The sequence below is a fragment of the Stegostoma tigrinum genome, chromosome 33 (genome assembly GCF_030684315.1).
Source record: "Stegostoma tigrinum isolate sSteTig4 chromosome 33, sSteTig4.hap1, whole genome shotgun sequence".
Taxonomy (NCBI): domain Eukaryota; kingdom Metazoa; phylum Chordata; class Chondrichthyes; order Orectolobiformes; family Stegostomatidae; genus Stegostoma; species Stegostoma tigrinum.
The window spans coordinates 1,167,607-1,295,477 of record NC_081386.1 but is presented as its reverse complement, the minus strand read 5'-3'; the positions used below and the strand labels follow the sequence as shown (position 1 = coordinate 1,295,477).

General features: G+C 44.5%; 2 protein-coding genes across 3 annotated transcripts; both read right to left on the bottom strand.

Moving 5' to 3' along the window:
- Positions 1 to 7,672: 7,672 nt before the first annotated feature.
- On the bottom strand, positions 7,673 to 36,167 carry selenos (selenoprotein S). 2 transcript variants are annotated; one of them, XM_048563014.2, is made up of 6 exons: positions 35,705 to 36,167; positions 33,694 to 33,837; positions 21,131 to 21,237; positions 20,317 to 20,406; positions 17,749 to 17,812; positions 7,673 to 8,145 (listed from the first exon to the last, which is right to left on the bottom strand). In XM_048563014.2, exons 1-6 carry the CDS (start codon positions 35,841 to 35,843, stop codon positions 8,066 to 8,068), a joined length of 624 nt encoding a protein of 207 aa, XP_048418971.1. In that variant the 5' UTR covers positions 35,844 to 36,167; the 3' UTR covers positions 7,673 to 8,065. The 2 variants fall into 2 exon arrangements, with proteins under 2 accessions (XP_048418971.1, XP_048418972.1); XM_048563015.2 differs by lacking the exon at positions 35,705 to 36,167 and adding an exon at positions 35,426 to 35,496.
- A 10,304-nt stretch (positions 36,168 to 46,471) lies between these two features.
- On the bottom strand, positions 46,472 to 78,542 carry snrpa1 (small nuclear ribonucleoprotein polypeptide A'). The gene is made up of 9 exons (XM_048563013.1): positions 78,413 to 78,542; positions 72,761 to 72,908; positions 69,981 to 70,059; positions 65,821 to 65,867; positions 63,748 to 63,850; positions 55,632 to 55,711; positions 55,199 to 55,274; positions 50,545 to 50,638; positions 46,472 to 46,931 (listed from the first exon to the last, which is right to left on the bottom strand). Exons 1-9 carry the CDS (start codon positions 78,492 to 78,494, stop codon positions 46,870 to 46,872), a joined length of 771 nt encoding a protein of 256 aa, XP_048418970.1. The 5' UTR covers positions 78,495 to 78,542; the 3' UTR covers positions 46,472 to 46,869.
- Positions 78,543 to 127,871: the final 49,329 nt, after the last annotated feature.

The window sequence follows — 127,871 nt, the reverse complement described above, 5'->3', positions numbered from 1 at the left end:
ACTCAGAACATAGCACAAACTTACAGCCGGAGAGAGGTACTTAAACTTCACACACTTTAACTACCGTCCCCCAGAGTTAAACCTCTCCACACCCAGTATTGGTGCTGGAGATTAGTCTCTTCTAATAGTCACAGCAACAAGCTCTCCAGTCCAACCCGTCGACGATGACCAACTATAACTAAAGCCATTTACCCGTACTTGGTCAATAACTACTACTGGCATTTTAAACATTTGTCTAGATGCTTTTTATATGCTGCGAAAGTAGATTAGATTTCCTACAGTGTGGAAACAGGCCCTTCAGCCCAACAATTCCACACACCCCCTCCCCCACTTGAAGCATCCCACCCAGACCCATTCCCATCCCCCTATAACTCTCACACCCCTGAACACTACCAGCAATTTAGCATGGCCGATCCACCTAACCTGCACATCTTTGGACTGTGGGGGGAAACCCACACTGACACAGGGAAAATGTGCAAACTCCACATAGTCGTCCGAGGCTGGAATCGAAACCCGGGTCCCTGGTGCTATGAGGCTGCAGTGCTAACCACGTGCCACCCCAACTGCTTCCATCATTCCCTCTCTCAGTACATTCCATATTTCTACTACCCACAGAGAAAAAAGTCCTCATCCCTTTAAACTGCTTACTCCTTACCTTAAACTTATGCTATTTGGTCTTAGACAGGTCTGCCATGAGGAAAACATTCTCACAATCTCTGCCTCTCAATTTTGTGTCTCAATCAGCCTCCTCTGCAAACAGAAAACAAATCAAGGCCATCCCAGGCACCATCCTGGTGAATCTTCTCTGCACCCTGTCAGTGCAATCATGTCCTTCTGCCAATGTGGTGGCCAGCAGCACACACATTATTCCATCTGGGCCTAACCAATATTTGAACTTGCAACAAGATTTCCTTGCTCCTACATACCAACTAAAGGAGGCAAGCATCCTATATCCACTTGTGCTGATATTTTCAAGGATCTAGGGACTTGTACACAAAGGTCCCTTTTTTTCCTGTGCATTGTGTAATTTACAGCTGGACTGGCTGTGATTGGGCCTTTCCCTCAACCTCAAATTACTACATGGAAAAAGTTTTTCAGCCCATTTTGTCCAGTCATGAAGCACCTACATGCTGTAGTCTCATTTTTCAGCACATAGCATACAAGATTGTGTGCTACAGTGATTTGTGTTTATCTAAATAATACTTGTGAGACTGTACTCTGCCACCTTTTAAGGCAGTGACTTCCAAATATCCACTACCTTCCAGGAGGGAAAATCTTCCTTAAATACCCTCTAAACCACCTGCCCCTTACTTTAAAAATCAATGGCCCCTGGTTTTTGACTCTCCTACTAAAGGAGGAAAATTATTTCCGACATACCCTATCTCTACCTTTCAATTTTGTACATTCAGTCTGGATCCCCTCAGTTTTCTATGCTTTAAAGAAAGCTGTAGCCTATCGAGTCTCTCTCTTTACAGCTGAACACTCGGGCTCAGACAGCATGCTCATAAAACTTCTCTGCACTTTCTTTAACACAATCATATCCTTTCAATAGCACAGTGACCAGAAATACCAGTTACTTCATTTGTGGCCAAACTAACAACTTAAGATCCATTATAATCTCACTGCTCTTTGTTCAATGCCTCAATTAATAAATCAAATATTCCATAAGCTGTACTAATCACGTTGCTTTCACAGATCTATGGACACATACACCAAGATCTTCTGTACATCTTAGCATCCTACAAATTCAGAGTGTACTGCTTTGCCTTGTTAATCTTCCCAAAATATATCACTTCACTTCTCAGGATCAACTTCTATTTGCCAATTTTCTGCACATCTGACCAGCTTGACCTATGGACCCTGTAACCTAAAGCTTTATTCCTCACTATTTACTACAAGATCAATTATTGTGAGCGAACCCATCAGTCACTATGTTCCCTTGGCAAAGCTATGATTATCCTTGTTGAATCTTCTTCTGTCCAAGTAGAGATTAATCCTGTTTCTCAATTTTTTTCCAAAGATTTCCATTTGCATTTATATCAGGAGAATAAATGAAAATGGGGATCAATCCAATTTTTAAAACCTCTCAAACCATTGAAATTTCCTTCAGTTATTTTTTCAAATGCATTTGTTCTCTTCCCTGATTCCTATACCTACATTATGCTTCTCCATAAGGAATACATAAGCAAAATATTCATTTAAACCTCACCATCTTTGAGCTCGACACATTTTGCCACTTTGTTCCCTGATGGGCACTCTTTGCCTGGTTATCCTCTTGTTGCTAATATAATTAAAAAGTGCCTTTGGTGAGCAAAATAAAGTTTTTCTTTTAAACAACCACCTGCACTTTCTATATGTCTCTAGGGCTTGTGGTGTTTTGAGCCCTTGGTATCTTACCTTGAGCTTCCCTTTTATTCCTTTTCCAATCTGGTACATTCCTTGATATCCAGGGTTTCTGGACTGATTGGTCTCACCCCTCACCTTTAATGGAACATGTTGGCCCTGCACTATTACCCTTTTGAATGACGCCCACTGCTGTAAAGTAGACTTCTGTGCAAGTAGCTGCTTCCAGGCCACTTTCGCCAGATCCTGTTTAATACTAAAATTGGCATTCTCCAGTCCAGAACTTCCACTTCTCGCCTGTCTTTGTCCTTTTCCATAACTATATAAATATTACCACTGTCACTGAAAGGCACCCCAACGGATTTCTACTACTTCTTGACACCACGTCGTCCCTTGTAGCACTTTTTACAGGCTGGCTTAAAAAGCTCTCCTGGATACATTTTAAGAATTCCACTCCTTTTGAGGCTGTCACAGTTTGTCTATTCCCAGTTAATATCCAAAGTCAAAATCCCATACTGTTTTTATCCTATTATTTTTACACTTGTAATTTTAGACCATATACTGCTCTTATTGCTCCCTGACTGTTTTGGGATCTATAATACATTCTTGACAATGTGACTGTCCCCTTTGTGTCTTCAATTTCTGCCCATTTGTCCTCAATTGAGGAAAACTGATTTCATCCCTCAACTGCAGATATTGACTTATTGATCGATATTACTCACCTCTTTAAACCCCTATCCATTTTGTATGAAAATTATACCACAAAACATTGAGCTTCCAGTCTATCCCTCCCTCGAACATGATAGCTTTTATGTCATATCCCCATGTGTTAATCAGGACCTTCAACTCATCTGTCTTGCTAACAAGACTCCTTGCATTAAAATGAAATGGAATGGAATCCAGTCTTTTCATGCTCCCTTGTCTTGATCTGACTACATAAACTCTGCCTGTCAAACTGACCTAGCTGTTCCTGTCTGTATTGGTGCATCACACACAACTGTACATCTATGCCACATACCATCTTTCTGGCAAGTTAGTTTTAACCCCCCACCAACAGCACTAGCAAACATCTGCACAAAACACCAGTTCTAATGAAGGATGTAAACCGGAAATGCTGACTTTCCTGTTCCTCTGATGGTACCTGTGTTTCTCCAGCTCCATACTGTATTGACTCTGACTCCAGCATCTGCAGTTTTTGCTATCTCTATTCCTGCAAATAGGTTGGTCCTGTTACACGTTCAGAAGATTGTATAGGTCCCACATTTCCCAGAAATCGACCTCTGAGGGGGAATAGGCGTGAGATATGGAGGGAGTGAGGTGAGGGAAATTGTGATGGAGTTTGAGGCTGAGGCAGTAAGGAGTGGGGAGGACTGGGTTAGATAAAGGGTTATGTGGTTGAGAGAAATGGAAGAAAAGTGTAGATGGGTGTGAGAGAGAGAGACAGAGCCAGGGACAGATTCACTCTGTTCTTCACCACTCCCACCCTTCTTCCTGCCTGCACAAACCCAGCCTGAAAGGCATCCATTTTGTACAAGCTCCACAGGGCAGAGTTCTAAGTTTACCTATTAGAGATGAACCAATGTCATTGTCAGTTAAACTCCACTTTCGAGCTCAACCCCTATCCCCAACTTCTCTCTGGTTCTGTATCTTAACTGAAAGAGAACATTAAAAGTTGATTGATCTCTGATGAAGGGTCTAGGCCCGAAACGTCAGCTTTTGTGCTCCTGGAGATGTTGCTGGGCCTGCTGTGTTCATCCAGCCTCACATTTTATTATCTCGGATTCTCCAGCATCTGCAGTTCCCATTATCACTCATTAAAAGTTGATTGTTGTGTTAAGCTGAAACGTGCTCCCTCCCCTATCCATGGAAAAAGGTTATTAATCCTTATGCCATCAAGGACGTGGACAGATGCATGGGTACGTCATCATTCCCAAGTTCCCCTCTTAAATCATATCAAGTGATGATTTTGAACTGCATCACTGTTCCTTCCTTGCTTTAGGTCAAAGTCCTGGAACTCCCTCCCTAACAGCACTGGGTACGTACATACACCACTGGTTCAAGAAAACATCCTGCCACTGCTGTCGCGAGGGTAATTACCAATAGAAGTAAATTAGGGCCCAGTCGGTGTTGCTGACTTCCCAAAAATAAAGTACACTATTAAAGGATTTTCTCTTAACAGTTTAGTTTGAATTCAAAGCCTGATGAAGGTTCATTAACTTTTGTGACTGGCCCTCTAGTGTTTTTGGATGTTTATATTTTACCTGGAACACCACAGTGTTCTTTTTTAATTTCAGGTATTTTGCTGAAACTTCATTGTTGGTGCCTTTGGCTCAGAAATTGTTATTTTTACTCTGAAAGGAAACAATTTATTTGAACCACATTTAAAAGTCTTGATTAATGAATGCAAAACACTGGTATCAATCCACTACCAGGTCATCAAGACCAGCTGTAAAAGCTGGCTCATTGTAGTAACAATTATAATTACCTGCAAACTGTAACAGAGTTTACAGGGAGGGAATTGAAAATCTCAGGAAAATGTAAAGGAGTGCAATTAATGGTGCAAGTCACTTACTCCATAATTACATTTTTCTGGAGTTGTTCAAGGCTACTAAGACTGTCCTCTACAGAATTAGAGCAGCATAATTCTTAAGAATTTTTTTCTGCCAGAGCCTGGTCAGGATGTATCTACTTCTACCACCAAACAGTAGCTTCAAATTCATACAAAATTTGATGCAGAGTCCTACACCACATTGTACTGGGTACAACTCCTGGAAAAAAAAACATTATTTTCAGTTAATGTCTGCAAGTTTCTCCCTTTGAATTATACTGAGCAATCACATCCAAACCAAGGTTATAAATTGTTATACATAGTTTTCAATTTTTAAAACTCGATTCTGTAATGTAACCTGTGACCAGCATGATAACTCCAAAAATTTGCCTCAATTGTGTAAGTTATCCTGTTTTCCAGTGTGTTGGGTTTTTAGCTGCTCCCACGTGGCAGTGCAGAGTACAGTTCTGTCCTGTAATTACTGCTGGACATATAAAAAGTGATCCTTCAATTAGTGCTGGCTCCCCTTTAAATACTGTAGCCTCAAACTGCAGTGTAAACTCCAAGGAGTATTCAATCATATACTTAAAGAGCCAGCACTGGCAAAACATCTTGAACTATGCTGTACTTGAATGCTGTAGGCAGTGGCTTAATCGTAATATCACTCGATGGATAATCCAGAGCCCAGGCTAATGTTGGAGACTTGGGTACAAATCCCAAAAAAATTGAAATCAGTTAATAAATCTGGAATTAAAAAGATGGTCTAATGGTAATTGTGAAATTATTATTGATTGATCACAAGTGCCCAGTAGGGAAGAAATATGCCATCCTTAGGTGGTCTGATCTACTTTGGAGACGCATATAATGTTAATGTGTCAGACCACTAAGTAGCCCAAGGAAAATAATGGAGCAAGACAGACCATCTGGAACTGACTATGATAAACACAACCATGCTAACCCTGCAAAACTCTCCAGATCAATATTTGGGGGCTTATGCCAAAACAGGGACAACTGTCTCTCAGACAGCACTGTCACAACTTCTGGGTAAGTTCTGTTCCAATACCAAGATAGATTCACCAGATGTAGCAGAACTGAGGTAAACAGTCAGGAAGTGGTTATCCTGTAATCCTCAGTGTTGACTCTGACTCATGAAGTCTTCTGGCATCAAATCAAAAATGGGCAAGGGAACCTCCTGCTGCTGATCACGGACATGTAGCAACACCCCCACCCCCAAAAAATGTAGCAAAAACAAAAAAAAACCCTCACACACACACACACACACACACAGGAAGAAACATTTTCCTTGGTAGAGGAATCAATGACCAGGGATCACAGATTTAAGATAAGGGACAAAAAGTTTAGAGAAGATGAGAAGAAATATTTTCTTCACCGAGACAGTGATAGGAATCTGGAACTGACTGCCTGTAAGGATGGCACTGGCAGAAGTCCTCATAACATTTTAGTATTATTTAGTGTGCACGTGATGCCAAGACATACTTGGCTACAGGCTAAGTATAAAAGATGGGATTAGAATAGTTAGGTGCTTGCTTTGACTGGCAGAGACTTGATAAACCACAGGTTTTTTTGTGCTGTAGATCTGACTTTTTAAACTCATTTCTTGGCTATCTTAATTTGGTGTTTCTTTGTCACTGCGTCATTAAAAAGTAGCTGGAGTTGAGCTAGAAAGATAATCTAATCATCAAATGATGAGATTTGACAGTATAAAGAAACTACTTCAGACGGTAGAAAACAATATAATGTTAAAATTACAGCTATGCCATTTAGGAATTAAATTTTTTAACATGAAGGGCAACAGAAGTCTGGAAGTACTTTCTCAAAAGCTGCGGGATTCAAATTTCAATGTGTCAAATTGGAGATTCTGATCTATAGTTTCTTGCTGAGTAAAGGAATGGGGGACGCGGGACCAAGCTGGATAATAAAAACAATTTGTGATACAGATTCAAGGGGCTTTCGGTCTCCTGTTCCCACGAATTGATAGTGATTAACTTCTCTGCAGAAAGCAGTTGAACAGGAACAGATTCTAATAACCTACGTGAAAACATTTCTAACTTCATTTCTCCAGTGATTATTCATTTAACAGCAAAAGAAATCTGACTACTCACGCCATGGAAATCATGTCAATTTGCAAGTTTGGGGGAGGGATATCAACTCTTGCTTCTTCCATGACGTGGAGGTGCCGGTGTTCAACTGGGGTGGACAAAGTCAGAAGTCACATGACACCAGGTTATAATCCAACTGGTTTATTCGAAAACAAGCTTTCCGAGCTTGGCCCTTCTTCAGGTAAAGAGGGGGCTGATAAAGGGGCTACGCTCTGAAAACTTATGATTTCAAATAAATCTGTTTAACTAAAACGTGGTGGTGTGTGACTTCTGACCTTGTTCCAAGATTGTAAGATAGGAACATTGTATAAGAATATTAACAAATACAAATATTGTGATGAGGTTCTACAGCAGTAATCTCACACGAATAGTAATCCAGAACCCCAGGCTAAATGTTCTCCAGACACTGGGTTGAACCCAACCATGGCAGATGGGAAAACTGAAGTTCACTAAAAGCTGGCCTACTGGCAACTGTGTAGCCATTGTCAATTTAAATTTATGTATGTCATTGTTGAACAGAAATATGCGTATCTATAAACAGATACTGTATAACTCAAAGATACCATTTCATATATAAGCAAGTCCACTTCACCAACATAGGATTTACATTTATTATAATACAACCAGATAAAGAAAATAAAGCATTCTAGTAACAGCACAGTTGGGATTTAAAACATTTAATACTTTTAATTATTGGTGAAAACAAAATAAACTCACTCATACTTAAAAACAAGGAATATTCATTTAAGTCAATTTACTGCCACTACCCATATCCATTTTCAGACATCCTCATTGGCTGAACTGCCATTTTTGAGGATGACATCATGCAAAGCTGTCAATTTTTTCAAATTTGACTAAACATGAAAATTAATCATTTTCAGAGCCTATCCAAATTGTTCTTAAAATTTAAAATTCAGATATGACAAACACTAAGTTGAAACTAATTAAAGCAGAATAATAATTAAACTTGACCAGCTATGGTAACAGGATAGCACGCAGCTTCGACCGTGGTCAGTGCTGACTGTAGAAGTGGGCAACTGACCAACATTTAACCTCATGCTCCAGCAGATGGTCCCCTGCGTCCCGGTCTCCAGGAACATGAACCTCCACCATCACCCGTCAGAGGATTAAAACCTATAAAATCCAACAAACTCTTTGTCATGTCAAAACAACAAAAATGTACATTTCACTGTTCATCTTGTGACCTAATTATCCCAGGCCTCACAGCCTAAACTGGGAAGTGCCCTTGATCTGATTCTGGGGATTCTAATAACAACACAGCTTAGGGGAGCAAGAATGATAGGAGGAAGGAAGGGAAGGTAGTTACAGGAAGGGGATGTGACCGTAATATGAAAACAGGAGCTAAAGACCTGTCAGCCTTGGTGTAATCATGCTTGAACTTCACTTTCCCAACCACAGTCCATATTGTTTGTGTGCCATAAAACCTCTAAATACATTTAAGGCTGGGGTAGACAATGTTAAAATATCTATAACTGTCCAGGTTATGGAATTCAATGTTCATAACCTTCAAAATGAAGAAACATTACACCTCAAAACAACTGGCATTAATCAAAAAACAGTGTTCCTATTTTAAATGTGGGGCTGCGGGAAGTGGTGGGATGCTCTTCAGACAATCAGCGCAGTCACAATGAGCCAAATGGCCTCCTTCCACACTATAGAGATTCTATGTCCTGGATTCCTCAGCCAAACTGAACAACCTTTATATCCACCCTGTCAATCCCCTTCAGGATCCTGTGTATTTCAATGAGATCACCTTATTTTCTAAACTCCAGAGAATATACAAGCAATTTACTCAGCTTCCCAAAGGATAACTCCCTCATTCTAGAAATTAATCTAAAAATCATTTACCTACTGTCAGTTAAATCTGAAAAATCTTAAATTTGTATTAAAGGGAAGATCAGGTTATAGGTAATCGAAGCAGTAGGAATCTCTGTGGTTCCAAAGTAAACTGAAAATTAACGTCATAGGAATATAAAAAATAGATGTTCGCCCTGCAGCCGGCCCTGCCACACAAAAAGATTGTGGTTAATCTGCTCCAGGTCTCCAGCTCACTATAGCCCTCATTTCCCCAATATCTCAAATCTAACTACCTCCTTTAAGTGCTTGCAGCAATCTAGCCTCCTAAATTCTTTTGAGGGTAGAGAATTCCAATCATTCACTACCGTCAAACTCCTTTGCATCTGACTTTAAAAGGAATATGCCCTTGTCATAAAGTCGTACTGCACAGAAACAGATGCTATGGTCTAACCAGTCCGTGCTGACCATATTCCCAAACTAAACTAGTCCTACCTGCCTGCACTTGGCCCATATCCCTCCAAACATTTCTTATTCGTGTACTTATCCAAATGTCTATTAAACTTTATAACCGTACCCAATTCTACCACTTCTTCTGCAAGTTCATTCCACACACAAACCACTGTGTATAAAAAAAATTGTTCTTCATGTCTTTTTTTAAAAACTTTCTCCTTTCACCTTAAAAATATGCCCCCGGTCTTGAAATCTCCTACCCCAGGTAAAACAGACTTACCACTCACCTTATTGATACCCCTCATGATTTTATAAAAGGTCATCCCTCAAACTCCTATGCTTCAGTGAAAAAAAGTCTCAGCTTATCAGTGTCTGTCAAGATTTCCATTTCCAGTAACATCCTGGTAAATTTCTTCTGAACCCTCGCCAGCTTAATAATATCCTTCCTGTAACAGAAATCAGAACTGGACACAGCATTCCAGATGAGGCCTCACCAATGTCCTACAAGCTCAACATAACGTCCCAATTCGTGCACTCAAAAGGTCTGATCAATGAAGGTAAGAGTGGTAAACTCCTCCGTAACCACCAATATGTGGTGCAAATTTCAAAGAATTATATACTTGAACCCTTCAGTCTCTCCATTCTGCAACACTGCCCAAGGCCCTACTTTTAATTGTATAAGAGTTGCCCTTGTCTGTTTTACCAAAAGGCAGTAGGTACCTCACATTTATCCAAATTAAACTCCTGCTACTTTTCAGTCCATTGACCCAATTAATCAAGATCTTTTGGTAATCTTAAATAATCTTCTTCATTGTCCCTATACCATCAATTTTGGTATTAACCATGGGATACTAACCATGCCTTCTTTATTCTCTGAATTATTTATATAAATACCAAAAGTGGACACAGCACCGATCCCTATGGAACACTACTGGTGACAGGCCCCCAGTCTGAAACACAACTCTCCGTCATTACTCTGTCTCCTGTGTTAAAACAATTTTGCACCCAATTGGCAAGCTCACCTTGAATCCCACGTTATCTAATTTTACTAGTTAGTCTATCATGCGGAACCTTGCCAAAGACTTTACTAAAGTCCAAGTAAACATGTTTACTTGTTAGACCAATCTGCCCTCAATCTTGGTTATTTCCTCAAAAAACTCAATCAAATTTGAGAGACATAATTTCCCTCTCACAAAACCGTTCTGACTATCCCTAATTACTCCATGCCTCTCCAAATGCATATAAATCCTATTTTTCACAATCATCTGCAACAATTTACACACCAAAGTCAGACTCACAGGACTATAGTTCCCAGACTTCTCCTTACATCCTCTCTAAAAAAAAAATAGCATTAACTACTCTCCTTTCATCCAGCACCTCACCTATAGTTATAGATGTAGAAATATTTCGACAAGGGCCCTACAATTTCCTCCCTAATTTCCCATTCAAACAACATCTCCGAGTTCCCACTTTTGGTAACATCTGCGGAATATCTAAACTCAAGCCCCACAGAATGCTGCACATATCACTAAGATCACCCCTTGTGCTTCTGAGCTCTAATGAAATAAAGCGTAAGCTGTTTAACCATTATTGATAAGTCAACTCCTTCATTTCAGAATCAAACTCATGAATCTTTCAAAGATAGTAGGAACTGCTGATGCTGGAGTCAAGATAACAAGATGTAGAACTGGATGAACACAGCAGGCCAAGCGACATCAGAGGAGGAGGAAAGTTGACGTTTCGGGTCTGGACCCATCTTCAGAAATGGGGCAAGGGGACTCTGAAATAAAGAGAGCGCGAGCGGGAGGCAATGATGGAAGGTGGATAGAGAAGCAGATAGGTAGAGAGAAGACGGACAGGTCAAGGAGGCGGTGATGAAGCCAGTATATGAGAGTGTAGGTAGGGAGTTGGTATGTGGGTTGGTCAGTGGGGAGGGAGGAGACCATCCATAACCTCATCACCTCGGATGACCTCCCACCCACAGCCTCCAACCTCATCGTTCCCCAACCCCACACCTCCCGTTTCCATCTCCTTCCCAAAATCCATAAACCGGACTACCCTGGTCAACCCATTGTCTCTGCCTGCTCTTGGCCCAAACTTATCTCCACTTATCTCAACTTCATTTTCTCCCCCTTGTCCAGGAACTCCCCACCTATGACCGTAACACCACCCAATCCCCCCACCTCCTCCAAAACTACCAATTTCCTGGCCCTCAACACCTCATATTCACCGTGGATGTCCAGTCCCTGTATACTTGCATTCCCCATGTAGATGGGGAAAAAGCCTTCCACTTCTTGCTCTCCCACAGGCCCGACCAGTCCCCCTCCACCAACACCCTTATCCACATAACCAAACTCATCCTTACCCTTAACTTCTCCTTCAACTCGTCTCACTTCCTACAAAGGGGGTGGCCACGAGTACCTGCATGGGCCCAAGCTACGCCTGCCTCTTTGTAGGATATGTAGAACAGTCTCTCTTCTGCAGCTACACTGGCCCCCATCCACCACCTCTTCCACTGTTATATCCATGACTGTATCAGGACCGCCTTGCGCTCCCACGAGGTGCTTGAAAAGTTCAACCACTTCACTAACACCTTCTGCCCCAACCTCAAGTTCACCTGGACCATCTCTGATACCTCTCTCCTTCCTGGACCTCTGTCTCCATCTCTGATAATCACCAGGAAACTGATATTTCAAACCCAGACTCCCACAGGTACCTAGAATACACCTCTTCTCACCCCATTTCCTACAAGAATAACATCCCGTATTCCCAATTCCTTTGCCTCCGCCACATCATTTCCCAAGATGAGGCATTCCACTCCTGGTCATCCTAGATGTCCCCGTTTTTCCAAGGACCGCAATTTCCCCTCTACACTGGTTGAAAACACTGTCTACCACATCTCTCCCGTTTCCCGTACTCCTCCCACACACCCCCTCCCCACAGTAACAAAGACAGAATTTCCCTCGTCCTCACATATCAGCCTCCAGATTCAACGCATCATCCTTTGCCACCTGCAACCTGACCCCACTTCCAAGGACATTTTTCCCTCACCAACGTAACTACCTTCCAAAGGGACAGCTCTCTCTGTGACTCCCCCATCCGCTCCACACTCCCCACTAGTCCCACCACCCCTGGCACTTGTCCCTTGCAACCGCAGGAGGTGCTACACTTGGTCCTACATGTCCACCCTCAGGCCCCAAGAAAACCTTTCACATTAAACAAATGTTCACCTGCACATCTGCTAATGTGGTGTATTGTATCCGCTGTTTCCAATGTGGCCTCCTCTACATCAGAGAAACCAAGTGGAGGCTTGCAGACTGTTTTTTGGGGCAACTATGCACAATTTGTGACAAATGACTACACCTCCCGGTCGCGAACCATTTCGACACCCCCTCCCACTCCTTGAACGACATGTCCATCCTGGGCCTCCTCCAGTGCCACAATGATGACACCCGAAGGCTGGAGAAACAGCTCCTCAGATTCTGCATGGGAACCCTGCAGCCCAATTATCTCAATGTGGACTTCACAAGTTTCAAAATCTGCCGACCCCTGACCAGCCCATCTCATCCCAGCCTCCTAGACCTACCCACGCCTCCCTCCCCACTGACCAACCCACACTCCAATTCCCTACCTAGACACACCTGTACTGGCTTCATCCCCACCTCCTTGACCTCGCCATCTTCTCTCCACCTATCTGCACCTCTATCCACCTTCCATCGTCACCTGCCTCTCTATTTATTTCAGCGTCCCTTTCCCCTCCCCCATTTCTGAAGAAGCCACCTTCACCTCCACGCTTACTTCTTTAACTGGGAGCCTAACCCTCCCTCCACTGACCTCCACAAGTCCACCTCCTGGACACCACCCCCAGACCTCCTACCCTCCCTTGACCTCATCATCTCCAACTGCCGTCGAGACATTAACCGCCTCAACCTCTCCCCCGCAGAACGGGCAGCCCTCCGCTCCAACCCCAACCTCACCATCAAACCCGCAGACAATGGTGGCGCAGTGGTAGTATGGCGCACTGACCTCTACATCGCCGAGGCCAAACGCCAACTCTCCGACACCACCTCCTACCGCCCCCTTGATCAGGACCCCACCCCCGAGCAACAAACCATCATCTCCAACACCATCCATGACCTCATCACCTCAGGGGACCTCCCACCCACAGCCCCCAACCCCGCATGGCCCGTTTCTATCTCCTTCCCAAAATCCACAAACCTGCCTGCCCTGGTCGACCCATTGTCTCAGCCTGTTCCTGCCCCACCGAACTCATCTCCACCTATCTGGACTCCAGTTTCTCCCCTTTGGTCCAGGAACTCCCCACCTATGTCCGGTGACACCACCCACACCCTCCACCTCCTCCAGGACTTCCAATTCCCTGGCCCCCAACACCTCATTTTCACCATGGACGTCCAGTCCTTATACACCTGTATTCCTCATGCAGATGGCCTCAAGGCCCTCCGCTTCTTCCTGTCCCCGCTGGCCCGACCAATCCACCTCCACCGACACCCTCATCCCCCTAGCTGAACTTGTCAAGGACCGCAACGCTCCCCCCGCAGTGGTCGAGAACGCCCTTGACCGCATCTCGCGCAACACATCCCTCACATCCCGCCCCCACCACAACCGTCCCCAGAGGATCCCCTCGTTCTCACATACCATCACACCAACCTCCAGATACAACGTATCATCCTCCAACACTTCCGCCATCTACAATCCGACCCCACCACCCAAACTATTTTTCCATCCCCACCCTTGTCTGCCTTCCGGAGAGGCCACTCTCTCCGCGACTCCCTTGTCCGCTCCACACTCCCCTCCAACCCCACCACACCCGGCACCTTCCCCATGCAACCGCAGCAAGTGCTACACTTGCCCCCACACCACCACCGTCACCCCCATCCCAGGCCCCAAGATGACCTTCCATATCAAGCAGATGTTCACCTGCACATCTGCCAATGTGGTATATTGTATCCATTGCACCCGGTGTGGCTTCCTCTACATTGGGGAAACCAAGTGGGGGCTTGGGGACCGCTTTGCAGAACACCTCCGCTCGGTTCGCAACAAACAACTGCACCTCCCAGTCGCGAACCATTTCAACTCCCCCTCCCATTCCTCAGACGACACGTCCATCATGGGCCTCCTGCAGTGCCACAATGATGCCACCCGAAGGTTACAGGAACAGCAACTCATATTCCGCTTGGGAACCCTGTAGCCCAATGGTATCAATGTGGACTTCATGAGCTTCAAAATCTCCCCTTCCCCCACTGCGTCCCAAAACCAGCCCAGCTCGTCCCCTCCCCCACTGCATCCCAGAACCAGCCCAGCCTGTCACTGCTTCCCTAACCTGTTCCTCCTCTCACCCATCCCTTCCTCCCACCTCAAGCCGCACCTCCATTTCCTACCTACGACCTCATCCCGCCTCCTTGACCTGTCTGTCTTCCCTGAACTGACCTATCCCCTCCCTACCTCCTCACCTATACTCTCCTCTCTACCTATCTTCTTTACTCTCCATCTTCGGTCTGCCTCCCCCTCTCTCCCTATTTATTCCAGTTCCCTCTCCCCATCCCCCTCTCTGAAGAAGGGTCTAGGCCCGAAACGTCAGCTTTTGTGCTCTTGAGATGTTGCTTGGCCTGCTGTGTTCATCCAGATCCACACTTTGTTATCCAGACTCGAAACATCAGCTTTCCCGCTCCTCTGATGCTGATTGGCCTGCTGTGTTCATCCAGCTCTCCATCTTGTTATCTAATGAATCTTTCAATTGTCTCCAAAACTAATACCTCCTTTGTACAATTAGGGGGGGGATTAAAAGCATACATAGTACCCTACTCATCAATACCTTGTAAACTGTGAAATGACTTCCTTAACTTTAAATTCCAAACCCCTAGCAATAAAGGCCAAAACTTCATTTTACCATCTTAATTACTTGCAGAACCCGCATGCTAACATTTTGTGTTTCATGCATAAGAACACACGTATCCCTCTGTATGGCAGATTTTTTTCCCCCAAGAGTTTCTCTCCATTTAAACAAGTCTGCCTTTTGATTCTTCCTACCAAGGTGCAGTAATATATTCCTACATTAAACTCCATCTGCCACATTTTTGCTCTCTCACTCAACCTACCTATATCCTCTTAGAGATTCCTTATGTCCTTATCAGTAGATGCCCTCACTTTTTTTTGGTATCATCAGCAAATCTGAACACAATACATTCTGGCCCCTCTCTTCTGTTATTTGTATAGATAGTAAATAATCGACCTCATAGAACTGGATCCGTGTAGCAATCCATTAATTAAGTGTTTACAACCTGAAAACGCTGTTTTGTGTGTTAATCTATCCTCAACCCATGCTATGAAATCTCTTATTAATCCTACCTCAATACTAAAACATTTGACAGGGTCCATTGTGTAAAGTCCATGTAGACAACAACCACCACCTTACCCTCAATTATTTTTTAAACTTCAAAAAATTCCAATTTGAAAAACAAGACTTCCCAAGTGACAGGATCAGTTCAAGTCAGTTTAGACTCACTTAAGGAAAAATCATGCATGACAAAACTTCTGGAATTTTTTGAGCACGTGACTAGTAGAGTGGACAAGTGAATCAGTAGATGTTGTGTATCTGGTTTTTCAAAACAATTTTGACAAGGTTCCACAGAAGAAATTAGTAAGGAAAATTAAAGCTTATGGTATCAGAGGTAATGTATTGATATGGATTTAGAACTGTTTGGCAGACAGGAAGCAGAGAATTGGAATAAATGGGTCCTTTTCAGAGCAACACAGTGGCTCAGTGGTTTAGCACTACTGCCTCACAGCACTAATGTTCCATTCTGGCATTGGTCAACTGCCTGTGAGGAGTTTGTGTTCTCCCCTTATCTGCGTGGGTTTCTGCCAGGTGCTATGGTTTCATCCCACAGTTCAAAGATGTGCAATTTAGGTGGATTGGCCATCCTAAATTACCGTTGTGCTCGGGGATGTTTAAGTTTGGTGCATGAGCAATGGGAAATGCAGGTTTAGGGGGATGGGTCTGGGTGGGTTGCTCTTCAGAGCGTCAATGTGGACTTGTTGAGCTGAATGGCCTGTTTCCACACTGTAGGTTTCTGTGATTCAAACATTTACCAGATTGATTTCTGGGATGGCAGGATTGGCATATGAACAAAGACTAGGTTGACTTGTGCTTGTACTCACTGGAATTTTGAAGAATAAAGAGGGATCTCAGAAACAAAATCCTTATGGGACTGGATAGGCTAGATGCAGAAAGAACATTCCTTATGTTGGGGGAAGTTCAGAACTACAGGTTACAGTCCAAAAATAAGAGTTAAGCCACTCAGGACTCAGATGAGGTTGAATTTCTTCACTCAGACAGTTGTGAACCTGTGGAATTTTCCACAGAAAGCTTTTGAGGCCAGTTCATTCGACATATTCAAGAGGAAGCTGGATGTGGCCCTTGCAGCGAAAGGTATGGAGAGAAAGTTGGAACGTGATATTGAAAGTGCATGATTAGCCATGACATGTTAAATCATGGTGCAGGCTCGAAGGGCCAAATGGCATACTCCTGCATCTGTTTTGTATGTTCCAGTGTCCTCTAGTTCTTGGTCTTTCTGCCACTGAAATAGTTTAACTATCTAATCTGTCCATATCCCTCATGATTTCAAATCTCCTTTAATAAAGGAGAGAATAAATAAAGGATAAATGTAAGAGGATTTTGGAAAGATGCAGAAAAGTTTATGAAAATAGTTTCAGGGATGAGGGATTTTGATTATCCAGAGAGATTGAGGAAGCTGAGATTGCTGCCCTTCGAGGTGCAAATGTTAATATTCATTCACAGGATGAGGGCGCCACTGGTGACGCAGCATTTATTGCCAATCCCTAATTGCCCAGAGGGCAGTTAATGGTCACCCACATTGCTGTGCGTTCTGACGTCACATGTAGGCCAGACCAGGTAAGGATGTCAGTTTCCTTCCCTAAAGGACATTAGTGTCCTTATATAGGTAATACTCCAGTAGTTGTGGCACAACCGATGTTTCCCAAAAGTCACTTCCTTGCTGTTATTAACAATGCTATTATTTATAAAGCTCAGGATCCCAAACGCTTTTTTAAAACCACTTTTCTACCTGCTCTTTAAAGATTTGGCTAGATTTACTTCTCAAAACCACTGCAGAGACTTGTTAAGCCACCAGTCACTGAAGTGGGAGTTTGTGCTTCAAAATTCAGTCAGACTCAAGTTGAGCTGACCCACATGATCAGGTCAGAACATAACAGTTCACCCCCAGACTGTTGAGGTAATGCTATTATTCAAAATTTGGAGCTTTCTAACTAGCTTTATGCCAAATTAAGCGGATGTGCTGGCAACTTTGTTAAATACAGTAAAAATAATTTTGACTTTACAACATTCATGGTGCATAAACATTTAAGTATGTGTTAATTTTTACTGAACATATTTGCAATTTTGAATGGTTGAAGACCATTAGCACTCACCACCTCTCAATGGCTTCTTGTCAGATTTGGGTTTTGTTGCACTCGATGTACTGGATTCTGACTCCTGATGTTAAACACAATGAAATAATTAGTCCAGTTGTATAAACACGGTTTGTCAAGATTAGGTACTGTTGATAACAAATACCACACTCAAATAATATGCAACAGAAATCTGAGAGGTCGAGCCAAATACCCTAGACCACAGGTTCAAAACTCACTACAGCAGCTTGAACAAAGAACAAAAGAGAAGTATGGCACAGAAACAGGCCCTTCAGCCCTCCAAGCTTGTGCTGATCATCATGCCCTGATTAAACTAAAAAAAACTTTCTACTGTTAGTCAGTCCAAATCCCTCTATTCCCTCCCTATTCATATAACCATCCAGATGCATCTTAAATGTAGCCAATGTGCCTGCTTCCACCACCTCCGCTGGCATTGCATTCCAGACTTCTAGCATTCTCTTGGTGAAAAACTTTCGCCCCCTCCCTTTAACCTGTGTCCCTCTGTAGTTGAAACTTCAACCCTGAGAAAAAGCCTCTGATAATCCACCATCTCTGCCGCTCATAATTTTGGTAGACCTCTATCAGGTCTCTCAGCTGTCGTCTTGTAGAATTTCAAATTAATTAATAAATCTGGATTTGAAAGCTAGTCTCAGTACTGGAATCACCACTGACTGTTGTAATTATTGGACAATATTCAGGAACAAAAACAGAAGTTGCTGGAAAAGCTCAGCAGGTCTGGTAGCATCTCTGAAGAAAAATCAGAGTTAATGTTGCAGGTCAGGTGACCCTTCAGCAGAAGAAAATATTCAGGCTTGGGTTTGGCATGAAACATTTATGCCATTCAAGTGTCAGAGAATGACCATCTTCAACAACGATCATCCTTATCAATCAATGGCATTACTACTGCTAAATCCCTGTGCCAACATCCTGGGGATTATCACTGACCAGAAACTGAAACAAACTAGCCACATTAGTACAGTGGCTGGAGACTGACTCACCTCTTGATTCCTCAAAAACTGTCTAATCTATAAGGCAGATGTCAAGATATGATGAATGCTGTTCACTTGCTGGACAAGTGCAGCTCCATCATTGCTTAAGCAGCTCCACACCATACAGGATAAAGCAGCCCACTTGATTAAACACCCTTTTCAAATTCACTTCTTTCACCACTAACTCACTAAGGCAGCACTATTCATTGCAAAAACTCACAAACGGTACACAGAGTACTTTCCAAACCTCTGAATCTAACACTTCGAAAGAGAATGCATGGGATTATCACATTGCAAGCCCCCTTCTCAGCCACAACACTATCTTGACTTGGAAATATATTGACTTGCCTTCATTATCATGCGATCAAAATCCCAGAATTGCCTCTCTAAAAGCGCAATGGGTGTAGTTACCCTATAGGCTGCATCGGTTCAAAAATTAAGCTTATTATCTCCTTCTCGACAGCAATCATAGATGAGCAACAAACACCAGCCTAGCCATTGACTCAGGTTTTAAAGTAGATTTGTGGATGTTGTGTTTGGTTGGCTCGCTGAGCTGGTTTGTTGCTCCGCAGACATTTCATTACCCTGCTGGGTAACATCAATGCAGCGCTGTTGTGTTTTCCCCGCCTAGTATTTGAACTTCGGTGTCAGTTGGGCTGGAGCACCTCACTTCCGGTTTTTGTTCACAGTCTACTGTATATGGGCTTGAGCTCTGTGTTTATTGATGGCTTTCTTAGTGGAGTACCAGGCTTCTAGGAATTCCCGTGCTTGTCTCTGCTTTGCCTGTCCCAGGATCCTGGTGTTGTCCCAATGGAATTAGTGGTTCTCCTTATCCATGCGGATAGAGATGAGTGAGTACTGGTCGTGTCTTCTTGTTGCCAATTGATGTTCGTTTACGCTTGTGTTTAATTTCCTTCCTGTTTGTCCAATATAGTGTAGTATGTAGTAATGTAGTAAACACTACATTGGACAAACAGGAAAGAAATTAATCACAAGGCTACACAGACATCAACTGGCAACAAAAAGACACAACCAATACTGACTCATCTCTATCCTCATGGATAAGGAGAACCACTAATTCCACTGGGACAACACTAGGATCCTGGGATAAGCTAACACGAGAATTCCTAGAAGCCTGGTACTCCACTAAGAAAGCCATCGATAAACACACAAGAGCTCAAGCTCATATACACGACATTGCGAAGAAAAACCGGAAGGAGGTAATCCAGCCTAACGGACACCAGTTATCAAATACCAGGTGGGAAAACACAACAGCGCTTCATTGGAGGCTGCACTGATATTACCCAGCAGGCAAGCCAACCAACCACATTAGCCATTGACTCCCACACCCCACAGATAAATGAAAATACCATCTGGTCCACTCATGCCCTTTGGGAAAGGAAATCTGTTGTCCTCACCTAGACAAGCCTACATGTGACTCCACAATGTGGTTGACTCTTAATTGCCTCTGTAATAACCTATTAAGCCACTCAGGAATGAGCAAATGCTGGCCTCGCCAGCAGCACCCACACACCATGAAACAATAAATAATCACAACAAAACATAAGAATCATATTACAGGATGCACGTTGGTTCTCTTCCGGGAACTCTTTCCTTCTTGCATATTCTCCCATGCTTCGATTTTCTCTCTCCTCTTCTCTTCTTCAATCTGAAGAAAACAACAGGAGCTTCATACATCAGGTATCACAAATGTAAACTCATCATTATTTTCTTATTCTGTGCCTCTACTGATAAAAAGCAAATTTTTAACACCTGTATTGGCCTGCACTCTGTTATTCAGCGATTACTTATTTGACCCTTCAGTTTCTCCACGCCTATCACTGTCTCTACTTTGACTGCGCATTTCCCTCATGGTATTCACTCCAAAACAGTCTCAACTGACACTTATCTCAATAAATACACTTCTGCCTGGTAGCCCACCTGCCAACTTCATTAACCTGATCTAATTTACAATTCACTTTGCTTGCTAATCCTCTTTGAATTATTGAATCTTATAGCTCAGGAGGCTGGTTCTCAAAGACTTCTGAAATTGATCCTGATCCTCTGTTCTTTCCCCAGAACACACTAACCTTTGCCTTTTACAAGTATTTATGTAATTCACCTTTAAAAATTTCGATTGATTCTGTTTCAACCAATCATTCAGGTATTGCATTCCAACATTTTAATGCTCAACAACATGCTGTTAAACAAAGTTTCTCTTCAGCATCCCTGTGACTCTTTAAGACAGATTTGAGAACATTATTTAATGTCCTACCAGTGAAACAGGTTTTTTGTCACTGATAGTTTGAAATTATGCTTCCTGTATTGACATCCAAATCATCTACCGACAACAGGTGGTGACATTGTGATCAGCTGATTCATTGCAGTCTTACTTCTTTCTGCTTTTCTCGATATTTCGCTGCCTGTTCATCCAGCTCCTGTTGCATCCGATGGCGAGCAGCATCCATTGCTTCCTGGCGCCTCATAATTAATGATGGTTCTAATTTTAAACAGAATAAAACCATTCTATAAGTTGTGCATGTTTAATGAAGAAATTTATTCAAGAAAAGTTAGAAGTACTTTTTCTTTGGAATAGAAATTTCATGACTGCTTTTGTAACCATGAAACACTATTAGGATAAGTCATTTTTGCCACCTTTAAATGGATATCAAAAGATAACTGAGAATGAAGATGACTGAATTTAATTACCCAAAATAGACTGAAAACGTCTTCCCTTCACTTGAGATTAGATTGGTTACAGAACGTTGTGCTAAACGTGGAAGTCTATTTCATAATCGGTCACTGTGTCAACAGAATAGAATTAAGGTCTAAAGGAAAATTCTGAAAATATAAAATGGAGTGAATTTATTGGGTTCTGGAGATCTAGCTTTTCTGTCAGTTTCTCTGTCACAATTATTTACTTATATTGAATCAAGTTTGTTCTTCCTTGATTTATTTTCTCGAGAACTTTGGTACTTTATCCTCATGCTCGACTGTGATGACCAAGACAAAGCAAGTATTTAGTAAATCTGTCATTAAGTACTTCAAACATCAGCAGTTTTCATATGGAATTTTATGTGTTGACAGTCGTGCCCACTGTGATATCAATTCTGTTTCACCCCACCAAAAATCAGCCTGATGATACGAACTATACAAGTAGGCCACTGGCTGCTGGAAGCTGCTCCATCATTCAATAAGATCATGGCCAGATTACTCTACATTTCCAGGTAGTCACAATAACCTTTTACTCTTTTTTTTAAAAATCAAAAACGTATCTACCTCTGTCTTTAAAAAATATGCCAAGACTGCTTCCATTACCTGCTGAAGAACAAGTTCCAATGTCACAGAATGGAAACAGGCCCTTTGGCTAAAATTGGTCCATGCTGATAATGGTGCCCACTCAGCTAGTTTCAATTGCCACATTTGGTCCATATCCTTCTCAACCCCTCCCAACCATGTACCTGCCTCAAGAACTTCCTCTGGCAGCCCGTTCCTTATATGCACCATTCTCTGCATGAAGCAGCTGCCCGTCTGGTCATTCTTAAATCTTGCCCTTCTCACCCTTAAATTTGAGCCCTCAATTTGCCATCCCTCATGATTTTATACACTTCAATAAACTCACCCCTCATTCTCCTATGTTCTAAGGCGTAAAGTCCTGCCCTGGCCAACCTCCTCTTATAACTCAGGCCTACTAGTCCTGGCAACATCCTCATATCTTCTTTGCAAACGTTCCAGTTTAACTATGTGAGACTAAAACTGCACACAATACTCCAAACGTGGCCTTACTAATTACTTATACAACTGTAACAGAACATCCCAACTCCTATACTTAATGCCTTGACCGACGAAGGCCAGCATGCTAAATGCCTCCTTCACCACCCTGTCTACCTGTGATGCCACTTTCAACAAACTATGTACTTGGTATTCCTAGGTCCCTCTGTTCCACAACACTCCAACACCTTACCATTTACTGTGCAAGTCCTACCTTAGTTTGACTTTTCAAAAATGCAACACCTCACACTTCTCTGTATTGAATCGCATTTGCCAATCTTCAGCCCACTTCACCATCTGATCAACACCTCTGTAATTTTTGACAACCACCTTCGCTGTCAATGATACCTCCTAATTTTGTATCATCCGCAAACTTACTAATCATGCCTTCTGCATTCACATCCAGATCCTTCATGTAAATAACAAATGACAAAGATCCCAGCACCGACCCCCTGTGGCACACCACTTGTCACAGGCCTCTAGTCCAAGAAACAACATTCAACCGTCACCCTCTGCTTCCTACCATCGAGCCAATTTTGAATCCAATTAGCTAGCTTTCTCTGTATCCCATGTGACCTAACTTTCCTGATTAGCCTGCCATGCAGGACCTTGTCAAAGGCCATACTAAAGACCATATAGTCAACATCCACTGCCTTACCCTCATCCATCCTCTTGTTTACGTCTGAAAAACTGTAAAAGATTTGTCAGATATAACTTCCTGCGCACAAATCCATGCTGACTATCCCTAATCAGACCTCAACTATCCAAATGTTGGTTGATCCAGTCCCTCTGTATCCTGTCCAATAACTTGCCTACCACTGATGTCAGACTGATTGACCTGTCGTTCCCTGGCCTGTCTTTGCTACCTTTCTTAAATGGAACAACATTAGCCACCTTCCAATCTTCCAGATCTTCACCAGTGGTTGAAGATGAAGCAAAAATCTCTTCAAGAGCCCCTGCAATTTCCTCCCTAACCTCCCAAGATGACCAAGGATGGACTTGATCAGGCCGAAGGGCTTTATCCACCTTTATGCGCTTTAAAACTGCAAACAGCTCCTCTCAGTTAATGTGTATGCAGTCCAAAATTTGTTTCCCTTATTTCCTTAGCACACATGATTCTCTCCTCAGTAAACACAGAGGAGAAATATTTATTAAAAATCTCCCCAATCTCATGTGGCTTCACACATAGACAGCCATTCTGATCTTTAAGGGGACCTATTCTCTCCCTTTTACTGTTAATATAGCTATGTAACCTCTTGGGATTATCTTTAACTTTATCTGCCGGATCCATCTCATACCCTCTTTTTGATCTTCTGATTTGCCTCTGATTTCTGAGTGGCTCCTACATTTTTTATAGTCATCTGGGGATTCACTTAAACCCAATAGATTATACCCAATGTATGCCACCTTCTTTATCCTGACCAGAGCCTTAATATCCCTCATCAGCCAGGGATTCCTAAACCTGCCAGCTTTTCCCTTCACCCTAACAGGGACGTACATAAAAGATATCACACTTTTAAAAGCATCCCCATTTGCAAGTCATTCATTCAAACAGACTTACCCCATCAACCTCTGCTAGATCCTGTCTAATGGCCCCAAAATTGGCCTGGCTCCAGTTTAGCACCTTAACCTGTGGTCCTGTCCTATCTTTTGCCATAACTATGTTACAACTAAGAGTTATAGTCACTGGAACCAACGTGCTCTCCGAATGACAGCAGCCACCTGCCTGACTTTGTTTTGTAAGAGGAGGCCCAGTGTTGCACCCTCTGGAGTTGGGCCCTCTACAGATTGATGTAGGAAACTTTCTTGGACATACTTGACAAATTTCACCCGTTGGGGCCTTGCACACCCTGGGTGGCCCAATCAATACTGGGAAAATTAAAATCTCCAACAATGCCACTCAATTATTCCTACAGATATCTGCAACCTCTCTGCACATCTGCTCCTCTAGTCTCCGCTGGCTGTTTGGGGTGTATAATACATTAACAGAGTGACCATCCCATTCTTGTCTCTGCGTTCTAACCATATTGTCTCATTTAATGACCCTTAAAGATATTCCTCTCTGAGCACAGTTATGTCCTCCCTTAACAAAAGGGCAACTCCCCCCTCCTTGCTCCAACCACACCCTGACACCAGGTTCGGTCTGACCTGCTGTACAGTAGTGATGACTGTGGCAATATCCCAGAATTCCACTATGATGACTCTTAGCCGCCCTCAATTTCGCACTTAAGCCTTAAAGAAAAATGTCTCATCGCTTAAACGGGTGATCTCTGATTTTTAAATAGTAATCCCTACATGTACATAAGAGGAAGCATCCTTTCCACAATCACCCTGTCAAGACTATTCAGGATACTGCATGCTTCAGTCATCTCCTACTTTTCTAAACTCCAGCAAACACAAATGTAGCTTATCTAACTTTTCCTCATACAATAACCCAACCAATTGCAAAATTAGCCTCGTAAAACCTTCTCTGAACTATTTTCAATGCATTTACATCCTTCGTGAAATAGAGGGACCAGACCAGACCAGTACCAGATTTGGTTTCACCAGTGACTTGTACATTTGAAGCAGAACCTGCTTTCAGTTCCCTTTCAATAAATTAGAACATTGTTAGCTTTACCAATTACTTGTCATACCTGTGTTCTAACCTTTTGTAATTCATACATGAGGTCCCCCTGAAGAGCTCGGAGATGCATGCAATTTCTCACTACATGATAATACACTTCCTCTTTTATTCTTCTTGCCAAAATAGAATGTTGACAAGATGATGTGAAAATCTCCACTTGCGATATCTTTACCCACTTAATTTCCTACTTACCATGTGACGTTAGCAAATTTAGCCACCATATCTTTGGTCTCTTCCTTGATCTCATTTATATCAACTGTAAAATGTTGAGGCCTCTGCACCGATTCCTGTGGCAAATCACTTGTTATATCTCACCAACCTGAAAATGATCCATTTATGACTGCAGACAGCAAGAACTGCAGATGCTGGAATCAGAGATAACAAAGAGACCTTGGATTGTAGGCTGGAAAGTGTTATCGTTCGTCGTGAACAGAGCATAGTTGCTCTTCAAAGCAGCCTCCAAGCCTCCACTTAGTTTCACCAATGGCTCGGAGACCGCTTTGTACAGCGTCTACACTTGGTTCATGACAAATGATAATATCTTCCAGCTGCAAACCACTTCAACTCCCCGTCCCACTCCCTGGATGACGACACGTCCATCCTGGGCCTCCTGCAGTGTCAAAACGATGCGACCTGGAAAATGGAGGAGCAGCACCTCAGATTCTGCCTTGGGAGCATACAACCCAATGGTCTCAATGTGGACTTTACTAGCTTCAAAATCTCCCCACCACATCCTCATCCTATGACCAACCCTCCCTCTCATTCATGTCTCCTTGACCTGTCCACCTTCTCTCCCACCTCACTAACCAATTCCTACCACTGCCTACCTGTACTCACCAATCACCATTCCACCTACCTTCCCCAGGCCCACCCCCGTCTCTATTTATTTCAAAGCTCCCTTTATATTGTCTGCTAGTCTATTGTCCTAACTCCTTTTTGCTTCTCTCACATCCTTTATCATCACTGCTGCCTCCATGTAGACCCACCCCACCCCAACTCAGAAACCTGCAGTATTCCTGACTCTCAACTGTATTACCAGTTATGAGCACTCATTTTCTTTCTAATGTTAATTTATACCTTCTCTTGCACCAGGGAAGCGTAGATTTTTGTTTGTCCTAACTTCCCCATGAGAGGGATTATACCTCGACCATACTCAAACAATTTATTCTTTGAAGATGGCTCTTTGTTCAGTTATTAATCTTCCTGCAAACTATCTAATAAATTCTGCTCAGCTCTATTCTTGCTCCATTACAGCCAGTTCTCCACATATTGATTTTTCTCACTCTGGACTGCTGCAGGTCATTCTCTACCACCAACCTGAACCTTCTGATACAATCTACACAGTCTCCTAAATGTTTCTCCACTGACATTTGACGTGCTTCCAAAGACCAAGCCTCACATGCATCCTTCCTTACTGGATGGGACACATATTGCTGTAGGAAACTCACCTGAACAAAATCCTAGGCTATATATGGGTAACTGAGGCCCCTTATTACAAATACTGTACAATGTTGGCATTCGCTGTAATTTTCCTGCAGATTTGTTCCTCAATATTCTTTTGACAAGTTAATGGTCAACAGAACATACTTGACAATGTAATTTACTATTTTTATTCCTCAACTCTAGCTTGAACTTTCACACGTCTTTCTCCAGCACCGCAATGTCCTCCTCAGCCAATATTATTATGCCTCCTCCTTCCTGAACAAATTTATACCCAGGAATATTTAACACCCAGTCTTGCCCTTCCTTGTGCTAGATCTCTCATCACCATATCAAAATTCTATGTATCAATCTGTGTCTTTAACTCGCAAATCTTATTTAGAATAATCTGAGTATTTAAATACATGCACATTAACTGTGCTTTGGACTTCATTTCTATCTCCCTTCCTCCAACATCAATATTAACTTGCTTTTCTCTGTACCAGTGCCAGCTAATAACCTCTCATATTTTGTAAGCCTTGGTGTTCTCTGCTACTATTCACTGTTAATTCCCATAATCCTAAATTAGTTTAAAGCCCTTGCATCAACTCAAGCAAAAATGCCCTGCAAGGAACTCAGTCCTAGCTCTGTTCCCATACATTCCCTATGGTTTACGCATCTTCCATCTTCCCCAGAGTCAGTCCCACTGTCCCAAGAATCTAAAGCTTACCATCTTCAGTCACATTTGCCTTATCCTCACATTTCTATACTCACTTGCACGTGGCACTGGGTGTAACCCAGAGATTAACCACAATTAAGGCCCTGCTTAATAACATCCTACTTAGCTCCCCAAATTTGAGAAACCACATTTCTTACCCACGTCATTAGCATGAACATGGACCACAATCTCTGGTTGTTCACGGCCTATTTTGATGGCCACAGAAATGCCTCTATCTCATCACACCTTCTTTCTTCTTCCTACACTCTTGTAGAGTAAAGACCCTCGTGGTACCAGAAACTCGGATCTGACTGTACTCCCTTGTGGAACCGGGACCCTCGTCAGCTTTCAAAATAGAAAACTGTTTCATGTGTGGGTGCCACTTTAAGGAGAAGATTTGAATGCATTGGAGAAGTGCAAAAGCACAGTTCCAGGAATGGGAAACTTTAGCTATGAGGATAGATTGAAGAAGCTGGGTCAGTGCCTGCAGAGGAGGTTTTGATCGAGGTTTTTAAAATTACAAGTAGGCTGGAGAAGCTCCTCTTGTTCATAAAAGAAACGAGTGAGGGGCCATAGAATTGAAATCATGTGGAAAAGCCAGGGGAATGAGAGAGAAAAAAAATTTCACACAGCAAGCAGTTTGGGTGTGGAATGGACTGCCTGAAAATGTGGCAGAGACAGGTCCTGTTGAACACTGGATGATGTGGATAGAAATAGTGTGAGATGGTATGGGGAAAAAGCAGGAGATTGGCAAGTGGCAACGATGCTGATGTGAAGAGTCAGTGCAAGCATGACAGGCTGAACGACTTCCTTCTGCACCATAATTCTGATTCTGTGGGGTACTGTCAGATGTTCCCTCAACATCAGACTGCCTTGCTTGTTAGTCCAAGCATATAATGTTTCAGGAAACAATTCCAAATACGCATGAAAAATCTGGTACCTTTGTGCTACTGTTATGAAATTATAACCAAATTAATTTTGCAAGAAGTTTGTCTGATGTATGATTATATATTCTGCTAGTCAATCACTATTTTCAGGACAACTAGGAACAATTTTAATTGAGGTTTATATCATGTATTTATTCATTAAGGTGGAGGCAATAGCCTAATAGTATAACCACTAGACTATTAATCCATAAATTCAGCTAATATTCTGCACACCAGGGCTCAAATTCCACTCTGGCATATGGTGAATTTTGAATTCATAAATAATCTGAAATTAAGAACTTCACGATGACAATGGATGCCTGCCAAGTCACCACTGCCAAACGTCGTAACAAGCCATCTGGTTCATTAATGTCTTTCAGGAAAGGAAATCTACCATTCCTTATCTGATCTAGTCTACACATGACTCCAGATCCAGAGCAATATGATTGACTCTCAACAGCCTTCTGAAGTAGCCTACTAAATCATTCATTGTAACAACTGCTAAAGTCTCAACAAAGAAATCATACCAGATGGACAACCTGGCATTGTTGGAGGCATCAGAAAAGATAACAGCTGAAACAACCTTGCAAGGTCCTTCTGACTAACATGGGAGGCGGGGGGGGAATGCTAGTTCAGAAATTGGGAGAGCTGTCTCAAGCAACAGCACAGTCATATTCACAGAATCATTCCTTACAGACACCACCATCACTATCCTGCAGCAAATGTGGCAGCATAATAGTAAATAGTTGGGAAAGTGTTGGCCTGGGAGTTCTCAACATTGATTTTGGATTGCATGAAGTCTAATGGAATCAGGTTAAACAAGGAAACCTCTTCCTGATTTTACACACCAATCTCTCTCAGCTGATGAAATTATATAAATATGATATAAACCTCAATTAAAATTGTTCCTAGTTCTCCTGAAAATAGTGATTGACTAGCAGAATATATAATCATACATCAGACAAACTTCTTGCAAAATTAATTTGGTTATAATTTCATAACGTTACGTCAAATGCTCGGGCGGCACGCAGGTTCAGTGATTAGCACTGTTGCCTCACAGCGCTAGGGACCCGGATTTAGTTCTGGCCTCAGGCAACTGTCTGTCTGTCTTTGGAGTCTGCAAATTCTCCCATATCTGCATGGGTTTCCACCAGGTGTTCTGGTTCCCCCCTGTCCCCCCTCTATAGTGCAAAGATGTGCAAGACAGATGAATTGGCCATGCTAAATTATCCAGGGATGTGTAGGTTGGGTGTGTTAGTCGTGGGAAATGCAAGGTTAAAGGGATGAGGTTGGGGGTGGGATGCTCTTTGGAGGATTAGTGCAGAACTGTTGGGCTGAATGGCCTGTTTCTGCACCGTAGGGATTCTATGGAAGCACTGAGGGTGGCAAGGGCACAGAATGTACTCTGGGTTGAGGATTTCAACATCCAACACCAAGAGTAGCTCAGCAGCAGCAATACTGATTGAACCAGTTGGGTCCTAAAAGCTGCTAGACCAAGTCTGCTGAGGGTACTGAAGGAACCAAGAGGGAGAAACACAGTCAACCTCACACTCCCCAAGCTGCTTGCTTTAGATCTGTCCATGGATAACAGCGTCCATCACACAGCTCTAATGGAGACAAAGTCCTGCCTTCACACTGAGAATATCTTCCATTGTGCTATGAGGCATTACCACAGTTCTAAAATTGGACAGATTTCAAACTGATCTAGCAACTCAGGACTAGGTACTCATGTGACAGAAGGCCAACAACAGCAGAATCGCACTTCAACACAATTTGCAAACTCATAACCTGGCATTTCCTACACTCAATCATTATCGTAAAGACTTGGTCAATGGATTGAGGAGGAGGGCATGCTAGTAGCAACACCTGGTATACTTAGAAATGAGGTGTCAACCTGGTGAAGCTACCAAACAGCATACGCAAGTGATACAGCTAAGCAATCTCACAAACAGCGGATCAGATCTAAGCTCTGCTGTCCTGTCATATTCAATCATGAATGGCGGTAGACAATTTAGCAACTCGTGAGATGACGATGCTCCACAAACCACGTCCTTAATGATGGAAGAGCCCCACGCTGTGCAAAAGGCAAGGCTGAAGCTTTTGCAGCCATTGTGAACCAGAAGTACCGAGTGAATGATCCATTTAGGCCTCCTCCAGTGGCCCCAGCATTGCAGTTGCTAATCTTCAGCCAATTCAAGTCACTCCATGTGATATCAAGTAACACTTGGAGGTACTGGATACTGCAAATGCTATGGCTCCTGATAAGCATTCAAGCAACAGTACGAAGGACTTGTGCTCCAGAACTTGCCGCTCCCTTAGCCAACCTGTTCCAGTACAGCTACAACACAGGCATTTTCCACATTGTAGGGTAGATGCCAAGGTACATCCTATACACAAAAAGCAGGAAACATTCAACCCAGGCAATTACCACCTCTTTGATCTACTGTCAATCAACAGTTAAAGTGATGGAAGGTGTCATCAACAGTGCTATCAAGCAACACATACATAAATGACAACCTGCTCAAGTGATGCTCAGTTTGTGATCTGCTAAGGCCACTCAGGTCTTGACCTCATTACGGCTTTTGTTCAAACATGAACAAAAGCACTAAATTCCTAAGGTGAGGTGAGAGTGACAGCCCTTGACATCAAGGTCACATTTGACATTAAGAAGCCTAGCAAAATTGGAATCAACAGGAATTGAGCAAAAACTTTCTGCTGGTTGGAGGCATGCCAGGTGCAAAGGAAGATGGCTTTGCTTGTTGGAGGTCAGTCATCTCCACTTCAAGACATCTCTGCAGGAGTTCCTCAGTAGTAAACTAGGCCCAACCATCTTCAGATGTTTCCTGACCTTCCCTCTCTCAAAGTCAGAAATGTGGATGCTTACTGACAATTGCATAATGTTCACCATCATTCACGACTGATCAGATACCGAAGCAGTCCATGTTCAAATGCAACAAGACCTGGCCAATATCCAGCCAAAATGTGTCAAGTAATAACTGCATCACACAAGTTCCAGGCAACGATAATTGCCAATATGAGACAATCTAGCCACCACCCCTTGACATTCAATGGCATTACCATCGCAACACATGGGGGTGGCAAAGTAGCTGAGTGGTTAGTGCTGCTGCTTTACAGCAATGACCGAAGTTTGATTCCACCCTTGGGTGACTGTGTGTGCAGGTTGCACAATTTCCCATGTCTGTGTGGGTTTCCTCTGTCCTCTGGTTTCTTTCTACAGTCCAAAAATGTGCCATGCTAAATTGCCTTTAGTGTCCAGGGATGTGTAAGTTAGGTGGATTAGCAATGGTGAAATGCAGTGTTACAGGGAAAGAGTGGGCAGGGCATTGGGTCTAGATGGGATCCCATTTAGAGAGTTCATGGATTTGATAGGCTGAATGGCATGCTTCTACACTGTGGGATCTGCGTTACTCGGCGTTCAATGCAAGTTTTTAACAAAAAAAAAGGCACTTTTCATCCTAGATAAAGACATAAGGAACAGTGGAATGACGCTAACTTGGCAAAGTAACACATGATATTTAGTGGTTTTGAAATAGAATGGTGAAAAAGCCAGCGACAAGCAGTAAGGAGTCTGATGTAAAGTGTGAATTGTACACTTTGTATGAGGAATACAGAAAGATAGCATTCTTAAAATGGCATAACGCGTAGAAGAGCTGAGAATCCCTGGTGTCTTCATGCACAAGTTCTTAAAAGGAGGCACAGCTAGTTCATAAACTGTAAAAAGAGATAGTGTATACAGATTACTTAGACAAAGATCTGCAGGGCAGAAGTGCAGAAGTGTTTTCCCCAAACAATCGTCAGTATCTGGACATTTTACTGAATAGATGGAGTAAGTAATTTCCACTTGTGATTTGAAGGGAAGATGGACAGATTCTTGAGATTGAGTAAATTACAGGATGACAAACAGTAAGCAAAACAAAACTCAGCACAAGTACTCTTTCAAAGAGACAACACAAAGTACAACGGCAAATGGCCTACTTTTGTTCTATAAGTATTGATGATTCATTAAACAAACTAAGTCAATTATTCAGATAACTAACTGGATAATGAATGATTTTAGAAGCTGAATTTAGGAACATAGGAACAGGAATAGGCCATTCAGCCAATCAATCCTGCTGTGCCATTTAATACAATTGTATCTGTTTGAACACTTCAACACCTTTTACACACTATCCCAAAATCCTTTACAGCATCAATAATCCAAGATTTTTTCTGCCTCTGCTTTAAATATACTCAAAGACTGACATTCCATGGCTCTTTGGGGTACAGAATTCCAAAGATTCACCACACTCTGAATAAAATAATTTCTCACCATGGTCCTAAATGGCATCCCCCTTATTTCTGAACTGTGCCCCCGGTCTAGATTTCCCAACCAGGGACCAGGGAAGCATATTACCTGCATCTATTCTGTCTACCGCTTCAAGTATTATGTAGGGCAGAATTTATGCATTTAATTGTAGGATCCTGGGGAATGTTGCCAAACGAGATCTTAGGGTGCAGTATCATAGTTCCGTGAAGGTGGTGTCACAGGTACACAGTGTAATGACGAAGGTTTGCCTTTATTGGTCAGTACATTCAGTATGGAGTTAGGATGTCATGTTGCAGCTGTACAGGACAAAATCCTTTAATCATACTCAACAGCAATCAATTCAATCTTCTATATTCAAGGGAGCCCACGCCTAGCTGAGAGTCCACGTAATTTAGCCTTGGCATTGCTCTGTGCTGCTCACCTTCCAGAGCCATTACATCCTTCCCGAAATTTGGGCTCGGTAGTTAGCACTGTTGCTCCACAGCACTGGGGATGCGGGTTTGTTTCCATGCTTGGCTGACTGGATTTTCCATGTTCTCCCTGCATCTGTATAGGTTTCTGCTGTTTCTTCCCACAGTCCAAAGACATGTGGGCTTGGTGGATTAGCAATGCTACATAGTGAGTGATGGGGATACAGTAGGGTCAGGGTGGGATGTTCTTTGGAAGGCTGGTATCAAATTAATGGGCCAAATGGCCTCATTCTGCACTGTAGGCTCTAAATTCTATGAAATATGGGGCCCAGAATTGAATTCAGTTTCTCTCGGTGGAATCAAACCAGATTGCTGTACAAGCGGGGCATAACTTCCAGCCCCTTGTATTCTAAGCACATGACAATAAAGGCTGTCTGCTAGCGCATCACTGAAAAAAGTTGGATTTGATTTTCTTGGGTGTATACCATCATTTACCCAGTGTGATTGGACAGAGAAATCAAAAAAGAAACTACAAAATAATCCATTACCACTAGTGACTTTCTCTCTTTTTAAAATAGTACTCAGATTTGGATTATTTTATGTATTTGGAACTTTCAAAATGTACACCAGATGCCTAACCTCAAAGCTGAGAGTCTGTTATTGCTCTGCCTTTGAGGAAGTATGAATGGCAACCTTATAATATGCTAAGACAAGCTGACAACATGTTTCACCCAAAAGCAAATAAGACAAAATTTGTACCAAGCTGGGCCTCTGAAGCTTGCGTCTGCTTGTGCCTTCTCGAATGCAACACACTTTTAATCCTCTGCAAGATGTAGTAGACAGCAATGCAGCTGAAGAGGATGTACCAGCCATATTCAGACAGAACATTCAGCACCTGTGTTACTGAAAGGAAGATGGAAAAAACTGTTGATACTATTTTTACAGTGTGATAAAGCAAGTGCAAACAACTGAGCTCAGATCTGCTCATTACAGGCTTCATGGTTCTATTAGTCTATTAAAACCTGGTCCTCTTGGGGTCCTAGAGCAAACACAGCTACCAGGTTCCCTACTTCTGATCCCTTCAAGTTGCTCCTGCTAGATTTGGGACAACAACTTAATATCCAATAGTTTTGCAACACAGCTATAGATTTGTAAGTATCTTTGAAAGTGATAGGAATTCTTGGGACTGTAATTGTAAAACATATGGCATCTTGAATCTTCATCAGAATTATTGAGTGGAAAGATGGTGGGGGGGGGGGGGGAAGAAGAGAGATTATACAGAACTTTAATCAAACTTTCATTGGCCCACATGCAGAGCCTATGGAACAGGATTTAAAGAGCAAAATTTTGGGCATGAAATGTGATTATAATTAGTAATGACCTGGAACACGCAGCCCCTCAGCATGACAGAGACGAATGATCAATAATTTCAAAAAGGGAATTGAATGGACATTTGAAGCAAAGAGCCAAATAGGGTTACTAGGATCAAGTGGGGGGAATGGACTGCTCTACAGAAAGTCAGATGGATCGAATAGCCTGAGTGGCCTCCGTGTTATGACATCTGAGTCATAAAATAATCAATATTCATTTGGTTTGATGTATTTGATATATATTATTGCCACATGTACTGAGATAGTGAAAGTATTCTTTTATGTGCTAACCAAACAAATCTTACAAAAAGGTACAGCATATTAATAGAACAGAATGCAGAATACAGTGTTACAACTACAAAGAAAGATCAACCCAAAATCTGGGAGGACTGTTCATAAGTCTGATAACAGCAGGGAAGAAGCTGTTCTTAAATCCACTGGTATGTGTTTTCAAACTATTGTATCTTTACAGTACAACCGGGACGCTGGAGGGGTCTTTGATTATCTTGGCTGGTTTCCAGGAGGCAACGTGAAGTATCGACGGAGTCAAATGGAAGGAAGGAAGGTCGGTTTTCGTGATGGAGTAGGCTGCATTCGCAACTCCGTAATTTCCTGTGGTCTTGGGCAGGGCAGTTGCTATACCAAGCTGCCATGCATCCAGGGTGCAACTATAAAAACAGTTAAGAGTCAGTACGAACATGCTAATTTTCCTAGCCTTCCGAGGAAGCAAAGGCCTCGGCGTGTATGGACCAGGACAGACTGTAGGTGTTATTTACTTCTACATGTTGTATGCACACACTATACTGATATCTTTAGATGTACGCATAGGGATACGAATCAGGAGCGGACATTGAGCTACAGTGCATCTGTCACTAAATCAGGGTGTCATAACTGATAGCGGTAAATCTGCATGCAACCTCTACTTTCAGCATACCTCCACGTTCTATGCACTCCCCACTGCTGCCCCACATCCTCACACCAACCGTCCCCTCCTCCATTACCACGCCCCCCAAAAATTTACCCTGTTCCCTCTTCCCATTTATTCTCTTCTTTCTTCCAACTTCTCCTGTTCATTAATTCTGAGCCCACTTCCCTATTTCTAAATCCCTTCCCTCACTCACAGCCTCTGGCCACCTCCGGCTCCGGTTCGTCCATAGCTCCACTTCCGGCGCTGCACAACACACTTCCGCTCTTCTCCATTCAGACGCAGCGCTGACGTGGCCCAACCTTCATGGTAGTGCCGGGCCTTAAAGCGGCAACGCAGCCTGAGGGTGTAGGCCCCACCAGCTAGAACAGGACCTCGTTCCACATTCGACAGCGAAATACGAATGCAATTCGTATGACAATAGAGGGACGTCACACCCGAGTCCGACAATAACACCGGTACACATGATACTTACCAACGACAGCCATCACTTTTGATCCTATTTCCATCTTCCATTGAATCACACAGCGGTAACGGGTCACAGCACAGAACGGCTTGTTCCATCTTGTGTATGCCTGAAGGGGCAATTCGCTATTTCCCCCAGCCCACCACATTTTTTATTTTTTCAAATAAAATACTTGTCTCTGAATGCCTCAATCGAAACTTCTCCCCTGCCATTCATACACCCATCCGCGGTGCAGCACAAGCTACATTGTTTTCTGGTAAGGATTTTTCATGCCAACTCTGCTTCTTTTACCAGTTACCTTAAATCTGTCAACCTGTGGCTCTTGATCCTTTCACGAACTACGACGGACTTTCCTCGTCTAGCCTGTCCAAAACCTTCAGGATGTGGAGGTGCGAGTGTTGGGCTTGGGTAGACAAGCTCAGAAGCCACACCACATCAAGTTGTAGTTTTTAATGAAATCACAAGCTTTAGAAATGCTGCTGCTTCGCCTGACGAAGGAGTAATGCCTCAAAACCTCGTGATTTCAAATCAACCTGTTGGCCTATCATCTGATATTGTGTGTGACATCTGACCAAAGCTTCACGATTTTGAACACTTCAAACAATTCTGCTTTCAAATTTCCATTCTCCAAGGAAAACAGTTTCAAATTCTTCAATCCAGCCCTGGAACTGAAATTCCTTGTCTTCAGAACCATCCTCATGAACCTTTTCTGTACCCTCTCCAATGCCTTCACGTTCTTCTTAAATTACAGTGCCCAGAAATGAACATAGTGCTCTAGTTGAGGCTAAACTAATGTCTTCAGCCTCCATACAAACATCAGTGAGGAGCAGGAATAAACCTTTGAGCTTGCTTTACCACTGAATATGATCATGGCTAGTTGTAACTTCAAATCTGCATTTCCACCTACCCTTGAGAACCTTTCAAGACATGCGTAAGAAGGATGTATCTCCCTCTGTCTTTACAAAAAATCAAACACTCACCAAATATCACCTTTCATTTTTTCAAAAAACTGATTAATATTTCCTCCTCATCTGTTTCAATTGGGAAACACCTGATTTTTAAACAATGATCTCTGGTCTAGAAAGAGACACGTCAGTCCAACCAGTCCATGCCAACCACATTCCCAAACTAAACTAGTCCTACCAACCTGCATTTGGCCCATATCTCTCCAACCTTTCCTATTCATGTACTTACCCAAATGTCTTTTAAACAATGTAACTGTACTGCATCAACCCAACCCTGACCATTGAACATCCCCTTGACCCACTCTCTGACACCAGACTACACTCAACCCTGAAGTGACCATCCACTTGACCCCAACCCCTAACCACACCCTGTTCTGAACTCAAATGTGTTTGTTTCAGATTTTCAGTTTCTTGACAGCATTCTGCTTTCTTTCTATTCTATACAGTAAGTTCTCCCATGATAATTGTCATGCCTTTCTGACAAGTTCTCATGATCACTTTTCCCTTCATGGTCAAATCATGATTACTGTTAGGGAATCTGAACATCACTCCCACAAGAGATAGCAAGAACTGCAGATGCTAGAGTCAGAGATGACACAGTTTGGAGCTGGAGGAACACAGCAGGTCAGGCAGCATCAGAGGAGCAGGAAAGTTGACATATTTAGTCGGGTCCCTTGTTCAGAAATGGGGAGTGGAAAGGGAGCTGGGAAATAGAGGAGAGGAGGGATGGGGTTGGGGAAAGTAGGTGGGATGGTGATAGGTGAATGCAGAGTGGTGGGGATTGATAGATGGGATGGGTGGGGCAGATAGTTGGGAAGAGCAGTCTGAAAACTGCTTATTAACTGCTACTTTGTTTTCTGTCACTCAGACAATTTTGGAATCATTTTGTTACTGTCCTTTTTATTCCTCAAGCTCTAACCTTGCTCACAAATCCATTCTGCCACCCTATCAAAGATTTTCTGGAAATCTATGTAAACCACATCAAAAACAAGCTTCTCGGTTACCTGTTCAAAAAAAATGTGCAAATTAATTTAAAACAATTTGCATTCAACAAATTCATGTTGGTTCACCTTAATAATTCCACACCATAATTTTATCGTGAACTATTGTTTCTGGAAGCTTTTGGACTATTGCAGTTAAACTGATTGACCTGTAAGACCATTTGACCTTTCCCCCCATCGTGTCTACTTTGTCATTCATCATGGCTGATCTGATCATTCTCAAATCTACTTTCCTGCCTTTTCTCCCCAACCCTCAACTCCCATACTGTTTAAAAATCTATCCATTGCAGTTATGGACATTCTTATTGATCCAGTCTCTACACCTCTGTGCAGTAAAGAATTCCAAAGATTCATTACCTTAACTGCAATATCTATTTTTGTGAAGACAGGCAACCCATATATTCCAATTCTCCTGCAATGTAACTAGTGTATGTAAGGCAGGATGAAATCCAGACTGACAGGACATAACCTTGCTATATTATATTTATGTGAAGTGAAGGACTCCACACCCGTGCAGCACAAAACTACCTTCTAATATGTCCCCATTTAACTTACCACTTCACAAGGACAATTAGCAGTGGGCAACAAGCGATAACTTTGCCTTTGATACCCACACATTATGTACAAATATATTTTAAAAAGCCTTGAAAGTTAACATAACCACAGATGCTGGTAAAATCAACACAGCAATGAAGCAGCATGGTAACATCTGGCAAGTATTAAAGTTCACAAAATAAAGATCACTTTATAATACATCATATAAATAAGCAATTGCGTAGTTTTGAAGCACTCAATGAAAATGTTATTTTCTGTACGTCAGCCAAGCTCTTAATATCTCTTGGTGATGAAGATGCAATGAAGCTATTCTTTCCACATACAATTGGTAAATGATCACCTCTCCATCCACTCCTCTTAGCAGTTCCTCTTCCAAATCCCTTCCATTTGGTGTCTCTCCTCCCAAACCTTTAACCATTCATGCATTCTTCCCCTCCCTCTCCATTTAATTGCCAACTCACTATCAACTTCTTAACTCTTTATTTTCCACCCTTTTCCATCCTCCACAGAATCTGGATAATTCATTTTGCTTGAACTCAGTCAACAGTCAGAGATTACTCCTTGGTTGAAACCACTTTGATCTGCACTGTCCCCAGGATAGGAATGCAGATCCTGGGGGTTGCTCAAATTCCAGTGGGCTGAGGAATGCAGTCTCTTCTATGACTGAACAAATGAAAAAGTACAGCACAGGAACAAGCCCTTCAGCCCTCCAAGACTGTGCCGACCATCATGCCCTAATTAATCTAAAAACAAACCTGCCATTTCTCGATCCGTATCCCTCTATTTCCTCCCTATTCATGCAATCATCCAGCTGCCTCCTAAATGTTCAATGTGCCCACCTCTTCTGGTAGTGCATTCCAGGCTGCTACCACTCTCTGCATGAAAAACCTCCCTCACAACGCCTTTAAACTTGCCCGTCTGGCCTTGAACCTGTGCCTCCTGGTAATTGAAACTTCAACCGTGGGAAAAAGCCTCTGACTATCCACCCTATCTATGCCTCTCATAATTTTGTAGCTCTCTATCAGGTCTCCTTTTAGCCGCCATCTTTCCAGTGAAGACAATCCTAGTCTTTTTAACCTTTCCTCATAATCAATGCCCTGGAGACCAGGTAACATCTTGTGAACCTTCTCTGTACTCTTCCAAAGTTTCCACATCCTCCTGGTCCAAAACTGCACACAATACTCCAAATGCAGCCTAACAAGAGTTTTACCTAGCTGCCAACTCTTGTACTCCACAGCCTGGGCGAGGAAGGCAAACATGCCACATGCCTTCACAATCACCTTGGCCACCTGTGTTGTTACTTTCAGGGAACTGTGGACCTGCAGACCCAGATCCATCTGAATATTACTGTTCCTAAGGGTTCTGCCAGTTACAATATAATTCACACCGAAATTTGATCCTCCAAAATGCATCACCTCGCATTTGTCTGGATTAAGCTCCATCTGCCATTTCTGTGCCCAGGTCGCCAATCTATATCCTGGTGTATACTTTCACAATTGTTGGCACTATCAGTAACTCCACCAATCTTCATGTCATCAGCAAACTTACTTATCAGACTACCCATATTTTCCTCCAGATCATTTATAGATATTAAAAACAACAAAGGACCTAAGATTGACCCCTGTGGAACACCACTACTTACCAGTCTCCATTCCGAAAAACATCCTTCCACCATGATCCTCTGTCTTCTATGACCAGGCCAGTCTTCTATCCATCTAGCCAGGCCATCCCAAATCCCATTTGACTGGGTGGTTCGATAGTGCTGATGGCCCAAGTAGGCCAAGCCAATGGCTGCTGCTGAGGATGAAATATAGTTAAGACCACATCTGCCTGAATCTCCAAGAAGGGGCCTGCATCAGTGCCTCACATATTGGAGATGGCACTACACAGGAAAGCCCACTGTAGGCTGCATGCAGGAGCAACAACCATTGGAGGCAAGAACTTTACTGCCCCAGTCAGACAGCAAGTTCGGTCAGAATGAGCAAGGGTTAAGCGGGGACAGGTAACCGTTCCCAGCTTGCATTCGTAAACAAAATTCTAAGCGTAGACCCAGTGAGACAAAACTCAGAATTTAACCAGATAGTAGAACACAGAAAGAAGCCATTCAGAGAAATCCAGTCAGTCCCATTCCCTTTGAAGACAGTAAAGACTGCAGATGCTAGAAGCTAGAGTCAATAAATGTGGAGCTGGTGCTTTTGCACCTTGAAGAGGTTTCCCTCTTCGCTCTGAAGAGATTTCTGGGCTCTCCTCCACCTACCAGGCCCTGACAAAGGGCTTTAGCCTGAAATGTTAACATTCCTACTCCTGGGATGCTGTCTGACTGGCTGTGTTTTTCCACTTTCACAATAATTGAGTCCCATTCCCCTGCTCCAGGTGCACTGTGTGTGCACATCCAAGGCACATGCTGCTCAAGGGCCCATATAATTTTGTTTTGAAACAATTCATTGCTTGTGTGTCCACTATGGTTGTATGCTGCAGTATATGGGTCATTATTACCTGCTGTGTGTCAAGTTCTTCCTCATATCCCCCCTGAAACAAATGCCCAAAACCTTAAACTTGTTCTCCCATGCTTGTGTATAATCACCTAATTGGAACAGCTTTCTCCCCCTATTTTATCTAAACCCATCACAAAGTTTTACACACCTCTTTCAAATCTCCTCACAATCTCCCTTGGTTCAAGGGATAACACCAAATCCACCAGAGTGTCCTGGAACCGTTCTGGGAAACCACCCCTCACACAGGGCAGCTCAGTGACTTAGTGCCAAGCACTGCTGCCTCAGTGCCAGGGGCCCAGGTTTGATTCCATTCTCAGGCAACTGTCTGTATGGAGTTTGCACATTCTCCCCATATTTCCTCTGGGTGCTCCTGTTTCCTCGAACAATTCAAAGGTATGTGAGTTAGACGGATTGGCCATGCCGAATTGCCCATAGTATCTAGGGGTGTGTAAATTAAGTAGATTAGCCACAGGAAATGCAAGGTTACAGGGAAAGGGTAGGGGGTAGGTCTGGGTAGGATGCTCTTTGGAGGGACAATGTAGACTTGTTGGACTGATTGGCCTGTTTCCACACTGTAGGGATTCTATGATTCTCTGATCTTCCTAAATTGTGGTGACCAGAACAGGATGCTGTACTACAGCTGTGGCTTAATCAGAGCTTCAAAATATTCAGTAGAAATTTTTTCTAAAAGAACTTGTTGCCTCTCATATCTTGCTAACTGCTCTCGCATACAACGTGGGGGTGAGTTAATTCAGTTTACTGGGTGACTGGTTTGTGGTGCAGACGGACACTAACTGTGTGGGTTCAATTCCCACCCTGACTGAGGTTACCATGGAGTATATTTCTCAACTTTTCCCCTCCCTTAGGCTTGGTGACTCTCAGGTTAAACTTATTATCAATTGTCTCTCTCTAATGCGCGAGCAGCCTATGGCCTACTGGAACTATGACCATTTTGCCTGTCGATCCATCTTCAAAGATCAGTGCAATGTTTAGAATTGTTACAGCAAGTTCATGTTGCTTCCCCCATCACTTGCATCAAAATTAAAACGCCTCACATTTCTTTGTAATAATTACTGCCACCTTGTCTGCCTGTTCTGCTGGCCTGTTTTATTGATTTATATCATCCTCACTACTAGCTATACTCCCAAGTACTCAATTATCAGCAAACTTGCCTTAGGTTGGAAAACAACGATTTAATAAACATCAAAATAAGCAAGATCCCCAGCCTGTAACCGAAGCAGTGATTCTTTAAAGATTGGCTATTATATCATGAACTTTTTTCTGCTGTTTTTTAGTTGCTGACTAGATCCTCTCCAGCCCATTGAGGGTAGTCATCTTCTAATTTACTTCAGATTGTTCAAGTCATACTTTTTTGCTAATCTAAACCATACAATATGATTATCACTGGTTACAAAATGCTCACCCACAGACATTTGTCCAGTTTCATTCCCCATCACCAGATCCAGCAATGCCCCCCTCCTAATTTGATCAAGACAATAATTGTCAAGCAAGTTCTCCATTTCAGAAAATCTTTCCCTGTGTTACCTGTTAATTACAAGGAGGCCCTCTTACATCTAGCTTACAAAGGCTGATGAATGCAATCCCATACAAGGGTATTATTTTAAAGACTTGACTTACAAATATCACCCACACTTATTTCACATTGTCCGACAATGTGTTCCAACTTACAAATAAGTTAACTTGGAAGCCGAATCCAGAACAGAATGCTTTTGCAATCCAGGGACTCCTGTACTCGAATATTGATTGGGGTAATATTAAGCATTTGGAACAGTATCTGCACTCCGTGGTTTTTGCATTTTTTGAAAATGTGACCAATGCAAAGGCAGGATACAAGAGGCAGCGCTGAAGGAGTTCCAGTGGTCATGGTCTACATAGATACCAATGATATAGGCAGAATGAGGAAGAGGTTCTGCTGAGGGATTATGAGCAGCTAAGGGCTCAACTGAAAAGCACAATCAAAAAAATAATAATCTTCAAATTATTACCTGAGCCATAAGCTAATTGGCACAGGATCAATATGATTAAAGGGCTAAATGCATGGCTCAAAGATCGGTATGAGAGAAATGGGTTTGAATGCATGGGTCACTGGCACCAGTACTAGGGAAGGAGAGCGAGCTGTTACAATACGAAAGGCTCCACCTATATCATGCTGGGGTCAGAGACATGGCAAAATGTATAAGCAGGGCTATTGATAGAGCTTTAAACGAAATTGTTTAGTTGCATAGAAAATCGAAGTTAGAAGAGAGGTAGGAGTAAGGTTAGTGATGAGACCAGAAAATTACTAGAAAATAAAAGAAAGGGACAGAATGTGTATACATCATGCACCAGGAAATCATGCAAAGGTAGGCAATGTGATAACGGAACAAACTTCAAGGCTTTGTGTCCTGAATGCACAAATGATTTGAAATAAAATCAATGAGTTAGCAGTGCAAATAGGGACAAATAGATATGATTTGATGGCTATTACTGAAACATGGTTGCAGGGAGACTAGATTTGTCCAAGAGTACTGTTTAGGAAGGATAAGCAGGAAGGAAGGTGGTGTAGCTTTGCTAGCAAAGGATGAGATCAGCACCAGAGATCAAGACTTACAATCAGTCTGGGTAATGGAAATTACCAGTCACGGTTTGGAAACAGAAAAGTAAAGTCATCCATGTTGTGAGTAATCTATAGGACTCCAAACAATAGTTCTGCAGTGGGACCCAATTTAAAGCAGCATATACTTGGGCTTGTAAGACAAGTACAGCAATAACTATGGGTGATTTTAATACACATCTGGACTGGATTAGTCAATGTGGTAGGGTTGGGGAACATCACCACCTGCAAACTCCCCTCCAAGCCATTCACGATCCTGACACGATCCATACCATATTGAAAAGCCAAATGCAGACTAGTGATTGGGAAACTTTTATAGGTCAAAGGGATAATCAAAAAAGTTATAAAAAGAGCAAAAGTTAATTATGGAAGAAAACTATTACAGAACATAAAAATGAATTTAAGAATATAAAAGGGAATACAGGTGCTGAAATGAATGTTGGTCCCTTGTAGGTTGAAACCAGGGAATTAATAGTGGGGAACACAGAAATGGCAGAGTCACTAAATCAATATTTTTCACTGCAGAGGACACTTAAACCATCCCAATATTAACAGGATATAGAGGGATTACAGAAAGGCAATAACTTAGAACAATCACCACCAGGCAAAAAGTACTGAGCAAACTTTGAGATTGAAGACAAATAAACCCCTCCTAGGGCTTGCTGGCCCACATCTTAAGTCTGAAATAAAGTGTCAGCAAAGAAATTTTGTAAAATTCATTTGTGGGATTTGGCATTGCTGGCTGGCCAGCATTTATTGCCCATTCTTTGTTGTTCTCGAGAGGTGGTGGTGAGCTGGCTTCTTGAACTGCTGCAGTCTGATCCACAAAGCCATTAGGGAGGCAACTCCAGGATTTTAACCCAGCAACAGTGAAGGAACGGTTATTTATTTCCTGATCAGTATGGTAAGTGGCATGGAGGGGAGTTTGCAGGTGGTGGTGCTCCCATGAATCCGCTGCCTTTGTCTAGGTGGAAGCAGTCATTGGTCTGGAAGATGCTATCTGAGGATCTTTGATTAATTTCTGCAGTGCATCGTGAAGATGCTGAGCATCAATGGTGGCGTGGATGTTTGTGGATGCAGTGCCAATTGATGGGCTGCTTTGTCCTGCTAAGTGTCAAGCTTTTTGAGTGTCGTTGGAGCTGCACCCATCCAGGCAAGGGAGAGGTTTTCCATCACACTTGTGACGTGTATCTTGAAAATGATGGACAGACTTTGGTGAGCCAGGAGGTATGTTACTTGCTGCAGTATTCCCAGCTTCGGGCCTGCTTTTATAGCCACTGTGATAATGTGGTGAGTCCAGTTGAGTTTCTGGTCAATGGTAACCCCTAGGATGTTGACAGTGGGAGATTCAGCGATGGTAACACCTTTGAATGTCAAGGGGCGGTGGCTGGATTGTCTCTTGTTGGTGACAGTCATAGCCTGATATTTGCATGGAGTGAATGTTACTTGCCACTGTCAATCCAAGCTTAGATATTGTCCAGATGATGTTGCATTTGAACAATGGACCACTTCAGTGTCTGAGGAGTCATGAATGGTGCTGAACACGGAGCAATCATCGGTGAACATCCCCACTTCTGACCTTAAGATGGAGGGAAGGTCATTAATGAAGCATTTGAAGATGGTTGTGCTGAGGACACTACCCTGAGGAACTCATGCAGAGATGTCCTGGAGCGGAGATGAACCACCTCTAACAACCACAGCCATCTTTCTCTGTCCCAGGTATGACTCCAACCATTGGAAAGTTTTCCCCCCCCGATACCCATTGATTCCAGTTTTGCTAGGGCATCCCAGACGCCATAATCTGTCAAATGCAGTCTTGATGTCAAGGGCTGTCACTCTCACCTCACCTCTGGAATTCAGCTCTTTTGTTCACATTTGAAGTAAGGCTGTAGTGAAGTAAGGTTGTAGTGAGGTCAGGAACCAAGTGGCCCTGGTGGAACCCAAACTGGGTGTCACTGAGCAGGTGCTGCTTGATACCATTGTTGATGACACCTTCCATCACTTTCCTGATGATCAGAAGTAGACCGATGGAATGGCAATGAGCCAGGTTGGATCTGTCCTGCTTTTTATGCTCAAGACATACCTGGGCATTTTCCACATTGCCAGGTAGATCCCTGTGTTGTAACTGTACTGGAACAGCTTGGAGAACAGCAGCAAGTTCTGGAGCACAAGTCTTCAGTACTATCACTGGAATATTGTCAGGGCCGTAGCCTTTGCAGTATCCAGTGTCTCCAACCGTTTCTGATATCACGTGGACTGAATTGAATTGGTTGAAGACTGGTATCTGTTATGCTGGGGACCACTGGAAGAAGCCAAGTTGGAACTTGCACTCTGCACATCTGTCTGAAGGTTACTGCAACTGCTTCAGCCTTATCTTTTGCACTGACGTTCTAAGCTCTTCCAGTATTGAGAATGGGTATATATGGAGCCTCCTCTTCCAGTGAGCTACCCTTAGATTAGAGCTCTTTTGTGCATGTTAGGATCAAGGCTTTAATGAGGTCAGGTGCTGGGTAATTGTGTTGCAACCGACATGAGTGAGGATATTAGTGAGCAAATGTCACTTGATGGTATGGAGAAAAATGGAAGGGCTCAGAATGACCAAACAGGATTTGTCCTGCATTCTGTGGTCAGGACACAGCTGGAAAAAATTATTTGCTTAAAACCTACTGCAACGTTTCCAGTTCTGACAAAAGAACAAGAAACATCAACTGTGTTGCTTACAGCAAAGCTACTGCCTTACCTGATTATTTCCAGCATTTTGTGCTGTTACTGAGATCTGCACAGAAAGGAAGATGATACCATTTGGCAACTGGAGGCAGCTTCACTATTTAACCTGATCACAACCAACTTTCTACCTCATTTGTTTTTCCATGCTATCCTTCAACTAGCAGTTCTTTTGTATCCATAATTATGCTGAATGAGCAGTCACAGCTGAGGTACATATTACAAAAGTTCATAACTCGTTGACTCTAGCTCCTCATCTCAGTCCTAAATAAGATGAGGCCCCTAAATCTAAGTTCCCCAGCCTGAAAATAACATGCCGCAAACAAACTGACTTGCCAAGTCTTTTAAGTATTTCATATTCCAACAAGATAATTTCGTAACCATCTGAAAACCAGGGCATATAAACTCAGACTGCTCAAATCTCTTATTCAACAATTCTTTATTCAGGAATATACAGGACAAACTAAAATAATTGTAAATTTAAACCGACTACAGTGTTGAAACTTAAAAAGTTTATTATCAAAACTCTGCCAAACAAAATTTACATTTTATAGTCTGAACATGATAATTAAGCTACTGAGTGTATTTGCTACTCAGGATATAAATGCAACAGAAATCAATATTCACATCAACAGGTGTTGGCAGTGAGCTGGTGGAGATGCCTCTGTACCTACTCCCAGCCAGTTGGGAATGAAATGTAGAAAGCCCGACACGCTCCTGTTGAGGCCAGGGTTCGCCCACCACTCTCAAAACTGAAGAATCCTCCCTCAAAATTGGCGCCTGTGAAACAAGGACTTTTAACACAGCATAGATGGAAACATTAGTTGCCATTGGTAACTGGATCCTCTTCCATATCTTCCTCTTCAACTTCATCAGTAGGCCCTAGAACATGAGAGCAAACCATTTATCTGAGTTTGTATTTATTCAAACACTAAAGTTACACAGAAGAAACATTTGCCACTTTTAATAAATCACATTTCATTTGACTAGCTTCTGAAGAGAGATGTTGCATGTGCAATGGAACAAGTGAGCCATCCCACAGCATATGCAAGCCTCACCTGAAACATAAGGCAACAGAACATAGAGAGAAGCAAAACGTAGGTGTCCCACAAGGCAGTCACTTGATCTGCATTTAGTCTCTGTCACTGGACTTGAAACATTAACTGTTTTCTCTCTGCAGGTGCTGCCATAGCTACTGAGTTTCTCCAGCAATTTCTGCTTTTATTTGTTTCAGATCTCTTGCATATGTATTTCTTTGTTTTATTTTGCCTTTCAGTCCAGTCTGAGGTGTCCTGAAGTGGCTGCAAGTCCAGTGCACGAATGGGATGATTTCAGTTATTTGCACTTTAATGTCTCAACTTTGGTTCCCAGAAATCTTTCAATGTTGTTCAGCACTTTCTCTGATCAGCCATCTCTATTTTCCTTAAGCAGAAGCTAAGGCTGCCAAAGAGTTAACGGGTATATTTGACCACTCCATTGATACGTGATCCCTAAAGCATTTCTGCTGTCCTCCTAGCAGTCTCCAACTGTGACTGGAGTTCTGAAGAAAACAGTTGTTTGAAAACACGCACCACCCAATGTAGCTGACTGATCATTACCCATGCTAGCTTGTAAGCAGATTCTGTTGTACCACCTTTACTGCCAACAATTTTGTACAGTTTTACGAAGGCTCCAGTGGTGATGTTTCTCCATGTTTTGAAATGTCTGCTGTGTATTTTCCATTCTCTGAAGCCTATTGAAGCATGAGGATCATTGCTGGCTGGTAAACCATGGCCTTAGACTCAGATTTGAGATCCTGCTCCTCAAATGTCATTTTCCCCAGATGAACAAGGACTAAGTTGATTGATAGGAAATGAAGGTTTTCATTACCTATGCCTGCTTTTGGCAAGATGATATACACAGAACACAAGTTGTTTCAACGTTTACTGGGAAGTTGTTATATTATGGGAGCCAGCTGAAAATTAGTTTTCCAGGTTTTTGAGAAGATTTGTAGCTAGGGTTGTGGAGGAGATTGCAGTCTTGCTCACCAAGCCAGTGTGTTTGATTGCAGAGGTTTCATCACCCTGTTAGGTAGTATCGCCTGTGCACCTCTGATGAAATGTTGTTGTTCTGTCCAACTTGTTATTTGTATGTCTCGATTTGCTGGGGTGGCTGGCATCACTTTCGGTTCTGTTTTTCAGTGGTTTGTATATCAAGTCCAGTTCAATGTGTTTGTTGGACTCTGGATGGAATGCCAGGCCTCCAGGAATTCCCTGGCATGTCTCCATTTGGCTTGGGCAATTATTGATAGCAGTCAAATTTGCATCCTCCTTTGTCAGTGTGTATTGAAACCAGTGAGAATTGATTGTCTCTCCGGGTGGCTACTTGGTCTTCATGTATTTTTATTGTCAGTTTTCTTCCAGTTTGGACTATGTAATGTTTTTCACAGGCCTTGCACGGTATTTTGTGTATTACATTAGTTTTATTGATTGTGGGTATGGGATCCTTTACATTCGTCAGCAACTATCACAGGTTGGTTGTTGGTTTGTGGGCTACGCCGATACCTTGGGGTATGAGCAGTCTTGTGATCGTCTCTAATAGGTCTCTGATGTGCAGTAGGGTGACTAGCATGTCTGGCTGTGTTGTGTCTTCTTGTTGTGGTCTGTCGCAGAGGTAAAAGCATATTGTCCTTTTTGGGTATCTATTCCTTTTAAAAACTCCTGATAAGTGCTCCTGTTCTGCTTAGTGCAATTCCAGATTTCTGCAGTGTGTCATGGCTCGTTTGAATAACGTCCTGATGCAGCTCCATTTATGGGTGTTAGGGTGGATGCTGGTGTAATTAAGTACCTGGTCCATATGTGTGGATCTTTCTATAAAAGCCAGTCTGGCATCCCCCATTGTTCTTACATTCTCCCGTTACGTCGAGGAAGGGTAGTCAGTTATTGTTCTCTTCTCCTTTTGTGAATTTTATTCCGGTGTGGATATTGTTTATGTGTCCGTGGGTTTCTTCTAATCTTGGGTGTTCGACAATCACGAAGGTATCATCTAAAAAATGGACCCAGAGTTTGTGTTGTATAGAGGGGAGTACTCTGTTTTAACCTTTGCATTACCGCTTCTGCGACCAGTCCTGATATGAGGATCTCACTAGTACTCTGTTGATTTGTTTGAATATACGGTTGTTGAAGGTGAAGATGCTGTCGGTGTTGTGGGAAGCCTGTTTTCCTGATTCGTCCAGCAATGTGGCAACTATCTCTTTGGCTAGGTCATTGTTAATGGATGTAAATAGTGCTTTTTTAGGTGTTTAATGAAATGCTTGCTTTCTCCCGTTTTATAGTAGTAGTAAACAATATTCTTTGAGTGACCAAATACACAAGCATCATCTGCATAATGCAGTTCCATGACTGAGGCAAGAGTGATTTTGCTTTTGGTCTGAAGGTGATGCAGGTTGAACAGTTGCTGTCTGTTTTGCAGATTATTCCCACGAGTAGGCAATTTGCTGGAAGGGACTGCAGTATTGCACTCCTAAAGACATCATGATCAGGTATGTCAAGTACCACACCTCCTTATGTTTGTGCCTGGTCTCTGATTGCTTTTTTTAAATCACAATACAATGCAGCTAATTACACCTGAAGCTCACTAAATTTATTGAGCCTGTTGCGTGCATTTAAGGCACATGCCCGCTGTCTCATTTTTTTTTCCTCTAATGACAATTATTTATCATCATCCTCTGTCTTCCATGCATCTCATTAATAATGCTACAAACAGACACCACCTCATCCAAACCTGCCAAATTTAAACACTCCCACATCACATTAGTTACATCTTTGCACGGACTCTGGTGCCAGCCCCCAAGTTTAACTTGTCCATCATGTCTACAACTGATCACAACACATTTAGTTGAAACTCTCCCTTGTTTAACCCCATATAAATCTATGTTGCCTCACTTGAGTAATCTAAAAATTACTACTTTGAGGTTCTGCTACTGAAAATGCTCTTGAGCTTCTGAAACCATCTGCAATATCTCAGTTCACCCTACTTATACCACAGGTTCCGTCATAGACTGAGACTACTGGTTGCTCCCCTTCCATATACATCCCCACAGATATTTATTCCTATCTGCTCATTTGGAAGAAAACACACACATTCCAAATTCCAGAACTGAGAGATTTCCTAATAAAATCTTTAGTTTTTTAACCGAGTTACCTTGTCCATCAGTAGGGTACTTAGTACTGGTCTTATCTGGCATTGAGATAAGACCAGTATCTTATCTGATCTTATCAGACATTAACAGGACTGTGATTAATGTCAGTCACGGGACATGTTAAGGTTCTCCAGATGTAGCTATCATGGTTTTGTCATTTTATCCTTGAGGGGGCAAAGAATTGTGTCTCAAGAACAATGGATATCCAATGATAGGACAATTGTGCACATCAAGAATTGAATGGATTTAGTAACAAAATAGCTTTTCCTTGCTCAGGAATCTTTGATGATGCATCTCCAAATGATTAACACTCACCAGACTTCCTGTCCCTTCCTGGGATCTGTCCAGCCTGCAGCATGCCTTTCAGTTTCTCCACCTCAGCCAGTGTTGATGCATTCGCAATAGCATTCTGCAAATCAAATAGGGATTTTAACTTAATTTCAGCATACAGTATTTCAGAATGATGAAGATTCAGGATCCTTCAATACTCCCCAAGCCTTCAGCAATTTCACAATTCTGTGCTTAATTACTACAATGCATGAAGCATAGGTGACCAGGCAAAATAGCTACAGCAAACAAGGAGAATTGATTAGGATTTTAGTAAGGCATTTGACAAAGTCCCATATGGCATACAAGTCAAAAATGTCAAATTCTCTCAACACGGGGTAGTATGTCAAATTAGATTGAAAGTTGGCTTAGTAACAGGAAATAAAAAGGTAATGGTCATACTGCTATTTAATTTATACATTAACAATTTGGACTTGAACATGGGGGCACAACTGGGACGTTTGAGACAATAAAAAATTGGCTGTGTAGTGGATCATGTAGAGACTAGCTGTAAGCTCCAAAATCTTGTAAATGGGTTGGTGTAGTAGGTAGGAAAGTAGCAGATGCAGTTCATAGAATATTTAGTGTGTGGAAACAGGCCATTCAACCTAACAAGTCTATACTGACTGTCTGAACAGCATCCCATCCAGACTCACCCCCAACCCTATCCCTGTATTTTCCATGGCCAATCCACCTAACCTGCACATCTTTGGACTGTGGGAGAAAACTGAAGCAGCTAACGTAAACCCACACGGACACAGGGAGACTGTGCGAACTCCACATAGATAGTCACCCAAGGCTGAAACGAACCTGGGTCCCTGGTGCTATTAGACAGCAGTGCTAACCACTGAACCACACTTAACAACTCTGCTAAGTGTGAGGTAATGCATTTACGGAGTCAAATAGTAGAAGGGAATACACAATAAATAGAAATACACTGAGGGGGTAAATTGAGAGATCTCGGTGTGCAAGTGCATAAGTTCCTAAAGGTAGCAGTACCGGTAGATAAGGTTGTAAAGACGACATACGGAATGCTCTCGTTCAAGGGTGGAGGTATAGAATACAAAAGTAGAGCTAGAACGATGAAACTGAATAAGATACTGATGAGGCCACAATTGGAGTATTGTGTGCAATTCTGGTGACCATATTACTGGAAGGACATAATTGTTCAGCAGAGAGTGCAGAGAACATTTACTAAAATGTTGCCAGAGTTGGGCTCTTTTCTTTGGAACAGAGAAGGCTGAGGGGGTCATGAATGAGGTATAGCAAACTGTAAGGGGTAGGGTAGCGTGGATCGGAGGAATCTGTTTACCTTGACAGATTGCAAAATCCACGGGTCATTGATTCCAGAAGGATTAGACAGGACGCGAGGAAAATCCTTTTTAAGCAGAGGGTGGGGGTGTCTGGAATTCACTCCCTCAGTTGGTGGTAGAGGCAGAGACCTCAAGTTCTTTCAAAAAGTACATCAATCTGCATCAAAAGTGCTGTTGAGAGAGCACGAGAGAGAGAGATGCCAGGAGCCGGTGTATCAGGGTAGGTAATGTACGTGAGTAGACAGGTTCACGCTCTAAAATTGTTGAACTTGATTCTGAATCCTGAAGACCGTAAGGTTCCCAAGATGATGAGTCATTGTTCCTCCAGCTTGAATTGAGCCTCACTGAAGTACTGCAGCATGCCTGAGGTAGCAGTGTTGGCATGTAAACATTGTGCACTGAAGTGGGAGGTAACTGGAAGCTCAAGATCATTTTTATAGACACAACGCAGCGATCCTACAAAGTGGGCAGAGATAATGGGAACTGCAGATGCTGGAGAATCCGAGATAACAAAGCGTGGAGCTGGATGAACACAGCAAGCCAAGCAGCATCTTAGGAGCACAAAAGCTGACGTTTCAGGCCTCGACCCTTCATCAGAAAGACCCTTTTCTGATGAAGGGTCTAGGCCCGAAACGCCAGCTTTTGTTCTCCTAAGATGCTGCTTGGCCTGCTGTGTTCATCCAGCTCCATGCCTTGTTAACCCAGTCTGAGTTTTATCTTTCAAGTGTCGAGGAGGCTGCACTGTGAGCAGCAAATAAAATTGACTTGATTGAGTGAAGCCCAGGTAATCATTTTGTTTTTCTTCTTTGCCTTTTCAAAAAGTGGAAGAGAGGGTGTGTTTAATAATAGAGTTGGTAGAAATGGCAGAGCATTTTGTTAAATGTAGAGGAGCAAGTGGGTAAAATACTATCAAGAAATTTTGGAAGCAGTGAGGGCACAAGCACAAGAAACGAAATTCATTCAGTACCAACATATGCCCACAAGTTTCTGTCTCACATCACTTTGATTTTCCATGCACGCTGAATCTACCCTCTATCACTGACATCATTTAAATGAAGCTCAACATAACCTTGAGGAAGAGTATTGCATCTTTCAATTCAGCTCTTTAAATAAAGCCTCCTAAAATCAGAGTGCAACAACTTCAGATCATAATCGGTGCCCAGAAATAATGGTTCTGCTTTAACATTAAACCACCTCGAGATACACCTTGCTCTTTATTTGATGCAATTTCACCTGTCTTTACATCACACCATCAGCTCTTTGTTACTTAATTGCTACTTTCCAGTCTCAGACATTCCTGTTTAATCTTTCTTACTATCAACACCTTCCTTGCCTGACTTAAAAATTGTTACATCTCTCACCTCTCCCAATTCAAACAAAAGGTCATTGACCTGCAATATTAATGCTTTCTTCAGATTAGATTCCCTATGGTGTGGAAACAGGCCCTTCGGCCCAACAAGTCCACACTGCCTCTTGGAGCATCCCACCCAGACCCATTCCCATCCCCTTATAACCCACACAGCCCTGAACACTATGGGCAATTTTGCATGGCCAATCCATCTAGCTTGCACATCTTTGGACTGTGGGAGAAAACCGGAGCACCTGGAGGAAACCCATGCAGACACGGGGAGAATGTGCAAACTCCACACAGACAGTTAACTGAGGCTGGAATCGAACCCGGGTCCCTGGCACTGTGAGGGTGCAGTGTTAACCACTGAGCCACCGTGCCGCCCCCTTTCTGTTCCTTCAGATGCTGATGAATCCTGATAAAGGGTGTAAACCCAAAATGTCAGCCTTCCTGCTCCTCTGGTGCTGTCTGACCTGCTGTGTTCCTCCAGCTCCACACTGTATTGCCTCTGACTCCAGCATCTGCAGTTCTTTCTACCTCTGAACAGCTAAGTCTGTTCTCCAGGTAGGGAAGTCCAAAACTAGAGGGCGTAGACTTAAGATGAGGGGGAAAAGATATAAAAAGGTACCCGAGGGGCAAGTTTTTCCACACAGATGGTGGTACATATATGGAACAAGCTGCCAGAGGAAATGGTAGAGGTGGGGACAATTACAACATTTATTAGACATTTGGACAGGAAGGGTTTAGAGGAATATGAGCAAAACATAGGAAAATGGGACTAGTTCAGTTTAGGAGACCTGGTTGGCATGGATGAGTTGGGCCAAATTATCTTAAAACCTTTGCTGTCAAATAATAACTATCCCCTCTCCTAGACATGTGCTCCCCAAATGCCTCACATTCTGCTCGTCACCCTGAATCCTTCTCCATTTAATGCCACAGTTTCACACTTTCTCCTCATCCTGTATCAAACCCCAACCAGAGCCACTGTCCCCAAACTCTCCCAATAACATTGAATTTTCCATGGGTCAATTATCTTTGGATTGAAAATGGTTAGCCATCCCTATGCCACTCTGTGCCAAAGCCATCCCTGCTCCAACAGTTCTGCATAGAGACTTCTTTTACCTGCCAGCAACATATAAAAGATCAGTATTACGGAAATTCAGTGTCTTCAAAGACTAACATCACAGTTCCACTTAACTGACCACAAGCTCCAGCAGAGATCTGGGCTCTATCCAATTGTGTTTGCATATTTGTCTTCGCATCTATTAACAGCTCCAGTGCTAGTTGTACAGTTTGTATTATTTAGTCCAGTGATTGCCTATCTCTGAATCAAGAAGGTATCTGACTAATGAATATATTGGAAGAAGGAAGTACAGCGTCTACTAGATTCACCAAATATTATTCTGCCCTATTCATGTCTCACCTGACCTTCCTGGTAGATTTTTGCTGGTTAAATATGACAATGAGTTGGACCAAATTAAGTCAGCTGTAACCTAACTGAATGGCAGAGTAGATCTTTACTACGGACCACAGGATAACTCGCTCAAAAATATATTGAGAGTCCAGACTCTAACTTCTTTTTTGATTTTAAATGTAAGAGTTTATTTTGTTGGCTTTGAGCAGACTATTTGGCACCTCTGTCTCAACCTTTCTTCATACAATAGAGGGACAAAAACACCTTTTGAGGACATAGTATCACACCTCACTCCTCTTTCTCTGATCATTTCATGCAAAAACTTTACCTCAAGCTCAATCGAAGTCAGTATTAGTCGAGCACTGCCTTTAATACTATCGCCCCTTTTATCTCATTTGTTTTCCAAAATCAGTAAAATTTCTTGCTTATGTTTTAAGTTTTCGGCACTGTCCAAGGGCAGCTCCCCACCGCCTAGCCCATGATTGTCCACGTTCTCTTCAGTCCCTTCATTTCAAATTTCCTGCTTTATCCTTTATATGTTACCCATCGAATACAGACACAACTTACCTTAATTGCTTCTACTTCAGGTGCAGAAGGACCAGTCTTTTTCTTCTCTCCTGACAATCCTGCACCTGGTGTGAAACTTCAAAACAAAATACACAGCCAGTCATTTAGGAGTCCCCTAAAATCTTCTCTGGACCTTTAAAGCCACAAAGTTCAAAAACCAGTGCAGTATCTGATCTTTTCATAAACTGATACATTTTACAGTGCTCCCTGTATGGAGCATTACTTGAAATAGCTTCCCTCAGAAACAACATTGTGCTGGAAAGGCAGCAGTTTAGCAGTGATCAAGAAACCAGCAATTTGTAAAGTCTGACCTTTCTCTTCCCACATTAACAGAACAGCCTTTTCTTTATCAGGCTGATTTTTACCTAACAATAAACTCCAACTCATGTTTCTGAGGCAAGACATCAAGTCAAATTTAGTATCTGTATCTTACGTCTTTGTTTTCTTGGTAATTTCCTTTGCAAGTTGCGCCCCACGTTTGCCTTTGAACATTCGATCCGCTTCCTGACGTTCCTGTGGCAATACATCACATCTAGTTACAGTCGACTCTTTCCAGTCAAGTAGCATCTGCCCATAGTTCGAGGATACAATGACATAATCTACACTATACTTTACTTTAGGGAGCAGACAAGGCAACAGGATCAGATTGGAATCCCAGAAATGTCCACCGCTTACACCTATTTACCAAGGTGGGAACAACTTCAAAGAAACCTTTGCTCAGTCATCAGAAAGATCAACATGTTGAAGTTCACACTGGGGAAAAACTGAACATCCATCTGCCCTAAAAAACACTGATAGCTTCAACAGGGGCAACAACTGCAATGACCGGTTGAACTCAAAAAAGCAAGGCTCTGGGGAAAAAAACAGGGGTGTGGGTATAATCAAAATATAGCAAATCTTCACAGAAAGCATTCAGATGTCAAAGATTTAGCACATTTAATTCAAGATAGAGGGCAGATTTTAAAGTCAGCATAATATAAAAAGTGTCTTATTATCCTGTCTGAAACATCTTGTAATGTTTTATTAAAGACACAGCACAAATGCAGGTTCCTGCTGTCAAGCTTAAAAAATTTAGTATCCACTTCATTCCAAAAACACAATTATGATACTGATTTACTTAATGTGTTTTTGTTAATTTCTAGGAATGAGGTAGAAGCAGGGCAACAGCTTTAATATCTTAATGCTTAGACTGAACACTGGAAGTAACATCATGAGCCCAGGTAATTAAAGTCAGCAAACATAGCATAAAACCCACCTACATGGTACAATTGGCCACAGTGGGTCTTTCAATCTAAATCGCTAACAAAAAAAAAGTGTCAGGAAAAACTCTCCAGTCAAAATCCCAAAATTGGAGTATGCAATTTTATGGTAAAATTAAACCACATCTTAAGATCCAAGCAGGTAACAATAACAAATAATTTAAAATTGCAATATTGGCCTGGGAGTATAACCAAGTAAAGAACACGGCCAATTCCAGTGTACTATTTCCCAAGTTCCAGCAGAGTAAGAAACTCAGATCAATAGTTCTGCGACAGAAAACAGTCCTTCAATGTTATAACTGTAGAGAAGATGCATCAACAACTCACCAACAACACGAACTCCAGCAACAATCAGCAATAGGGGTACTGATCAGAAGTTCATAAGAAATAGGAAGAGGAGTAAGCTGGCTGGCCCACCATTCAGCAGGATCACGGCTGATCCAATATTCCTCATATCCAACGTTCTGCCCTTCCCTCAAGTCTGATTCCCCTACCGATCAAAAATCTCACAAAGCCAGGAGTATACTATTGGTCACTCAACAGCCAGCAGGGGATAGAGGACAGAATATGTGGACAGATTTTGGAAAGATGTAAAACAGCAGGGTTGTTGTGATGGACGATTTTAACTTCCCCTATATCGACTGGGATTCCCTTTGTGCTTGGAGCTTAGATGGGGCAGAATTAGTAGGACCATTCAGGAGGGTTTCTTGATGTCGCATGTAAATAGTCCAACCAGGGAAAGGGTTAATGGAGAATTTTGTTCTGTAGGTAGCTGTTGGAGAGTAAATCCACATCAGACACAGCAGCATTTCAAATGACAGTTGATAAGAGTTCAGAAGCAACAGGTTCCTGCGAGAATGAAGGGTATGTATGACCAGGAATGTTATGACCTTGGTCAAAAAGTAAAAGGAAGCATATGTAATGTCTAGGAAGATGGGAACTGACGAAGCCCTTGAAGTATACAAGGAAAATAGGAAAGAAATTAAGCAAGGAATTAGAGGGGCTAAAAGGGGTCACAAAAAGTTGTTAACAAACAGGATTAAGGAGAATTCTGAGGCTTTTTATACATATATAAAAAGCAAGACGGTAACCATGGTAATAGTTGACCCACTTAAGCACAAAGGAGTGAATCTATGAGTGGTAGGTGAGGTCCTAAGCAAATACTGTGTGTCAGCTATCACCAAAGAGAAGGAATTAGTGGAGGATGATCTCAGGGAAGGGAGTGTTGAATTTCTAAACCAAGTTGCTATTAAAAAGGAAGGGGTGATGTGTGGCTTAAAAAGTATTAAGGTAGATAAGTCCCCGGGTCCTGATGGGATCTATCACAGAATATTGAGAGGCAAGGAATGAAATTGCTGCAGCACTGACAGACATCTCCGTATCCTGTGTGGCCACATGTAAGGTCCAGAGGTCTGCAGAATAGCTAATGTTGTCCCATTGTTTAAGAAGGGTAGAAGGGATAATCTAGGAAATTACAGGCCTATGTGGAAAAGATTCTCAGGGACAAGATCAATACACCTTTAGAAGAGAATGAACTTATTATTGCACAATAGACAGCATGACTCATTACCTTGGTTGAGTTTTTTGAAGAGGTGATGAAGATGATTGACGAAGGCAACATAGAACATAGAACAACACAGCACAGAACAGGCCCTTCGGCCCTTGATATTGCTCCGAACTGTGAGCTAATCTAAGCCCATCCCCCTACACTATCCCATCATCATCCATATGCTTATCCAAGGACTGTTTAAATGCCCCTAATGTGGCTGAGTTAACTACACTGGCAGGCAGGGCAGTCCACGCCGTTACCACTCTGAGTAAAGAACCTGCCTCTGCCATGTCTTAAATCTACCACCCCTCAATTTGTAGCTACGCCCCGTCGTATAAGCTGACGTCAGGCTAAGAAAAAATACTCTCACTGTCCACCCTATCTAATCCTCTGATCATTTTATATGTCTCTAGTAAATCCCCTCTTAGCCTTCTTTTCTCCAATGAGAACAGACCCAAATCCGTCAGCCTTTCTTCATAAGACCTTCGTTCCAGACCTGGCAACATCCTGGTAAATCTCCTCTGCACCTTTTCCAATGCTTCCACATCCTTCCTGTAATGGGGTGACCAGAACTGTACACAATATTCCAAGTGAGGCTGCACTAGTGTTTTGTACAGTTGCAGCATGACATCACGGCTCCCGAACTCAATCCATCTACCAATAAAACCTAACACACCGTATGCCTTCTTAACAGCACTATCAACCTGGGTGACAACTTTCAGGGATCGATGTACATGGATACCAAGGTTCCTCTGCACATCCACACTACCAAGAATCTTTCCATTGACTCAGTATTCTGCCTTCCTATTATTCTTCCCAAAGTGAATCACCTCACATTTATCTGCATTGAACTCCATTTGCCACCTTTCAGCCCAATTCTGCAGTTTATCCAAGTCTCCCTGCTACATCTGCCACACAGTCCACCACTCCACCGACTTTAGTGTCATCTGCAAACTTACTAACCCATCCACTTATGCCTGCGTCCACGTCATTTATAAAAATGACAAACAGCAGTGGTCCCAAAACAGATCCTTCAGGCATACCATCAGTAACCAGACTCCAGGCTGAATATTTTCCATCAACCACCACTCGTTGCCAAAGCAGGTGATGATGTCTACATGGACTTCAGTAAAGCCTTTGACAAGGTCTGATGCAGAAGGTGAAGTCAAATTCTATCAGGGGTGAGCTGGAAAGATGAATAAAGAACTGGCTTAGTCATAGGAAACAGAGGATAGCAGTGGATGGATGCTTTTCAGAATGGAGGGTTGTGACTAGTGGTGTTCCACAGGGATCAGTGCTGGGACCTCTACTGTCCATGTCCTACGTAAATGATTTGGAGGAAATCATAGTTGGTCTAATTAGTAAGCAGGTGGATGAAACAGATGGGGGGAGTTGTGGATAGTGAGGAGGGTTGTCAGAGGACATAGATCAGTTGGAGATATGGGCAGAAAAATGGCAGATGGAGTTTAATCCACACAAATATGAGGGGATGCACTTTGGGAGGTCATGTACAGGTGGAAATTATATAGTGAATGGCAGAACTCTTGGGAGTACTGATATACAGAGGGATCTGGGTGTGCAGGCCCACAAATCACTGAAGGTGGCAGTGCAGATAGATAAACTAGTAAAAAAGGCATACGGCATGCTTGCCTTCATTGGAAGAGGCACTGAGTATAAGGATAGATAGCTGCAGCTTTATAGAACTTCAGTTCAGCCACACTTAGAATATTGCACACAATTGTGGTCACCACACCACCAGAAGGATGTGGATGCTTTGGAGAGGGTGCAGAAAAGATGTTGCCTGGTATTTTAGCTCTGAAGAAAAGTTGGATAGACTGGGTTTGTTTTCACTGGATCGCAAGAGGGTAAGGGGTGACCTGATATAAATTTATAAGATTGTGAATGGCATGGATAGAATGAAAAGTATGAGGCTTCCCCACCACCCCCCGTCAAGGCGGAGCAGTCAATTACTGGGGGATACAAGTTCAAGATGCAAGGGGAGAAGTTTAAAATAGATGTGAGGGGCAAGGTTTTCACACAAAGGAGGGTGAGTGCCTGGAACACACTGCCAGAGATGGTGGTGGTGAATGCAGATACAATAGCAGCATTCAAGAAACATCTGAACAAATACACAACTAGGAAGGGATTAGAGGGATACGGAACCTGTAAGTGAAGACAGTTTTAGTATGGAAGGGCAAAATGTTTTGAGGCAGGCTTGGAGGGCCAAATAGCCTGTTCCTGTGCAGTATTGTTCTTTAGATACAAGGACTCTATCCCGCAACTCTCTATGAGAAGGATTTCCAATGATTCACAACTCCCAGAAGGGATTCCTCCTCACTTTAGCCTTAAATTGGCACCCCTTTATTCTGAGACTATGCCCTCTGGACCTACACTCTCCCATGAGGGTAACATCCTCCAGCATCTATCCTGTCAAATGAATGATTCAATGAGATCACCTTTTATTCTTGAGGTTGTAGACTACAGTTGTGATCACTTCATGACCCACTTCACCTTCAATGACTGTATATTCAAACAAATCAATAGAATACCAATGGGATTCCCGATATCAGGCCTGATGGCAGAAGCAGTAATGCAAAGGTTAGAACAGACAGCGCTCCCCATTATACAACCTAAACTCTGGGTCTGGTATGTAAATGACACTTTCATGATTATCAAACGCACAAGACTAGAAGAATTCCACCAACACATAAACAGCATCCTCATCACAATAAAATTCACAAAAGAAGAGAACAATAACTGACTACTCTTCCTAGACACAACAGTAGAATGTAAGAACAATGGGGAACTCCGGACTAGCACGTGAAGACCACACATACGGACCAGATAATCAGTTACACCAGCAACCGCCACAACACCCATAAATGGAGCTGAATCAGGGAATTATTCAAATAGGTCACAATACACTGCAGCAACCTGGATTTGTGCAAAGCAGATCAGGAGCACTCGTACAGAGTTTTTAAAAGGAACAGAGACCCAAAAAGCACAATCTGCTGTTACCTCCGCAACAGGCCACAACAGAAGAACACAACACGGCCAGATATATTAGCCACCCATAACACTACTCAGACCCCTAGCTATCAGGGTAACCCACAAACCAACAACCACCATGATAAATGTAAAGGATCTCATACCCACAACCAATAAAACTAATGTAATAGACAAAATACGATGCAAGGGCTGTGAGAAACAGTACATTGGCAAAACAGGAAGAAAACTGACAATAAGGATATATGAACTCCAACGAGCCACCAAGAGACATGACCAATTCTCACTGGTCTCAATAAACACTGACAAAGAGGACACAAATTCGACTGGGAAAACGTCCTTAATAGCACAAGCCAAACAGGGATACCCAGGGAATTAGACCATAAGAATTCCTGGGGGCCTGGCATTCCAACCAGAACTCCACTCAACAAACACATTGAACGGGACCTGACATACAAACGACCTAATAACAGAAACTGAAGTGATACTAACCACCCCAGCATACCAAGGCATGTGAACAACAAGTGGGACAGAACACCAATACTTCACCTGAAGCATACTGATTATGTTACCTACCTAGCAGGGTGATGAAATGTCTGCAATCAAACACGCAGACTCAGCAAGCAAGTCGACAAACTCAACCTACAAATCTTCTCAAAAACTTTAAACGTCGTACTCTTCTGAACTCCAAAGTGTAGAGTCCAAATCTTTTAAATTTTTTTTGCTTTTAAAACAATCCCTACATACTAGGGATTATCCGAATGAACTTTCTTTGAACTGCCTCCAATAAAATGATATCTTTCTTTAAATAAGTGGACCAAAACATTCACAGTACTCTGGATGAGGTCTCACCAACACCTTGTACAGGTGAAATAAGACTTCCCTACTCTTAGATTCCAACTCCTTTGAAAAATGGGCCAATATTCCATTAACTTCCCTGATTACCTGTTCTACTTGTACACTAGCTTTCTGTGTTGTGTGTAAGTATGCCCAAGTTCATTGGGGTTGCAGCTTTTCTCCATTTTAATAATATTAGTTCTTATGTTTTCCCTTCCAAAATGAACAATTTCTCATCTTCTGACATTACTACCATTTGTCAACTTTTTGCCCACTTACATAACCCATCAATGTCTCTCTGTAAATTGCTTGTATCCCACAATGGTCAGTACTTCTGCTCTTTAATCCCACTCAACCTTCCACCTACTTTCCTGATATCTGCAAATTTGGCTACACAATATCCACTTCCTTGCTCCAAGTTATCATTGTATATTATAAACAGCTGCAGTCCCTGAACTGTTCCCTGTGCAACTGCATGTGTTGCCAACCTGAAAAAGAATTTCTTTTCCCTACTTCAGCACAAGCATTGTGCGGTCCCATTTCATTAACATTAAGGGTTTGGGACAAGGGTTAGGGCTGAATGGCCAGTCAAATTTAAAACCAGCTGCTACACCACGTATGAAAGGATCCCTCTCTCCCATATTTACACCTACAGAGCTATCAACAGAGGAAGATATGTCTTAAGTAAGATCACCATACAATATAAAATGCCTGTCATATGATTGCATCATTTTGGACATGACCTATGCACATTTTCTTCCAATCCTTATGAAATGCTACATAGTCAAAGGCCCCTCCTGTCCCGGTTATAATTTCTTCTGCCCTCTTCCATTGGGTGAAAAATAAAAAAGTTTATATACCTGTACAAATGGTACATTCTATCTATTCATTCAAAATACTTTTCACTGTACCTTGGTACATGTGACAACAATAAATCAAAATCATAACATTGTGCACAAAGCTAATGATGTTGAATCAGACCAAACACGAGTAAAAGGCTGAAAATCACTGGGCCATATAATGGTACAATCAGGTCATTTTACTTCAAATTAGCTTGGCTTAATAAGATAGGTGAACATAAATTTATATTAATAAGGAGGAAGTTTTGTACGCAGATACATGGGTTACTAAAATGGTAGGGCAGGTAGACAAACCCAGAATTGATGGTTTTGTACCAAAGGGCAGAGCAAATCATGGAGCTGAGGGTGAATTTGAAAATATTATAGGTAGAATGTTTACAATATCTGGTGCCTCATTATTATGAAGACATGGAAGAAATGGATCAGCACACAGGTTCTCTTATCATAAGGGCAGACTGGAAACAGGCAAGAGTACGAACAGTTCTGACAAAAAAACAGGAATTAATGGATTTCACTTGTCACCGAAGTTTCAATAAGGGTGAAATTTAAGATTTAAAAAAAAAAGTTAAAGGGAAATTGCAAAAGAATTCTCTTGCACACATCATCAAAATGTAGAGTACACCAAAATAAACTGCTGCTGAATTAAATCTTTTACAATAAGAAACAGAAAATGTTTAAAGGGAAGAATACTCAAAAGTAGATTTAGACTGGGTGGGATATTAAAAGATCTAAGAGGAGAATGGGAATAGACTAGGCAAAATAATGGGGAGTGGGAGAAGAGTGGAATATAATAGATTTTCATTTTTTAATTCTAGTTTAGAGAATAAGGAAAAATCTCAAGGAAGTTCTGATTCAGTAGCAATTTTTTTTCCAACTTTAATTTTCGGAACAGTCATCACTGCACTCTTCAAGAAGTGTACAAAAACAACTACAAACAAGCTTCTCCCCTAAAAAAAACAGAATATTCCGCAGAAGCTAAAATTTGTAGCAGCAAACAGTGCGACCAAAATGTGTTGCTGAAGTTGGTCTAAATCATACCTTCAATTTCACTTTCTGGAAATCCAGCACTCTGACCTGTGGAACTTTGTGGATCACATATAGACGATAATGCTTCTTACTCGTTACTGGGTTCCTCAGGATGCTGTAAATTAACGATTCTCATTATTTAAACCCATTATATGATATTGATCTGAATCTGCTACAGTAAGGATTGATGCAAAATATCAATTTTCAATATATATAGGACCAAAGCTTGCTTTGTTAAATCTTTGCTTTCTAACTTATATATAGGAGCACCTTTTCTAAGGATTCTCATTAAGGATGAGATAGTGGAGTACTTGCAAGTGCATGGTAAAATAAGATTTGAGTCAATATGGTATCATCAAAAGAAGGTCATGTCTGACCAACCTGTTAAATTTTTTGAGGACGTAAAGGGCAAGTTGGACAAAGGAGAGCCAGTGGAATTGATCTATTTGGATTTCTGGAAGGCCTTTAACAAGTTGCCATACAGGAGGTTGCTAACTAAGGGGCAAAAATGATAGAGGATTGGCTGACTGGCAAGAAGGCAAAGTTAAAATGGGCAAGTACATTCCAAAAGGATCTGTGTTGGGACCACAACTATTCATGTCATACATTAATCACTAGGACAAAGGAAATGAGGGAATTGTTGCCAAGTTTGTAAATGACAAAAATAGATGGAAGGACAGGTCATATTGACAAATGAGGAGGCTGCTGAAGAACCTGGACCGGCTAGGAGAGTGGGCAAAGAAGTGGCCAATGGAATACAATGTGGGAAGGTTGCCCAAGGCTGGAATTAAACCCAGGTCCCTGGTGCTGTGAGGCAGCAGTGCTAACCACTGAGCCACCATGCCGCCCTATCGAGCCCTGTAAGAATCTCTCATATTTCAATGAGATCACCTCTCATTCTTCTAAATTCTTCAGAGTAAATTCCCAACTATTTAGCCTTTACTCGTGAGATAATCCATCTATAACAGGGCCTAAGCTATTAGCTTTGTAATGGGATGTTGTAGAAAACTACAGGAAAAAGGAAGATGTACAGAAACCAGAGATGTTCACTGGACACGATTCAATAAAGAAGCTTAAGAAAATATGGAAGATATAATGCTCGCTATCGAAGTATTACTACCCAGATATCAGTGTAAACAAGCACATGGCTTATATCAGGTTAACAGAATTCTGTAGGCCAAAGTGAACCAAGCAGGTTTGGTTCATCTTAAAATAAGTTACACAAAGATCTCAGGTGGAAAGAACTGTGATCCAAAGTGTGTATAGTGTAACATTACCACAAAAGAATAGCTGAGCAAAACGGCCACAGAATGCTTAGAGAAATGATCAACGATGCCCACAACATCTGAAAACTAACCTGCCAGCTCAGCAAGCAAACTCACATCCAGAAACATTACCATCTATTGGCATTGTAGCATTTGTCAATCTCAGAATTTCAGTACCACTCTGCCCTTCCATGGTTAAACAAGGGAACTGGCACAATTCTATTAATAAAGTTATGGGGTTCCTGGTAACTGTGGGATATTTTCTTCTTGGTGCAAGAAATTTCTTCTTTGTATTCATTAAAGCTAATGGCAGCAGGCTTGACAATTCTAACCACAGTAAGGTGATGACATGTTTCATTATATGGGGTTTTTAAACTTTTCAGTCACTTCAATCTTTATAAAATGATACAACAAATACATCATTCTAAAACACAACTGAACAAGATACACAAAGAGCAAAATGGATATTTGGTTAGGGAAGAAACTGAGAGAAAGACAGAAAAACATCATGTGGTGCGATTCCAGTGTATATGTCCCCATCAAAATTAGCTATCTCCTGCAAGACATCTATTGTATTGTGACAAATAGCAAGTATATTAACAAACTCAGAGGCTAATTCAGACACAGCTTCAGCAAAAAGCTTAAAAATAATTATACGCAGGAATCACCATTAAAACAGATTGAGAGAGAAAACCTGTGACAGAATGCTGCCTCACACAGCTCCTATGGTATCAAGCTTCAAACACGTTCTCATAGAGATTATGCCAATCCAAATATCCACATATCATTTGTGTAAATAAACAGCAGCAAGCAAACTCACCTCAGGAACGTAAGAGATTTGATGGTTGAAAGTGTATCTAGATCACTCTGTAGGGATAGATGGAAGTTGAGATTAACCATGATAAAGTTCCCAAACGGGTCATAGCATGAATTAAGTTTGGAGCTTATACTGCACAACTGAAAAACTGATGTTACTTCGACCAGCTGTTGCTCATAAGGACAGGAGGTTAATCAGAACAAAGAAAGGGCCCTCTTATGGCACAATGGTAGTGTCCTTACCGCCAGACCAAGACACCCAGGGTCAAATCCCACCTATTCCAGAGGTGTGTAAAAACATCCCCGAACAGCTGATTAGCAAAACTGGTATAAAAGTGAACAAAAAGGACTCTTTTGGTGATGTGGTAGCATCCTTACCCCTGGATTGAGACACTCTGGTTCAAATCTCACCTGCTCCAGAGATGTGTAATAACATCTCTGAACAAGTTGGTTGGAAAAAATAAGTTAAATAAAAAATGTAGGGTTCGTGTGGCACAGTGACAGTGCCCCTTCCTCACAGCTAGGACAATGTGGTCTCCTCTACAATGGGGAAACGAAGCGTAGACTGGATGACCGTTTCGCATAACATCTACATTTCTACTCGCAAAAAAGACTCAACTTCCACTTGCCTGCCTCTTTAACACACCACCCTGTTCCCTGGCAAACATCTCTTTCTCAGGCTTGCTGCAGTGTTCCAGCTCAATGTGAGCTGGAAGTACAACACCTCATTTTATGTTTGGGCACCCTGCAGCCCTGTCAATATTGAGTTTTAGGCCCTAAAATCTCCCATGTCTTAGCCCCCTACCCTACACATCTGGCCTTGGTCACCAACAGGCCCCTTTCACAGCTATTCACTCTCCTGGTCAGATCATTATCAAGTCCTTTGTCTATGCTATTTCTTTATCTCTCTCTCTCTCTTTGGGCTCTATCCTCACCTAACCTACCTTCTGCATAGAAACCATACCTTCCCAGCTACCATCAGTTCTGAGGGAGTGTCACTGGAACCAAGACATTAACTCTTGGTTCTTTTCTTCACTGATGCTGCTAGACCTGCTGAGCTTTTCCAACAACTTCTGTTTTCGTTTCTGAGCTAGGAAGTCTGAGTTCAAGCCTTATATGTCTCAGTTGAATGGGTTGATTAGAAAATATCTATATGTGATACAGGTGACTGAGATAATGGGGATTGTATTTTAGGGCACTTACAGCACAGTGGTACTGTCTTTACTCCTGCACCGAGAGGCCAGGGTTGAAGCTCAATTTGCTCTGATGAACAGGTTGTTGAGAAAAATAGATTTAAAACAAAAAAATCAGCATGAAGAGCTTCCTCCACTGAATTAAGCTATGTTGATCTTCATCTAAATTTTAATTATCTAACATGGTTCCATGTCTCCCAATTTTCTTTTGCAGCAAAAATGTGTCAATCTCACAGTGGAAACTCTCAAGTGACTTCCAACCTTTTGCGGGAGGATTCCATGTTCCCATCCCGTGTAAAGAGCTTCCTGACATCACACCTCAAACTTCCTGGCTCTAATTTTAAAGTTTATGTCCTCTTCACCAGGAGTCTTCAACTAAGGAAGTAATTTCTCTTGTCATATTTAATCCTTTCATCATCTGCAACATCTCAATTAGATCTCACTCTAATCTTCTTTAATACAAAGTACAAACTTGATCTACGGAACCTGCTCTCCTAAAGTTTAATTCCGTTTCATACTGGTAAATCTCTATGTTAACAGTGGCTAAAGACAAAATGGTAGGAAAACATTTTGCTACTTGGAATCATGTAATTATAGCACTTTAGTTATCTGCAATGAGTGGAAATGCTTCTAGGCCATTTCAAATGGGTGGAATTAATGAAGTTTAAGTGGTGAGAAATATTACTTTTTCCCCTGACTACCTTTTATCACTGGCAAAATTGCCGCATTGTATCAAACTACCAAAGTGAACTCAGCCTTTCACTGTTTAATGTAGCTGGTACTGCATGTGCTAGAACATCACCTATTTCTATCTGTATATCTAGTACATGAACTGTTGTTCAAGAAATTGAAAGATAAATTTTGATAATTGAAAAGGTGTAGGTTTGGTGCTTTTCTTGGCTGATTGTTTAGCCAGATTTTTTATTTATTTTACATGCTGGAGTAGACATGATTTGAAGATACTTGGGAGCAACCTAACAGTACTGGGGTTATTTTCGGATTTAACTGTTAATGGAGGAAACCCCAGGTTACAATCTAACAGTCTGAATTTGATTTACCTTCCAACTCAGCTTAAACGTAACAGCAAATTCCAGTTCCATATATTGTTAAATTGCGTAGTTAATTTAGACCTTATAGTTATAATGTATGACAAATATACCATTATATATGTGCAAAGTGATAACATCCAGCTGTTCCTCACCATTACCTCTCTCAAACACTTGTTCAACATCCAGTACTGGATTGACAGAAATTTCCTACGAATAAATAACGCAAAGACTGAAGTCATTGTCTTGGTCCCTGGGGCAAACTGCTTGATGTTAAAGCAGGTGCCAGCAGCATGAAGAAAAGGAAGAAACAAAAGCTATATCATTGGGATTTTAGCACATGCTGTGAACTGCATTCTATGGAAGTCAGCATCACCCTTGCCCAGGCTTGGCTCACCCACTTCATGTTCTGGGTACACGTCACTTCAAAACTGTTCCTGTGTTTTTGTGATGTTTATATACCGTGCTCAAACTTTCCTCTCACTCATCAGCTTCTGTGCCAGTACCACTTTCAACACACACACACTGATAGTTAAAAGCAGCACATTGCGCGTTGACACCTCCTGCTGTCAAAGCCAACAACAAGTCATTTGTAGAAGACATTATGTGATGTTGCATTCTTAAAGGTTTATGGCCAACATATTTCAAAGATATTTCTGCAAAGGCTGGAAAAAGAATTACAAAGATGGAATTCCATGGTCCCAAAGTTGGAATTCTGTTGAATGATGGACAATACTGTAAATCTGCATTGTGCCCCTAGGGCCACCATTTAACAAACTGTCCCAGAATACAATGACATTTGGTTACCAAGTACTGAGAATACCAAGGCAAGGTCTGGGCTTTCTACACAGATTAAAGAGCCTAAAAAGAACTTTGTCTTTTAAATGCCTAAATGTAAATGAATAAATGAATGATATTGTTTCAAAATATAGTTTTTTTTCATGTTGTTTATAACCATTGTCACAGGACTACAATTAAGAGTGAGATCAAAAAGTTATACACAGGTCGCATTATACAATAGTTGTCCAGAACTTTTCTATTTTAAATATTGACAAGTGTTAGAGGACAAAGCAGTATCCCCAGGAAGTTACTGCCAGACATATTGAACAGATATATTTGTTGCAACCAATTGCCAGTTGAGTTCACAGACCCACATGACAAGAAAACACAGCTCAGATCAGGAAGAAAATATGTAGGATGTTTCTGATACTGCAGATTGGGTGTGGCAAGTCACATTGGTGGTCTCTGGTGATTTTGCACTACTTTTCATAAAAATCCCATTGATATCTGGTCTGTTCAAATTTTCCAATGAGACAACCATCATAGGAATTTTCCCAATCAATATTGGATGCAAAAAGAATAGAAAATTTTAATTCACGTTTAAGAAAACAGAAAAAATTGTACATTCACACAAGATACTTAATGATTTTTGATGTTTCAAAGAAATGCATTACATGTGAGTCACTGCTGTAGTTTTGGAAAACCAATTTGTTCACAGCAAGCTTCCACAGATAACAACGAGCATCCGGATTTGTGTTTAGGGAGCAAGTTATGAGTGGCAACCAGGGAGAAAGCCTCTGCCCTACTTCAAACGTACCTTTAATGGCAAGAACTGGAGGTCCCATTTAACATCGCATCCAAAATATTGCACAACTGACACTAAAACACTCCCTCAGAATTATACAGCCAATATTATTTGTTCAAGTCTCTGGAGTGGGACTTGAACCAACAGCCTTCCAGTGGGAGCGCGATCAAGCATGCCTGACAGACCAGCAGTGGAATGCTCTATTATATGAGAAGGCATTTCAAATGCAGCAAAAAACATGAGATTGTCAAGGACAAGGCAGAGTAATTGACAACAGGGGAGATTGAATGTTGTTGACAACATCTGTGTTAATCGCATTTCAAAAATATGCGCAACTTACCAGCTCTTGTAAGTTGTTGTTGGTGAGTACTAGCTCCCGCAGATTGGGCAACGCCTGCTCGAGGCCCTCACCTATCCGACTGAAGCAAAGACATCTTACAAACTGTTCAACACACTCCATATCATTTTAAAAATTCCTTCTGCTAACACTTTGCACAGTACTTGAACATTTCTGTGAAAGACACTGACTTTGATATAGTCTCAAAATTGTATAGCATGCCTGGACTTTTTGAAGTATCCTATGCTCTAATGAGGTATAGCCAACAGATGTTACGCATTTGATGGCAATGTTTCTTTCAGACTGCTTATTCAGAGATCAATGTGGCACTTGTACAGCGAATTGGACTTCCCTAACCCCCATAATCTACCCTCCAGATTAATATGTCGCAAAACTCAATCAGTATTCCCTGCACATCTGAAAAGGTCAGAAGTTGTGACTAGTGGACATTCAGCATTGGTGGCTGAGGCTGCATCACCTGGGGGCTCTGGGGACAGCAGGAAGGTCAAAAAGCACAAAAGGTCTGGGATATGGAATTAGGGATGCAGAGTACCTGAGAGTGCAGAGATGAAAGAAGGCACACGATTGTGGATGCAGCTATAGTTATAACATTTAAAATATTTTTAGTTAAGTATTTGATTAAGAAATACTTGGAAAGATACAAGTACCAGCAGGTGGGACGAGTTTAGTTTGGAATTATGGTTAACATTGACTAGTTGAATTGAAGGGTCTGTTTCCATGCTTGTGACTCCACAAGAGTCTACAAGATAAACATCTAGCAGGATCAGAAGAAAAGATTACAAAACAAAACAACAAAAGTGGAAGTAATTGCTCTGGTCTGGAACCATAACCAAAACAGGTACACAAATTAACTTGGAAAGGGTTCAAGTTATGGAGGTTTATTTACACCTAAAAATACAACAGCAAATGGGAATTAGGAAATGGATGGCGATAATAGAAAGGCATCAAGTCTTAAAGTTTGCGGTCCCATATTGGATGATAATGATGTAGGAAGGGGAGAATCAGCATGAAACATGAACAGGTTATGGCCATTTTAAAAAATAATATTGTTTGCATTGCTGCAAAATGGTTTGAAGTATAAAAGAGCATTTTGCTTTTAATCATGAGATTTGACAAGTTTTAAAATCTGAATTGTGCATAAGATTTTTTGTTTAGTTTTGTTGTAGTGCTAAATCATTCAACTAAATATAAAAGATCAGAACAATTTCAACCAGTTTTTTTTTTGACAGAATTATAGCTATAGAATTTCATTAAGGTCATAGAGTTAAGAAGAGAGGGGAAAGATTTAAAAGGGTCCTGAGGGGCAACCTTTCCATGCAGAGGGTAGTATGCGTACAGAATGAGCTGCCAGAAGGGGTGGAGACTGATACAAGTACATGACTTAAAAGGTATCTTAAGAGGAAACAAACAGTAGGAATTAATGTGTACTTTTCAAATTGGCAGGCAGTAACTAGTGGGGTGTCACAGGGATTAGTGCTGGGATCCCAGCTTTTTACAATATATATTAATGATTTGGATGAGGGAACAAAACGTAACTTCTCCAAGTTTGCAGATGATACCAAGTTGGGTGGGGAGGGTGAACTGTGATGAGGATGCAGAGATCCTTCAGCATGATCTGGACAGGTTGGGTGAGTGGGCAAATCAATGGCAGATGCAGTATAATATGGATAATAGTGAGGGTATTCACTTTGGAAGCAAAAAACAAGAAGGCAGAGTACTACCTGAATGGCTGTAATTTGGGACAGGGGAGTGAGCAGTGGGGCTGGAAATCCTTGTATACCAGTTGCTTAAGGTAAGCATGCAGGTGCAGCAGGCGATAAAGAAAGCAAATGATACATTGGCCTTCTTTGCGAAAGGTTTTGAGCACAGGAGCAGGGATGTGTTGTTGCAATTATACAGGACCTTGGTGAGGCCACACCTAGAACACAGTGTGCAGTTTTGGTCTCCTTTTCTGAGGAAGGATGCTGTTGCTCTCGAGGGAGTGCATGCATGAGGGAAAGCAGTACGTATCACAATCATATCACAATCTAATGGTAGTTATGAATACACTTTTCAGTGACATTTACCCTGTTTGCTTCCATGAGCAGTTGATATAAGGAGTACCTACGTTTGTATGCATGTAGCAACCCACAACAGAAGTGAGCGTTTACAACTTAGTGATCTGGTTTAGAACTTGCCCAAGCAATACTGGACCAGAAGTGGATATGGAGAAGATATCTGACACGCCCCCATGTCATGCTTGCTGCCCTTCAAGGATCTGTGTTGGGGCTACAGTGGGTCACAGCATGCTAGGTGGCATTATAGATATAAGATTACAAAGAAGAAAATGAACAAAACTGTGGGAGATAAAATTTACATTGATAAGCATGAAGTCATATACTGTGGTTGTAACAAAAAAAGGATAGAAAAGGGTATCCTCTAAATGGTGAAAGGGTTGAAATAGCGACATCCCTAAGCTTCCCTTAACACTAACCATCCACAATCATCATGCAGCAGCATCTGTGAAGAGAAATCAAAGTTAATATTTCAGGTCCAGTGAACCTTCCTGTGTAAGTGTCACCAGACACGAAACGTTACCTGACATTTTTTTTCCCACAGATGCTGCCAGATCTCAAGCTTTTCCAGCAACTTCTGTTTTTGTTTTTGATTTCCATCATCCGCAGTGCTTTCCGTTTTTATTTCACAATCATAGTGTATCTGCCTATAGTCAATTACAATGTGAGAACGAGCTGTGAGAGCTGCTTTGGAATTCTCTCACTCACCAGATACGGTTGTTGTTCAGCAGCAAACTTTTCAATCTCCGCAGTAACGGGAAACCATCCAGTTTACGGATTTCATTGTCAGAAAAATCAATGCAGTCAAACTGATCCAGAGTTGCCCCCAGATTCTCTACAACTGGAATCTTATAACCTGTGGGAAAAAACCCAATAACTATTAATGGCCCAACAACTGCAAAAGGATGGTCGGGGGTGTGTAAAGTTGAGGAGAGTGGTGGGTCAGGAGGGGAGAAGGCAGTGGGGGGAGGCAGAAGCAGGGGATAGGGGTAAAAGACGGCGGCAGCGGCGGGGGGGAATGGGGAAGACGGCAGCGGCGGGGGGAATGGGGAAGACGGCGGCGGCGGGGGATGGCGGGGAAGACGGCGGCGGAGGGGAAGATGGTGGTGAGGGAAGGCAGTTGGGGTGGGGGGGGGGAGAGAAGGGAAAGGGAGGTGGGGGGGGGGAGAGAAGGGAAAGGGAGGTGGGGGGGGGGGAAGAGAAGGGAAAGGGAGGTGGGGGGGGGGGAAGAGAAGGGAAAGGGAGGTGGGGGGGGGGGGAGAGAAGGGAAAGGGAGGTGGGGGGGGGGGAGAGAAGGGAAAGGGAGGTGGGGGGGGGGGAGAGAAGGGAAAGGGAGGTGGGGGGGGGGGAGAGAAGGGAAAGGGAGGTGGGGGGGGGGGGAGAGAAGGGAAAGGGAGGTGGGGGGGGGGGAGAGAAGGGAAAGGGAGGTGGGGGGGGGGAGAGAGAAGGGAAAGGGAGGTGGGGGGGGGAGAGAGAAGGGAAAGGGAGGTGGGGGGGGGAGAGAGAAGGGAAAGGGAGGTGGGGGGGGGAGAGAGAAGGGAAAGGGAGGTGGGGGGGGGGGAGAGAAGGGAAAGGGAGGTGGGGGGGGGGAGAGAAGGGAAAGGGAGGTGGGGGGGGGGAGAGAAGGGAAAGGGAGGTGGGGGGGGGGAGAGAAGGGAAAGGGAGGTGGGGGGGGGGAGAGAAGGGAAAGGGAGGTGGGGGGGGGAGAGAGAAGGGAAAGGGAGGTGGGGGGGGGGGAGAGAGAAGGGAAAGGGAGGTGGGGGGGGGGAGAGAGAAGGGAAAGGGAGGTGGGGGGGGGAGAGAGAAGGGAAAGGGAGGTGGGGGGGGGGAGAGAAGGGAAGGGAGGTGGGGGGGGAGAAGGGAAGGGAGGTGGGGGGGGGGAAGGGAAGGGAAGGGAAGGGAGGTGGGGGGGGAGAGGAGAGAAGGGAAGGGGGGAGGGGGGGGAGAGAAGGGAAGGGGGGAGGGGGGGGGGAGAGAAGGGGAGGGGGGAGGGGGGGGGAGAGAAGGGGAGGGGGGGGAGAGAGGAGGGGGGGAGAGAAGGGGAGGGGGGGGAGAGAAGGGGAGGGGGGGGAGAGAAGGGGAGGGGGGGGAGAGAAGGGGAGGGGGGGGAGAGAAGGGGAGGGGGGGGAGAGAAGGGGAGGGGGGGGAGAGAAGGGGAGGGGGGGGAGAAGGGGAGGGGGGGGAGAGAAGGGGAGGGGGGGGAGAGAAGGGGAGGGGGGGGAGAGAAGGGAAGGGGGGAGGGGGGGGAGAGAAGGGAAGGGGGGAGGGGGGGGAGAGAAGGGAAGGGGGGAGGGGGGGGAGAGAAGGGAAGGGGGGGAGAGAAGGGAAGGGAAGGGGGGAGAGAAGGGAAGGGAGGGGGGGAGGGAAGGGAGGGGGGAGGGGAAGGGAGGGGGGAGGGAAGGGAGGGGGGGAGGGAAGGGAGGGGGGGGAGGGAGGAGGGGAGGGGGGGAGGGAAGGGAGGGGAGGGGGGGAGGGAAGGGAGGGGAGGGGGGGAGGGAAGGGGGGGAGGGAAGGGAAGGGAGGGGGGGGGAGGGAAGGGAAGGGAGGGGGGGGGAGGGAAGGGAAGGGAGGGGGGGGGAGGGAAGGGAGGGGGGGGAGGGAAGGGAAGGAGGGAGGGGGGGGAGGGAGGGAGGGAAGGGAGGGGGGGGAAGGGAAGGGAGGGGGGGGAAGGGAAGGGAGGGGGGGGAAGGGAAGGGAGGGGGGGAAGGGAAGGGAGGGGGGGGAAGGGAAGGGAGGGGGGGAGGGAAGGGAGGGGGGGGAAGGGAAGGGAGGGGGGGGAAGGGAAGGGAGGGGGGGAAGGGAAGGGAGGGGGGGGAAGGGAGGGGGGGGGTGGGAAGGGAAGGGAGGGGGGGGGAAGGGAGGGAGGGGGGGGGGAAGGGAAGGGAGGGGGGGGGGGATGGGAGGGGGGGGAAGGGAGGGGGGGGGGGAAGGGAAGGGAGGGGGGGGGAAGGGAGGGGGGGGAAGGGAAGGGGGGGGGGGGGAAGGGAAGGGGGGGGGGGAAGGGAAGGGGGGGGGGGGAGGGAGGGAGGGGGGGGGAAGGGAGGGAGGGGGGGGGAGGAAGGGGGGGGGGGGAAGGGAAGGGAGGGGGGGGGAAGGGAGGGGGGGGGAAGGAGGGGGGGGGGGGGGGGGGGATGGGAGGGGGGGGGGATGGGAGGGGGGGGGGGGGAAGGGAAGGGTGGGGGGGGGAGGGGGGGAAGGAGGGGGGGGAAGGGTGGGGGGGGGAGGGGGGGGAAGGGAGGGGGGGGGGGGGGGGGGAAGGGAGGGGGGGGGTGGGGGGGGGAAGGGAGGGGGGGGGGGGGGGGAGGGAGGGGGGGGGGGGGGGGGGAAGGGAGGGGGGGGGGAGGGGGGGGGGAAGGGTGGGGGGGGTGGGGGGGGGGAGGGTGGGGGGGGAAGGGGGGGGGGGGAGGGGGGGGGGGAAGGGAGGGGGGAAGGGAGGGGGGGGAGGGAAGGGAGGGGGGGGGAAGGGAAGGGAGGGGGGGGGAGGGAGGGGGGGGAAGGGAGGGGGGGGGAAGGGAGGGGGGAAGGGAGGGGGGGGGGAAGGGAAGGGAGGGGGGGGGAAGGGGGGGGGGGAAGGGTGGGGGGGGGGGGGGGGGGGAAGGGTGGGGGGGGAAGGGGGGGGGGTGGGGGGGGGGGGTGGAGGGATGGTGGGGGGGGTGGTGGAGGGGGGGGGGGGAGGGGGGGGGGGGGGGGGGGGGGAAGGAGGGGGGGGGTGGGAGGGGGGGGGAGGGGGGGAAGGGGGGGTGGGGGGGGAAGGGGGGGGGGGGGGGAAGGGGGGGGGAGGGGGGGAGGGGGGGGGGGGAGAGGGGGGGATGGGGGGGGGGGAGGGGGGAAGGGGGGGGGGGAGGGGGGAAGGGGGGGGGGGGAGAGGGGGGAGGGGGGGGGAGGAGGGGGGAAGGGGGGGGAGAGGGGGGAGGGGGGGGGTGGGGGGAAGGGGGGGGGGAGGGGGGAGGGGGGGGGGGAGGGGGGGGGGGGGAAGGGGGGGGGGAGGGGGAAGGGGGGGGTGAGGGGGGAGGGGGGGAGGGGGGGGGAGGGGGAGGGGGGGAGGGGGGGAGGGAGGGGGGGGAGGGGGGGAGGGGGGGAGGGGGGGGAGGGGGGGGGGGGGAGGGGGGAGGGGGGGGGGGAGGGGGGAGGGGGGGGGGGAGGGGGGAAGGGGGGGGGGGAGGGGGGAGGGGGGGGGGGGGGGGAAGGGGGGGGTGAGGGGGGAAGGGGGGGGGAGGGGGGGAGGGGGGGAGGGAGGGGGGAAGGGGGAGGGGGGGGAGGGGGGGAGGGGAGGGGGGGGTGGGGGGGGAAGGGGGGGGGGGGGAGAGGGAGTGGGGGGGTGGGGGGGGATGGGGGGGGGGGGGAGGGGGGGGGGGGAGGGGGGGGGTGGGGGAGGGGGGGGGGGGGGGGTGGGGTGGGGGAGGGGGGAAGGGGGAGGGGTGGGGGGAAGGGGGGGGGTGGGGGGAAGGGGGGGGGGGGGGGGGAGGGGGGGGGGGGGTGGGGGGTGGGGGGGGGGGTGGGGGGTGGGGGGGGGGGGGGAGGGGGGGGGAGGGGGGGAAGGGGGGGAGAGGGGGGAAGGGGGGGGGAGAGGGGGGAAGGGGGGGGGGAGGGGGGATGGGGGGGGGGGGGTGGGGGGGGGGGGGGGGGTGGGGGGGGGGGGGGGATGGGGGGGGGGGGAGGGGAGGGGGGGAAGGGGGAGGGGGGGAAGGGGGAGGGGGGGAGGGGGGGGGGGGAAGGGGGTGGGGGGGAAGGGGGAGGGGGGGGGAGGGGAGGGGGGGGGGTGGGGGAGGGGGGGGGAGGGGGAGGGGGGAGGGGGGGGGAGGGGGGGGGGGGGGGGGGGGGAGGGGGAGGGGGAGGGGGTGGGGGAGGGGGAGGGGGAGGGGGGGGGGGGGGGTGGGGGGGGAGGGGGAGGGGGTGGGGGAGGAGGGGGGGGGGGGGGGAAGGGGGGGGAGGTGGGTGAGGGGGAGAGGAGGGGAGGGGGAGAGGGGGGGGAGGGGAGAGGGGGAGAGGGGGGGGAGGGGGAGAGGGGGGGGAGGGGGTGAGGGGGGGGAGGGGGTGAGGGGGGGGTGGGGGTGGGGGGGGGGAGGGGGGTGGGGGGGGGAGGGGGGAGGGGGGGGGGGTGGAGGGTGGGGGGGAGGAGGGAGGGGGAGGAGGGAGGGGGGGGGGAGGGAGGGGGGAGGAGGGGGGGGGGGGGAGGAGGGGGGGGGGGGGAGGGGGCGGGGGGGAGGGGGCGGGGGGGGGAGGAGGGGGGGGGGGGAGGGGGCGGGGGGGAGGGGGGGGGGGGGGAGGGGGGGGGGGGAGGAGGGGGGGGGGGGAGGGGGCGGGGGGGGAGGGGGCGGGGGGGAGGGGGCGGGGGGGGAGGGGGCGGGGGGGGAGGGGGGGGGGGGGGGGGGGGGGGGGGGGAGGGAGGGAGGGGGGGGAGGGAGGGAGGGGGGGGGGGAGGGAGGGGGGGGGGAGGGAGGGGGGGGGGGAGGGAGGGGGGGGGGGAGGGGGGGGGGAGGGAGGGGGGGGGGGGAGGGAGGGGGGGGGGAGGAGAGGGAGGGAGGGAGGGGGGAGGAGGGGGGGGAGGGAGGGGGGAGGAGGGGGGGGAGGGAGGGGAGGGGGGGGAGGGAGGGGAGGGAGGGGGGGGGAGGGAGGGGAGGGAGGGGGGGGAGGGAGGGGAGGGAGGGGGGGGAGGGGGGGAGGGGGGAGGGGGGGAGGGGGGGGGAGGGGGGGAGGGGGGGGGGAGGAGGGGAGGTGGGGGGAAGGAGGGGAAGGAGGGGGAGGGGGGGGGAGGGGGGGGGAGGGGGGGGGAGGGGGGGGGAGTGGGGGGGGAGTGGGGGGGGAGTGGGGGGAGGAGGGGGGAGGGGGGGGGAGGGGGGGGGAGGGGGGGGGAGGGGGGGGGAGTGGGGGGGAAGGAGGGGGGAAGGGGGGGGGAGGGGGGGGGAGGGGGGGGAGTGGGGGGGAAGGAGGGGGAAGGGGTGGGAGGGGGGGGGAGGGGGGAGGGGGGGGGAGGGGGGGGGAGGGGGGAGGGGGGGAGGGGGAAGGAGGGGGAGGGAGGGGGGGGGAGGGGGGGGGGGGAGGGGGGGGGAGGGGGGGGGAGGGGGAAGGGAGGGGGGGGGGAGGGGGAAGGGAGGGGGGGGGGAGGGGGAAGGGAGGGGGGGGGGAGGGGGAAGGGAGGGGGGGGGGAGGGGGAAGGGGGAAGGGAGGGGGGGGGGGGAGGGTGAAGGGAGGGGGGGTGGGGAGGCTGATGGGCAAGGCGGGTGAGAAGAACCAGGGAGGGTGCGGGGGGAGGGGAGGACGAACCGCGCTTTGGAAGTCCTGCCCCAGACTGCCTCTGGGCCCACGGCTAGATACGGGCATAGCTCGACGATCAGCCAAATTTCTCCGACACTCTCTTACCCCGAAGATCAAGCTCCCGATCTCGGACCGGGTTCGTGTACTGAGCTGCTAATTCAACAAGCTCCGCCGTCAGCTTCACCATGATGACCCTCACCCCCACACCAACCTGCGCCTTGGCTACTGCCCTTACTCCCACAGTGCCCCGCGGCCCCGCCCCTGCCCTCACTCCCACAGTGCCCCGCGGCCCCGCCCGTGCTCTCACTCCCATAGTGCCCCGTGCGCACAGGGTTACTTTGGACGTTGGAAATGAAGTGGGAGACATTGATTAGAGATAACACGGTGTGAAGCTGGATGAACACGGCGGGCCAAGCAGCATCAGAGGAGCAGGAAAGTTTTACGTTTCGGGTCGAGACTCTTCTTCAGAAATGGGGGAGGGGAAGGGAATTCTGAAATAAATAGGGAGACGGGGAGGTGGATAGAAGATGAATAAAGGAGAAGGTAGGGTCAGATGTGTTTGTGAAACATGAGAAATAGTAACGCGGTAGGCCGTTCAGCTTGTCTTTCAGTAAGATCACAGCTGATGCTCCATCTACACCTGGTGTATACACTTCTGGTTAAACTGGTTAGAAAATTACCGAGGTTTAAAACCTTTGAAGAGAAAACGTTTCTTCTCATCTCTTTCCAAATTCCAGGAATAAAATCCAACCTCAGCTTTTCATCCCACTGAATAAAAACCGAAAGAGCTGCAGATGCTGTAACTCAGTAACAAAAACAGACGTTGCTGCAAAAGCTGAGCAGAACTAGCAGCATCTGTGAAAAATCAGAGTTAACGTTTCAGATCCGGTGAAGGAGGGGTCACTGGACCCGAAACGTTAACTCCGATTTTCTTCCTCTCAGATGCTGCCAGACCTGCTGAGCTTTCTCAGGAACTTCTGTTTTTGTTCTCATCCCACTGATCCTTGGGACTGTATGATTTTGACCCAGACAAATTGAAGGAATAGTAATATATTTCTGAATCAGACTGGTGACTAGCTTGAGGTTATAGACTTGCTTGCCAAGCTGGTGGGTTTGTTTGCAGACATTTCGTCACTCTGTGAGGTAAGATTGTTAGTGTGCCTCTGGTGAAGCGTTGGTGTTCAATTCCGCTTGTTATTTATATGCCTCCATTTGTTGGGATGTTTGGTACCACTTTCAGGTCTGTATCTCTGTTTTTTGTACAAGGGGTCTAATTCAATGTGTTTGTTGATGGAGTTCCAGTTAGAATACCAGGCCTCCAATTCCCTGGCGTGTCTCTGTTTGGCTTGTGCAGTTATGGATGGGTTGTCCGCGTGTATTGAGACAAGTGAGAATTGGTCGTATCTCATGGTGGGATACGCAAGATCAGGTCCACGAGATTTATCCACCTTTACGTTTATAAGCTCTCCAGCACATCCTCTTCTGTAAAGTGAACAGTTTTCAAAACATCAATATTTATTTCCCTGCTTTCTCTAGCGACCATTTCTTTATCCATGGCAAAAACTAATGCGAAATATTCATTTAATATCACTCCCATCTCATGAGATTTAACACAAAGACGACTCTTGGGTCTTTAAGGGACTTCTCTCTCCCTAGTTGCTGTCTTATTCTTAATGTCCTTGTAGAATCTCTTTGGACTATTCTTAACCTTGTCTGCCTAGCCGGTCTCACATCTCTTTGCTTTCCTGATATCACTCTTAAGAATGCCCCTGATTCTTTTTTATTCATGACTAGAACCTCAATATGTTTGTTCATTCATTTTTCCCTACCAGCCTTACGTTTCTCTCTGACAGGAACATAATGCTGCAGAACCCTGGTTATGTCACTTTTGATAGCCTCCCACTTGTCAAACGTTCCTTTCCCTGCAAACAGTCTACTCCAATTAACTTTTGAAAGTTCTTGTCTCATACTGTTAATATTTGCCTTTGAGGTTGGTTGGCTCACTGAGCTGGTTTGTTGTTTTGCAACAACAAACCAGCTCAGCGAGCCAACCAACCTTAACACCCACAACACGAGCTACAGATTTCCTCCAAAACATTAGAAATATTTACCCTGATCCAACTAAAATCTTCAACTTTTGTGGAAGGCTTGTCCTGTTCCATGAACATTTTCAAACTAATGGAATTATGATCACTAGACCCAAAGTGCTCAATAACAAGAGGGATAATTTTAAACTGAAAGGCAAGAGGCTTAGGATTTGAGGAAAAACCCAGAGGAGAGTGGAGGTCTGGAATGTATTGCCTGGGAAGGTAGTGGGGTGCAGCAACAAAGTACTTGGATGAGCACTTGAAATGTCATAATTTTCAAGGTTATGAGTGCAGGCAGGTGGATAGCATAACTAGTAACAAAAACAGAAATTACTGGAAAACCTCTGCAGGCCTGGCAGCATCTGCGAAGAGAAATCAGAGTTAATGTTTCGTTAACTTTGGTGACCCTGGGGAGGCAATGGCCCAGTGGTATTAGCACTATACTGATAATCCAGAGACCCAGAAATGTTTGAGAAACCCAGGTTCGAATTCCACCACAGTAGATGGTGGAATTTGAATTCAATGAATATCCAGAATTAAGACTCTAATGATGCCCGTGAATTCATCATTGATTGTTGAAAAAATCCATCTGGTTTGCTAATGTCCTTTAGGGAAGGAAACTGCCATCTTTACCTGGTCTGGCTTACATGTGACTCTAGACCCACAGCAGTGTGGTTGACTCTGAACTACCCTCAAGGCAATTAGGGATGGGCAATGAATGTTGCTTGGTCAGTGATGCCCTTATCCCATGAATGAAAAAACACCCTTCCTCAGAACAGTATATTAAGGGCCAAAGAAATTCTACAAGTGTATTAAGGGCAAATGAGTAACTAGGGCCCTTAAAAGATCAACAATGTTGCCAGACGTGCTGAGCTTATTCAGCAATTTCTGTTTTTATTTCTGATTTACAACATTGACAGTTCTTTTGTTTTTTAATTAGCACAGCTAGTATATTTTTGGGGAAGCAGTCTTGATGAACTGAAGCCAGTTTTGATGGTGTTAGACAGCAACTTTCAAAAATTGATTGGGGAGGCTATGTACAGGTAAAAGGATGTCTTGCAAGTGGGAAACTTTAAAAGGTGAGATACCCAGAGTCAGGGACAGCATATTCGTGTGATGTGATAGGCAAGTATAGGATATGCTGGATTTCTAGAGATGTTGATGCTCTAGTCAAGGAAAAAAAGGAGACACATGCCAGGTATAGGCAACTGAGATCAAATGAATCCCTTCAGGAGTACAGGGGGTGAAAACAGGAGGGGAAGGGGAGACCTAAGGTAGATTTGGCAGGTAAGGCTAAGGGGAACCCAACAAGATTCTACAAGTGTATTAAGAACAAAAGAGTAACTAGGGAGAGAATAGGGCCTTTTAAAGATCAATGAAGCTGTCTAAGTGTTGAACTACAGGGGATGGTTGAGACACTGAACAAATATTTCGCCACGGTATTTGCTATGGAGAAAGACATCGAGCTCAAGAATTCAGGGAAATAAATGGTGATATCTTGAAAAGAGTCCACATTACAGAAGAGAAGGTCTTAAAACACATAAAGGTAGATAAATCCCCTGGACCTGACCAAATGTATCTCAGGACATTGAGGGAAAATAGGGAGGAAATTGTGGGGCCCCTAGCAGAGATGCTTATATCATTGATAGCCACAGTTGAGGTCCTAGAAGACTGGAAAGTTAATAAATGTAGAGCTGGAAAAGCGCAGCAAGTCAGACAGCATCCAAGGAGCAGGGAAGTAAATGTTTCAGGCCAAAACCCTTCGCCATGACTAGTCAGGATTGTTGACATGGCTTTGTGCACAGGAAATCATATCGCACAAACTTTGTTGAGTTTTTTGGAAGAGGAGATGAACAAGATAATTGAGGGCAGAGCGGTAGACATTGCCTGTGTGGACTTTAATAACGTCTTTGGCAAGGCTTATAGACGCTCTCTCTCTCTCAAGCATGCGCGCACACACACGCACCTATATCAATGGGGTGAATTTGCATTTGCAGGTTTGTAATTGCAGATACATTCTGTTCCGTTCAAAAAGCACACAATTTGTAGACAGTCAGTGTGGAATTTTATAAATTCCTACTTTGGAAATAAAACCAATCTGACTCCAAGTTAATAAACAGCCAGATTCTAAACGAAGCCTCGCATCTAAAATGCATTGTCTGACTTGAGAAGTCACCTCTGGTATACTGATAAAACCTTTAGTTATCTTGGGACAGTGACTTGAAATAAATTCTGGGATTTTGTGTATTCGTCATTTCTAAGTGATTAAAAATTTAACAGCTATCTTAGGTTTATTCAACGCATTCACATCAGTTCATGTTTCTTGATGAAAGATACATGTAGTATCTTTCTGAAAAACTGGATATCCGGAAAGATACTACACTTCCCGACACACACATCACACTATCCTACAGCAGGAACACGTCGGAACTCACCGCAAGACTCCTATGACCGCTGGGCATCAGAGTGACACACGAGCCCACGTCAACCCTTCGGAAACTGCTCACCCGAACTAGGGTCCCACTCCCCGCCATGGACAGGACATCTACAAGATCCCCTGCAGAGCCTGCGAGAAACACTACATCGGGCAAACAGGAAGGAAACTAACAACAAGAGTACATGAACACCAACTGGCTACAAAAAGACAACCAATACTCACCGATCTCAATCCACATGGACAAGGAGAACCATCATTTCGACTGGGACAACACCAAGATCCTGGGACAGTATGGCAGAGACAGGCACGAGAATTCCTACAAGCCTGGCACTCCACGAAGCATGCTATTAATAAACATATTGAACTCGACCCCATATACATTCCACTACAAAGGAAAACCGGAAGTGAGGCAGTCCATCTCAGTGGACCCCAGAGTTTAAAAACTAGGCAGGAAAACACACCGACGCTTTATCGGAGGCTGCACTGGGGATATTACCCAGCATGGTAATGAAACGCCCGCAAAACAAACCAGCTCAGTGAGCCAACCAACCTCAATTTAAAAGACATTTCAATAGGTAAATGGATAGAAAAGTGTTAAAGGGTCATGGGTCAAATGCAGGAAAATGAGACTAGTTCAGTTGAGGAATGGCTGGTATGGATGTTTCCTGCAGCAATATGTCCATGGGGAAATTCAGGGAGCAGGCTATACTGGATATGGTATGTTGGTAATGAAGAAAGTTTAATGAATGACCTCAGTGAGTAAAAGGTTCCCCATGGAAGTTGAAATCAGAGCTTGATTGAATTTAAAACAGTTTGACTTTTTTAGAATATAAACTGTTTTCCTCATCAACCTGTTCAGAATGTTAATTATATACCTCTGGAGCAGGTTGCGTTTGAACCTGAGCCTCTTGGGTCAGGAGTAGGATTCGACCTTTGCACCACAAGAAACCCATCAATACTCAGTTTGAAAGTGAGAAACCTGTCATGAAAACAACTGTGTTCTTTCTAAATTAAAGGGAATTACAATGAAATGAGGATGGAGTATTAGTAAAGCCAACTGGCCAGATGGATTAGCAGTGTAGTGATTTGACTGATGTCAGCCAGGTGGATCCATTATGTATGAGTTCTCTGATTGGGGCAGTTAACCTGGTCCAGTAGGTGAGTCCTGGCTGACAGAGAGTATCAGGAGTGTCAGGCATTCTGTTCACTCTGGCTTGGTGCTAGCTGGGTTATTGTCATGCACTGCGCACACATAAGTCAAGGATAACTTAGTGACAGGATGTCGGCCTTGAAGTTATTTCAGGGGTGATGAGAGTAAAACACGCCCCTGAAGAGATTTGCTTGCAACAGACATCTTTGAATTCGGGTTTATTGGAAAGTTTGGCTCATTTGATCCTGCTCAGTATATGGAAAGAAGGTGACATTTGTTCCAGTCAAATGACGTTGGGGCAGACAAAAAACAATGAGTAATTCTCCTGACTGCTTCTGGACCCGCAGTTTTTTTTTCAGTTTTTAGGAACCTAAGTTCCCCAGAGACACCAAATATTAAAACCTTTCAAGAGTTGACAGATTTAGCTAAAGAATATTATGAAACCAAGGTTCCTGTAATTCTCAGATATTATTGGTTTTACTTCACAGTTGGAGAACCAGCGAATCTGTATCAGGATTTTTGATGAGGTTATGATGGGTAGCAGAAGCAAGTGGTTTTGGTTTAACCCTGAGTGAGATGCTAAGAGACCATTTGGTATGTGGGAATGAATGAGGCGACCATGCAAAAGCGCCTACCAACTGAAGCCCAACTTGGCTTCGACAGGTACTACAACTGGCTTTGTTGTTAGAAAAAGGGGCAATTTTAAAATTTTTTAAATTTTCTTGAGGATCTGGGCCGGCATTGCTGCCGGTATGTGGACTTGAGACAGCAAAAGTGTACACTAGGCGTGAATTCAGTAAGAGAACCCATAGGCTTGTACCCAGGAGAGTGCACACCCTGGAAATTCCACCAGTGGCTGGTTTGGAACAGTTAAATTGTTAAACCACATCCAAATCAGAACCAAACAAAATAAATATCTTGTTAAATGCTCACTCAATTCAAATGGAGGTTGATACCAGAGCGGCTACATCAGTGTTTACGGAATGCAATCTTTATCAAAATTCGCTCTGGACTCCAACTCTTAAGTTAGCCTAAAACCCTCACTAGGCTGACAGCCTATATTGGGGATGCCCTATAGAATAAGGATACAGCTTTGGTTCCAGTCTCTTATCAGAGGCAACAGTTACTACCAATTGTAGGAAAAAGCTTAGGCCCAAGCTTAATGGGGTGAAATTGGTTGCGAAAGATTCTACTTGATTGGTTCAACATTTTTCAATTAGAAAATGGCTGCCTGAGTGAAGTCCTAATTAAATATCTGGAAGGGGTTTAAGGAGGTCTTAGGACTGTTAAAGGGGCTATGGCCACCTTACATAGAACATAGAACATAGAACAGTACAGCACAGAACAGGCCCTTCAGCCCACAATGTTGTGCCGACCATTGATCCTCATGTATGCACCCTCAAATTTCTGTGACCATATACATGTCCAGCAGTCTCTTAAATGACCCCAATGACCTTGCTTCCACAACTGCTGCTGGCAACGCATTCCATGCTCACAACTCTCTGCGTAAAGAACCTGCCTCTGACATCCCCTCTATACTTTCCACCAACCAGCTTAAAACTATGACCCCTCGTGCTAGCCATTTCTGCCCTGGGAAATAGTCTCTGGCTATCAACTCTATCTATGCCTCTCATTATCTTGTATACCTCAATTAGGTCCCCTCTCCTCCTCCTTTTCTCCAATGAAAAGAGACCGAGCTCAGTCAACCTCTCTTCATAAGATAAGCCCTCCAGTCCAGGCAGCATCCTGGTAAACCTCCTCTGAACCCTCTCCAAAGCATCCACATCTTTCCTATAATAGGGCGCCCAGAACTGGACGCAGTATTCCAAGTGCGGTCTAACCAAAGTTTTATAGAGCTGCAACAAGATCTCACGACTCTTAAACTCAATCCCCCTGTTAATGAAAGCCAAAACACCATATGCTTTCTTAACAACCCTGTCCACTTGGGTGGCCATTTTAAGGGATCTATGTATCTGCACACCAAGATTCCTCTGTTCCTCCACGCTGCCAAGAATCCTACCCTTAATCCTGTACTCAGCTTCCAAATTCGACCTTCCAAAATGCATCACCTCGCATTTATCCAGGTTGAACTCCATCTGCCACCTCTCAGCCCATCTCTGCATCCTGTCAATGTCCCGCTGCAGCCTACAACAGCCCTCTACACTGTCAACGACACCTCCGACCTTTGTGTCATCTGCAAACTTGCTGACCCATCCTTCAATTCCCTCGTCCAAGTCATTAATAAAAATTACAAACAGTAGAGGCCCAAGGACAGAGCCCTGTGGAACTCCACTCACCACTGACTTCCAGGCAGAATATTTTCCTTCTACTACCACTCGCTGTCTTCTGTTGGCCAGCCAATTCTGTATCCAAGCAGCTAAGTTCCCCTGTATCCCATTCCTCCTGACCTTCTGAATGAGCCTACCATGGGGAACCTTATCAAATGCCTTACTGAAGTCCATATACACCACATCCACAGCTCGACCCTCATCAACCTTTCTAGTCACATCCTCAAAAAACTCGATAAGGTTTGTAAGGCATGACCTACCCCTCACAAAGCCGTGTTGACTGTATTTGATCAAGCCATGCTCTTCCAGATGGTCATAAATCTTATCCCTCAGAATCCTTTCTAACACCTTGCAGACGACAGACGTGAGACTTACCGGTCGATAATTGCCGGGGATTTCCCTATTTCCTTTCTTGAAGAGAGGAATTACATTTGCCTCTCTCCAGTCCTCAGGTACGACTCCAGTGGAGAGCGAGGATGCAAAGATCTTCGCAAGTGGCGAAGCAATTGCATTTCTCGCTTCCCAAAGCAGCCGAGGACAAATCTGATCCGGGCCTGGCGACTTGTCAATCTTAATGTTTGACAAAATTTTCAGCACATCAGCTTCGTCTATCTCTATCCATTCCAGCATGCACACCTGCTCTTCAAAGGTTTCATTCACTACAAAGTTGGTTTCTTTCGTAAAGACAGAAGCAAAAAACTCATTTAGGGCTTCCCCTACCTCCTCAGGTTCCACACACAAGTTCCCTATGCTATCCCTGATCGGCCCTACTCTTTCTTTGACCATTCTCTTATTTCTCACGTAAGTGTAAAATGCCTTTGTGTTTTCCCGGATTCCTTCTGCCAAGCCTTTCTCGTGCCCCCTCCTGGCTCTCCTCAGACCATTTTTGAGCTCCTTCCTTGCCTGTATGTAATCCTCTCTAGCTGAACTTGACCCTAGCTTCCTCCACCTTATGTAAGCTACCTTCTTCCTTTTCACTAGAAGCTCCACCGCTCTCGTCATCCAAGGTTCCTTAATCTTACCCCTTCTTGCCTGTTGACCAAAAAGTAATTCTATGATCCTGGAAGGCACACATAGTGCAGTTTGCCTTATGTGCAAAAATAGAGGCAAAAATCAGGAGGCTGGAAAGCACAGGAATCACCAAATCAGTACTGTTTGCAGAATGGGCAGCACCGGCTGTACCGATTGTGAAGCCTGATGGGTTGGTTTGCCTTTGTGGGGATCTTAAATGGTGAAGTGCTTTTCACAGCTGGATAAATACCCAATCCCTCTCACAGAGGACTTGTATGCCGAACTGGTTGGGGAGGGATGCTGTCCTTCATGAAGCTAGACATTAGCCGTGCATATCAACAATTGTGATTGGATGAGGATTCCCAGAAGTACGCTACAATTAGTACCTATATGGGTTTGTACCAAAGAATGAGACTGGCTTTTGGGGTATCATCAGCCTATTGCCATTTTCCAGTGGACAGTAGAGAACATTTTATAGATTCCCTACAGTGTGGAAACAGGCCCTTCGCCCCAACAAGTCCACGCCGCCCCTTGAAGCATCCCCCTAATCTACACCCCCCTGAACACTATGGGCAATTTAGCATGGCCAATCCACCTAGCTTGCACATCTTTGGACTGTGGGAGGAAACCGGAGCACCCGGAGGAAACCCACACAGTCACGGGGAGAACGTGCAAACTCCACACAAACAATCACCCGAGATTGGAATTGAACCCGGGTCCCAAGTGCTGTGAGGCTTCAGTGCTAACCACTGAGCCACTGTGCTGCCCTGAGGGCCGGGTCTACCCAGGGTCCCCGTTAATCTGAATGATGTGCTAATAACTAGGAAGTCCAATAAGGAGCATTTAGAGAACTTGGACATAGTGCTTAAACATTTTTTCAAGGTAGGGGTTTATCTTAGGAGGGAAAAATGTCTGTTTCAGGCAGCCCAATTGATCTACTTTTGCTACAGAGATAACAAAACCGTGTTACATCCATTGCAAGATAAAGTGTGGGCGTTCGAAGGTGCCCCTGTACCCCACATCTGTACCAGAGCTTACATCTTTCCCTGGTGAATTATGGCAATTTTATATGTAATACGATCTCCATCCTGTCATCCTTGTATTTGCTATTGAAAAAGGGTCATCCCTGGAAGTGGTTTCATAGCCAAGATGTAGCTTTTAGGGCAGTGAAGAAGCATCTATTGTTGTCTGAGGCACACTACAATGACATGTAGTGCTGACATGCAATGTCTCCCAGTACAGTAACTAGGTAGCATTGTCTCATTGGTGGCCCAGAAGAGAGGAACGCCCAATAATGCATGCTTCCTGGACCTTCACTGATGCTGAACAGAGAAACCCCTACAACAAGAAGGAGAGTCAACTTTGGTGTGAGAAAGTTCCACCAATACATTTACATACATAAATTTGTGAAAATAACAAACCATAAACCACAGCTTCAGGTCGAATTCAGCGGTGGGCTCTTATCTGAGTTGGTATAATTACAAGTTAGAGCACTATCTGGGAGGTCAAGAGGCAAATGCGATGCCTTGAGTTGCCTCCCACTAGAGATTAGTGGGAGGCAACTCAAGGCATCGCATTTGCCTTGGTGTGCAAATTGGTGGCATCGCCTGGAAGAACCTGTGCTGGTTTTAACCATTCTGTACACCCTTCTGGTCACTGCTGACAGTATCAGACTGTGCACAGAAAAAGTTCCCTTGCTGGAAAATTAAAATAACTGGAAGTGATGGGGTTAAACAAAAAGGCCATCACAACCAGAATTCCAATTCACCATAGAGGATGACCTATTACTATGGGCAGCAAGATTGATAGATACTGGCTGAACTCCCCCTGGGTCATCTAGGAGTTTCCAAAATGAAGATGTTGGTGAGAAGTTATGTTTGGCAGCCAGGATTACATGCTGATGTAGCTGCATTGGGCATTCGCCAGAGTACCAACAAGGTCAAAAATTACAGCCAGCAGCTCTGCCACATTCATTGGACGGGAAAGGCGAACGCTGGATTTGTTTACACACTGACTATACAGATCCTATCAGGGACTGTTATGTTTTTAGTCATTGTAGACGCCAATTCAAAATGGTTAGATACATATAGAGTTCATCCATCAAATATGGCAACGATGATTGAAAAGTTGTGAGCATCTTTTGCCAGACACAGACTCCTGGAGGTGTTGGTTGCAGAAGAGAATTAGAGTATTTCCGAAAGTCAAATGGCATTCGACATGTAAGGACAGTTCGATACTGTCCATAGTCCAGTGGTCTGGCAGAAAGAGCAGTCCAAACTTGGAAGACAGGCTTAAAGAAACAGCCAACAGCTTCACTCAATACCAAACTGTCCTGGTTCTTGTTGATAATAGCACAACCCGCTATGCAACAATAGGGACATCTCCAGCAGGGTTGCTAACTGTGGAGGAGACTCTACACCAGGTAAATTCTGATCTTCCCAGGCCTGGGGGGAGAGTGAAATGGCATAAAGAATGCCAGTGTTGAACACAAGACTCCTCTAAGTGAGAGAGGTAGCTTGCTTCAGGGAATGTAGTTTGGTGTTGAAACCACGGGAATGGCCCAGCACAGGTGAAAGGCATAATCGATGTGAAGTCAGATTCTGTGACATACAAAGTTCAAGTAGGAGAGGTGGCCCTGAACAAGCACATGGACCACGTGAAAGCTGCAGCCTTGCAAACGGTGCAGGAGCAAAACATACTCGGCCCGTCAGAACAGCTGGTATGGCTGTCAGAAACCCTGGGTTCTCTCACTCTGCTTAACGTCAAAGAAGCTTCTGAAGATGAGATGGACACGGCAGGTGTTGCTGCTTCAACACTGTTATCTCCTGAAAAAAAACAGGTGAGCTGAGGCTGAAGATGCTCCAGGCATAAGAGACAGGCTACGGTCTGGTACATGTCACCTGTATCTGAGGCAGAATTGGAGAAACCGGACCTGGTGCGAAAATGACGCAGGAGAAGCTACAGGAAAAAGAATGGCCCTCCACCTGGGACATAGATACAGTGATTGGACTGATATCAGCCAGGTGGATCTCATCGAATGTGAGTTCCTTGATTGGACCACTTTAACAGCCCCAATCAGGGAGTTCTGGCTGGACAGATATAAACGGTAGTGTCAGGAGTTCTGTTCACTCTAGGAGATGGCCCTGTGCCAGTTTCGCGCACGATGTGTAAAGAAAGGTAACTTGGTAATGGGATACTTGCCGGCATTGCATTATTTCAAACAGTAAAGACAGTAAGCAAGCAGTGGCAGACATTTTAAGGAGGTAATTCATGACTCTCCCAAAAGTAAAGAGGAAATACTATGAGAGAGAGAAACCACCCATGGTCAAGAATGTCAAAGAGAGTATAAAGTTGAAAGAAGAAGTATACAAGGAGGTAAAAAACAGTGATTGCCTTAAAGGCTGGGATAAATTCAGAATCCAACAAAGGAGGGAGGGCTAAAAGATGAGGGTCAATAAACTATGAGGGCAAACTTGTGAGCTTCTTTAAATATATAAATAGGAAGAAAAAGGTCAAAGTGAACATATGCTCTTTAGAAAATGAATCTGGGGAGATGGTTACAGGGAACGAGGAAATGGTAGAGGAGTTAAATAGATATTTTGCATCAGCCTTTCCTTGGAAGATACTTCAAACATCCCATTAATACTATGGGGGAGGAATTAAGTCAGCAGAGTAGTAGTGTTAAACAAACTAATGGCATTAAAGGTAATTGAGTCCACTGGCCTGGATGGCTTGCATCTTTGCAGATGAGCTCTTAACATCTCTCCTGAATGGTCTGCTCTTAATTCTAAGATTATGACCCTTAGTTCCGAATCCCCAACCAGTGGAAATAGTTTATCCACTTTGTCTTTTGCTGTTAATACCATGAAGACTTCAATCAGATCACCTTTTAAATTCCAGAGAAAAGAGACATAATTTGTATACTCTCCTTATAAGTTAACCCCTAAAGTCTAGGTAGTATTCTTGTAAAACCTACATTGTATTCCCTCCAAGGCCAATATATTCCTTTCTAAGGTTTGGTGCTCAGATCTGCTCACAGTACTCCAAGTAGGATCTACTTCAGGTTTTTGTATAGCTGCAGAATAATCTTTGCATCCTTATGCACTAGTCCTCCAAACATGAAGGCCAACATTGCATTAGCTTTCTTGATTATTTTGTGTACCTGTTCAAGGCACTTTAAAGATCTTTGTACCTGAACATATCTTTGGACATCGGCTATATTAGTATTTAGAAAATACCCTGCTCTATCCTTTCTTGGTCCAGAACAGATAACCTCATGCTTGTTTACAACAAAATGCATCTGCCATAGTTTTTCCCATCACCAAGTCTGTCAATATCCCATTGTAATTTTATGATCTCATCTACATTGTCTGATATGCTGCCTAACTTAGTCTCATCAGCAAATTTGAATATTACTTCCTAATCTATTATCCAAGTCATTAATAAATAATGTGAACAATTGGGGCTGTAATTGAACCCTGTGAGACAGTACTAGTCACATCTTGTCAAATTGAGTACCTACCCATTATCTATACTTTTTGTCACTTACCACTCAAACATACCAATTTCCCAGTCATGACAGTAATTTGTTGTCATTTCTATGAGCTTCAACCTTAACTGACAGTCTCTTATGTGGGACTTTATCAAATGCCTCTGGAAGTCTAGATAAACAATATCCATAGACATTTCCTTGCAACAGCCACAGTAAAAAATTAATGGAGTTTGTGACCTACCTGTCATTAATCCATGCCAGCTCTTCCTGATTAACTGAAAATTTGAGGTGTTCAGTTAACCCATCCTTGTTTATAAACTTCAAATTCCACTACAGATGTTAGGCTAACTAGCCTGTAATTCTCTGGTTTCCGTCTTTTTCCATTCCTAGAAAAGCCCAGAAGGATGATGCCTGCATCTGGATAATTATAGAATTATATCTTACAGAAGCAACCCTTCGAGTCTGTACCATCACAAATATACCAGTCCCACTTTCCCTCCCAAGCCCATAGGCTTGAATGTTATACACTTTAAATTCTCATTCAAGTACTTTTTAAGTGTTGTGACGCTTCCGGCCTCAACTAGGCCCTGCTCACAAATTGATATTCCATTTTGGAGGCTGGTGAGGGCACTGGTTCCTCCAATGAGTATATACAGAGCCAAGCTTCTGGCACCACAAGCAGTCTGTCTGGAGGAAGAGAATAATATGGGATTATAGTCGGATCAGGTAGATGCTGTAGTGGCCTTCAACATGACCCTATGATGGTTTGTTGCCTCCTAGGTACTACTTTCTGGATGTCACTGAATGGCTGCAGTGCACCCTGAAGGGGCAGGATGATAAGGCAGAGTCATGGTATGTGTCGGTACCAAAAACATAGGTAGAAAGGGGGATGAGATCTTGCATGAAGAATTTGGGGAGTTAGGCAGTAGATTAAGAAGCAGGACCTCCAAGGTTATAATCTCTGGATGACACCCAGTAAAACATTCTAGTGATTACAGAAGTAGGAGAGTCGTGTACAGATGAAAATAATGCAATAGACGTAGTTTCTATGGATTTCAACAAAGTCTACGACAAGATCCCACATAGAAGACTTATCAAGAAGGCAGAAGTGTACAGGATTCAGGCTTATCACAATTCAAAATTGGCTCAGTTGTAGAAGACAGAAGGTGATCATAGAAGGCTGCTTTAGTGATGGGAAGCTAGTGCCCTGTGGCTTACTGCAGGGTGTGCTGGGTCCCCGATTATTTGCTATTCTGATTGAGATGTACAAGATTATGAGGGACATAGACAAAGCTACTATTGCGCTTAGCTGAAGGGGACATAGGTTCAAACTGAGGGGCAGGAGGTTTTGGGGGTCTGAAGAAAAAAAACCTTTTTTATCAGGTGGGTGGAGACGGTCTGGAATGCACTGCCTGGGAAGGTGGTAGAGGCAAGTTGCCTCATCTTTTTAAAAGGTACCTGGATGACCACTTTGCAAGTCTTAAGGCTATAGGCCAAATGCTGGTAAATGGGATTTGGTTAAAGGTCAGGTGTTTCTCAGGTGTCAGTGCAGACTGGATAGGCATAAGGACCTCTCCTTCACTCAGGTTCTATGAACTAGCCTCCCAAGCCATGCATTCCAGACCCCCACCTTCAGGCACCCCAAGAACCTTCCATTCCTCTGAGTTTCCTCATGGCCTTCCATTCATTGAGTACTCCCTTGTCTTGTTCCTTCTTCCAAAGCGCATCACCTTATTTTTAAATCAGGGTTAAATTCCATCTTCTTTTAATTTGATTTGTTATTGTCACATGTACTTAGGTACAGTGAAAAGTTTTTTGTATGCAGTGCAGGCAGTTCACCCCATGCAAAGTGCACTAAGTTAATAGAACAGAATGAAGAATACAATGTTACAGCTGCAGAGAAGGGGCACAAAGAACGAGATCAACATTAAATTTAAAATTTGTGAGAGATCCATTTGGAAGTCTAACAACAGCAGGGAAGAAGCTGGTCTTGAATCTGTTGGTATGTGTGTTTAAGCTTTTGTATTTTCAACCCAATGGCAGAGGGTGGAAGAGAGTATAACCAGGCATCTTGATATACGTTGACTGTCTTCCTGAACCAGTGGTAGGTGTAGATGGAGTCAATGGATGGAAGGCTGGCTTGCGTGATGGACTTTCCCAGGAGACCATTGCAGTATTCTGTTTTCACTTGTGCTCCTTATTGTGCATCTGTCATGATGTCATCAGACAACTGAACTATAAAGCTTTCTCTTCCTTCGCGCAAGTCATTGCCAAATACAGAGAAAAACAAGCTGACACAAACTACTGGAAACACCACTTAATCAAGCTCTGGCAATTAGAATGTGGACCATGATCCAAATTCTGACTCATATATATTCTAGTCACTTTGCAACCATTTCAAATGGTTGCTTCCAGCTCTAAGCACTTTAATTTCTGTCAACATGGTTTCTGTTACACTATTTTGAATTGATTCTGCAGTCACAGATGAATAACATCTCTAAATAGTCTCTTATCCACTGCACTTGTAACCAACTTCAGAAAAAGTATAACTAGGTTTATAAGGCATAACTTGTCTCTCATTCATACTGCTTTCTCTGAAAAGACCATGGGAACTGTTTATAAAGGAGTAATTAATAGACAGCATGGCCAATGTGTAATGTAAATTTGAGGTATATTCTTATTAGTTAAGAATTTAGATTCTAAAGTTATTTGTAAGAAATTGAAGAGTTAACATAGTGTTGCCTGAAAGGAGTACTGAACCTTTTCCCAGATGTTCTTCCCTTGTTTGACAGACAAAAGACATGGAATCATTTCAGTTAAACAAACCCTTCTTTATTTTAACCCTTTAGATACGAATACTCAACATAAAACATACATTTGAGTGAAACTCCGCACTGTCAGAGATATGAACCTGGTTTTGTACTATGTAAAATATTTAGTTAAAACATCCTCCATTATTCTTCAGTTATTTTACCCACTATCAGATTTTCTCAGCTTACTGTGGATGGTGTCTGTCTCATTTAATCAAAGTCAGCATTACCCAAATCTAAAATTCTAGTCACTGATTTCTACTTTTCACTTCCAAACACTATGTTGAACTCAATTGTGTTATGATCACTATTTGACAAATAGTCATACACAGGTTACTAATTAAGTCTCGCTCATTGCTAAACCCAATATTGCTTGTCCGTTTGTTGCATCTAGAACATATTGATGAAGGAAACTATTCTGGACGCACCCTAGAAATTCACCACCATTCTGTCAGCTGCTCATCTGCCTCCCAGTCCTGACCATCCTGTAACCATGTCTCAATAACAGCAACCATATCATCATCTACAATTTGAATTTATGCCCATGGCTCATTTTCATTTATTCCTTATGCTCTGTGCATTTCTTTATAGAACACTTATTTGGACCATACACTCTAAGCTTTTCCTCATTATTCACCTAAGATAACAAAGTGTGAAGCTGGATGAACACAGCAGGCCAAGCAGCATCTCAGGAGCACAAAAGCTGACTTTCAAGGCCTAGACCCTTCATCAGAGAGAGGGATGGGGAGAGGGTTCTGAAATAAATAGGGAGAGAGGGGGAGGCGGACTGAAGATGGATAGAGGAGAAGATAGGTAGAGAGGAGGCTATAGGTGGGGAGGTGGAGCAGGGACAGGCCAGTCCGGAGAGGACGGACAAGTCAAGGAGGCGGGATGAGGTTAGTAGGTGGATAATGGAGGTGCAGCTTGAGGGAGGAGGAGGAGGGGATAGGCGAGAGGAAGAACAGGTTAGGGAGGTGGGGATGAGCCAGGCTGGTTTTGGGATGTAGTGGGAGGATGGACAGTTCAAGGAGGCGGGATGAGGTTAGTAGGTGGGAAATGGAGGTGTGGCTTGAGGTGGGAGGAGGGGATAGGTGAGAGGTAGAACAGGGTAGGGAGGCTGGGCTGGTTTTGGGATGCAGTGGGGGGAGGGGACTAGCTGGGCTGGTTTTGGGATGCGGAGGTTCCTGCAAAAATTCCATACCCTATTCCCAATTCCTTCGTGTCCGCCGCATCTGCTCCCAGGATGAGGCATTCCACTCCCGCACATCCCAGATGTCCGCGTTCTTCAAGGACTGCAACCTCCCCCCCGCAGTAGTCGAGAACGCCCATGACTGTGTCTCCTGCATTTCCCGCAACACATCCCTCACACCCCGTCCCCGCAACAACTACCTTAAGAGGATCCCCCTCATCCTCCCATACCACCCCATCAACCTCAGGATACAACGCATCATTCTCCGATACTTCCGCCATCTACAATCCGACCCCACCACCAAAGCTATTTTTCCATCCCCACCCTTATCTGCCTTCCGGAGAGACCACTCTCTCCGTGACTCCCTTGTCCACTCCACACTCCCCTCCAACCCCACCGCACCTGGCACCTTTCCCTGCAACTGCAGGAAGCGCTACACCTGCCCCCACACCTCCTCCCTCACCCCTATCCCAGGTGCCAAGATGACTTTCCATATCAAGCAGATGTTCACCTGCACATCTGTCAATGTGGTATACTGTATCCACTGTACCCATTGCGGCTTCCTCTACATTGGGGAAACCAAGCGGAGGCTTGGGGACCGCTTTGCAGAACACCTTCGCTCAGTTTGCAATAAACAACTGCACCTCCCGGTCGCAAACCATTTTAACTCCCCCTCCCATTCCTTAGACAACATGTCCATCCTGGGCCTCCTGCAGTGCCACAATGATGCCACCCAAAGGTTGCAGGAACAGCAACTCATATTCTGCTTGGGAACCCTGCAGCCCAATGGTATCAATGTGGACTTCACAAGCTTCAAAATCCCTCCCTCCCCCATTGCATCCCAAAACCAGCCCAGCTCGTCCCCTCCCACCACTGCATCCCAAAACCAGCCCAGCTCGTCCCCGCCTCCCTACCCTGTTCTTCCTCTCAGCTATCCCCTCCTCCATTTCCCACCACATCTCCATTTCCCACCTACTAACCTCATCCCGCCTCCTTGACCTGTCCGTCCTCCCCGGACTGACCTGTCCCCTCCCCACCTATACCCTCCTCTCCACCAATCTTCTCCTCTATCCATCTTCGGTCCGCCTCCCCCTCTCTCCCTATTTATTTCAGAACCCTCTCCCCATCCCCCTCTCTGATGAAGGGTCCAGGCCCGAAACGTCAGCTTTTGTGCTCCTGAGATGCTGCTTGTGTTCATCCAGCTTCACACTTTGTTATCTTAGATTCTCCAGCATGTGCAGTTCTCATTATCCCTCATTATTCACCTGTTTGTTATTTCTCTTCTTGTTTAATCAATATGTTTCTTATAGTATTTCCATTCCCTGCCATACCTGAAGTTGAATTCCTGACTGCTTGTTTACTATTTATCCCATTACTTGCTCTTGAAACTGTTTCAACTTCCCTCTCCCTAGCTCAGTCTTTTAAACACCAACGAGTATGGGCTAAACCCGTTCAGCCCTCATCTCAGAAATCAGTCTTGTGAACCTTTTATGAACTGCAACCAATTTAAGGAGGAATAAACTTGCATAACAAAGCAAAACTTCTATGTTGTATATAAGGTATGGTCTCACGTATTTAATGTGCAGTTGTCATTAGGGAAGGTGATGACACAGTGGTGTTGTCGTAGACTATTCATCTCGAGACCCAGTTCAATGTTCTGGGGACCTAGGCTCAAATGGTGGAATTTGAATTCAATAAAAATCTGGAATTAACTGTTTCATGATGACCAAGGAACTACTGCTGATTTTGGGAAAAAAATCTGTTCACCTATGCCCTTTAGGAAAGGAAACTGCCATCCTTGTCTGGTTTGGCCTACATATGACTCCAGACCCACAACAATGTGGTTGACTCTCAACTCTAGACAGTCAAGGATGGGCAATAATGCTGGCCTAGCCACTGATGCCTACACCTACTGCATGAATTAAACAACAAGATTCCCTATTTTTTTTATCTATCCCCTTTGCAATAAAGATCAATATTCCATTTGCCTTCTACTTACTTGCTGTACAAACATGCTAATAGTTTGTGATTCATTTATGGAGAGCCTAGATGTCTACATATCACAGCCAAAATAGACAACCTCACATTTTTTCACAATATATACAATCTGCTAAATATTTAACACACTCACTTACCCTATTCTTATCTCTGTAGACCCTTTCAGATGTGTTTTCCCCATCATGACTTTGGGCCAACTTTTGAAAGCCATCATGGTTAGATCAAAAAGATACTGCCAACTTAACACATCATAATGAATTGCTGTATGATGAGTTATCTATGTTTTTATTGCACTGAGTATGATAGTGCTCTGTTTTGAAAGGGCACATTTCCATTATATTGGGTAGCAGTATAAAAGTCTTCAGATGCATGACAGTAGTTTATTCACTAGAGATAAAGTGAAGCTGTTGTATTCTACAGTCTTGAAATTAAGATTTAGTGATGTTAATTGTCATTTTTACATTCATGTTTTCACTGAAATTCAACTTTGACATCTGTTTCACAGCTTGGGCCAATGCATACACTTCTGATTGACTTAAAGCTTTAAAATAATCAACTTTGGAAGTCTTGTTGATTATGGTTGTTTAGTGGAATCTTATTATTGATGTTTGGCTGGGAATAAAAACACACTGATGGAATTAAGTGACAAGGTTTGTTAACAGCTATCAGGGGACTGAGAGCTTGATTAATTTGACAGTTTCATGAGCTATTAATAGGATTATGGTTGTTTCAAGTGTATGATACAAACATAAGAATGAATGTTCATTGCATTGTCAAAGAACTCTAATAGATTAATCAACAACAATTTGCTTGTTGACTCCAATTATATTATGACTTTCTAAATGTGTGACTGAAAAGATGGTGGAGGAGGGAGCACTTTAGATTCTGAGGACATTGGGATGGGCCCCAGGTGAGAAGGAACTTCTACAGGCTTAACAGGTTACACCATAAAGGAACTGGGACTGAGTCATCTGTGAGACCTTTTCAGTTCTATTGGAAAGCGTTTGATTTAACTTGACAGGAGTGTGGGAACCAAGAGATAATTTCAGAGAAGAATATGATGATAGCAGCAGAATAAGAAATAGTTGTTGAAAAATTGGGGGCAGAGTAAAGGAGAAAGTGAAAGTCTATATCAGAATTACTGTGCATGTACATGATGCCTTGAATAGGATCGTTGAGTTACAGGTACAAAGATTGGCATGTGGAAATACGATGTTGTGGCTATAACAGAGACCTGGTTCAAAGAAGGTCAGGACTGGCTGCTAAATATTCCTGCTTACAAAGTGTTCAGGAAAAATAGCAAAGAAAATAAGGGGATGGCAAGTGTGGGTGTATTGATTAAAGAGAGCAGTACAGTGCTGAGGAAGGGTCTCAGGAAGGGTCAGTTCTCAGGAAGGGTCAAGGGCATAAATCGATGCACTGGTGCTAAGGAGAAAACATGCAATTTAACTGTGTGGCGTTGCCTGTAGGCCATAAGACCATAAGACATAGGGTTGGAAGTAAGGCCATTTGGCCCATTAAGACCACTCCACCATTTAAATCATGGCTGATGGGCATTTCAGCTCCACTTCCCTGCACTCTCCCCTTCGCCCTTGATTCCTTCTGAGATCAAGAATTTGTCGATCTCTGCCTTGAAGGCATCCAACATCCCGGCCTCCACTGCACTCCATGGCAATAAATCCCACAAGCCCACCACTCTCTGGCTGAAGAAATATCGTCTCATTTCAGTTTTAAATTTACCCCCTCTAATTTTAAGGCTATGCCCACGGGTCCTAGTCTCACCGCCTAACGGAAACAACTTCCTAGCGTCCACCCCTTCTAAGCCATACATTATCTTGTAAGTTTCTATTAGATCTGCACTCAACCTTCTAAATTCTAAAGAGTACAATCCCAGTATCCTTAACCGTTCATCATACGTTAAACCTACCATTCCAGGGATCATCCGTGTGAATCTCCGCTGGACACGCTTCAGGGCTAGTATGTCCTTCTTGAGATGTGGGGGCCCAAAATTGAACACAGTATTCTAAATGGGGCCTAACTAGAGCTTTATAAAGCCTCAGAAGCACATCGCTGCTTTTAAATTCCAACCCGCTTGAGATAAACGACAACATTACATTCGCTTTCTTAATCACGGACTCTACCTGCAAATTAACCTTTAGAGAATCCTGGACCAACACTCCCAGATCCCTTTGTACTTCTGCTTTGCGAATTTTCTCACCATTTAGAAAATAGTCCATGCCTGTATTCTTTTTTCCAAAGTGTAAAACCTCACACTTACTCACATTGAATTTCATCAGCCATTTCCTGGACCACTCTCCTAAACAGTCTAAATCTTTCTGCAGCATCCCCACCTCCTCAGAACTACCTGCCTGTCCACCTATCTTCGTATCATCGGCAAACTTCGCCAGAATGCCCCCAGTCCCTTCATCCAGATCATTAATGTACAAGGTGAACAGCTGCCGCCCCAACACTGAAACCTGCGGGACACCACTTGTCACCGGTTGCCATTCCGAAAAAGAGCCTTTTATCCCAACTCTCTGCTTTCTGTCAGACAGCCAATCCTCAATCCAAGCCAGTAGCTCACCTCGAACACCATGGGCCCTCACCTTGCTCAGCAGCCTCCCGTGAGGCTCTGTATCAAAGGCCTTTTGGAAGTCTAGATAGATAACATCTACTAGGCCAGCAACAGGTGGAAAGGATGAAGAGGAACTAAATTTTCAAGGAAATTACAGAGAGGTGAAAGAATTGTACGAGAATATTTATAACGGAGACTTGAAACATCTTAAAAAAAACTGCAATAGCCAAAGAATAGTTAGAGGCAAAAATTCCTATATGGTGTTGAGGAAAATGTTCTGCAGTAATACTTTACCCATCCGCTGAGACAGGGCAGCTTGCATGGGAATGGGGTGGGCCGAGTAGATCAGATGTCAACGGGACAACATTCAGGAGGTGGTGATCACAATACCATAAAGGTTAGGCCAACTGCAGCAAAGGACAAAAAACAGCCGAAGTAACAATGCTTAACTTGATTGGGATAAGAACACACCTGGATCATAGAAACTGAAGGTACATGTTGGGAGGAGAAAGAGGAGCTGAACAGTGGACTACCTTCAAGGAGATATTGTTGGTGCAAAAAAGCATTGTGAACAAAGTAAGAGATTTCTGGAAAGGGAAAGAAATGGAAATTAAAACAAAGAAGAAAAATGTTTGCTTATAGCACGTCCGGTAGAAAATGCAATTCGGGACCTGGCTGAATATAGTATGTTGGGGGATGGCTGTAAAGGCAGATAAGTGTGACAAAGAAATATGGAAAAGAGGCTGCCAGTTAACTTTAAAAAAAAAGAATTTGAAAGTCTTCCACACTCTTATTAGTAGTAAGTAGTGGTAAGAATAATTCTGAAGTAGTATTTAAACTCTAAACTTTCACTCTGTTTCCCTCTTTAAAGATGATTCTAGACCTTTTCAGTTTCTGCAACATTTTATATTTTTGTTAAATTCAAGAATGTGGAGAGAAGAAAGAGTGGAAACTGCAGAGTCACTGGCCATAGTTCTTGAGATTCATTGGTGAAGAAAACTGGAAAATTGCAAGCATCTCTACACCTTTTCTGATCAAAGGTGGAAAATGTCCAGCATCTTCAAGCCAGTCAGTTGGTGATAAAGAAACTGCAAAAGATCACCAAGATCCCTTTGACAGTACCTCTCCAATAAGGGCAGCTGATACCATAAGAACACCATTACCTGCACTGTTCCCCTCCAAACCACAGACCATACTGACTTGAGATGATGTCAGTGTTCCTTTATAATCACTGGGCCAAAATTCTGGAACCACATAACAGTCTCTGAATGTACCTACAACACAACGACCATAGCAATTCAAAAAAGCAACTTACCACCATATTCTCCAGGGCAGTTAGAGATGGGCACGTTCTAACCTGGCCAGTGATGCCCAAATCCCATGAAAGGGTAAAATGAAAAAAAGATCTGTAGATTGGACTTTAAACCAACAGAGGTATGGGAGAGTATTGGGTGATTTAGAAATCAAAAAGAAACATGGGGGAGTTGGCACAACAATGATATGAGTAAAGACAAGAAAGTAAGAAAGGAAAGAGAGTTTAATGGTAATATCATGCAGAGAATAGTATTTTTAAGGAAATGAATCTGAAATGCACAAAGCATTCACAGTAAGATGGATGAACTATCAGCACAAGTTAGTGGTTTAGATCTGACAGGCATTGCACAGACATGGCCACAAATTGGGAAATAATTTTTCCATTGTACACCATTTCACAGAGAATGGAGAAAGAAGAGGGTTGGCTGTAATAGAAAAGTGTGATACAAGGACAATAGTGAAGAAGGATCTTGGCTGTGATAAATCGAGAATTAGAATCAAGTACTGGTGGAGATAAGTAAAAGTAAAAAGGTCAGAAAACACGGATGGGACTAATTGATTACAGTGGCTATACCATTGGCCAGAGAATTGAACAATATATTATAACAGCTTGTAACATCACTTGATATAGACTGGACAAGTCATGTTGGCAGAATTGCCTGGAAGACAAGTGTGTAGAAAGTGTTCATGAAATTTTCTTGGAAATAAGATAACCAATTAGGACCATCAGTTCTAGATCAAGTATAGTGCTGTGAGAAAGGGTTAATTAGTAGTATAGTAGTGAAAATCCATTGAGGAATAGTGATTATAATAAATTGAATTCCACATCAAATTTGAAAGCACCCCTCCCAAAAGACGATTTAAATATAAGTAAATAGATATGATGGCAGAGCTGGATGAGATTGATTAGGTAAATGGACGAAAAAGGTAAGAAGTAAATAAACATTGTTGAAACATTTGTTGAAACAATTCAAAATGCTCAACAAAACATATTTCATTCCGGATGTGAGTTTGCTCACTGAGCTGGAAGGTTAGTTTTCAGACGTTTTGTCACCATTCTAGGTAACATCATCAGTGAGCCTCCGGTGAAGCGCTGGTGTTATGTCCTGCTTTCTATTTATCTGTTTAGGTTTCCTTGGGTTGGTGATGTCATTTCTTGTTCTTTTTCTCAAAGGGTGGTAGATGGGCTCCAAATCAATGTGTTTGTTGATGGAGGTCCGGTTGGAATGCCATGCTTCTAGGAATTCTCGTGTGTCTCTGTTTGGCTTGTCCTAGGATGGATGTGTTGTCCCAATCATATTTCATTGTAAACAAAAACCCAGCAAGAAAGATCCATTCTCCAGCCCTCCCTGTTACATTCAGATGTCTTTGTTCCACATTGATATGGTTTGCTCAACTTTTATCTTTGGATTTTTCAATTCCCTTTACCCAAATCCTCAAACCGCTTTGTTAAAAGACTATTGATTCCTGCACTGATGATATTTACTGGTGCAGTCATATTTTTGTGTGTTATGTTCCTCTCTGTCACACTCTGGTTCCCACTAATCATAACAGTACCTTCCACCTCAGTAATTTTCAAGACCTTTTCCTCACATGAACCATTTCACCACCACCTCAAACTATTTATTTGAAAAGCAATTTCAGCCTTAGTTATATAACTTGCTGGAATACTAGACCCAGCAGGGTTCAGGTTAAGACCATCCCAAGTATTATATTAGCTCTTTCCAGATTAAGACAAAAAGTCCTGAAGGAGTTTGAACACAAAGCCTTAATGAATACTTCTTGTTGCTTAGCTTACGCATACTAACTGTCTGTTCACGAGAACTATATTACAATGTTGCAACACTCCCTGTTGTACATTAGTATAAACATTTAAATTATATTTAAAGCACTAAAAGCTGTACTACCACCACATCCTCCTTTCTTTAAATAACAACCCCATAAAGTACAACATTAGTACATATATTCCATTAGGGTTGCTTATTCACATAAGAAGGCTGACAATTAGAGCACTGTCTGCACAAAATATCCAAGTACAAGAACATTTGAAACACACATCCACGAGCTTTTCTTAAATGTTTGGAACATGATACCTGACTCAACCAGACCTTATGACGAGGACAAGGACAATGTGAGCAGATCTTCAAACTGTCTGTTCTGTTTTGGAGATAGTGTTTGGGAGGATTGTCTTCAGTTGTTGGTGCTTATTGTTTCTTCATCTGAAAAACATACATGGTTACACATTGGGATGATGATTGGCCAACTTGTGCACAGCTAACAGAGTTCTTAGGGTGACATCACTTCCTTCACAGTATTTCACTATTTGTGTGGTCACTTCATAAAAATGTGGTTCTTTGCATACCTCGAACACCTCTGCTGGAATCGTTCTTACGAATGTAGGATTATCAACTTTGGCCAACACAGTGGCAATAATTCCACAGCCACATTCACGTCAAGTGTGTTTTTCACTATCTCTTGTCTCTGGTGTAACCACTCTGTGATCTAAGGTGACTTGGTGAGAAAATATGTACAATAACAAGAAATTATCTTGGATGGAAGATGTAGAATCCATGTGGATGGAGGTAAGAAATAAAAAAGGGAAAGACAGCTCTGGTAAGAACAGTCCATTGGCTCCCTAACAGTAGCTATACGGTGGGACAGAGAATACATCAGGAGATAATGAAGGCATCTAACAGAGGAAATATATTAATCATGGATGACTTTAACCTTCATGTAGATTGGGAGTGTCATATTGGCAGAAGAAGCCATAAGGAAGAATTCATAGAGTGAATTCAGCTCAGTTTCCTGGAACAATGTGATGGGTCCAACCAGGGCTCAGGCTATTTTGGATCTGGTGATGTGTAGTGATGCCAGAGTACATAATCCCCTTGGAAATGATGACTATAACATGGTAGAATGTACTATTCAGTCGGAGAGGGAAGAAGTCGGATCAAAAACAACTGTGCTGAGCTTTAATAAGGGTAATTATGTTAGAAAGAGGGCAGAGCTGGATGGAATGGATTGGGAAAGGAGTTTAGCAGTGAAGACAGTTGAGGAACAATGGTAGACACTTAAGAAAATAATTCAGGGATCACAGCAAAGATGTGTTCTTTTGGGGAAGAAGGATTCTAAGAATGGAATAAGCTAAGCATGACTAACTAGGGCAGTTAAGCTTAGCTTCAAATTAAAATAAAATAATTTGAAAAAATACACAATTTGTCAAAGATAAATGGTAAGGCAAAGAACTGGGAAAGTTTAAAAAAAAATGAAGATGGCTTAAAAAAGTGGAGAAGATAAACTTTGACAGTCAACATGTACATCTTGATAGTCCTTGCAAGACCGTCTTTAAATATATGAAAAGTAAAAGGGAAGCTAAAATGAACATAGGCCTGTCAGGCAATGAGTCTAGCGAAAGAATAATAGAAAGGACATTAGTGTCTTCTACTGTGAAGACTGATGCATTCCAAAACTTAAATATTCAAGGGGAAAAAAGAAGGGAGGAAATAACTACAATGTGAGAAAAAATACAAGGAAACTAATGTGGCTGAGGATGCATCCTAGGATTTCAAATGAAGTAGCTGGAGATAATGGATACATGGATAGTAATCTTCCAAGAATCATTAGATGCTGGAAAAAAACCCAAAGGATTGGAAAACTGCCAATGTAACACCTTTGTTTGAAAAGCGAAGGAGACAAGAAAAGCAATGATGGACTTATTGTCAGTTATTTGGTTGTAAGAATCTATTATAAAAGGGATGTAATAGCAGAGTATTCAGAAATATATAGTATGATCAAGCAGAGTCAGCATGGTTACATGAAGGTGAAATCATTACCTGACAAGTTGATTAGAATTTGTTCTGGAGGTAATAAGACAGATAAAAGGGGAAGCAGTGGATGTGATCTATTTGAATTTTCAGAAGTTTGAGAAAGTGCAACAAATTCAGCTCCTTAATAAGGTAAGAATCTGGGAGTGATAATATTATGGTTAGAGGATATGCTTACTAATAGAAGGTAGATTTGGGGCAAGGAGCATCTTCAGAAAGGCCAAAAGAGCTGCAGATGCTGTAAATTAGGAACAAAAACAAAGTTGCTGGGAGAGTTCAGCAGGTCTGGCAGCATCTGAGAAGGAGAAAACAGAGTTAACGTTTCGGATCCGGTTTAGATTCTGAGGAAGGGTTGCCGGACCCGAAACATTATCTCTGTTTTCTCTTTAACACATGCTGCCAGACATGCTGAGCTTTTCCAGCAACTTTGTTTTTGTACCTTCAGAAAGGCAACCTGTAACTAGTGGGTTAGCAGAATTTAGATCATTGAGAGGTGACCCTATCACTAAACGTTCTCACCAATGACCAAACAGAATCTGAAAAGGCTGATTCCCATCCTGAACATTATAATATTTCATCTCCACAAAATAACGCAAATTGGATATTCTACCCGGTTTCTGAAGACATCTTGATCAATGATTTGACTGTCCTGATCATATGTTACCAACCCATGTGAACAAGGATATCTGAGCAATGTAGTTGATGGATTAGCAGTCACGCATATTCTGGGACAGTTTTGCTATATACAGTGGACCTTTATCAAACACCATTTCCTTTGGGGCACCTGGAAAACTGGGATGGCACAATATTGGCCACCACTGTACTGCAAATCCTAAACCAGTGACAGTTGGGAATTTGGATTTGCTTATAACCAATAGATAGTCTTTCTTGCTATGGTGTCTAGCGTTGCTGTCTCGATTCCATGGAGATCATGATATGTCATAAGATCTTTCTGTTGACTGACTTGGTGGTCCTTAAATTCATCACAATCATTAATTATGTGGTCAGTGTTCTTCTGATATTGGGTCAGACTGTTGCTTCATCTTTTCTATTTCCATGGGACCCTAGTGGGGCTGATAAATGGTGTTAGGCCTAAGTGACCAAATGAGAATGAATCCCACTGGATATACAAATGACCTAGACATGGCCAATATGTTCTCAGGTCCATAGGGATTTCCTGTTTGGTCTCTGGCCAATCTTCAATAAAAAGAGCTCAGTGCTCAGAGGAGTGTCTCCCCCTGCAGTTTCTTTCCACTGTTTCAACTGAGGCAGATGGGATCTATGTTTTGATGACATCCTAAGTTTACATATACTATGTTCGGCAGGACAGAGGAGAGGTGTGCCTTGCCTATAACCCTGAATCTTGAGATACTTCTGGAGTTGAGGCAGTGCAGTCATTAGCAATTTTCTCCAGACAATCTCTAGCAGCTTATGATCTGTATCACAACTTTGTCAAGTAAGTAAATATGAAACCTGGTGATCCTGAAAACAAGTACAACTTCACATTCAATATTGGATAAATAGGTTATGTTGGTGAAATACAACAATCTGCTTGTCTTGAAGAAAACACACACCAAGACTTTTCTACAATGACACTGGTTGCTTTCCAGACAACTAAAAGATATTTGAGTATGCCCCATGCTTATATTAACCCAACACCTTATATGGAAGCAATTTTGGGATAGTCACCATTTTTGAATTTTAATTTGCATGAGATAGGCTGCGAGTAATCCTTTAGTGAAGATCCCCAGGAAGGACTCTGAGTCATACCAAGGAGATGGTTCTCAATCGGACAGCTGAAGCTGGAAGGCATGCAGAAGTCAACTGCTGTTCTGCTAAAAAAAAATCCAGATAATCCATAAGTTTAGTAATTGTAGAATTGGCGAGAAAAATAACCTCCTTCCTTTCTCTCAAACCCTGATGACAAACTGAGTCTAATCATACACACAATTATTTGACTGTTTAATTACAAAAGACATCAAGTTGCTGAATCAAACTTCAACATTGCAATAAATGTGAAATACTGCAGATGCTGGAAATCTGAAACAGAATGCTGGAGAATCTCCAAAGAAGAGAGTCATGTTAGACTAAAAACATTAATTCTCTTTCTCTCTCTAAGTTTCTTCAGCATCCTCTAGGTTTGTTAAAATTTTCAATCTCTTAATTTAAAAATTTCAAGCTGTGCCAGGTCTACAATGATCTTGGAGGCATTTTTCATCCTTACCTATTTTAATCTTTGCATGCATACATTTTAGCTATTAACTTTGTCACTTTTACTTGAATAGCTACAGAGGTAATTTTTCAATGAATTAAATTGTTTAAGACGAGAGATTTGTTGTTGGTTAGCCTTAAATTGAAACATTCAAAACCTAAAGTTGGCAATAAATGAGCTAAGAAATTTGCATATTGTAAACCACTCTGAGGGTAGACCTGATATAATCATGACCTAGGACCTGGCCGACAATGCTTGTTTCAATGTATTGAATATTAGTGATTGTTTTGCCATTGGAATGGCCTGTCTTTCTTCACAATTCCCTTAGTGAAAGTGCTGACCCTGAGAAGGTTGCTATACATGCAGCAAAGAAGTTGAATAGACTTAACATTCTTGAGGTTGTCCTTGTTCTCCTCAGGATCAAGGCAGATAGCAGAGCTTGAGTAAATGGCAAGAAAAGAAAATGCATGCAATTTGCATTGTTAGTTTCCAATAATAACTAGTTGCTGCCTTTTCTATCAGGCATCAACAACAGCAAGGTCATTTGTAAAACACACACACAAGCTCAGGCGTCATTCCTTTATCCAGTTCATAGGCTGCTGAAATATGTCCTGCTGACTGACTGCCCAAATGTAAATGGAGTGGGAAGTGGGGGTTGATGGGGGGAATTGAGGAAACATGACCAATCAAGAAACATTCTATAATTTGTTAGCTATTACAACTGCAAATGGATAGATGACATTTGTTTTTATATTTTATTTTAGGAAAAAAAACGTTTAGCTCCGCAGAATGGTGGATTTAACACTTACAATTTTGTTATCTTATGTGGACATCTCAAAGGCTTTGATTCCTGGATCTAAAAATCCTTGAGCTGAATAGTCCTTCTCAACTGTTATTGTGGCAGAAACTGCACTGGACCACTGTATATTACAATACATTTGTTAAGTGATGACGTCTTTCATCCTCAATGTTTCTCATATGTGCACATTGCATTTTTGTGGCACATCATGATGACATTTCACCTTAAAGATGCAAGACTGCAGCGTCTTGGGAATCTGAGACTGGACTCTTTGAAATTGATACAGTGGTTGCTCATCTGTTTTGATCTCTGTAGCCTTTAGACCAGATTGATGGTCAACCATGTTAAACATAGAAACAAAGCAGCATAAATAAGTCATTCATTGTGCTTCGCGATTCTTGATCATGGATAATCAACTACTTCAACACCATTTTACAACACAATTTCCCACATTACCACATTGTTTCCCACATTAGAACAAAGAAAATTACAGCACAGGAATAGGCCCTTCGGCCCTCCAAGCCTGCACCAATCGAGATCCTCTGTCTCAACCTGTCATCTATTTTCTAAGTGTCTGTATCCCTTTGCTCCGTGCCCATCCATGTACCTGTCCAAATATATCTTACAAGACACTATTGTGTCTGCATCTACCACCTCCGCTGGCAACACGTTCCAGGCACCCACCACCCTCTGCGTAATGAATTTTCCACGCATATCTCCCGCAAACTTTCCTCCTCTCACTTTGAACTCATGATCCCTGGTAATTGAGTTCCCCACTCTGGGAAAAAGCTTTTTGCTATCCACCCTGTCTATACCCCTCCTGATTTTGTAGACGTCAATCAGGTCCCCCCTCAATCTCTGTCTTTCTAATGAAAATAATCCTAATCTCCTCAAACTCTCTTCATAGCTAGCGCCCTCCATACTAGGCAACATCCTGGTGAACCTCCTCTGCACCCTCTCCAAAGTATCCACACCATTTTGGTAATGTGGCAATCAGAACTGAATGCGGTACTCTAAATGTGGCCGAACCAAATTCTTATACAACTGCAACATGACCTGCCAACTCTTGTACTCAATACTCTGTCCGATGAAGGAAAGCATGCCGTATGCCTTCTTGACCACTCTATTGACCTGTGTTGCCACCTGCGGGGGACAATGGACCTGAACACCCAGATCTCTCCTCTGCATCAATTTTCTCCAGGGCTTTTCCATTTACTGTACAGTTCGCTCTTGAATTGGATCTCCCAAAATGCATCACCTTGCATTTGCCCGGATTGAACCCCATCTGCCGTTTATCTGCCCAACTCTCCAATCTATCTATATTCTGCTGTAATCTCTGACAGTCTCCTTCACTATCTGCAACTCCACCAATCTTCGTGTCATCTACAAAATTGCTAATCAGAACACCTATACCTTCCTCCAAATCATTTACATATATCACAAACAACATGTGGTCCCAGCACAGATCCCTGTGTAACACTACTGGTCACAGGTCTCCAATTTGAGAAACCCCCTTCCACTACTACACTCTGTCTCCTGTTGTCAAACCAGTTTTTTAACCATCTAGCTAGCACACCCTGGACCCCATGCGACTTCACTTTCTCCAACAGCCTGCCATGGGGAACTTTATCAAATGCCTTACTGAAGTCCATGTATATGGCATCTACAGCCTTTCCCTCATCAATCAACTTTGTCATGTCCTCAAAGAATTCTATTAAGTTGGTAAGACATGGTCTTCCCTGCACAAAACCATGTTTTCTATCACCGATAAGTTCTTTTTCTTCCAAATGGGAACAGATCCTATCCCTCAGTATCTTCTCCAGCAGCTTCCCTACCACTGACATCGGGCTCGCCGGTCAATAATAACCTGGATTATCCCTGAAACCCTTCTTAAACAAGGGGACAACATTAGCAATTCTCCAGTCCTATGGGACCTCACCCGTGTTTAAGGATGCTGCAAAGATATCTGTTAAGGCCCCGGCTATTTCCTCTCTCGCTTCCCTCAGTAACCTGGGATAGATCCCATCCGGACCTGGGGACTTGTCGACCTTAATGTCTTTTAGGATACCTGACAGTTCCCCCCTCCTTATGCCGACTTGACCTAGAGTAATCAAACATCTATCCCTAACCTCAACATCCGTCATGTCCCTCTCCTTGGTGAATACCAATGCAAAGTACTCATTAAGAATGTCACCCATTTTCTCTGACTCAGCGCATAACTTTCCTTCTTTGTCCTTAAGTGGGCCAATCCTTTTTCTAGTTAACCTCTTGCTCTTTATATATGAATGAAAGGCTTTGGGATTTTCCCTTACCATGTTTGCTAAAAATATCTCATGCCCCCTTTTAGCCCTCTTAATTCCTTGTTTCAGATTCGCCCCACATTCACGAGATTCTTCCAAAGCTTTGTCTGTCATTAGTCGCCTAGACCTTATGTATGCTTCCTTTTTCCTCTTAACTAGTCTCACAATTTCACCTGTCATCCATAGTTCCCTAATCTTGCCATTTCTATCCCTCATTTTCACTGGAACATGTCTCTTTTGCACGCCAATCAACCTCTCTTTGAAAGACTCCCACATATCAAATGTGGATTTACCTTCAAACAGTTTCTCCCAATCTACATTCCCCAGATGCTGCCAAATTTTGGTATAGTTGACCTTCCTCCAGCTTAGAAATTTTCCTTTAGGACCACTCTCATCTTTGTCCATGAGTATTGTAAAATTTATGGAATTGTGGTCACTATTTCCAAATTAATCGCCTGCTGTAACTTCAACCACCTGGCCGGGTTCATTCCCCAACACCAGGTCCAGTATGGCCCCTTCCCGAGTTGGACTACGTACATACTGCTCCATCTAAACCCTCCTGGATGCTCCTTATGAATTCTGCTCTCTCTAAACCACTAACACTAAGTGAATCCCAGTCATTTTGGGAAAATTAAAATCTCCCATCACCACCACCCTGTTGCTCCTCCACCTTTCCATAATCTGTTTACATATTTGTACCTCTATCTCACGCTCAATGTTGGGAGGCCTGTAGTACAGCCCCAACATTGTTAATGCACCTTTCCTATTTCTGAGTTCTGCCCATATTGCCTCACTGCTCGAGTCCTCCATAATGCCCTCCTTCAGTACAACTGTGATATTGTCTTTGGCCAGTAATGCAACTCCTCCACCCCTTTTACCTCCCTCTCTATCCCGCCTGAAGCATCAATATCCTGGGACTAGTTGCCAATCATGCCCTTCCCTCAACCAAGTCTCAGTCATAGCAATAACATCAAACTCCCAGGTACTGATCCAAGCCCTACGCTCATCTACCTTATCCACTACACTTCTCACATTAAAACAAATGCATCTCAGACCTCCTGTCCCTTTGTGTTCATCATCTGCTCCCTGCCTACCCTTGCCCTTTAGTCATGGCATCTTAATTATCTAGTTTGCTACAGGCTTCAGTTACTACTTCCTTTCTGTCCAATAACCTGTCCAATATTTGGTTCCCATCCCCTTGCCACATTAGTTTAAACCCTCCCCAACAGCGTTTGCAAAAGGACCCCCAAGGACATTGGTTCCAGTCTTGCCCAGGTGTAGACCATCCAATTTGTAATAATCCCACCTTCCCCAGAACCGGTCCTAGTGTCCCAAAAATCTGAACCCCTCCCTCAGGGGGATGAGCTAGAAAATCTCCCCTCCCCCTACTGCATCCCAAAACCAGCCCAGCTCGTCCCTGCCTCCCTAACCTGTTCTTCCTCTCACCTATCCCCTCCTCCCACCTCAAGTTGCACCTCCATTTCCTACCTTCTAACCTCATCCCACCCCTTTGACCTGTTCGTCCTCCCTGGGCTGACCTATCCCCTCCCTGCCTCCACACCTACGCTCTCCTCTCCACCTATCTTCTCCTCTATCCATCTTCGGTCTGCCTCCCCCTCTCTCCCTAATTATTTCAGAATCCTCTCCCCATCCCCCTTTTCTGATGAAGGGTCTAGGCCCGAAATGTCAACTATCATTCTATTCCTTAGTTGCTTACTAAACGTGAATGTTATTTTTCAATGGCTTTGAGAGTCATACAGCACAGAAACAGGTCCTTCAGCACACCATGTCCATGCTGATCAACAAACATCCACAAAATCACCACATCCATTTTGGCCATACATTTCCCAATTTTACAGATGCATCTGTGCTTTTGACTGCTATAAATTCTTCTCTCTCTTCACCTCTAGGTGGTATACTCACACAGCTTGAGCATTGCCCACTTCAGCTTCTCTCTGCCTTCCTGCTACTGGAACTTCTTTCAGTGCAGTGCAAGCTCATGAACTTTTCACATGTCTTTACTTGCAGAGCATCCTTGTGTTTTGTGGAAGAGTCAGCAGTTACTGAACACCTTGGATAAATTTTCAGGTCCAGATAAAGTGGATCCCTAGACTGCTGTGGGAGGCAAGGATTGCTTGGGTTTTGACGTTGATTTTCAAATTCTCTCTAGACACAAGAGAGGATTGGAAGTCAGAAGATGTGGGATCATTATTCAAGAGGGTGGTAAGGTTAAACCAGCAAACTATAAGCCAGCAAGTTGAATGTCTGTCAAATAGATGTACAAAATGACCAGAGATATACATAGAGTGAATAGCCAGAGACTTTATCCTAGGGTGGAGGTAGCTGTTCTGAGGGGACAGTTTTAATGTGAGTGGAGGTAAATATAGGGGAGACGTCAAAGGTAGGTTCTTTACTCAGAGAGTGGTAGGGACGTGGAATGCATTGCCAGAGAGGGTAGTGGAGTCGGCCTCATTAGAGGCATTTAAGCGGCTATTAGATAGGCATATGGATGATAGTATAAGGCAGGGGTGGAGGTTAGATAGGCCTTAGGTTTAGGATAAAAGTTCGGCACAACATCGTAGGCCGAAGGGCCTGTACTGTGCTGTACAGTTCTATGTTCTATGAGCAGGGAATCTTTTAGGAAATTCTGTTTTTCAGACTTCTTGCCTCCACTTGGAGAAACAGGAATTAATCAGCATAGTTTTTTTTTACCTCCGGGTGGATTATGTCGAACTGTTTATTTTGAGAAGTTGAGTAGGTGTCAGGATGAGGGTCATATAGTGGATGTAGTTTAAATGGAGTTCAGTAAATTTTTTGACATTACATGGGAGACTACTCAAGAAGTTAAGAGCTCTTGTGATCCATAGCAATTTGGAAAATTGAATCCTAATTTGACTTAATGATAGGAAGCAAAGGGTGATGGGCAAAGGTTGGTTATATGACCGGAAGGCTGCGTGCAGTGGCATACTGCAGGGTTCAGTCCTGGGCCCTTTGCTGTTTGTGATATACATTAATGATGTAGATACAAATGTAGAAAGTTTTAATCAGTACGGTTGCAAATGACAAAAAAATGTGGTGTATTAAGTAGTAAGGAGGAAAGTGTTAGACAACTGGAAGATAATACAGATGAGTTAGTCAGATATGCAGAATAATGTCAGATGGAGTTTGGTAAAATGATACATTTTGGGAGGACTAACAAGGCAGGGGAGTACATGATGGCTGGTAGATTGGGTTGTAGACTTGCTTGCTGAGCCAGTGTGTTTGATTGCAGACGTTTCATCACCCTGTTAGTTAATCTCATCAGTGCGCCTCCGGTGAAGCATTGGCGTTCTGTTCCACTTGTTATTTATATGCCTCGGTTTGCTGGGGTGGTGGCATCACTTCCAGCTCTGCCAAACAGAAATGTAGACCACAAGGCTTTTCAAGGCAGCAACAGCAGAGTCCCAGCCACGAGTCCCTACAAGCAGGTAGTCAGGTTGCAGGCCCTAATTAGCAGCAGCTTCTCTTATGTTCAGCAGAAGCTGTTACTGTAGTCTTTGACTCACTGAGGAGAAATGCAGGCCACCAGGCTTCCACAGGACCAGCAGCAGCAGCAACAGAATCTCAGGGCTGAGTCCCTCCATAGAGGCAGGCTGTAGCACCCAAGACCCCCAGCTCTAGCCCTCAATCACCAGTAGTTGTCCACAGGTGCAGCAGATGTTAATACAGCAGTTTGCAACTCGCAAGGAGGAATTCAGACTACCAGGCTTCCAAAGGACTCTCAGAGCTTCAATATCTCTGGTCATTCAGTGTTCCCTACTCTTGCCTGCCTTGCCCTTCCCTGAACTCTTGGTATCTCACCTTTGAAAGCCTCCCACTTGCCAGCTATCTCTTTACCTGCGAACAGCCTCCCCCATTCAATGTTTGAAAGTTCCTGTCTAATATCATCAAAAGTGACTTTGCCCCAACTTAGAACTTTAACTTGTGGACCAGACTTATCCTTTTCCATGAGATAACAAGGTGTAGAGCTGGATGAACACAGCAGGCCAAACAGCACCAAAAGAGCAGGAAAGCTGACATTTTGGGCCTGACCCTTCTTCGGTCTAGGCCCGAAACGTCAGCTTTCCTGCTCCTCTGATGTTGCTTCGCCCACTGTGTTCATCCAGCTCTACACCTTGTTATCTCAGATTCTCCAGCATCTGCAGTTCCTACTCCCTCTCTATCCTTTTCCATAGCTGTTTTAAAACTAATAGAATTATGGTCTCTGGTCCCAAAGTGCTCCACCACTAACACCTCAGTCACTTGCCTTGCGACATTTAGAGGTTTGCCCCTTCTCTAGCTGGGCCACCTACATATTGAGAAAGCTTTCTTGAATACACTAAACAAATTTCTCCCCACCCAAGCCTTTAAAATTCTAGCAATCCTAGACTAGGCTTGGAAAGTTAAAATCCCCTACTATTAAAGCCCTATGATTCCGAGAGCAATCTGCAATGTCTTTACATATTTGCTCTTCAATTTCCCACTGATCACTGGGGGGGCCTATAGTACAGTCCCATCAAAGTGCTCACGCTCTTGTTATTTCTCAGTTTCACCCATATAGCTTCACTGGACGATCCCTCAGAAAAATCCTAAGTACAAAGAACAAAGAACAAAGAAAATTACAGCACAGGAACAGGCCCTTCAGCCCTCCAAGCCTGCGCTGATCCAGATCCTCTATCTAAACCTGTTTTCCAAGGATCCATATCACTCTGCTCCCTGCCCATTCATGTACCTGTCCAGATGCATATTAAATGTTGCTACTGTGCCTGCCTCTGCCACCTCTGCTGGCAACGTGTTCCAGGCACCCACCACCCTCTGCGTAAAGAACTTTCCACGCATATGTCCCTTAAACTTTTCCCCTCTCACCTTGAAATCGTGACCCCTAGTAATTGAGTCCCCCACTCTAGGAAAAAGCTTCTTGCTATCCACCCTGTCTACACCCCTCATGATTTTGTAGACCTCAATCAGGTCCCCCCTCAATCTCCGACTTTCTAATGTAAATAATCCTAATCTACTCAACCACTCTTCATAGCTAGCACCCTCCATACCAGGCAACATCCTGGTGAACCTCCTCTGCACCCTCTCCAAAGCATCCACATCCTTTCGGTAATGTGGTGACCAGAACTGTACGCAGTATTCCATATGAGGTCGAACAAAAGTCTTATACAACTGTAACATAACCTGCCAACTCTTGTACTCAATACCCCGTCTGATGAATGAAAGCATGCCGTATGCCTTCTTGACCAATCTATCAACCTGCATTGCCACCTTCAGGGTACAATGGACCTGAACACCCAGATCTCTCTCTGCATCAACTTTACCCAGGGCTTTTCCATTTACTGTATAGTTCGCTCTTGAATTGGATCTTCCAAAATGCATCACCTCCCATTTGCCTGGATTGAACTCCGTCGACCATTTCTCTGCCCAACTCTCCAATCCATCTATATTCTGCTGCATTCTACGACAGTCCCCTTCACTATCTGCTACTCCACCAATCTTAGTGTCATCTGCAAACTTGCTAATCAGACCCTCTATACCTTCCTCCAGATCATTTATGTATATCACAAACAACAGTGGTCCCAACACAGATCCCTGTGGGACCCTACTGGTCACAATACTCCATTTTGAGAAGTCCCCTTCCACGACAACTCTCTGTCTCCTGTTGCCCAGCCACTTCTCTATCCATCTAGCTAGTATCCCCTGGACCCCATGCAACTTCACTTTCTCCATCAGCCTACCATGGGGAACCTTGTCAAACACCTTACTGAAGTCCATGTATATGGCATCTACAGCCCTTCCCTCATCTATCAACTTTGTCACATCCTCAAATAATTCTATCAAGTTGGTAAGACATGACCTTCCCTGTACAAAGCCATGTTGCCTGTCACTAATAAACCCATTTTCTTGCAAATATAAATAAATCCTATCCCTCAGTATCTTCTCCAGCAGCTTCCCCACCACTGATGCCAGGCTCACCAGTCTGTAATTTCCTGAATTATCCTTGCTGCCCTTCTTAAACAAGGGGACATTAGCAATTCTCTAGTCATCTGGGACATCACCCATGCTCAGAGATACTGCAAAGATACCTGTTAAGGCCCCAGCTATTTCCTTTCTCACTTCCCTCAGAAACCTGGGATAGATCCCATCTGCACCTGGGGACTTATCCACCCTAATGCCTTTTAGAATACCCAACACTTCACCCCTCCTTATGCCGAACTGACCTAGAATAATCAAACATCTATCCCTAACCTCAACATCCGTCATGTCCCTCTCCTTGGTGAATACCAATGTAAAGTACTCATTAAGAATCTCACTCATTTTCTCTGACTCCGCGCATAACTTCTCTCCTTTGTCCTTGAGTAGGCCAACCCTTTCTCTAGTTACCATCTTGCTCCTTTTGTATGAATAAAAGGCTTTGGGATTTACCTTGACCCTGTTTGCTAAAGGTAGTTCATGACCCCTTTTAGCCCTCTTAATTCCTCATTTCTCATTGGCACTACTTTCCCAATATTCTTCCAAAGCTTCGTCTGTTTTCAGTCACCTAGACCTAATGTATGCTTCCTTTTTCCTCTTTGCTAGTCCCACAATTTCATCTGTCATCCATGGTTCTCTGATCTTGCCCTTTCTATCCCTCATTTTCACAGGGAAAGTGAAATTTTCACAGTCCAGCACTCTAATCAACCTCTCTTTAAAAGCTTCCCATGTATCAAATGTGGATTTAAGCTCAAACCAGCTGCTCCCAATCCACATTCCCCAGCTCCTGTGGAATTTTGCTCTAGTTAGCCTCCCCCCAATTCAGCATTCTTCCTTTAGGACCACTCTTGTCTTTGTCCATCAGTATTCTAAAATTTATGGAATTGTGATCACTATTCCCAAAGTAATTCCTTACTGAAATTTCACCCATCTGGCTGGGCTTATTCCCCAACACCAGGTCCAGTATGGCCCCTTCCCAAGTTGGACTATTTACATACTGCTCCATAAAACCCTCCTTACAAATTCTGCTCTCTCTAAACCACTAACACTAAGTGAATCCCAGTCAATGTTGGGAAAATTAAAATCTCCCATCACCACCACCTTGTTGCTCCTACATCTTTCCATAATCCGTTTACATATTTGTGCCTCTATCTCATGCTGACTGTTGGGAGGCCTGTAGTACAGCCCCAACATTGCTACTGCACCCGTCCTATTTCTGAGCTCTGCCCATATTGCCTCACAGCTTGAGTTCACCATAGTGCTCTCCTTCAGCACAGCTGTGATCTCCTCTTTGACCAGTAATGCAACTCCTTCAAGCCTTTTACCTCCCTCTCTATCCTGCCTGAAGTATCTATATCCTGGGATATTTAGTTGCCAATCTTGCCCTTCCCTCAACCAAGTCATAGTAATAGTAATAAAATCATACTCCCAGGTACAAATCCAAGCCCTAAGTTCATCTGCCTTACCTATTACACTTATTGCATTATAACAAATGCACCTCAGACCTTTGTGTTCATCACCTGCTCTTTGCCTACTCTTCCCCTTTAGTCACACTGACTTCATTATCTAGTTGCTTACAGGCTTTAGTTACTACCTCCTTACTGTCCACTAACCTCCTCATTTGGTTCTGAACCCCCTGCCACATTAGTTTAAACCCTTCCTAACAGCGTTAGCAAAAACACCCCCTAGGACATTGGTTCCAGTCCTGCCCAGGTGTAGACTGTTCGATTTCTAATAGTCCCACCTCTCCCAGAACCAGTCCCAATGTCCCAAAGATCTGAACCCCTCCATCTTGCACCACCTCTCAGGCCATTCATTTATCCTGCCTATTCTTTGATTTCTGCACTGACTAGCACGTGGCACTGGTAGCAATCCTGAGATTACTACCTTTGAGGTCCTACTTTTTAACTCGGCTCCTAACTCCCTAAATTCTGCTTGTAGGACCACATCCCATTTTTTACCAATAGCTTTGGTGCCTACATGCACCACGATAGCTGACTGTTCACTGTCCCCCTTCAGAATGTCCTGCAGTCAATCTGAGACATCCTTGACCTGGGAGGCAACAAACCATTCGGGAGTCTCGTTTTCGACCACAGACCTGCCTATCTACTCCCCTTACAAGTGAATCCCCAATGACCTTCCACTGTTTTTTCTGCCCTTCTGTACAGCAGGGCCAGCCATGGTGCCATGAACCTGGCTACTGCTGCCTTCCCCTGGTGAGCCGTCTCCCCCAACAACATCCAAAATGGTACCCCTGTTTTGGAGGGAGATGACTGTAGGGGGGACCTGCATTGCCTTCCTGCTTTTTCTCTGCCTTTTGGTCCCCCATTCCCTTTCTCCCTCAGTGATCTTAATCTGCAGTGTGACCAATTTGCTGAATGTGCTATCCACGATTTCCTCAGCATCGCAGATGCTCCAAAGTGAGTCCATCCGCAGCTCCGGAGCCATCATGCGTCTAACAAGAGCTGCAGCTGGACATACTTCCTGCACGTGAAGGAGTCAGGGACATCAGCCACGTCCCTGAGCTCCCACATTGAGCAAGAGGAGCATAACTCGGGTCTGGGATCTCCTGCTATTTTTACTTTTAAGCTTAACTTGGTCCTACTATAATATCATCCACTAGATAAATGAAACAAAAAACATTTGTACCAAATCACTCTACTTACCAGCATACAATAAAAAAAAAGAAAAACACTTACCTTATCGACACCGCAGAGTTTCTTTTTTGTGAGAGGAGGAGGGTGGTTGGGAGCCACTACCCATGTAGTGTCTTGGGTTTGGCCACTGCCCAAATATATCAGTTCACTCACTTCTGAGAGCACAATTTGACCGCTCCCACTCAGCTCCACTGCCAAAATGAAGAACTTACCTCCCAGCAGCCTCTGGTCCTCGCTCTCACTGCTCCCGCCGCTGCTGCTGCTGCTGCAAGAAAACATAATGTTCTCAGTAACTGAAAATGCTTCAACCCCCCTCCTCTTCTGTCTCCCCTTCTATCCCTCCCATAGTATCCATACCCTGGAACACTGAGCTGCTGTCCTGTCTCTCCTTTAGCCATGTTTCTGTAATAGCTATGACATCCCAGGCCCATGTTCCCATCCATGCCCTGAGTCCATCTGCTTTACCTGTCAGGCGCCTTATGTTGATTTGATTTAGTTGTTGTTTTGTATGTCTTGTTACAAAATACAGTGAAAAGTGGTATATGATGTTGCCACTCTTTGGCACCATCTTAAAAGACAAAAAAAGTAACCAAAATATAAAATCTCGAGGCAGAAAAATGAAGTAGTAAATAAGAAGGTATCCATATTTACAGTACTTCTTGTTAAGTATTCTGTCATGGGCCATGGGCCTGGTAGCCAGGCACAAGTCCCCTTCACCGTACTGCCACCATTGGCACCATCTTACCTCCAACAACACCTTTGCCACGATGAGTCCTTGATGGACTTCACCAATGCAGATGGCACAGATGCACTGGCTCAAACTCGAGTCTGCTGCTGCCGTGTGTCTGATTGGGTTCACCTCACCAACGCAGCCACTGCTGATGCTGCCAAGTCTCGTATTGGGCCCAAGCTGGCCTCCTCCACTTACATTGAAGTGTGTTGGAATGCAAATGCCACCAAGAATCCATACTTGCCTCCACAACATCAGCCATGAACATCAGAAGCTGCCAGGAACCCAAACCCACCTCCAACACAAACTCCACAAGGCCGTGCAGCCGGACCTACTTGAGTCGGTGCTGCTGGGACCATTCGCCGTCAATGCCATCATCGTGACAGACTTCTACACCAAGAGGTGAATAAACTAAAATGAATGAGAAAGAAAAGAGGAGAGGGAAAAAAGAAAAGAAAGGCAGACGGAGCAGGCATGCCCCAGGCTCAGAAGCCCTACTCCACTGCCTTCTTACCAGAATATGAAATAAATGCATTTTAATTCATGAGCCATCCTTCATTCTTTACCATGCTCTTGTCTGCCTTATCTTTTAACTTGCTCTGTTTAACTTCTGTATCAGCCTCAAACTTCTCTCTTGACTTGTAACTGCTTAGGGTTCCGCCTCACTGTCGGACTATGGAAAACAGCCCCCACCCGAGGCAAGTCGCTCTAGCATTATCCTCACCAGGATATTAGCTGCCTCCAGTTTAAATGTAACCCATCCATCTCGTACAATCACTTCCTCCCCAGAAGTGATCCCAATGATCCAAAAATCTGAATCCCTGGCCACTGTACCAGCTCTTCAGCCACATGTTTGTCAGCCTTATTCTCCTTCTACTACTATCACCAGCCTGTGGTACCAGGAGTAATCCAGAGATTACTACTCTTGAGGTCCTGCTTTTTAATCTCCTGCCTAACTCCCTACATTCTCTCTCTGCAGGACCTCATCCCTTTTTCTACCTATGTCATTTGTGCCAATGTGTACAATGACCTCTGGTTGCTTAGCCTCCCATTTGAAAACTGTTTGCAGCTGCTCCGAGATGTCCTTGACCCTGACACCAGAAAGGAAACATCCCTTGCAGAAGTCTTGCTTATGCCTGCAGAAACATCAGCCTGTACTCCTGATCAGATAGTCCCCGAACACAATTGCTCACTTGGACTTTGCAATAACATTCTTTACAATAAAGCCAGTCATGTTCGCAAAGATCTGACTGCTGCCATTTCCCCTGAGAACCCCTCAACAGTATCCAAAACAGCATACTTGTTTGAGAGGAGGATAGCCACAGGAGGCTCCTGCACCACCTCTCCTAGTGGCTACACATCACTTGACTAAACTTGCATTATCACCACCTTCCTAAATCAACTGTCTATCACACTATCTCCGTATATTCCTCAGTGCATCCAACTGCCATTCTAACTGATTGATGCTAGCTGAGAGGAGCTGCAGCCAGATACATTTCCTGCAAACATAGTCACCCGGGACAGTCGACTGTTCTCTGATCTCCCACATCTGACAGGTGGAGCACACCATTCCACTGACTGCCGCCTCTGTCCCTTCAACAATTGGCCAACTCAATGAAGAGAAAAGGTCTTACCGTCCACGACAAAGCCTGGTGTTCATTTAGGCCCGGTCTTAGGTCTAACCAACAGCACCTCAACCTTGAAGCAGATGCTTGTAAAAATGGCTGCCACATGACACAGAAATCCTTCTCTGGCCCACATGTCTAAACCGCCACACTTTACTCAACTCCCAGCAATTGCACACTCTTGCTGATTGCACACATGCAGATATTTTAGTCTCTCAGGTACTGAAAGGCTAAACAGAGTGGGCAAAACAGTGGAGTTGGACCTTTAAATCAGCTGCAATCACTTTGAATGGCAGAATGGGCTCAGTGGGCCATATGGTCAATTTTCCTTTTTTAAAAATCTGTTCATGGGATGTAGCCATCACTGGCTGCTCCAGTGTTTATATTGCTATCTCTGATTACATTTTAAAATATGCTGGTGAGCTGTCTTCTTGAAGCATTGCAGTCTAGTGGGTAGGTACACCCATAATGCCCTTAGAGAGGGAATTCCAGGATTTAGACCCAACAACATGGAAAGAATGGCAATATATTTACAGGTCAGGATGGTGAGTGGCTTGGACGGTAGCTTGTAGGTGGTGATGTTCCCATGCATCTGCTGCCCTGATACTTCTAGATGGAAGTAGTGTGTGTTTGGAGCGGTATAAGGTTCTTTGGTGAATTTCCGCAGTGCACATTGCAGATAGAATACACTGCTGCTACTGAGCATTGGTAGTGGAGGGAACAGATACTTGTGGATGTGGTGTCAATCAAGTGGGCTGTTTTGACCTGGATGGTTGAGTATTTTATCTATACTAATCCAGTTAAATAGGGAATGTTTCATTACACTCACTAGTGCCTTCTAGATGTTGGACAGGCTTTGGGTAGTCAGAAGGTGAGTTCTTTCACTTGCTGCTTATCTTTGGAACACAAATAATCCTGTTTTGTAGCTTCACCAGGCTGACACCTCAGTTTCAGTGCTGATCCTGGCTTGCCCTCCTATTCTCTCCATTGAACCAGGGTTGATCACCTGGCTTGATGGTGATGGTTGAGTGAGGGTAATGCCAGGCCATTAGGTTTCAGATTGTAAAAACCAAAAGAACTGTGGATGCTGTAAATCAGGAATAAAAACAAAGTTGCTAGAAAAGCTCAGCAGGTCTGGCAGCATCTGTGAAGGAGAAAGAGAGTTAATGTTTTGGGTCCGATGACCCTTCCTCAGAACTGAGTTTCAGATTGTGTTAGTATACAGTTCTGCTGTCGTTGATAATGCCTCATGGATGCCCAGTCTTCAACTGCTATGTCTGTTTGAAGTCTGCCCCATTTAGCATGATGTTATACCAGACAACATGAGGAGGATATTCTCAATGTGAAGACAGGATTTAATCTCCACAATTGTGTGGTTGGTCACTTTTACCAATACTGTCATGGACAGATGCACCTGCAGCTTGGTAAGAATGTTTTTCTTTTTGGTTTCTGTACACCTATTGCAGACTCAGTCTAGTAGCTACATCCTTTAGGAGCTGACCATCTTGATCGGTAGTGCTGCTGTTGAGCCACTGTTTGTGTTGGATACTGAAAAATCCCATCCAGAGTACATTTTGCGCCCTTGCCATCCTCAGTGCTTCCTCCTGATGTTGCTCAACATGGAGGCATACTGATTCATCAACTAAACAAGATGCTAAATGGTAATCAGCAGGATGTTTCCTTGCCTATGTCTAACCTGAAGCTGTGAGAATTCATTGATTCCAGAAACAATATTGAGGATTCCCAGGGGAGCTCCCTCCAAACTGAATACCACTATCCCACCTCCTCTGCTAAACCTGTTCTGCCAGAGGGACCGAACATATCCAGGAGTGGTGATGGTGGTGTCTTGGCATTGACAATAATGCCTCCATTGTTGTAAAGTATGATTCTGTGAGTATGACTACGTAAAACTGTTTCTTGACTAGTCTGTAAGACAACTCTCTCAATTTTGGCACTAGCTGCCAAATATTAGCGAGGAGGACTTTGCAGGGTTGACGTGACATTTTTGCCTTAGTCATTTCCGGTGCCTAGGTCGATGCCAGATGCCCCAGTTCACTTCTTTGTTGAGACTTTGTCATAATTGATACAAATGAGCGGCTTGCTCGGCCATTTCAGAGGGCAGTTGAGAGTCAACCACATTGCTGTGGCTCTGGAGTCACATTTACGCCAGACCAGGTGGGGATGGCAGATTTCTTTCTCTGAAGGAGATCCCTCCTAGACTGGATCTGCAGCAGGTGTGACGGAATAAACAATGGGAAAAAATCTGTTTGATCTCGTCCTCACCAATCTACCTGCCTCAGTTATATCTTAAACATTGTTACTTCTATCATCCCCCCGCCCCGGCAACATATTCTAGACACCTAGCACCCTTTTGTGTAAAAAAAATTTCCTTGCATGTTTCCTTTAAGCTTTTCCCATCTCACTTTAAACCTAACCTCCCCAGTATTTGGCATTTCCAGCTGGGAAAAAGGCTCCAACTATCCACCCTCTCCATGCCTCTCGCTATTTTATATAATCTACCCTCTCCATGACTCTCATAATTTTGTATAATCTATCAGGTCATATACTCCAATCCAGGCAGTAATCTCTTTTGCACCCTCTCCAAGGCCTCCACATCTTTCCTATAGTGGGGCGACCAGATCGGCACACAATACTCCAAATGTGACCTAAGTTAAGAAGACTATAGCTTCACAAATATTCTCAGCTTCAATGATAGAAAAGCCAAAGGTTGAAATATTGAAACTCGGTTGACTCTGCTTTTTGTCCGTGGATCCTGCCAAACCTGGTGAGTTTCTCCAGCAGTTCCTGTGGCATAATGCAGTGTCAGAGTAGGGATTTTACTTGAGTTCATGTTTTCAGTTCCACGTATACTCCTGCTCCATGTTTGTACTTACTCAATGCTGGAAGCTGCGGGGTAGCATTTATTGCCCATTCTGTAGTTGTGCAGTCGTTCCAGAGGCAGGTTAAATGTTACCCATTCCAGTGTAAGATTTAAGTTATCATACAGATTAGAGATAGCAGCAACTACAGATGCTGGAGAATTTGAGACAACAAGAAGGGTCTAGCCCCAACATGTCAGCTTTCCTGCTCATCTGATGCTACTTGGCCTGCTGTATTCGTCTAGCTCCACACCTTGTTGTCTCTTTATACAGATTAGATTGGATTGAAATTAATTCCCTAATTGACAAACGGAATTTAGTTGGATATTTACAATAGTCCAACAGCTTCAGTCATTTTGTTACATGATTACAGCATTTTATTATCAGATTGATTTTGTTTAAAAAAAACTGAATTTACATTCTAAAAATGCTATACAGGGATTTGAACATTACTTTTTGGATTATTTGGTGAAATACAGAAGCACCACACTGCTCTGAATCTGCCAACAAGTTAATTACTGATAAAGAATTTCATTTCAGCATTGTCTTAAAGCACCAGATTGCATGTCAAAGTTGAACTCTATATTTGCATTGGCCAGTAGAGGTCAATAGTAAACTGTTATGAGAAGAGATAGCACTTCAGGAAAGTAAAATGGCCACAGCCCATCCTTCCCATAGCAATCACCACTGCTCCCCAAGGCAGTAAATCTACCTCGCCTGTACTTCCCATCTCCAATTAACACACACACACACACACACACACACACACACACACAGTCCCTGCCCCACCATATGAACCTTCTATTGCCAAATTAATCTTTACTCTTCAACAGGCATCTCCCCAATCTGGGTCAATCTCAACCTTTTTCAGGTCTATCGCAGCCACCTCATCCTTGGGTATACCTCCCATAGACCCTGACTTTATCAACATCTCTGCCGTGGTCTACCTCCTGCACGGCAAGGTGTTTCTGCATCCCATGAGTTCTATCCTCCATTCCCACTAACGCCTGGTGTATCTCTCCACACCACTCCAGGTATCCTTCTCCCACAAAATGGCACCTTTCCAACCATCCCCCAGCACTGTCAGTATTCTCTCCACAACAGACCCCGTCCTCACAAACCCCAACGCCCACTGTCACTCCCCTTCCAAAGCCTTGTCCCCAGCCTCTTTCCCCATGTTCCCTACCCCGGTTACTCCCTACCTTCACTATCTCTACCCCTGCACACCAATGATTTTCACGTGCCACCCACTGCTGCTCTCTCTCCCCCTCCCACCCATTCCCTCTGTCCCCCACCCTCTCCTCTTCCACCCTCCCCACTCTTTTTCCCACATCCTCTCTCGCCCCCTCCTACCCCTGTCCCTCTCTCCCCCCCTCCACTCTCCTCCCTTCCACCCAATCTCTCTCACCCCTTCCCTTCTCAAACCCCCCACCCTCCCCTACCACTCCACCCCCTCTCCCACTCTCCCCCCCTCTCCTCCCCTCCCACCCCCTCGTCCCCACCTCCCCTCTGTCCCTCTCTCTCCCCCTCCAATCTCTCCCCTCTCCCCACTTCCCCTCTGTCCCTCTCTCTTCTTTCTCCCACCTCCCCTGTCCCCCTCTATCCCCTCTGTCTCCCTTCCAATCCCATTCTCCCCCTGTTCCTCTCTCGCCCCCCCATCCCCTGTCCCTCTATCTCCCAATACCCCCTCACCCTTTCTCACCCACCCACTGTCCCCACCTCTCCCCCTCCCCCACTATCCTTCTCAATCTCTCCCCTCCCCCTCCACGTCCCCCTCTCTCCCACCCCGTCCCCCTCTCTTCCCTTCCCTCTCCCTCTCCTCCCGCTCCCTCCTCCCCCGTCCTCTCAACCCCCTCTCAATGTCCTCTCTCCCCTCCCCCTCTCCCATCCCCCTCTCACCCACTCCCCTATCCTCTCTCTCTTCCCCCTCTCCCTCTCTCAGTCCCCCTCTCCCATCCCCTCTCACTGCCCCTCTCCCCCATCTCCCCCCTCCTCCCCTCCTCTCTCCCCCCTCCTCCCCTTTCCCCCCCTCCTCCCCTCCTCCCCCCCTCCTCCTCCCCCCCTCTCCTCCCCCCACCTCCCCCCTTCTCCCCCTCTCCCTCCCCTCCCCCTCCTTCCCCCCTCCCTTCCCCCCTCCTCCCCTCCCTCCTCCCCTCCCCTCCCTCCCCTCCTCCCCCCCCTCCTTCCTCCCCTCCCCTCCCCCCCCTCCTTCCCCCCCTCCCCTCCCCCCCTCCTTCCCCCCTCCCCTCCTCCCCCCCTCCTTCCCCCCCTCCTTCCCCCCCTCCCCTCCCCACCTCCTTTCCCCCCCCTCCTCTTCCCCCCTCCTCCCCCCACTCCTTCCCCCCCTCCCCCCCTCCCCCCCCCCTCCCCCTCCTTTCCCCCCCTCCCCCTCCCCCCCTCCCCTCCTCCTTCCCCCCCTCCCCTCCCCCACCCCTCCTTCCCCCCCTCCCCTCCCCACCTCTCCCCCCCTCACCCCTCCTTCCCCCCCCTCCTCCCCCCCTCACCCCTCCTTCCCCCCCTCCTCCCCTCACCCCTCCTTCCCCCCCCTCCCCCCCCTCCTTCCCCCCCCTCCTCCTCCCCTCCTTCCCCCCCCTCCTCCTCCCCTCCTTCCCCCCCTTCCCCTCCCCTCCTCTCCCCCCCTCACCCCTCCTTCCCCCCCTCCTCCTCCCCACCTTTCACCCCCTCCTCCCCTCCTTTCCCCCCCCTCCTCCCCCCCCTCCCTCCCCCCGCCACCTCCCCTCCTTTCCCCCCCCTCCCCTCCCCCCTCCTCCTCCTCCCCTCCTTTCCCCCCCTCCCCTCCCCCCCTCCTCTCCCCCCCTCCTCTCCCCCCCCTCCCCTCCCCTCCTCCTCTCCCCCCCTCCCCTCCCCCCCTCCCCTCCCCTCCTTCCCCCCACTCCCCTCCCCTCCCCTCCTTCCCTCCCCTCCCCTCCTTCCCCCCCTCCCCCCCCTCCCCTCCTTCCCCCCCACCCCTCCCCTCCTCCCCCCCCTCCTTCCCCCCCCCACCTCCCCCCCTCCTTCCCCCCCCAACCCCCTCCTTTCCCCCCCCACCCCCCCTTTCCCCCTCCCTTACCCCCCCTTCAACCCCATCCTTTCCCCCCCCATCCCCCCCCACCCCCCTCCTTCCCCCCCCCCACCCCCCTCCTTCCTACCCCCCTCCTTCCCCCCCCCACCCCCTCCTTCCCCCCCCACCCCCCTC

Bases quoted from the DNA above. Each gene is read 5' to 3' on its own strand.
- snrpa1 (XM_048563013.1), bottom strand. From the start codon at position 78,494: ATGGTGAAGCTGACGGCGGAGCTTGTTGAATTAGCAGCTCAGTACACG. The intron at 72,909-78,412 runs GTAAGAGAGTGT...TTTTTCCCACAG, and splicing joins TCGGGAGCTTGATCTTCGGG to GTTATAAGATTCCAGTTGTA. The intron at 63,851-65,820 runs GTGAGTTTGCTT...GTTAATTTACAG, and splicing joins AAATCTCTTACGTTCCTGAG to CATCCTGAGGAACCCAGTAA.
- selenos (XM_048563014.2), bottom strand. From the start codon at position 35,843: ATGTGGTGGGCTGGGGGAAATAGCGAATTGCCCCTTCAGGCATACACA. The intron at 33,838-35,704 runs GTAAGTATCATG...TCTTCCTTTCAG, and splicing joins AAAAGTGATGGCTGTCGTTG to TAACACAGGTGCTGAATGTT. The intron at 17,813-20,316 runs GTAATATGATTC...GTTTAACATCAG, and splicing joins AGAGAACCAACGTGCATCCT to GAGTCAGAATCCAGTACATC.